The 144,179-nt window shown below is 42.9% G+C and overlaps 5 protein-coding genes and 1 long non-coding RNA gene across 9 annotated transcripts in view; 3 read left to right on the top strand and 3 right to left on the bottom strand.

The window, feature by feature from the left end:
• Positions 1 to 17,738, bottom strand: part of LOC306935915 (succinate--CoA ligase [ADP-forming] subunit beta, mitochondrial) — a 26,817-nt gene extending 9,079 nt beyond the window's left edge. The window contains exons 1-9 of the mRNA XM_079519261.1: positions 17,581 to 17,738; positions 15,074 to 15,266; positions 12,441 to 12,540; positions 12,037 to 12,199; positions 8,600 to 8,728; positions 7,901 to 8,039; positions 6,347 to 6,508; positions 5,577 to 5,719; positions 2,689 to 2,809 (exon numbers count right to left, since the gene is read on the bottom strand). Of these exons, the coding sequence (XP_079375387.1) occupies positions 2,689 to 2,809; positions 5,577 to 5,719; positions 6,347 to 6,508; positions 7,901 to 8,039; positions 8,600 to 8,728; positions 12,037 to 12,199; positions 12,441 to 12,540; positions 15,074 to 15,266; positions 17,581 to 17,652 (1,222 nt within the window). The 5' untranslated portion in view covers positions 17,653 to 17,738. The remainder of the gene's footprint in view (positions 1 to 2,688; positions 2,810 to 5,576; positions 5,720 to 6,346; positions 6,509 to 7,900; positions 8,040 to 8,599; positions 8,729 to 12,036; positions 12,200 to 12,440; positions 12,541 to 15,073; positions 15,267 to 17,580) is intronic.
• Positions 17,739 to 18,486: 748 nt separating this feature from the next.
• On the bottom strand, positions 18,487 to 24,760 carry med4 (mediator complex subunit 4). The gene is made up of 7 exons (XM_079518335.1): positions 24,621 to 24,760; positions 23,744 to 23,810; positions 22,478 to 22,648; positions 22,146 to 22,203; positions 21,796 to 21,882; positions 21,523 to 21,654; positions 18,487 to 20,504 (listed from the first exon to the last, which is right to left on the bottom strand). Exons 1-7 carry the CDS (start codon positions 24,689 to 24,691, stop codon positions 20,332 to 20,334), a joined length of 759 nt encoding a protein of 252 aa, XP_079374461.1. The 5' UTR covers positions 24,692 to 24,760; the 3' UTR covers positions 18,487 to 20,331.
• Positions 24,761 to 27,081: 2,321 nt separating this feature from the next.
• On the top strand, positions 27,082 to 53,026 carry LOC306935329 (integral membrane protein 2B-like). Of its 2 annotated transcripts, none has more exons than XM_079518334.1 (7): positions 27,082 to 27,340; positions 42,190 to 42,318; positions 46,281 to 46,346; positions 48,306 to 48,452; positions 48,858 to 48,968; positions 49,997 to 50,147; positions 52,375 to 53,026. In XM_079518334.1, the coding sequence occupies exons 1-7, from the start codon at positions 27,251 to 27,253 to the stop codon at positions 52,458 to 52,460; spliced, it is 780 nt and encodes a 259-aa protein (XP_079374460.1). In that variant the 5' UTR covers positions 27,082 to 27,250; the 3' UTR covers positions 52,461 to 53,026. The 2 variants fall into 2 exon arrangements, with proteins under 2 accessions (XP_079374460.1, XP_079374459.1); XM_079518333.1 differs by having other exon boundaries at positions 48,300 to 48,452.
• A 6,971-nt stretch (positions 53,027 to 59,997) lies between these two features.
• LOC306934998 (serine/threonine-protein kinase Nek5) lies at positions 59,998 to 120,050 on the top strand (the record flags this gene model as incomplete). Its single annotated transcript, XM_079517820.1, has 24 exons — positions 59,998 to 60,122; positions 61,462 to 61,597; positions 62,192 to 62,288; positions 62,524 to 62,621; positions 62,929 to 63,012; positions 73,350 to 73,420; positions 76,383 to 76,469; positions 80,012 to 80,066; positions 80,684 to 80,797; positions 81,270 to 81,356; positions 81,793 to 81,895; positions 102,543 to 102,664; positions 104,389 to 104,695; positions 105,355 to 105,646; positions 108,920 to 108,998; positions 109,914 to 110,039; positions 110,338 to 110,418; positions 111,107 to 111,214; positions 112,417 to 112,497; positions 114,938 to 115,066; positions 115,357 to 115,555; positions 116,248 to 116,529; positions 117,786 to 117,930; positions 119,762 to 120,050. The coding sequence occupies exons 2-24, from the start codon at positions 61,475 to 61,477 to the stop codon at positions 120,048 to 120,050; spliced, it is 3,159 nt and encodes a 1,052-aa protein (XP_079373946.1). The 5' UTR covers positions 59,998 to 60,122; positions 61,462 to 61,474.
• Positions 120,051 to 120,870: 820 nt separating this feature from the next.
• Positions 120,871 to 123,127, top strand: LOC306935873. The gene is made up of 3 exons (XR_013791431.1): positions 120,871 to 121,418; positions 121,622 to 122,706; positions 123,007 to 123,127. It is a non-coding gene; the product is annotated as an uncharacterized lncRNA (long non-coding RNA).
• Positions 123,128 to 124,905: 1,778 nt separating this feature from the next.
• LOC306935872 (GDP-Man:Man(3)GlcNAc(2)-PP-Dol alpha-1,2-mannosyltransferase-like) lies at positions 124,906 to 136,569 on the bottom strand. 3 transcript variants are annotated; one of them, XM_079519165.1, is made up of 9 exons: positions 136,479 to 136,569; positions 134,577 to 134,825; positions 134,036 to 134,238; positions 132,921 to 133,089; positions 132,041 to 132,092; positions 130,666 to 130,946; positions 128,943 to 129,080; positions 128,343 to 128,536; positions 124,906 to 125,201 (listed from the first exon to the last, which is right to left on the bottom strand). In XM_079519165.1, the coding sequence occupies exons 1-9, from the start codon at positions 136,550 to 136,552 to the stop codon at positions 124,918 to 124,920; spliced, it is 1,644 nt and encodes a 547-aa protein (XP_079375291.1). In that variant the 5' UTR covers positions 136,553 to 136,569; the 3' UTR covers positions 124,906 to 124,917. The 3 variants fall into 3 exon arrangements, with proteins under 3 accessions (XP_079375291.1, XP_079375292.1, XP_079375290.1); XM_079519166.1 differs by lacking the exon at positions 136,479 to 136,569 and adding an exon at positions 136,416 to 136,459; XM_079519164.1 differs by lacking the exon at positions 136,479 to 136,569 and adding an exon at positions 135,513 to 135,650.
• Between the last annotated feature and the right edge of the window lie 7,610 nt (positions 136,570 to 144,179).

Below are 144,179 nucleotides of genomic sequence, written 5' to 3'. Positions count from 1 at the left end.
CCCCCAACCCCACTATAACAACATACTACACCAGTGGTTTTCAACCCTTTTCATATCAAGGATTCAAGGTCCATTATTTATTCTGCATGTGAGCCACGGACCACTATTTGATGAGATGATGATGTTGTTATTCCGAGATAAGGTTTTGTCCATAATTCCATGCTGTATTGCTGTTCAACATTTGTCTAATTGTTGTTAATCATCTGCATTACTTAGTTAATTTACAAGAAGTCTACACAATGTAACTCTTGAGCGTACAATAAAAACCAAATGGACCGCAAAGGGTCCATTTGGTTTCATGTTATGCTCTCAAGAGTTAAGGATCTAAAAGGGTCCATTTGGTTACCAATTCTCCATTTAGCTGGGGACCACCTGGAAGCCCCTCAAGGACCACTGGTTGAGAACCACTGTACTACACCACTAAGAGGATCTGGGGTCAGTTCAGGGGCCTACGTTGCATGACAACTCCCTTCTCACTCTACAGGCTCTTTAATGTATCTCTCCACTAGGGGGTGCAACAGTTACATTTAATTGTACTATGTTAATTGTATTGTACTATGCCGTCAACAAGTGCCCGGCACCTGATGGAGGGGAAAGGAACTGGTCAGAATAACGTGTTCCTTCCACGCGCTACGTCCGGCCAGGGAAATTCCCCCCTGTCAGGTGAAAAGAAGCAGCTTGGACTCCTCATGCATAGAAGGAAGCATGAGGTCAGTCCGCTGCCCCCCCCGAGGTTGGCAGAGGAAGTGTAGCGCCCAGGATTACATTAGATAATTGACACTGGGAGAAAAAAATGGGTTGCAAAATCGTGGGATAAAAACAAAAAGTGTCACATTTTATAGTGTCCGTAGGGAAGAATTTATATTGCAAGAGAATGTAATGTTCTTTCCTTGATGAGAAGACAGGTTGAGCAACAAACCAAAACTAGCAAAACACTTGTTAACTAATAAAGAGCATGTCTTAGGGCCTCTCTTCTCAATGAAAATGCAATTGAAGTCCACCCCTCTCTAAAAAGGTTGTCTTTGCATCTAGACATAAAAGACAAAGGTACGAATAGCAGCCTGAACAATGAATACGTTCGGGACCTGGTCTCAATAAATATGAAATGGGAGGCAGTAACTCCATGTCTTCCTCTATATACTCAAACTCATTGTGAAAAACATGAATATAAATACATTTTACATCACCATATTAAAATCCATGCAGGATGCATGAATTGAATGTTCATACTGTGCGAATTATAAAATAATAAGTGCCTTAAACCAAATGACAGAGAATTCCTTGTAAAGTTAACTTTCCTCGACCGCGCGCCCCGTAAGAATGTTCAGAGAAACTAAGACGGATTGGAGTCATGCGGGCGTCTTTGCTTCAAACCTTGTAGATCTGCCATTTTCGCCTGACACCATTATGTACGACAGCGTAACAGTTAGTTGCTGCGAGAGTGAGGTCTAGCCAACACCAACTCGGGATTCCTGGATCGCTGCCCTCCACAATTTCTGGCCGTTTTGGCTGGAGACTGCCGAGTCAGGAAGTCAAAATCCACTATGTAACAGTCCTGCCGAACTGTATTCAACGGCCTATGCTCCATGAAAAGGAGCGATAGGCATAAGTAAAGTAAGTAACAGTCCTGCGATTGTCATTTAATCCGCCCAAAACTTACTTTTTGTAAGCAAAATACTATTGTTATTGTAAATCAGACGCAAACCAAGCTTGTTTTTGGCCAAAAAGAAGAATCAGAGATATTTACGTTCTAAAAAGCTGTGTCCCCATAGAATGCATAAGCCAACAGATTTTCCATTTTCGGTTTGAGCCGTTTTTTTCTTCACCGGATCGAAAAGGGAGTGATATGAGGGGAAACTGGACGTGATGTGAGTTAATCAGACTATTAGAACATTATGATATTACATCAAAAAAGAAACTGGTAAAATTATCGCTGAGACGATAATCAATAGTTGCAGCCCTACTAAAAATCATCTTTTAAAAAAAAATCTAAATCAAACTGGCCCACTGTTAGTTCATGAGTACATCTCCAGAGGCTTAAAGCTGCTATAAGCAATAATATGCCAAAATTGTAATGACTTTTTTTTTTTTCTTCTTTTTCTATTCAGACAGCCAGCAATGAGTAAAACGCTCCCATTGCGTCATTGGTCATTCATTAGAAAATTTGACATATTATTGCTTATAGCAGCTTTAATGACTGGGTTGTCATTCGGTTGAAGTTTCCATGTCTGTCAACATGAAAACAAAAACAAAACAAAAAAATGATTCTTTCGTCTCATATTTTATTTCCAGGAGCCAGACTTTGAAAAGGAGAGAAAACAAACAGTGTGTCAGTCCTCCTCCTCCTCCTCCTCCTCCTCTGGCTCCCGTCTGTCTGGAAGACTTTCAGTCAGCACTGTCCAACCCTGGCAGGTGCATGTGCGTATGTGCATGTGCGTGCATGTGCGTATGTGCATGTGCGTATGTGCATGTGCGTGCACATAAAGGGTCTGGTGGCCGGTAATGACTGGCAGCTTGGAACAGGCAAAGTTGGACGAGACAGAAGGAGAGATGACAGGAGAGGGACACGGGGTCCAGGGAGGCTATAGATCGATTTATTATACGTTGGCAGGAACCGACCTCGTCGGCAAGCGAGTGAGAAATGAGGCATGAGAGTGAAGACAACGACGGTGTGTATCTGTGCTATACCTTGTAACCTGACGACGATGGGTATTTTCATACCCAGGTCCATGACGGCCATGATGATGCCCTGGGCGATGACGTCACACCTCATGATGCCTCCGAAGATGTTCACCAGGATGGCCTGCACCTGCAAAACAAATTATGTTTTACGTAATGAGCACGTGTTTCTGCATCGTTGTTTGGACAATTCAGTGGAGGACAGAAGGAGAGGACGGGGGAATGTTCCTGAGCTGGAGTCATTACCAGGCCAGCACAAGTTAACCCATTTCGACCCGAGCACGATTCTACACATTTTCATTTTCATGACCCCCAGAATTATATGTAATTGGCCACCGACCCCAATCTGAAAATGTGTTGTTCCAGGGACCCCCCAGAAGCAAAGATTTGAGTTTAAAAGCTCTGAAAGAATATATATTCAAAGATATTCGCGATTTTTCAAAAATAGCAGACCTACAAGTTTGTAGCGTGGCACTCTGTGCCGCACTATGAGCTTGTAGATCTGCTATTTTTCAATAGAAAAAAAACACCGCAAATATATTCAACTTCTACTCTTATGGCAACGGTTTCCGACACCTTTTGTGGATCAGGGCCCACTAGTCTCTGCCAGTCTCTTTTCAAATACGATGTTATTGTGGCCAGCACCTATCTTCTTTACCTTCTAAGCGCTTATTCAATCAATTACTTGTTCCCATTAAATCGATAAACTCAATATGCAACGTGAGAATCTCCTTACATTCTTCTGGATTTTTACCGATTAACCTTTGTACTTCGTCGTACGTCAAAATAAATCACGATGCCACGCAACGTGAACTTTTAGATCTGCTATTCAAAATCTGTTGATTTTTATTTCATTTAGATTTTTATTCTTATAATTGATTACATTGATTAGTTAAATTAACTGTACTATGCACCCCGAAATGAAAGACCAAAACCAAAGAGTATAGAACAGCACGGAGCGCTCTGTGTCCCGAGGTCAGTCAACCAATCAAAGCTGTGAGACATTAATGACACGGCAACGCACAAGCCAAGTGGCTCCACGCCCGTGAGATGTTCCAGAATCCAAACGAGGACGCCAATGGAGCCAAGAATCGGGCTCACAGAGGGGTTACACTTCAACGTCACAACGCAGCCAGGACCAAGCTCTCTAGCAGTGCGTTTTCATGCCACAGTCAACGCACCATAATTAACCAATGACATGAAAAGTGAGAGATACTATATACAATACGGTCTCCGTCGGGTGGAAACCCCAAAACAGAAACTTTTTCAGGATTCAAAAAAATAATATATAGCAAAAGTAGCAGATCTACAAGCTCGAAGCGGCCGATACTTCCGATGCTTTTGTGTGATTCTGTAGAATGATCAATTATGGAGTTAATTTACCAAAGAATACAAAAGATGTTGCCGTTTATACATTCGGTCTAATAAACTATTCAATCAATCAATCAAAGATAAGAGGGTTCTGCCCGACAGCAACGATATCTATATGCTATTACAGCTATTTATTTCGGGGCTGCCCTACTTTCACTATTTCGGGGCAGCCCATACACTTTGGGATCAGACCTGCTATTTTTCAACAGCTAAAGTACAACATAATATTCTTAAAACACCAAAAGGGGTTCCCGCCCAAAATGGGTTAATGTATGGGTCACAGTTATCTGTGCAACATTCCCCTTGCCTTCTCCACCGCACCTCCCCTTTAGGAATTACACAGCCCCCTGGCAGGCAGCAGAGCCACACGGGGAAAACACCTCGGCCGTAGTCTTTTATTCTCCGTTGTACAACAGTGCCATGCAGAAATTGTGAAAATGGCAGACCTACATTACAAGCTCACGACGAGTCACTATTTGTTTTTAAACTTTTTGAACATTTGTGTCTATATCAACAAGCTCAAACAGGCGATTGATTATTACCAGTAATCTATTTACCGTTTTAATAATCATTTTATAATTATTGGTGCTCCGATCAATCAGATTTAAATTGGTTGATTTTCACTCCAAATGACTCGATCGGTGATTTAGTCGTTGCAATCATGACAGGCCTAAACATTCTTCCTCCCCACAGACACAGGAACAGTTTTGACGTGGGTTTTGACATAACCATTAGCATTTTGGAAATATTACATTTTTCACCTTACACACTAGATCGGTATCTGTATTGGTATCGGCCAATCATGAGAAAAACTATCGGTGATCGGGATCAGTCCCAAAAAACCTGGTTTTAATCCAAGTGATTACTTGGATTAGCCGTTGCACCGCCAGTGAACGCGGACTCTGAGATTGGGGCCAGTTGTTCAGGGCGGTAGTGGCTCAGGGGTAGATTGCCGGTTGGGAACCTTCCGGTACCCAGTTCGATCCCGGGCTCCCCCAGAGTTCTTGTCGAAGTGTCCTTGAGTGAGACTGGCGTTTCCAGGAATTACATTTTGGGCAGGCAAGATGTGTTAATTGTCGTCTCACAATCGTCGTCTCACAATCGTAGCACTAAAGGTTTTCAAAGAGATATACCTGCCAGACGCGTAGGATACAAAGGCTGAAAGGCATGCATTTACATTCCAATTGGTGATTGAGGGTCACGCTCTACCGCAACGGCCAATCAGCTGTCCACTAATAGTTCTCAGGTCTTGTTTTTGTCCTCTTTTTTTCTCATTGTATGGATTTTGGCCAGGTAGAAATGGATTTTGGACAGGCGGACGCCTGTCCTCGCCTTATTGTAGATACGCCTCTGCTCTGAACCACTAATCGCTCCTGATGTGCAGGTTGGTGCCTTGCATAGTTTCCTCTGGCATCGGTGTGTGAATGTGTGTGTGAATGGGACGGGTGAATGTAATGCACAATCTATGTAAAGCGCCTTGGATAAAGGCACTACATAAATGCACCATTTACCATTTATATTCTTACCTTCCTGTCGGACGTAATGAGCTTGAAGGCTTCCGTCACCTGGTGGGCTGTGGCTCCGCCCCCGACGTCCAGGAAGTTGGCGGGCGTGCCTCCGTGCAGCTTAATGATGTCCATGGTGGCCATGGCCAGACCAGCTCCGTTCACTACAAAAGTACACGTACCAAAAAGTACTGTTTTACTTAACCCATTAAGACAGAGAACATTTTGGTTTTCATCATCATCATTTTTCGAGCGCGGTCGAGATCATGGATCTGCCTACTGATGCATGTGTCCCTAGCGATGACATCAGGGAACGACAGTTTTCTACCTCTGGTCTGCTTTGAGGCAGGATTCCAGATTAGAAGGGAAGATATAACCTCATGATCAGCTAGCTATAGCAGTGGTCAGTAAACTGTGTACTTCTGGATCGGACTAGTGAAGAAACACGGGGAACGTTGCCTTATATTAGCTAAGTCGATGGGTGGCTCTTCTTTTTGCGCTCTCATTAGAAGGCGGGTGTATTTGTCATCCAGCCGTTTCGCTAATTTCTTTGAAAGTGTCCATGTCTCGGAGCCATAGAGTAGAATCGGCTCGACTTGGTTTTGAGTCATCAAGTCTCTTGCACACCTGATAAACCAACAGTGTGCGGGTTGAATTATACAAATTCTTGTTTGTATTAAATCGGGCATGAATGCATACGTGCATTATTAAAAAAAATATTTTCTGGCTTTTTTTCCCCTAAGCTTTTATTTCCTTTCAGCGGTCAGTAACCGCTCAGCATGAGTACTGACCCAGACAGCCGATGGTGCCGTCCAGTCCGATGTAGTTGAGGTCAGCTTTGGCAGCCTGTCGGTCGCGGGGGTCTTCCTGAGTCCAGTCCTGCATATCAAACACTTTCTTCTGGCGGTACTCGGCGTTGGAGTCAAAGTTGATCTTGGCGTCCATGCACATCACTGTCAGGGAGAAACAAAACAAACCCTTCTCCTTACACAGAAAACTAATGTTGGTAAAACACAAAAAAACCATTGCTGTTCAGGACACGTGATTTGACATAATGATGATAATAATGGGTGCACTTTGGTGATAACAGGTAAATGGTACATTTATACAGTATAGCGCCTTTATCCAAGGCGCTTTACATAGATTGTGCATTACATTCACACACACATTCATACAACGATGGCGACGGAAACCATGCAAGGCACCAACCAGCACATCAGGAGCAATTAGGGGTTCAGTGTCTTGCTCAAGGACACTTCAACACTAACAGTACGTTTTAACAGCGGGCGAGCATCGGCCGACACAATCGCCCTTAATCGCCCGAAAAGATGAATTATTGGTATATTTTCGGGCAACGTTGCCCGCCCACTTTTCGACCATCGCCCGTTCGCCTGCTATCGCCGGGTCCCATAGACAAATAATGCACTTCCGGAATTTTCGTCTGGCTGTCGCCCGCTGTTAAAACGCACTGTAACTTTGGGGGAGCCCGGGTTCGAACTGGCAACCTTGCGGTTACTATCCGGCCACTCTACCCTTGAACCACCGCCACCCCAGGTAAGATCATGAACAAAAAAGGGGGGTTTTCAAAGTTCCCAAAAGGTGTAAAATGCAGAGTAGAAAAGAAAAGGATTCCGAGGCAAAGACTCCCGTCTTTGATGAAAAAATATGTGGATGTTATTTACGAGCAAGACGTCTTCGACCTAGAAGGCCTTCATCAGGGTCCATCTGTTTTAATAGTTGAATATACTGAGAATGTTCAATATAGGAAAAGCACAAATGTATGTGTGAAATGTGCGAGCCAAGCCAATTCCGACACCTACACACCCACCAGTCACTCATGGGTAATGAACGTAGTCTGATTTCAGCTTTACGGTGCGATTAGCACCTCTTAACACCTCAGTCTTCAAGGGACTGCTTCTCATTGCTCATTAGACAGCTCATTAGCCATTCATTTCCGAGAAAAAACCCTGCAAAGGCTCGGCCTAAAACAGAAGCTAATAGCTATTGAGAAAGAAAAGCAGTGTGGGCGGGGCCCTGGCAACCGTGCATAGCAACCAGAGCGGTTCCAAAAATGAAACACAGCGAGGCGATGCTATAGCGATATCAAACGCCTCAAGACGAGCCTGCTCGTCATCTGTACCCAGCGTCATTCATTTATAGGACAGGTATACTAGTCATACGGATCCAACGTGTTAAAGTGTGTATTTGTGGCCTGAGTGCATACTATTCGAACGTGTGTGTGTGTGTGTGTGTGTGTGTGTGTGTGTGTGTGTGTGTGTGTGTGTGTGTGTGTGTGTGTGTGTGTGTGTGTGTGTGTGTGTGTGTGTTCCTGCGTGCGTGCGTACCGATGCCAGAGGCGTCCTCTACCAAGGGGTTGATTTCCACCATGGAGGCGTCATACTTGATGAAGACGTTGTACAGTTTGATAATGTTCTCCGCTGCGTCGTTGATCAGGGCTGCAGGGAAGTCCATCCCTTTTGCCATCTGCAAGTCAAAACGGCAATGGTGCGTTCACACGGACAGGTAGAGGCAAAAGATGCAAAGCTACACGGTGTATATATATTTCTGTAACACAGCAGCAAGATTTGTGAACTGTTGCGACAAAAGAATGTTAGCCAATGGAATGGATGGTGCTACTGGGGAAACCAGAACTTTTATTTTATTTTTTTCTGAAAGCAATAAGGTACACCCGCACACTGTGTATTGGCTCGGTACATGAGTATTGTCTTATTTAATGAAGCAACTTTTCGATCCCTCCGGTCCTTCCTCAGGCATAACACAGCATTTTAACAGAGTTACTTATATACAAACATTTGAAAAATAATCAACCAATCACAATAGACAGAGTCTAATTAGAGGAAGAGGTACAGCTTGTGATGATCCTCAATTTGCTGACATCATTTAAAAGAGGGATGCTCAAGTTGAAAGTGGTTATGTCATGTGTCTGTGTTTTCTTAAACCAACGGAAAGCATTAACGAGAGTTTGTGACAACAAGGTTTCCGTTGTCCTCTGATCATAATTATGTCCATATATGGACCTTTACCTTGACAGCCTGTTCCATGTTGATGCCCTCCACGATGTCGATCGGCTCCTTGACGATGGCGTCTGGATTCTCCGCTGCCACGTCTTCGATGTTCACCCCGCCCTGAGAGCTACCGATCAACACAGGACCCTGTATGGGAGGCAGGGGGGCAAATGGCTTCATGTTTTGACTAGCCGAACACTTTTGACTAGCTGAAACCCATGGCTGGTTTTATCCGCCTTCTCTGTTGTGTTCCACACTTTTTCCCATCACACTTTCTGCTCGTGTCTTTTGTGTCATTCTTTTACATTTATTTTTGTATCTTTTTTCGTTTTGAAGGAACATTGAGTGAAATTGTGATGAACAAGTGGTTTGTTTAGCGGTTAGGAGCTAAAATACAATCCATGTATCCTGTCAAGGTAAGCAAGACACATAGTTTGTTTGCTTCATTACGATTCAGCCTGGAAATAAGTCTTGCGTAGCCAGACAACTATTCCACATTCTCAGAATGCACACCCATGTAATTAGAATATTTTGTATAAGTAATAAAAAAGTAATAATAATAAAGAAATAATTCAAGTATTTAAAACTTTTTTTGTTTTAATCTTGATGATTATGGCGTACAGCTCATGAAAATCAAAAAATCCTATCCCAATGAATTAGAATATTTTACGAGACCACTAAAAAAATGATTTTTTTAAAAAGAGAAATGTCGACCATCTGAAAAGTATATTAATGTAATACTTGGTCTGGGCTACTTTTGAACAAATCATTTCATCAATGGGGCGTGGCATGGAGGTGATCAGCCAGTGGCACTGTTGGTGTTATGGAAGCCCAGGTTTGCTTTAATAACAGCCGTAAATAAATTGTATTGTTCAGTCTTATGTCTCACACCTTCCTCTTGACAATACAACCTAGATTCTGTGTGGGGTTCAGGTCAGGCCAGTTGGCTGGTCAGTTAAGCTCAGTAATACCATGGTCAGCACACCAGTTACTAGTAGTTTTGGCTCTATGGGCAGGTGCCAAATCGTGCTGGAAAGGAAAATTAACATCTCCATGAAGCTTGTCAACAGACTGAAGCACAATGTACTCTAAAAAGATGGCTGTGGTGTAACCATTGTAAATTCATGAGTCAGTCAGTGGATCAACCAGCAGGTAACATGGCCTAAATCATCACTGTTTTGTCGAGTCTCAACACAACCATCTATTATGATATTTTACAGCACTGTGTGCTTCAGTTGTATCTAGGTTGTATTGAGGAAGGTGTGAGACATAAGACTGAACAATAAAAAATAATTTACGGCTGTTATCAAAGCAAAGCAAACCTGGGCTTCCATAACACCTCAACAGTGCCACTGGCTGATCACCTCCATGCCACACCCCATTGATGAAATGATGTGTTCAAAAGTAGACCAGACCAAGTATTAACTGCATACATTAATATACTTTTCAGATGGTTGACATTTCTCATAAAATATTCTAATTCATTGGGATAGGATTTTTTGATTTTCATAAAAAAAGGTTTTAAATAATTCATGCACAATGAATTGAGAATATATGAAAGTTTCACTTTTTGAATTATATTACGGAAGAAAATGATTCTAATTACATGGGATGGACCTGTAGAGTCTGGAACTACACCAAATCCGAGCAAGGAAGCTGGCATTTCCGTTCAATATATTTTAAAATATCTTTACATTTAACTATTTTATATCCATTTCTGCTAAGCAGCCAGCTATTTTATGTGCTTAGATGATTTCGATTTATATTAGGATAAATTTGCGCGACTGTAAAGACAAAACAAAAGTGAGGAGGCTTCACTTCCGCTTTATCGCTTACTCATGATGATCAGAGCTTCTGTTGCTCCAGACTGTTAGAAACATTTGAAAATTTAAACAGTCTGGCCACGCAAGACTGTTTAACAGTGGACCAACATTTTGGGCGTACACAGACGCCCAAAATGTTCTCTCATTTATCCATAAGTTTTGAAGCTCTTGCCTTCATTGGGAAACAAATGATTTGCTCTGGATAGCAACATGGAGCATCGCCAGAAGTTGTTTATTATTTGTGCCATCTGGCTAGTAAAACTTTTCAAGCAGAATGGAGCATTTCAATGAACACAATGTGTTGCTTCACATTATATGAAGAAAACATGATGCATTCCAACAGATGAAATATGATAATGCATAGTGCAGACACACAACACGCAAACCCCCATCCTGCCTGATAAAAACCAAGAACTGCCAGGCAACAAGCTTGAAAATCTATACGGGTCCCAGTGGATCTCTTTGTCACCTGCAGCGAACCGCACCAGGGTGTGAATAGAATCTGTCCGAGAACACCTTCTCAAAAAGCGCCTCGGTGCGGTTGCTTTGGTCCGTACCCGAGTTCGATTGTTGTTTTCACACCTGCCCAATCAAGCCATATCAAGGGGGCAACTCACTCGACTGGACTAAAAAAGCAGGTGGACAAAACAATGCCAATAAAACGGCTCAAAACAAATGTGAGGAACCACACAGAAAGGAAAACCTCTGAAGAAAGGAGAAGCTGCAACAGAAACATCTTCCATCATATGCTGTACTATTACACCACCTAGTGGCTTCCTTCAGCATCTACAAAGCATACCTACTACACGCACCTCGACAGTGGGTGCAGGGCCAACTAGAAATGCACTCTGTCGAGGTGCCTTGCACACAAGTAGGCCATACATGGCCTACTTGTGCGCAAGCAGAGTGCGCAAGTACTGCTACTAACAAATGTCTATTACAAGTGCTGTTCTGAAATGAAATGAAATGAAATGAAATCTATATTTACCCAGGGTATCTGGGCTAAGCTCAAGAACTTGTTTCCAGCCAGGCCCTGCTCATAGAACACATTTCATCGTAGTGGTTGATGCCTTGTTCAAGGGCATTTCAGCGGTGGTAATTTTAACGTGTCGGACGGCTGATTCGAACTGGGAACCTTCCGGTATCTAGACCGCGCCGCTATCCGTTCGGCCACCGCTAAATCCTTTAGACCCGTTATTGACCTTATACCAACCTTGAAACGCAACTTAGTTACGTCACCATCAATAGCCAATAAGCCAATAAGCGACCACCATTTCTTACCCCCGACATACATACATACCATCACCAAACGTACCTTAGTTGAGTCATCAAAATGGTGGTCCCTTATTGGCCGGTGGACAACACCGACATGAATACATCTTATTGGACGGTGGACGCTCTGCTTGCGCAAGTAATAAGGCAATCATGGAAGGAGGTAGGGCCCACACACCATTCTTTAGGCAAAGGAATTACTTTATTGAAGACAACATTTCGATCTCACACGATCTTCATCAGGTCAGCATGTCAGATACTACCTCCTTCCATTCCTTCAGCATCTACACAGTGCATAGTCCCATTCCTATTTGTGTGAGTGCGTGCATGCGTGCGTTGAGTGAGTGCGCGCCAGCGTACCTGGAAGTTTCTGTCCATGGTAATAGCGAAGTAGTACTCCCTACGCGGGTACCTGCGCTCGCAGATGAACACCTGATTACAGATACGTCCCGCCTCGCCAGTCTGCTTGGTGTACAGCTTCCGGCCAATCATCTGAGACGAGATGTCGCGGGCCTCCTCTGGCCTGGTGTTTTGGGGGGATGGAGTGTTGGAGAAAGGAGAATATAGGGGAGGGGGGAGATGAGCAGTGAATGAAAAGGGAAAGGTGAAGACAGACGAGGAGGATACGATAAGTGTGCTTGATCATGAAATACAGATAAAAGTATGATCAGCCATGGATTATCCACTTAAGATTTCATGGGGATTAATTGGATATTGGCAACATTTGAGGGCAGGTGTTTCTTGACCCAGACAGGGATACCTACGAGTAGACAATCTTCACTCCTCCCTTCAGGCCGCCCTCGAAGGTTCCTTTACCCCTGCCACCGGCCAACACCTGTGCTTTCACCACCAGATCCTTGGAAGCTGAGAGAGAGAGAGAGAGAGAGAGAGAGTTGTTGTCTGTGTGCACAAAGTCCTGGTTTACTCTAAAATCAATGGTGAAAATAGCTGGTGTACAGTTGGAATACTTTAATTCGTTTAGCGTGTTTACAAAGTTGCTTTTTGTGCGGGGTAGATGGATTAACTTGCATGCAATGACTGCACCACTAAGTTGTTTTCTACCGCGACCGACTTATTGTTCAATTTCATGTTCCAGCCTGCAACATGCAGGCAGAAGGAATTCCTTAAGTTGCACAAACACTCTGGGCAGCTTCATTTAGCTAGCTTAAGTTCACACTGAACTCGGTACACTGAACTGCTGAGCTCGGTGCACTGAACTGCTGAGCCCGGTGCACTGAACTGCTGAGCCCGGTGCACTGAACTGCTGAGTTCGGTGCACTGAACTGCTGAGCCCGGTGCACTGAACTGCTGAGTTCGGTGCACTGAACTGCTGAGCCCGGTGCACTGAACTGCTGAGTTCGGTGCACTGAACTGCTGAGCCCGGTGCACTGAACTGCTGAGCCCGGTGCACTGAACTGCTGAGTTCGGTGCACTGCCAAAAAGGGTCCTGTGACCATTTTATCGTTTGTGAGCTGCACAAATTCTTCCTTTGTGACAACTTTCATAGTTCTTTCAAAAGGTTTATTCTCTACATCACAGGACAAACGTTTCAGCTATCCAGCCTTCATCAAAGGCTGGATAGCCGAAACGTTTGTCCTGTGATGTAGAATAAACCTTTTGAAAGTATATTCTTGGTGTGTGCGACCTCTTCACCTATTCTACATTGTTGATTTAAGCTGGTAACGCACCATAAGTCAGAGCACAGTGGTCACAAGAAAGTTAACTTTCATAGTTCTCAATTTTGTCTTTGGGTCCTCACTTCGAATTTCACTTAGTTGTCCACTGTCTCATGGGAAGCACATTTTAAATGTTTCACCAACCAGTGAGTTAGATATTCAAATGTCCTTGAAAATGACAGCCAGTTGATATTGTTTTGAATTCTACACAAACATGGATCAATGTTTAGGATGCTTTCTGCAGCAATGTAAAGATAAGATTGCAGTGGTAAAATAATGCGATTGTGTTTTCTGCCAAACACAAGAGCCCTGTAAGAATGCTGTTCTCTTTTAAACGGTGTCAACAGATAGTTGTATATTATCTGTACACCAGTGTAAACTGATACCACCGAAGCACACGGTTATATTTAGACCGCGTGTGCTATACTGAACAGCTCTGGAACTATTTAAAACACCCACATAGATGGAAATATTTAAAACCCACAGATAGATCATAGTACGTCAGAAGTAAAAAGACCTCACATCATGCAAGTCCTTCTCTTGTTGCTCAAAGAAAACCACTTCACACCACAGGGTGCAACTAGGCCTACAGTACATAACACCATAGGTTTGTGTGAAGGAGGATCAAATGGAATAAGAGAATAGAATGAATGATGATTCTTAGACGGGATTTAAAGAAGTGAAAGTGAAAAGACATTCACTGGAAGGAAACGGTGTCTTGTGATTAAAACACCACAAGACGAGCTTAAAAAGAGTACAGTCACTGCACAGTCCTCCATACCCGAATGTAAAGCTTCTAAGATAGCTTCTCGCCCTGGTGTTTAATTAAATATTTATCTGACTAAAGTCCCTCCCCCAACAAAACCGTGGTGAAAGAATTTTTCAAATCTTTATAGCCGGGAGCCACAGGCCCAAAACCTCAACAGTTAAGGATTAACCTGTGATGCCGTACTTTTTGTTTTTGTTCTCTCTATTCACTTGGTCATTAAGGTCCACAGAATGAGAGGCCTGCTCTGCCGAAAACATTGCAAAAAAAAGTTATGTCCATTTTTGTATACCACACCATAAACAAATATAAGGCAGAATTTCGCAAATTTCAATTGTGACATGTCAAACTAGGGGGTTTTCATGATTCTAAATCCATTCCAAGCATTTGTTTTGCATGAAAAACACTAAAAACGGCCATAGCCGGCACATTTTGGCAAGTGGCTATGGCCGAATTTAGGCCAAGGAGTGTTTTTCATGCAAAACTAATGCTTGGAATAGATTCAGAATCATGAAAACCCCCTAGTTTGACATGTCACAATTGTCACATGCTACTTAAAGCATGATGAAATTTGGGAAATGTTGCCTTATATTGTTGTCTACAGTATGGTGTGGTATACAAAAATGGCCATAACTTTTTTTCGCGATGTTTTCGGCAGAGCAGACCTCTCATTCTGTGGACCTTAATGACCAAGTGTATAGAAAAAACACAAGTAAAAAATACGGCATGGCTCCCCGGCTATTAATACCACAGTGTCAAAGTAGTCATTATGCAGAATGCCCATTTCAGAATTACCGTACATATATCATGTTATTGAACTATTGCAGCCGGTACACCTGTACAGTGGTCTAATGTTCATTTGCCTTTTTATTTACCGTTAGCATGGCACCACATTCAGATAAGACAGTTCAAATGTTTACGGACTATATCCTCCAGTGACACGTGCGTGGCTTACTGATCTGCTTGGCGATGGAGTAGGCCTCGTCCGAGGAGCTGGCCACCATGCCAATGGGCACCGAGATGCCAGCCTCTTTGAGCAGGCCGAGGCTCATGTATTCATGCAGGGAGAGGTTCCTCTGCTGCTGGAGGTGGGGGGGCTGCGGTTGGTTGCCATGGCCACCAAACAGTCCTGGAGAGCCACCTAGCACCTGCAGTCAGTGGGAGATGCACAGTAGAGCCCGGAGTAGAGTTTGGTTAAGCACCACTGCAATAACGGGAACTTATAGATCAGCCATTTTCACCACATAACACGATCGAATAGCAAAGTATATAGTAGTCTTCATGTGGTTATAAAGGCCTTGACTGTTTCAGGAATACACCTCAATTCATCATGGCTGGTTAGCAGCCATATTTCCTTGCTTGGTAATGAAAGTATTCCATAAGTGTCACGCTGGCCGGCGTCTGCCCAGCTGCAGCACAGTCGGAAAACATGGAAGTGAGTTGATCAAATAGAATCCATTTTCAGGTACTGCTTCGTCTATTTCTCGCTCAAATGTTTTCAAAAACATTTTCGAGAGCAATGTTTTGCTGTAAATGACATGACTGTGACTGTCAGTGACTGTGTGTGTGTTTACATGGCTGTCGTCATTATATACCAATGTGTGGATAATATGTATATTGTATTTATGCTCCTGTCATCTGTATTTCATGTATTTCATGTTTTGTATGCTATGTATTGACTCTTTAGAAGAGAAGGCCAATAGAGCGTCGCAGTCCCGCCCCCTTTCATGACGACGCAAGGCCCAGGAAATGATTCCCAATGCATTTTTCCCATAGACATTTCAAAAAGTATTTATTTATTTAAAGACGGTTACCAAACAAATAATTACAAAGAAGAAAAACAACAAAAAGTGTTGTAACCTGCCGTTTTTTTCCTTCTTTCTAATTATTTGTTCGGCCCAAAAAATTGTGTTTGTTGTCATAAGTTGTCACGACTCCAGTTGGCTTTGTCCGCGGCGTAAACGTCTTTAAATAAATACTTTTTGAAATGTCTATGAGGAAAATGAACGGAGAATCATTTCCTGGGCCCTGGTAGGGGGCGGGACTGCGACGCTCTATAGGGCCAAAGAACAAGATACTAGATCCCAATAAACAAAACTCCACTCATCCAGCTGCCACTGTCGCCTGCCTAAAGCACAGATCTACAACACAACAACACATCGTCCCACGTCGCGTTGTTGGCTTCTAGATCTGTTCTTTAATGCAGTGGTTTTCAACCTTCTTCATATCAAGGTTCATTATTTATTTGGAATTTGAGCCACGGACCACCATTCGATGAGATTTAGTCTCTCAGACAGACAACACTTAAATATTTTGTTGTTGTTGGGCTACTTTCTGTCAAGAAAAATTCTGTGCAGGTGTTGGAGTTTGGAAGCACTCGTTTGTATTAACGGGTCGCGCTGCTGCCTCCTGCATTATGTGCAAATTCCGTGGTACGCAGGGACGTTCAGTTACTTCGACGAGTGCTTCCAAACTCCAACACTTAGAAAAAGCACAGAATTTTTTTTGACAGAAAGTAGCTCGTAACATGTCTACAGTGGAGTTTTATGAAACAAAAGCTTGGCAGATTGAAAGAGGATAATTCAAGCATGGCCTAGAGCTGCAATGTTGGCGAGTTTAATGTCGTTTCATACAAGCAGATCGCAAAAGCAAATTGGATGAATGGGGAGTCAACTGACTAGATTTATCCCATTATTAAAAAATCTAGAGTTGCAAATTGCAGCTAGGTGTATTGATGTTGGTACCATTAGGAGAGATAATTGTTGATCAAAATAACAATTCTTCTACATTCTCTAATTGTGTAGACTCCTTGTAATAATGTAACTCTTGGGAGTGTAAATGAAATCAAATAGACCCATTTGGGTGGTTTCATGTCACGCTGTCAAGAGTTAAAGATCTATATTGGGTCCATTTGGTTACCAACTCTCCCATCATTTAGTTGGGGGGGACCACCTGGAACCCCCTCCAAGGACCACTGGTGGTGCCCGGACCACTGGTTGAAAACCACTGCTTTTACGAAACGACAGCTGCTGGAGGTCACTCACTGTGTGAGGGACAGACAGTTAGCCCTGTTTCAGCGAGATCCATTCGGTTCCAAGTTATTGGGACTCCTAGCCGTGACATACAGACACACGGGGGGGTCCACGAGCTCCCTATGCCCCCCCCCCCCAATGCGATCAAACCATTATGACTCAAAATATTTCATCTCAGGTGTTATTGCCTTGCCATTTAAACCCCTGTAAACAAGCAGCCCCGTCGTTGCTAACGGGGTTAGCTCTGTTAGCTCAAATACACTGCCATTCAATGGGGCTACGCTACGATGCTAATGTCACAATTTGACCCTGTCACTTTTCAGTGAGTCCCCCCGGCTCCCTCCGGGCCGTCAAGAGCCGCACGACGGGCTTTAGCCTGCACCGTCTGCCCCGGCGGAGCCTCGGTGCTGTGGAGCCCGCTCGCACTCACCTTGGAAGCGGCGCTAATGGAGCCTCTGGCCCCTTGGCTTCTCAGACTAGAGCAAATCAGGGACGCCGCCATGTTTGAGTGTATACTCTCCCTCCTCTCTCAAAATAATACGCTAGAGGTGGTGTGTGCTCCTGCGCAGTAAGGGTGCACGACGACAGTGAGACGTGAGTGAACAACAAAAGCGCGCGCGCGCACCGTGCACGGCTTTGAACTACAAAACCATGCGCATGCGTAGTACTGTGCACGGCAGTGAACTACAACAAGTTACGCTTTAGTACAAGTAGTTGCTTTTATTTTATTAAAACGGTTTCTATGAGAGAACATCCATTTCATGTATTTTCTTCATTAATGCAGCAGCATACACGCATGGGCACGCATATAGACAGGCACATAAACGCAATAAATGATTCGTTATGTTATGCATTATTACAAAGCAATTCATGTCAGCCCCACCTTTACCAGCTGCAACATTAAAGTGATCAATACATTAATGATAATTAATTATTACTAATTATATAATTGTGAAGAGGGCCATTCTGCAGTACTTTTATGTTTGGTATTTTAAGTATTTTTCTTTTTACACCAACACTTTTGTACTATTATTCAAGTAAAAATTGTAATACAGTACGTAGGCTACAGGACTTTGGCTAGTTGTAACAGTATTTCTACATTATGGTATAGCAGTTAAATCTGAGTATATGTATCCCAGGCCACCACTGACAACTCTGCAATGACTGCAAGTACGTTGATCTTATTGTGATATGGACTACTGTCTGAAATAAAGATTATATATATATATAATGCCATACTTCAATCATTCTCAGCGCAAAGCAGCTTATTTTGGAAAGTTGTCATTTATTATTTATTGGATGCCTGGATAGACAAATCACCCATACAAACAAAATCTATTCCAAAATGTGTTTATTTACAAGGCCGACTATATACAAACCTATTTACACTGAAATGTGAACAGCATTTCTCTTCTTTTTTTATCTGACCAGTGACCACTCAACAGAGTCAAACTAGGGACAAAGACAGATGAGCAAATTAAAATATACAAAGTCGTACACAAATACTTTCTCAAATATGGGACGATAATGTCCAATATAAGAGCAGACAAAATGCTGATTAAAGTAAATGTTGTGTGATAAGTAGCACTTGGGAATATAACAGACACAAAACATGGACCTCCCCACTCGAGTGTGTTGGGACTAAATTAATCATATATACAGCACACTTTAAGTTTTCAACACAATTCAAAACTCAGGTAAATGCTGGTAACCCATTAAATCCAGGAAAGCATCTGTGTCAATTTTAGCGTTGCCGTTGACTATTCAAACTAGCAGATCTACAAGCTTATAGCGCATCACTGCAAGCTTGTACATCTGCTATTTTTGAAAATATCCGATCAATGTAATTTCTCTCCATCTTCATCCTGAACACAATAACTTTAGAATAAATTAAATGATATTCCATCTTTCTGTAAGTCAATACTCAACTTAAACTCACAGTCAGAGATAATATACAAAAGAATCCATGCAACAATTATTCCTTCTTTCCGAGCAGACAGGGTTGGACGTGGGCTGCACTGGGCTGGTATTGTGCAACAAACCAGTAGTTCCTAAAGGAGTGAAGCATATTAGTGTACCTTGCTCAAAAGGGGTGCGGGGCACTGTTATATAAAAAATAAACTACCTTAAATTAAAATTAAAACTGCTTAATTGACTCTTTTCCTCAAAGTGGATGCAGTTTAAAATAACGCCTGCAGCTGAAAGTGGTTGGAGGCCTTCTGAAGCCTTAGTTTTGATTCATACTTTAGTTGTTCAATCATACAATGCATTGCGGATGCAACACGTAAGCTTTTAGGCTGGCCATTTTCAATGCGCGAGCATAAAATAGGCTGACGATGGTCATTTCTATATTTACATTTTAGGAATTTAAAGCCGTCAGAGCAGAACCGACACACCAAAGGTCCGACATGCGGAAATCACCCGTCGCTCCCGACATTGCGTTGGTCCGACATGCGTTGCGCCGTGCTTGCGGTTACGGTTTTGGGTAGGGTGTCAGTCTATTGACAGTCGGACCGATAGTATGTCGGAACAAAAGCCTGCACCGGTCAGAGAGACATTATCTCTATCTAAGCAACTTTCCCTCTAGGTCCCACAGAGCGACACACGGTTGTTGCGGGACATAACTGCCACTCAGATCAAACCTATGAGCTATCAGACATGACAAGAAGACAGTCACCAGGCCGTCCTGCCACCCTTGAAGGCACTGTGTGACGATATCGCCATGACATAATTGAATGTGTGTACCTGCCTCAAACAACATGGAACAAATGCAATGAATCGAAAATAAAACAATATGAAACTAAGACCATGTAGGTAGAGGCCTAGTCAGTTATGGCTGAAAACCTGGGAGTGCAGGGTTGGGGAGGGGGGCGGTATGTAGGTAAAATGGCATTGTGACATTATGACAGGTGTTGCATCTATATAGTACTTCACGGTAGAAACTCTGAAAATATGAATAGTTCCTGAATACGATTTCACTCACTCACTCACACACACACACACACACACACACACACACACACACACACACACACACACACACACACACACACACACACACACACACACACACACACACACACACACACACACACACACACACACACACACACACACACACACACACACACACACACACACACACACACACACACACACACACACACACACACACACTCTCTCAGTCCGAGTCACTGCTGCTGCTAGACGAGTCTGTAGACATGGCCTCCACGTCGTCCTCATTCTCCTTGTTGTGACCCGGGGGCTCCAAGCCAAAGTCGTTGCCATGATGAGGTGGCAGCATGCCCGCGGACACGTCTGAAGACTGCCACGGGTACTGAGGCGTCAGGACATCTGAGGACGAGGAGCAACACACCACTTATTGACCCATTAAGACCTGAGGCAGATTCTACGAATGTCTTCTAATTCTAGCCTGGCTCCAGCCGTGAATCTACCTACGGCCATTAAAAAAAAGTTCTGGCGATTCAGGCGGGACATGTAAAAGGGTGAACTGGACCCATGGCTTCTGATTGGTCTGTGGTGCGGGTGGGGGAAAAAAAAACACGTCACAGTTTGACGTCTGCAACATCCCCTTATCATTCACTAAACTCACCCCACACAGCTACTGCTGTTGCCCTGCAACGTCCCCTTATCATTCACTAAACTCACCCCACACAGCTACTGCTGTTGCCCTGCAACGTCCCCTTATCATTCACTAAACTCACCCCACACAGCTACTGCTGTTGCCCTGCAACGTCCCCTTATCATTCACTAAACTCACCCCACACAGCTACTGCTGTTGCCCTGCAACGTCCCCTTATCATTCACGAAACTCACCCCACACAGCCGTCGGACTACTGAATCAAATGAATGTTTACTTTTTACAGTAGGTTTTTACTCTACTCGAACTGGCGCTATTTTTTCAACAGTGAGAAGCATGGATAGAGTGGTGCCTGCTGATGATGTATCAGCAACAACATGGCTACGTAACAGGTGACGTTATGAAATGCAAGTCTGCTGCCTGCTGGCCAGACTGAGTAGCGACAATACAAATCTACGCAACGCAGATTCAGGGGGGAGCCCAGGCTATTGGAAATAAGTCTTCCACACAAGTTCCAGACTAATGTCTGGCCATGCCAGGCTACAGTAATAATGGTAAATGGTTGGGCAATGTAACTGCAGATGAACGGTTGATATTAGCGATATAAGACGATGAACTATTCATTATAATTGTTCATTTCCCCTCAGGGATGAATGAAGTACCTACCTACTAATTGTTCAAATAATAATAGGCTTTTTGTATCATTCTCTTTCAACAACGGCAAGAGCTTGATGTCTGTGACGCATCTCGATGTGATTATTGCCCCCTTACCTGGCAATCTGCCTGCTGCAAGTGCATCCCCTGGGAGATGTCCGTTCACCCCATTGGTGGGCAGGTTAGCCATGTGACCAAGCATTCCACTGCGCATTTCCAGGTCTGTGGGGTAGGGTCGTCGTGGATCACCTGTTAAAAAAACAAAAGTTCATATTCTAGAACCTTAGTGCCCATACAGCAGCTACACAAAAAGCATTAATTATATAAAAAGTAGTAGTCATGGATAATATTGTTCTGTGTCGACTCTGTGACGGATATTTGCAGCTCTACCTGGTACCCAGTTGAGAGGGGCACACACAGCATTGCTGGCACTGATCCTGTGGGCATACTTGATGATTTCTTCTGAAGAAATGCTCCCTGCAAACACAAAAGCATACACTTTCAGGAAGACATTACTAGATGAAATCACCACCATTATCATCAACAATCTTTGGATGTGACCACTGAGTTGGTCTGCTCTACCCAACCATCATTATATCCAATTTCCCAATTATATAATCCTTTCAAAAATTTGAGGAATATTTTATGGTAATACATTATACATAGTTGGTAAAAGAAATAAAGCAATAAAAAGAAGGCTCACATAAATTTCAATGCGACGCAGAGGTACATCCACTTACCTTTCTTGGCTTTATCAATGGATTTAAGTTTCTCTTTTGCCTGGTATACTGCTGTGGCCTAAGAGAGAAAGAGAGAGAAGCGATTGAAATTAGAGATGTCCCGGTCCATTTGTTTTGCTCCCGATCCGATTCCGATCATTTGATTTTGAGTATCTGCCAATACTGATTTTTCCCGATCCAATATTTATATTTTTATAGGGTTAACCCTAATTGAAATGGATCCAACTCAAATCAGCCTCAACTATGCACTAGTATGCAGTGAGTTCACACAAAACAAATCAACCACTTGCACAATCATTGATGAACATTGTATAGCCTTTGTCTATACTCACCAAGATGTGCTCAGCCTCCTTCAGCTGCTTCTGGAGTTGCTGGATGTCACTGTCTCTCTTCTCCACCTCCTTTTCCAGGATCTGCATCTCCTGGTGAACTTTGCCCTGCTCCTGGGCCACATCCATCAACTCCTGGAACTCCTTGTCTCTTTGAACCAGCAGCTCTAAGATCTGAACAACGTGCACCGTATCATACATGAATGAACAGCAACATTACTCTATACCAGTGGTTTTCAACCAGTGGTCCTTGAGAGGGCTCCACAGGGTCCTCAGCTAAATGATTACAATTTACAATTTAGGCATTTAGCAGACACTCTTAATCCAGAGCGATTTACATTAGGCAAGAACAAAAGTATTGGAATACATCACATATATAAAATGCATTTATCAAGAAACATGCGTAAGCTAAGAACGTAATTAGATCTATATAATGACACTATACATATTAACTATACATATATACTATACTATGCTATACATATCTACTATGATGTGCTATGACTACATACAATGCAATTATTGTGCTGTCTACATGACATGCTATAAGTCTGTTTCAAATGCTATCTAAGTCTAAAAAGTGCTATCTAAGGGGGTAGGATAAGTGCTGTGGGCCATGATGGAGTCTGAAAAGGTGGGTCTTCAGACTACGGCGGAAGATTGGGAGTGATGCTGCAGTTCTGATTGCAACGGGGAGTGCATTCCACAGTTTTGGGGCCAGAAGGCGTTGTAAATGCATAGTTGTAAATGCATAGTAATGCATAGCAAACATACCATAATGTCTGTTTTGACCACAGTTTCACAGATTTCTCTATGCCTGCAGTACATAGACAGTATAAAGCAGGGATGTCAAACTCAAATACACAGTGGGCCAAAATAAAGAAATCGGTCGAGGTCGAGGGCCGGACTGTGTTTCAACACACGGGCACCGCGGTCATGAGGACGTCCCAGGCAAACAGAAAAAAAGTAAATGCATTTAAAACTGAAAATGCATTATTATTAAGCTCAGTTTCCTGTTCTATGATCCTCACCAAGCACTGCTTTCATAGTATGTGATATGTGCCAATGCACTCGCAGTGCATTGTGGGACTTGTAGTATTATGGTGGTCCGTGCAAAATACCAGAGGGCCAGTTTTAATACTAAATAAATATCATCCCGCGGGCCAAAGATAATTCACTCACGGGCCTGATTTGGCCCCCGGGCCTTGAGTTTGACATATATGGTATAAAGGAACAACAGTGTCTATTAGAATAGAAGAAGGTCTTTACCTGTGTGTCCTCGCCTGGTGGTGGCAGTTTTTGGCTCCTTGACAACACAAGCATCTCTATTAACTCCCTGTAAGAAAAACAAAAACATGTTTAAATGTCTTAACAAGATGCTGAGAAACATCACTATGTTCAGTTCTAATCATGTACAGTTGTACACTGGTTCATTATCAGCGTTTTGCTTTGATAGTATCAAGTGAAGACAGACAGGAAAGAGGGAGAGGGGAGAGACATGCAGCAAAGTTCGTCATGAACAGGAGTCGAACACGCAACTCGCTGTCAGGCCAAAGCTTATATGTGGCATGCGCCTGGACCACTAGGCCAGTGGGCGCCCCAGCCAGGGGTCCTTGACTTAGTTTCAAGGAGGGCCTCAGCTAAATGACTGATAATTAAGAACCAACTATAACTCAGGAGGAAATAATACTTTTACAGTGTAGATTGGAGTCCAAGATGTGGGTCTGACTCTGGGAGTCAAATGGGGGTCTGCGCTCAGCGGCTTAATGCAATGGTTCTCACTGAACCCCCAGGGGTCCTTGAGGAGGCCCTTAGGTTAAAGCAAAACTCTCAAGCCATTGGGGGGGAGGGGGGGGGACAAAAAATCTACAAGCTCACAGCCATTGTAAATGACACATTTTTTATCCCTGGCAAAGAAAAAATCTTTTCAAATGGTAGCCCGGTGACAAATTTGAGGGTTGAGGGATTGATGTTTTAAATGTTGAGGATGTATGGAGCTACATTTCACTGTAGCTCCATCCACTGATAAATTCAAACAAACACATCAGTACTGTATGTATGAAACATGATGAGACAAAGAAAAAATACACACACAGGAATCAGGAATCATTAGAAACCCAAATGATTGAAAGTAACTCCATCTGACCTGGATAAAACCTCTAAATCATCCAGGGTGGACAAGAGCCGCTCTTTCGTAGATTTCTCTGCCATCGCCATATTTGTTTGTTGTAAATTTTAATGCTCTCTTTCCGCGCAAGACAGGAAAGAGAGTCCGCAGCACTGGCCCGAAGAAAAGAGAAGAGGACATGTAAACAGAGTTTTCACGACAGCGACCTTTGCTGGCGAGGAGTTGTCATGAACCCGTGTGCAAGGAAACCACAATGTCAAGGTTGCCAGGTTCATTAGAAAACCCCCCAAACTAAATGAAACCCACCACAACCAAAACAATTATGGTACTAATGTGTTTGATGAATACATAATTCATTCTCTAATAGTACAATTGGAACAACTTTAGAACTTTTTAATATTTGTTATTTCAATTCAATTCAATTCAACTTTATAGGCAGACTCAGGTCCATAGGGATACATACACGGGGTAACATACAAGAGATACAACAGGCAATAAAAATCATTATGTTATAAGTTAACACTTAAAAAAATGCAATTATTGTTACAATGCTATAAACAACCGAGGCTGTGTGTGTGTGTGTGTGTGTGTGTGTGTGTGTGTGTGTGTGTGTGTGTGTGTGTGTGTGTGTGTGTGTGTGTGTGTGTGTGTGTGTGTGTGTGTGTGTGTGTGTGTGTGTGTGTGTGTGTGTGATATTATGTAGGCCTACTATTCAATAATTTGGGCACACGATATGTCTCATTATGAATGTGTTTCTTCTTGTTATTCACTTGCTGAAAAAATGTCACGTTTCTTTCTTGAAAACATGAAAGTTAGGTTTTTACTTCCGCTAATTAACGCACGGTCAAGAGATGTAAGGCAAAGTGGGGTCCAGGCCAGCTGGGGCATGTATTGATTGATTGATTGAAATATGTATTAACAGTTTGCAGAATTACAGTACATTTCAAGCACAAACTCAATACAAAGGCTGTTAACTGTGAGTGGACGACCCAATTAAGCATTACACTTGTTTACAAGAGGGTCCACCATGTTCAATTCATCATGTAGGGACCCCCTGGGTTCCTTGAGGGGACAATTACAGGTCTGTAAATCTGAGCGTGTGCAAATGGAACCAAATGGGTCCACCAGATATATTTGGTTCTATTTGTAGGCCTACACTCTCAGAGTTTGTTTATTTTAAATGACAATTATACTTGAACTAACTTGAACTTTGAGTTGTGGGAGTTGCTGAAATTAAACGGTTTGAGAACCACTGCACTGATGGTGGTGACTGAATGTAAAATAAATGCTTTAATTTGGTGATGCATATACTGATTATAACTGGAAAAAGAGACCCCCTATAGCTTGGTTGTACGGCCGTACATCCTGCAAATAAGACCCTACAGTTGTGCTGTTTGTGAATCAAGCTAGTAAATATCTGGAAACCCCTTATTTGTATTGTAAATAATAAGATAAGAAAGCCCCCCCCACACACCCCCTCTTTGTTTTATTTGAAAAAATATCATGTGAAGTGAGGGGCGCTCTTATCATTATACATCATCATCATACAGACATACATCATATCATGAACAACTGAATTTATGTGATTGGTTAGCCGAGTTGCTCGTCTACATAATGACGTAAATTTCATTGTCAATGGCATTTAATGTTTGTGTCATATTTGAGGGACAATATGACCTAATTTCTCCATTCATTGTCAATGGCAAATATATGAGACGTGTGGGTGGGGACAAAAACTGTAGCCTATATAAGAGGGGCTCAATAACACGATGGGAACTATGCACAAAAATACATTTCACCCACTTTTTGAGTGGTGTAAACCACTCCTACAACTGGCTTTGTTAGTGCAGAAAAAATGAGCATGGTTGCTATGTTCACCCTGTTCACCCGGGTGTGGTTTCATTACGTCAGACATGATTTCATTACGTCAGACAGGCTATATTACACCACTCAGTTCACACGGGTGTGATTTTTTTGAGTGGTGTAAACCACTCCTACAACTGGCTTTGTTAGTGCAGAAAAAATGAGCATGGTTGCTATGTTCACCCTGTTCACCCGGGTGTGGTTTCATTACGTCAGACATGATTTCATTACGTCAGACAGGCTATATTACACCACTCAGTTCACACGGGTGTGATTTCTTTGAGTGGTGTAAACCACTCCTACAACTGGCTTTGTTAGTGCAGAAAAAATGAGCATGGTTGCTATGTTCACCCTGTTCACCGGGTGTGATTTTTCCTATATGTCCAGCTTAGGGTTTGTTTGTGTTTTGAATGCCATTGACAATGAATGGCCAGCTTTGAGTGTTTGTGTGTGTATTAAAACACAAAGATTGAAGACTACGGTGCGGACGCAAATTGTGACTGGCCGGAATGAGATGATGTATGTCAGCGCCCCTCACTTCACACGGGTGTAAATTGTGATGTGACAAATCTGATAGTGCGGGTTTAAAACTCCTCCTCCGCAGCACCTGGCAACCCTCTGTGTGAGTTGTGTTGACTTTTGTTTAGACTAGTGAGAACGGCAGAAGAAGGAGAAGTGGACCAGACTGAAGAAGAGACAACCTGTCTGTCTGTCTGTCCACTTTGTTCATTCCTTAAAGTTGATCTTTATTTTTTTATTTTGCTTTATTATCGTGCATTTGAACCATGGTGAAGGTTTCCTTCAACTCTGCCCTGGGGCTGAAAGACGTGAAAAAGGATGTCGAGAGTCTCATCCCCGAGGACGACGAAGACAAAGTGAGTAAAAACGTTAAAACGCTTGATAAAAAAAAAGTATAATGATCGCACGGCGGAGAGGCGCCGAAAACAGCTGATCGTCGATGTTTATTTAAGCTGACTACGTGTTGCATTATCGTCCGAAAAGAACTACATCAAACGTCACTCAAGTCCAGTGTTCAATCGATTCGTGTGTGTGTGTGTGTGTGTGTGTGTGTGTGTGTGTGTGTGTGTGTCTCTCCAATGAAAGAAGAATGTTCTGGTTGTTTGACTTTGAACAAGGAGGAAGTTTGCCTTTCTTGACTTCAGTGTTGTTTTTGACATATTAGTCACATTTTAGTCACCTGTAATGTTGTGTTAGTCTAGTTTTAGTCGACTAAATCTACAGTTGATTTTACACTGAAAATAGAAGATATGTTGTGAGCTTGTAGATCTGCTACTTTCAGCATGCAACCAAGTGTAAATTGACTTGTGTCTTTTACTTATACTGGATCTCTTGTCCACTGTCCCTCCCTAACATTTTGGTCTAGTTTGTATTTGTTGACGAAATTGTCTATGTTTAGTCTTAGTCATCGTAGTTTAGTTTTCATTTAGTTTTCGTCTATCTAATCTAATCAATGATGAAATCAACACTGCTTGACTTCACTTTGAACACATAATGAAGGCTGATTTATTCAGTTAAAACAAAAGTCATCATGCTTTAGTTTGGTTATGTTGTCTGTGTGTGCTTTGAATAAAACTAAAGGAGTCGTTTATAGTTGTATTTGAAAGATGGACAACTGTGGACCTGTAGGCTTTATTTTGTGACTGACGAGGAAGTATGGGACCATTTTGTCCTTGCAGAGACATACGACACCTGTGATTCAGACAGATATACACCTGTAGGGACTAGGGAAGAAAGGGCAGAAATTACAGTTTAATAGGTAATATAATACACAGAAACGAGCTCAGTTGAAATGTTGAGATAATCACTAGTAATGCTAGAGATTCCTTCAACATTTCTACTCGCCATTAGAGCTGTAACTACCGATTATTTTTTCAGTGACTGATTATACTATTGAACTATTGTTGCAACCCCTATCACCATTTATGTACTGCTGAGATTAAAAAGAAAGATGGTCTTACAAGCGTTTTTACCCCTAAGAGGTGGTAAGAAATAAATAATTACAAAGAAAGCAAGCGACAACTCTAGTTGAATCTGTTAGTTTAAATATCCACAGCATGGTAGCCTGAGGCGATCTGGAGTGGAAGAGTACATCTGTGAGTGCCAAAGTCCTCCATCTGTCTCATCTCAAGAGAGACAAGCTCTGTTTCTTTATTTGACAACAGTTCTGTACCCATTGTACCCACTCCCACAGGAGTACTGTTCTGTACTTGTCCCATACATGTGTGATGTCTGGATGTATGTAGTAAAGCATGCTTATTATGCAAATCAGTGAATAAACAGAAGCAAAATACCTTTGCCTCTGGGAAAATGCTTATTTAGACGGACACATAGAACCATGTGTGTAACAATCTAGCACTATCAGGCTGATTTGCTCATGCCTCTTTATGTTTTTTGTTGACACTGTATCTTTGTGGTGATTTATATTTGGGGTGCGGAAACGTGGTCTATCTTCACTCATCTTGCTGCCTCAAACTGTGAAGCGAGATTCTTTTGGTTTTTTCACCTACCCACGAAGTTCAAAGCCCTGATAAGTCAGACAGTGCCTAATGTCTTCCTTCTGGGGTTTGAAGTGGTCGCAAAAGAGCAGATTGTGCACTTGTGCATTTCTGCAAGGGGGATTTCCTCTCCTTTTACAAATGGTTCCATATGTTGCAATTAGCTCAGAGACATGGTGCTAGATGTTTGAGCGTAGGCCTACTCTCTGCACACTTGATCTAACAGCATAGCGCTGTATTGGCATTTGGCAAGAATCTGGCAATTTACAATACATACCACGATACAGGTATCGCCTTTCTTATGTCTGCCTGCATGCGTGCGTTTGTGTGTGTGCGTGCATTTGAGAGGTTGAGAATAGATGCAGTTTCACAAAACAAATGTGATACTCAAGTGGATCAGTATAACATGGGCGATAGCCCAGGGCAGGGGTCCTCAATGTTTTCTTTCAGGCCAAGGACCCCTTAGCGGAGAGACGGATGAAGCAGGGACCTCCCCCCCCCCCCCCCCCAATGCCCTAGCCGGCTATAGCCCTACATATTGTATAAAATTGTGTTGCAGATTAAACTTCTGCTTCTTAGACTTGTTTGACAACACTACTATCAGTGTGTTGTAAATTATATATTTTTTGTTAATGTGCATTTTCAGACATTTAACTCCCACTACACCAAATCTCCACCGAAAATAGCATGCAGATGTACTGATGCAAGCTCACAACCTCGTCATAGCTTGTAGATCTGCTATTCTTATCACACAATGGTGTGGTGGACCCCCTGAAGTATCTCTGTGGGCCCCCTAGGGGCCACGGACCCCCTGTTAAACGCCCCTGGCCTGGGTTTAACAACAGGCATTTGACAGGAATGTCACTGGCTGAGAGAGTTTGTGTGGGGAACATTAATAACAAACACTTAATTCTCTGTCAACAACTTCCCACGAGGATCCCTTGACAAAGACACTCAGCCTGCACTGCAGTTGGTTAAAGGGACATTTCACCGCTGGAAGAAACTGCAGTCACTCAATGTTAATAGTATTATAGTTGAAATTAGTGCACTTCCCCTCCTTGTGCAGAGGGGGCGGCTGCATGGAGGTTTGACTTTGTAGTCCAGGAAGGAAGTGAGACCACATTTTAATGTGTCATGAATTAAATAACTAGTACCTTTATCCAAGTTACTATACATAGATTGTGCATTACATTCACCCATTCACACACACGTTCATACACCGATGGTGGAGGAAACCATGCAAGGCACCAACCTGCACATCGGGAGAAATTAGGGGTTCGGTGTCTTGCTCAAAGACACTTCGACACTAACTCTGGGGGAGCCCGGGTTCAAACTGGGAACCTTTTGGTTCCTATCCGGCCACTCTACCCCTGATCCACCGCCGCCCCTGTAGTGCAATGCACTACAGTCATATGTCTCCATGAAATTGTTTTTCCATTGCTAGTTTGATTATTTGAACATTGCAAATGGAGCAGAGAGAGTGTCTAAATTCTTAAGTGTACAGTTTGTAGCTAGTTTAGTTGACTTGATCCAGCGGGTCTGTCCCCAAGTTGAGGTGCTTCGGTGCACTGTTGAAGGAGGTTGCTTGTTTCCTCCTGTAAACCAGTGGTTCCCAAACTTTTTCATGTCAAGGACCCCCAAATTGACACTCATTAGCCCACGGACCCCCATTTAAAAATATATGCCAAGGACCCCCATAAGAAGATTTTCATTTTATCTACGGACTGTGAAGGCTGGTGCAATGGCGCTGATGTATTTATCTATGAAGAGATAAGGACATGATTGGAAAGGAGCTCCTCTGTTGTCACTGACTAATTATTGTAAAGTTATAAGCAGTGAGCAGGACAGGACCGAGCTGTGATTGTGCATCTGTTTGTGTCCCACTGTGTCTGCGTTGTGTGTGTGTGTGTACACTGTACACACACACACACACACACACACACTGTACAGTATGTAGGCGTGGGGTGTCTGTGGGCGTGCACTGCAGATTTCATTATCGTGAGAGACAATAAGCGAATGCAAGATTATAGTGTGCCTGTTTCTTTGGTCTGGTATTAGCCTAATAAGATTGGCATTTTGAACAATCTACACACTTTACAGCAGTGGTTCCCAAAGTGGGGTCCGGGGACCCCCAGGGGCCCAGCTAAATGATAGTTAGGAACCAAATGGATGGGTCCATTTGGTTCCGTTTGTACACTCTCTCAGAGTTAACTCTAAATTGGGCCAGTGATAGAAATGCCATTAAATTGAGGTCTGTCCGTAGCTTAACTCATGTCAAACTGGGAGTCCTTGAAATGAAAATGGTTGAAACCACTGCTAGAACCGTAAAAACCTTCTCTTATGGGGGGTCCTTAGCATAATATGTTTTCAAATGGGGGTCCGCAGGTAAATGAATGTTAATTTGGGGGTCCTTGACATGACAAAGTTTGGGAACTCCTGCTCTACAATGGTAAGCTGCTAGACTACGTACCTCTATTATTTGTCTGATCTGCTGGTGAGGTGTTTCTCCAGGCTAAATTAAGTCAACCTAAGCTTAAGCCTGTCAGGCTCAAGACAACATTTTATAGAAACGCAAATTATAGCTGAGCCAAGAAGGCGAAGTGTGTGTAGTCTACATCAGACCAGCTCGCTTCCAGCTTTTGTCTACATTATCCATCCATGATATGGCTAATCTTGTGATCTCTAGGCCCTGTTTCTTCTATTGGGTCCGTCCACAAAGAGAACACCAGTTTGTTTGATATGTTGTAGATTGTCAGACATGAGGCAGACCAAACATTTGTTTTTACATGCGTTGCAAATAATATATTATACTTATACTTGCAAATTGTGTTGCATTTCAGTATAAACTAAAGTATAAACTAAAGAAGCAATTCATAATTATCCATTAAGAATCCCAATTCAAATACAAGGCCGAAAGGTGAGATTCTAATTATGCTTGTCATTTTGTAGCTGTGACACTCGTCGTCCATATTTGTCCATATAATCATCGTCGTAACAAGCAGTTAAACATCGGGACACATCGGCTGCATAATTGCAGATACCAATACCAGTAAAAAAATAAATACACTCAAATGACGGCCCATATATCGGTGAGACCAATATATCGGTCTGGCTGGACTTAACATAAATTTTCTAAATGGGTCCAAGGTTACTTCCTAATGCACTGGTGAATATCAGTAGCTGACAGGAAATAAACTCTCTCTCTCTCTCTCTCTCTCTCTCTCTCCCCCCCCCCCCCCCCTTGATTTCAAGCTAGATGACTTTGTTAAAAGATTCTACAGCATGTTTCAACGTCTGTTCTGATGTGCTTATACTTACTACTTACCATAAACTGGTTATTAAAGCAAGATTAAGGGTTCTTTAATTTCTCTAAAGCTTATGGAACGGAATGTTCGCTTCACCCTCTGGAAATATCACAGAACACTATTAGCCACATGAACTCCAGCGTCAGTCCCGACTGCCGTTAGTGGTCATGTCACGATTCGGCCAAAATAGGAGAACAATATTCTGTGGAAATATAGCGCAGATATGCAGAAGCGTTATCTTGTAGATGGGCTATTCGACGTAAAACAAAAACTATAGAGTTTAAGTGATTATGTGGAGACTGGATCGGAGATCGTTATTAAAATCTCTGGCCATCGCTTACTTGGTGTTTAGTGTGGAGGTATTTTGGGTGTGTTGGAAAAAGGAGGTGAGAACATGTGCGTGCGTGCGTGCGTGCGTGTGTGTGTCCTACCCGCACATTCACAGTGTTATGCTTATTTTCTCCCCAGTATGTAATGGGATAAGCAGTCTATGGCTTTGGCTTATCAGTCGCTTTATTCTGGTTACTCCCAGCAGATCATGCGGGAGGGAGTGGAGGCGTGGTTCTCTTCAGTCAGTGGTAACACCATTTCACATAAATGAGTCCAACTCATTATAGTCTCTACTCTCAGGGACTACTTTTGCCTTTCAGACAATGGTAGTAGAACCTAGTAAAGTCCAGAGGGTTCGTTTAACTGGGAGTGTACCCGTACGGGTCCATTTAAATGCACTTCAGGATTTTACAGCAAACTGTTTCTAATTAAGAAAGGGGTAGTAAAATGGTAAATGGTGCATATATATTATATAGCGCCTTTATCCAAGGCGCTTTACATAGATTTTGCAATACATTCACACACACACACACACACACATTCATACGACGATGGCGACGATGCAACGATGGCGGCGGATATCATGCAAGGCACCAACCAGCACATCAGGAGCAATTTAGTCTAGTAGCCAGCCCATAGAGCCCCATTGTGAACCCGGACATGTTGAGTACACCAAGGTTTTATGTTAGAAATGTTTAGTATGGATCCCCAGCATGTAGAAACTGCCGGATGCTAACTTGCATATGTTGAGCAATTTTCATAATTGGCATAATATGTGCAACATATTGCAACATGCAACATATGCAAGTTAGCATCCGGCAGTTTCTACATGCTGGTTGACCCATACTAAACATTTCTAACGTAAAACGTTGGTGTACTCAACATGACCGGGTTCACTTTTTGGCTACTAGACTAATTTGTGGTTCAGTGTCTTGCTCAAGGACACAGTTCGACACTAACTCTGAGGGAGCCCTGGTTCGAACTGGCAACATTGTGGTTACCGTCCGGCCACTCTACCCCTAAGCCACCGCCGCCCCAGTAAATAATATGCAAAGGCAACACTGAAGGGATCACCATGTCTTGGTAACACAGCCTTCTTGCTTGATAACGCTGCCATGATCTGACTGTGAGTTCTACCAAAGCCATCTGACACATGATGCGGACCACTTGAAGGACATTTAAGGATCCCTAATCACACTGATACAGGCTCAGCCAGGGGGGACCTTCAGCTGCCTCTCTGTGCCTACTAAAACCCGGAGGAGAGAGCGGGGGATGACCTACCCCCAGAGCAGGGGATGACCTACCCCCAGAGCAGGGGATGACCTACCCCCAGAGCGGGGGCTGACCTACCCCCAGAGCGGGGGCTGACCTACCCCCAGAGCAGGGGATGACCTACCCCCAGAGCAGGGGATGACCTACCCCCAGAGCAGGGGATGACCTACCCCCAGAGCAGGGGATGACCTACCCCCAGAGCGGTGTAAAGATAAAGTGGCGACAACATGAGTCCAAAATACTTGATCGCCACCTTTCTCGTCATGTCGACATGAATTAGTAAGTAAGCCAGAAGTGCTCTGGTAAAGCCCATTTCAACGTGTTATGATAAACATGCAAGAACTGCAATTTTTGGTGATATTTAGTCAATAAATGCATTGATTCGAATTACAATATTTTATATAGCACACTGCGGGCAGTATTATGCGTGTCTTAAGTACCAGGTCTTATGACTTAACTTAAGACCTGGAGGCGTGGTCAATGCTGTTTGGCCACTCAGAATAGCCAAATGGCATTGACCAGGTCTTAAGTTAAGTAATAAGACCTGGTACTTAAGACACGCATAATACTGCCCTGCATGTCTTAAAAAGAATCGTGGAAACGGAATGCCGTTTTTGCAATTTTGTATCAACGAAGAAGGGGCTAGCAGTCCCTTTCATCTCTGCTCAATAGAACAGAGGAGAAGTAAGTCCAACATGAATGCTTTTGTAGGTTCCTTATTCCAGCGCAGGCTGGGTGGGGTTTCACATACAACCCTCGGTTTACCTGAAACTGAAACCCTGTCCTCGACACTGATACTGCGCTGCCCCCGTTAGGATTACAGAAACACAACCTCCTCTAAAGGGGATCGATATACAGGAGAGGATCGGCTAGTGCCCACAGTGCTCACTCCAACCTCTGCTGAATCAACACGTTTTCACCTTTAACTTTCCCGTTAGGTAGAAAAAAGAGAATCACGCACACTGTCTTCACTTAGGTTGGTTTTTATTGCAACGTTTCGGTCGTCAGACCTTCATCAGGCATCCTGATGAAGGTCTGACGACCGAAACGGATTCTCTTTTTTCTACCTATCAGTTCCTGTTATCCGACGCACCTGTCCTTTGTAGGTGTGCAGAAGGACTTTTTCGTATACCTTTAACTTTCCCAAAATGGGTTCATATCCAAAACATATTATAGGCCATGATGGCATGTTATTGGATAATGCATATGAAGAAAATATTGGCCAAAAGCTCTCGAATCTACAAGAATTGCACTGTGAAAATCGCAGACCCCATGGCGACAGTAAAAAAATATCTTTAAAAAAAGGTGGGAATGTATTGTAAAAGAGATGCATGTCTTATTTTATTATCTGCACCTTTTCATTATTTCTTCATAGTAGCCTACTAATAATTACCACCATGTTTCATGAAAATCCACCCGTCTTTTCAAAAAGTATTTTGCTAACAAAGACAAGACAAACGTTTGACCCTGATTGTGACCTTGACTGACCTTTTTGACCCAAGGGTTATTCATCGCTTAAATATAATTTCCATTAAGTTTCATGAAACCTGTGGCCATCTATTCTCAAGTTATATTACGAACAGACAATCAAACCGACCAGGTGGAGGTACCGATTCTGAACCTTTGACATTGGCTTGTACTTGTGAAAAGTGAACCGTTCTCTCCAGCTTGATCCGCTCAATGGAAAGTTGGCCAGCATTAACCCATTTTGGGCATGAACCCCTTTTGGTGTTAGCATTATGTTATGCTTTAGCTATTGAAAAATAGCAGATCTACAAGCTCATAGCGCGCCACCGAGTGGCGCGCTACGAGCTTGTAGATCTGCTATTTTTGAAAAATCGAAAAAACGACTGACATAGAAACATAGCTTTTTCAGAAAACTGTCAGGATGTAGAAGACATTTAGAATCTGATCTCAGGTGAAAATGGGTTAAACGGCAGCAGGGCTAATATGGTGCACATGTGGGAACAGGCAAAGACACACCTGAGGCCGGGAGCTGCGTAATTGTCAGGCAAAGGGGCGTGAGGCAAGACGACGTTCAGCCAGGCAGGGAAAGAGACGCACGAGTCCAGCCTCCCTGACGTCACGTAACCTGTTCCAGCTCCACACCACCATCTCCCCGGCCCATGCACACCTCCCTGACGTCACGTAACCTGTTCCAGCTCCACACCACCATCTCCCCATGCACACGGCTCAATGCACGTAACCTGTTCCAGCTCCACACCACCATCTCCCCGCATGCACGCGGCTCAATGCGGGTAGCCAGCGACAGGCCACAACAAGAACTGCAGGCTTCTATGTTGATCTTAATGTTCTGAGGGAAGCGGCGAAGCCACATTTGTTGCTAGACTGCATGGTAACGGTGTGTTCTCCTCCGGGACAGAAATGGGGAAACGGCAGATGAGAGAAGGTGAAGAAGTTAATTAGTTAAGACGCTGGGCAATACGTATATAATGATATTGAGATATGAGACTGATAGTGTCATAACACGTGAGCATAACTAATAACTCGTTGTGAGCTTGTACATTGTTTTAAAATATAATTTGTGTGTGCGTGCGCGGCTGCGCGCATCCTCATAGCCATAACATGTTTTGGTGTTGCAGACAAAATGCTCGTGTGAGGGCCTGTTGGGTCATGCTTGTGGTGTTTTTACAAAACGCAGCATGGCAGTCAGTCAGACAAGCTGGAAGTGAGATGGTAGTTGTGTATCTCTATCTGCCAATGTCGTTAGACCAGTGGTTCAATTTGGATTGAACCAGCATTATGGGAATTGTAGTGAGCCCAGTATCGAATCGATGACATCAGAGACACTGGGCTCACTGCTAAAATCTAATTTCAGGGTTATGCAGCCACTTGTTATAAAAGGTTTTTGGTATAAATGGCAGCATTAATTCTCTCTCTCTCTCTCTCTCTCTGCCTTCCTGCCTCTTCCCCTTTTCTTATTTTATGTTTATCTGTTCTCTGCCCCCCCTCAGCCTAGAGTTTTAAAGTGCTTCCTGAAAACATGAACCAACATTGAACTTGCACAATTTGCTAATTGTGCAAGGTCAGTTTAGGCTGACTGCTATACCCCCAGTTTGCACAGTTCCTGTTCACACAAACGCAAAGTATGTTGTTTTTTTTTCTCGCATACTAACCGAAACCAAAGGCGGACTAAATTGCAACAGCAAATATGCAATTCCTTCTTCAAAGCTTTCTCAACTGAACACTGCCGCCCATTCCACATAGTGCTCAAAGGCATTCAAGTGGACTGGAGCAAAGGGAGGCTTAGTCGTGCATATAATACATCACAAACACTCCCGGTTAATAATTAACTATAATTCCAGACCCTGCAATTAACCATAAAGTGAACTTCAAAATGGGGGTTTGCCCAGGTCCGAAAGGCCGGGGACTTACAAATCACCCGTGCTGCGGGTTACAAATCACCCGTGCTGCGGGTTACAAATCACCCGTGCTGCGGGTTACAAATCACCCGTGCTGCGGGTTACAAATCACCCGTGCTGCGGGTTACAAATCACCCGTGCTGCGGGTTACAAATCACCCATTGGCTTCCTGTGAGGTTTGGGATAGTGTTAGTAATGGTCGGACTAACGGGAGGTCGGACCAATGCCATGCCACGCTACCGAAAGGCCCTGGTGGGATCTGGGAATGATGAGACTGCATGAAAGTGTTGGATCTTGTGTGTTATATTGTGTTGTGTTAAACAGTACACTCGCCACTCTCTCTTCCTGTCCGTCCATCGGGCTCAGCTCAAAGTCTAACTTCTGTTAAATGGACCATACCGTCGTCAATTGTCTATGTATGCAGATTGTGCCATATTTCGTACATACAGAGAACCTACAGTATGTAGCATGTTGGATTACCTATCTCAAGAAGGTTTACATGCTGAAAGTATATTTTCATACTGTACTGAAATACGGAATCCAGTGACTTCCTCAAAAAGCAAACTTGCCAGACTACTGTTATGGCCCTTTTTGAAGACTGCTGACACACGCACACACGCACGCACACAGACAAACAAACGGGCACGGACAGAGACAGACATACAGTATAATTCATATAATAGCAGATCTACAAGCTCATGTCACAGCAGCGCATCACGATGAAACACACTATGGACTCGTATGGAGAAGAGAAAAATTATTAACTTAAAAAGAGCTCTAGTGTGAATTCACCCTAAAGGCATACCGTATTCATAGTCCAGTTTTCGGTGGTTAGTAAAAACAGAGATGTGTTGTGTGAGCGGTGACCTTGTGACGTCATGTTGTAGTTTTCAATAGGCCCTAATGCACTCTGATTATACCTGGGCTTCCTGCCATTTAATATCTCTGGGGTATTATTATCCGTGAGAGCCTCTTGATCTGGTGCTGATCAAAGGGCAAAACAACAAAACGTGCCGTCTATCTGGTAACTAAGGACTGTCTTGGAGTGGAGTGAGTCTGTGCCGGATACAGAACACTGTGTAATTAGAAATGATGAATAGCACGTCGTCAACATCAATGTTACTCATCTAGGAAAAAAAAAACTTCAAAAGATTGACATTTAGTGTTCTTGTCATAACATTTTTGGTATATGTTATAATAAATTCACGTCACGGTTGTTATAGAGTCTAGAGCAGTGGGTTTCAACCCTTTGCATATCAAGGCCCGTTATGTCTTTGGCATTTGAGCCACGGACCACCATTTGATGAGCTTTAGCCAGTCAGACCCAAAATATGATGTTGTCATTGGATAAAAAAATGTCCACAATTCCATGCTGTATTGATGTTGGTGCCAGGAGAGATACAATTCTTCTACATTCTCTAAATCTCCTTGTAAATTAAAGGGACACTTCACCCTTTTTGAAAAGAAATATATGTTAATGACGTTTAGAAGATTTGGAACACTTTCCTGGGGGTCTTTATGTGTGTAATATGTGGTTTTAGATATTTTACATTGTAGCAGTGAGCCCAGTGTCTCTAATGTCATCGACATTTGACACTAGGCTCACTTACTTCCTGGACTACATGTTGTCTCAGTTAAGCCAAATTCCAATACCCCAAATCTCGGCCACTCGCTCACTCACACTCGGTCACTCCAGCATGGTGGTGTTACGTTGAAATTGGTGACCGGCTGAAATATGTGACAATCGTGTTCAGTGTCCGAACATAAATCGTTGCAGTTTGTTCATTATCATAGTTCAACCTAGCGGTATTCGGGCCACGTATTTAAAGACCTCCATGTAAGTTGTATGAAGTCCACTAGATTGTCACATACTTTGGCAGGTCACCAATTCCACCATAAATTGCCATGCTGGAGTGACCAAGTGTGAGTGAGCGAGTGGCCGAGATAAGTGGCCGACTTAATAATTGGCCTTGATATGAAAACGGTTGTAAACCACATGCTCTAATCACACGGATGCGGTTGTTGACAACTCTTAATTGCTCTCAGAGAGAAACCTCTCTCTCTCTGCATCTCCATGTGCCCATTGTTCATCTCTCTCTCCCTCTTGTGTGCCGAGTTTCGCTGTGACACTGTGTCTGTGTGGAGAGAGCCAACTGGAACACTCATCCTCTCAAAACAAAGCCTTTATTTTGACACGCACACGCTCCCTCATCAGCCCACACACCGGCCTCCCTGAGTGTGTCCTCTCTCCTTGTTTTGGCACAAACTGGCATTGGCAAATCACCGTGGTGGAAACTAACTTTTACTTACAGTAGTATTTAGACCTGAGGCCTAAATTAAAAAAAGGCTTCTAAAACGGTTTTCTGAAAAACCTATGTTTCTATGTCAGTGGTGCTCAACCTTTTTCATGTCAAGGACCCACAGAATTATCTGTATTTGGCTGCAGACCCCCCCATCTGAAAATGTGTTGTTCCAGGGACCGCCCAGATGCAAAGATTTGAGTTAAAAACGTCCGCTCTGAAAGAATATATATTCAAAGATTTGTGCCACATTTTCACGATTTTTCAAAAAAAGACAAAGTATAACAAAGCTTAAAACACCAAAAGGGGCTCCCGTCCTGAATGGGTTAAGTACTGTACAATGTAGAGGTATTTGTACTTTACTTCGGTAATTCTGATTCCCGATACTTTTACTTCTACTCCACTACATCTCAGATCCAAATACCGGTATTGTACTTTTACTCCACTACATCTCAGATCAAAATATTGTACCTTTACTCCACTACATTTATTTGAAAACATTTGTTACTAGTGTCTTTGTAGATTTGGATTATTATTACAAAACATACAGTAACCACTTTAGCCCTATATACATTTCGGCCATTTGAAAACGGTGCGCTTGTAGATCTGCTATTTTCCAAAGATTTGTATACAATTTGAAAACTTGAAATGGGACATTCTGCGTAATGGGGTACTATTGGTACTTTTAAGTAAATACCTTTTGTACTTTTACACGAGTACATTTTGCATTCCGGACTTTCACTTGTAACGGAGTAGTTCTACATTGCAGTATTGATACTTTTAACACTTGTTGTTGCGTGAGGTAAAACAATAGGCCCCAATAGGAAAAATGATGCCTCCCGGTTTTGGGGAGTAATGGAAGGCAGGGCTTTTCAGAGTAAAATCCGCCTCATCTGCGTGGCACTCTATTGTGGCCTTTTATTATGAAAAATTCCCCGGCAAAGGAAGCGTTAAGTACTTTTTTTCCACCACTGGCGAATCACCAGTCCTTGCTACCCACCCAGTTCCCTACTCAATTCAAGGAAGCTCTGAGAAGGAAGGGAAGTGGTCACGTGACTGGGCTGCGCCATGACACTTTCATGGACACTTTCATGGGAGCCAAACTCACACCGGAAGTGCAATGAATACTTTGTATTCATTGCACTACTTTGTATTCAATACTCTTTAGATACCATACCTCTATAAAAATTACACAGTGTACACATCGAATAACAACAAAGCAGACAATAATGTGTTACATGTCTTCTGTTATTTTCCAGAAGTGATTACTTTACAAAAGGTCTCAATTGTTCATAAATAATGTTTATTCATGAGCTGGTCACTGAGCTCTCATTGACTCCAGTGCATTCTGCCAAACTTCCGGGTAGTTTGGCTACCATGAAAGTGTCCATGAAAGTGTCATGGCGCAACCCAGTCACGTGACCACTTCACTTCCTTCTCAGAGCTTCCTTGACTCCATTGTTTGGCATGCTGTGTGCTGCAGTAGCAAGGCAATGGAAGGGAGGCGTGATTGCTCTATCGCTGTGGCACAAACCTGGCATCAACCACTCAACCTGGTGGCGCTATTTTAGGCATGTCAATCTCTCTCTTCATGCTTTATTATTAACCCATTCAGGACGGGAGCACATCCGTGTCACTTTAGCGTTTAACCACTTGAAACATTATTTTAAACTTCAGCTGTTGGAAAAATGAGTGAAAATGTGTGCAAATCTTTTAATATATGTTCTTTCACTGCAAATGTTTTAACTCATTTTTTTTGGATTCTGCATGTGAGGTCCCTGGAACAACATATTTTCAGATGAGGGTCAGGCGGCCAATTACATTAATAATTGTAGGGGTCCTTGGACTCCTTGACATGAAATAGAAATTTAAATGGCTTAACTGATTTAAACTTAACATGCCAGCGTTGGGCAGTAGCTAAGCCACCAGCTTAACTACATGTGTCACTGTAGCTTGTGGCTAGATTCACTACTTTGAGAAGGACGTGGCTTTCAAGTAGTTCAGCTCCTGTATAGTCTTCCCGTAAAGATGAAGCTGAGTAGACTTCCCCTAATTCTTTGACTTTGTGTCTCAGGCATCGTCTCTTATAGAATTTAGTCTGCTGGGAGGATCATCGGTTTCCCTGGGCGGGTCGCGGGCCCGGGTTCTGACGTGAACGTTGATGCATTCATTGCATTGTCCTCCATCCTGGGCTGAATGACGATGATCTAACTCTCAATTGATGGAAGGAAATCATAGGAGTGCTCACTGCTCAAACTAAAAACGGACACCTCTCATTCACATGTTGTTATGAACATGGAAAACACTTTGATCATGCCACCACCCGGCCTCCACATCTTCTCTCACATAGACACTTCTGTGCTGCTAGGGACCCGCGCACGGAACACAGAACACACACTGAAATACCCATTTCCTATTTTCTCAATTTCATAAACGAAGCCTATGTACTAGAAAGGATTCGCAGGGACATTGTCCTATCAAACATCAAAATGCAATAATAGGGACTTTAAGCAATTTACAACATTGATAATATGAACATGAAAGGAACAATATTCCATCATAATATCTCATGCTGATAACTCTCTCTCTCTCTCTCTCTCTCTCTCTCTCCCCGGTAGGACCCAGAGGTTCTGCCAGTGCGTCATGCATCCAGGGCCTGGTGCTGGTGCATGTGCCTGGGCCTGGCCCTGATGCTGTCTGGGGTGGTGGTCGGAGGAGCGTACCTGTACCGATACTACATCCTGGAGGTGAATACACAGTAATAATAATAATGGATTGCATTTTTTATAGCGCTTTTCTATGCACTGCGTGCCTACTCTTAACCCATTTTGACCTGAGACAGTTTTCTGAAAAAGCTATGTTTCTATGTCAGTGGTTCTTCGATTTTTCAAAAATAGCAGACCTACAAGCTCGTAGCGTGCCACTCGGTGGCGCGCTATGAGCTTGTAGATCTGCTATTTTTCAATAGCTAAAGCATAACATAATGTTAACACCAAAAGGGGTTCCCGCCCAAAATGGGTTAAGCGCTTACAATGGTCCATTCATTCATACATTGGGAGGTGAAGCGGCGAACAGTCAATGCCAGCCTCCTCACTTCCCACATTCACACACCGATGGTGGCATCCACTGGAGGCAATGTGGGGTTCAGTGTCTTGCCCAAGGGCATGTAGACACGTAGGAGGAGCTGTCTGGGGTGGATTCAAACCGCCTGGATTCAAACCGCCGACCCCTGGATCATTAGACGACCTGCTCTACCTCCTGAGCCACAGCACAGCATCCTTGAACAGTGAAACAACGGCTCAGCAACACTAATTAAAATGAAATGTAGTGTGAACAAAATATAGGCCTATATATTTTTCCCACCATGTAACAGGGAAAAAAGGCAGATTTAGCTATACAAAAATAAGCAGAAAACCACCTATGAACATAACTATTAGTATTAAGTTATTTCTTATATTGTTGTTCCTTATTACAAGCATACCCATCTGTTAACATATTTATGCCCCTTTAAATGTATCATGCAGTACACACAGGAGGACCACACAGAATACAATACAATGGGAATAGTAAGTAACCAAAACCATACCTAATATTAAATTGTTTATCGGATTGATATAAGTAAATTAATATTTGATAACCAATTTCAGAAAATATGATGGGAGTCAAATCTGATACTTGATCAGAATTCAGAATGCCAGCTAGTATTCTATTATCTAATGCAGGGGTTTTCAACAGGTGGTCCGTGGAGGTATTGCATGTGGTCCCTGACCATGCATTTAGTAATGTAGGATTTGTTCATTATTTAACTTTTCTTTCCACTAGTTGAGAAACAGTGAACTGAGTGACCTGGTGACCTATGATGACCCTCCATGTAGTCATTTTACTGACAAGTTGGAGGTTAAGAAATTCAACAGAAAAAGGGAGAGAGGGAAGTGCACCGGGTTGTCTGGTTGAGTCATTAGGGACTTTAAGCAACGACTGTTTCAAAATCGTTAAGCAAACAGCCGTTGGCGGCGGCGACATTGGTTCCCATGGCGACGCGTCTATGCAGCATGTGTCGCGCGTCAGCTAACTTGCCGATATTGCTTAATTCTTACATGCGCTGGACATGATCAGCTGTGGAAAGAGGAAGGTGTTGGAGCAATCTGTGTTATTCTAAAACCGTTTTAATAAACATGGTTAATATGACATATGGTATTAGTGTTATTTCTTCATTCAGAGCATGCCAACACATTACACAGCATAAGAGAGGTGATGGAGCAATCGGTGTAAATGTATGACAGCTATAATTTCAATAAACATGGTTATGAGTTATGACATGGCGTTGTAGTGTAGGTTCTCCCGTAGTAGAAAGGGCTGCGACGGAGAGCAGGTTTATGTATCGAGCACTGATCCATTTCCGGTCGCCGTAGCCGACTGCCATATCCGTCGTTGCTTAAAGTCGCTATTATTAGTATTAGGAAATGATTAGTAGTCTTTGGTTAACACACAGTGGATGTACAGTATGCACATGGGATGCATAGCAAGTGTTACAAATGCACAAATCTTATAGCCCCGCCATATCCCCACCCAACACAACAACAGGGTGGTGGTCCCCAGGTTGATTCTAAGTCAGGGTGGTGGTCCCCAGGTTGATTCTAAGTCAGGGTGGTGGTCCCCAGGTTGATTCTAAGTCAGGGTGGTGGTCCCCAGGTTGATTCTAAGTCAGGGTGGTGGTCCCCAGGTTGATTCTAAGTCAGGGTGGTGGTCCCCAGGTTGATTCTAAGTCAGGGTACTGGTCTCCAGGTTGATTCTAAGTCAGGGTGGTGGTCCCCAGGTTGATTCTAAGTCAGGGTGGTGGTCCCCAGGTTGATTCTAAGTCAGGGTACTGGTCTCCAGGTTGATTCTAAGTCAGGGTGGTGGTCCCCAGGTTGATTCTAAGTCAGGGTGGTGGTCCCCAGGTTGATTCTCAGTCAGGGTGGTGGTCCCCAGGTTGATTCTAAGTCAGGGTGGTGGTCCCCAGGTTGATTCTAAGTCAGGGTGGTGGTGGTCCCCAGGTTGATTCTAAGTCAGGGTGGTGGTCCCCAGGTTGATTCTAAGTCAGGGTGGTGGTCCCCAGGTTGATTTGAAGTCAGGGTGGTGGTCCCCAGGTTGATTCTAAGTCAGGGTGGTGGTCCCCAGGTTGATTCTCAGTCAGGGTGGTGGTCCCCAGGTTGATTCTCAGTCAGGGTGGTGGTCCCCAGGTTGATTCTAAGTCAGGGTGGTGGTCCCCAGGTTGATTCTAAGTCAGGGTGGTGGTCCCCAGGTTGATTCTAAGTCAGGGTGGTGGTCCCCAGGTTGATTCTAAGTCAGGGTGGTGGTCCCCAGGTTGATTCTAAGTCAGGGTGGTGGTCCCCAGGTTGATTCTAAGTCAGGGTGGTGGTCCCCAGGTTGATTCTAAGTCAGGGTGGTGGTCCCCAGGTTGATTCTAAGTCAGGGTGGTGGTCCCCAGGTTGATTCTAAGTCAGTACTGTAGTATCAGTGCAGGCACGGGGACACACATACAGGTTTGCTGCCTGTAAGCCGGTTGGACCCGTTTCTGAGACATTGTCACCTCTCTCACAGCGTGACATGCAGAATGCCTGATTTCCATAGGCGTCCATTCACTTAGCGCCGGTGTTGAAGGACTATATATATATATATATATATATATATATATATATATATATATATATATAGCAACATACCTTATCCAGAAAACTTAACTCTTTAGAACAGTGGTTCTCAAAAATAGCAGATCTACAAGCTCACTGCGTGTCACTTCGTGCCGTGCTATGAGCTTGTAGGGCATTCACTTCTAGTCATTTTTACTAGTTGCCTAGTTGCCTAGTTTACTAGTTTACTTTTTTTTTTTAATAAATATTTGTACATTTAAAAACGGTGTACATTGGTGACTATAACTATAATCTACCTGATCTTGAGGCCTACAAAATCGGGGAAAAATAAAAAACATTTACATTATTTTTTTCTTATCAACTAGTCAACTAGTACCAGCAAGGTCGACTAGTGGATTTACTAGTCGACTAGTTGCTTAATGCCCTAGCTTGTACATCTGCATTGTGGCAGTGGTGGCCGAACGGATTGCGGAGCGGTCTTGATACCGGAAGGTCGCCAGTTCGAATCAGCGGTCCGACACGTTAAAATTACCACCGCTGAAGTGCCCTTGAACAAGGCATTGAACCACTACGATGAAATGTTCTATGAGCAGGGCCTGGCTGGAAACAAGTTCTTGAGCTTAGCCCAGATACCCTGGGTAAATATAGTAATCATTTCATTTCATTTCTGCAGATTTCTTTTTAAATCGTGGAAAATGTACACAAATCTTCTCTTCTGGGCGTCCCTAGCACAAAACATTTTCAGATGGGGGTTCACAGCCCTTTATTCTCTCCCTCTCTCATTCACTCTCTCTCTCGCTCTCTTGTTCTTGCTCTTTCTTTCTTTCTCTCTGTCTCTCTCTTATTCCGTCTGTCTAGTTGGTCAATGGTGCATAAATATTCTCAGAATATAAATATGATGTCAAAATGGATGTGTTTCCAAATGCCTGGGGTTATGAAGGTGTACTTTCTTTTTCCCTGTGAAAGACTTGGAAAGCACTTCTATACATGTATTGACCCAACTTTATTTTATCTTATTATTATTATTATGTATAAATGATTGTTTAAACTCTCTTTCTCTCCCTCCCTCCCTCCAGGAGAACCAGGTGTTTGTTTGTGGGGTGAAATACCACGAGGAAGACTTCATGATCCAGGAAGAAGAGGTACGACACAATCACACCATATTAATATTAGTCTAATTAAAAGGATCCCTGGCTAATAAGGCACAAATGCCTTAAAAGGAACCCTGGCCAATAAGACAAATATGCCTTAAAACATTATACTTGCCCTCCATAACTAAAATAAAAACACCTTACATTTTTTTATTTCTTTCATAGAGAATCTTTTACTCAATAGGCCTATCTCGCAGCCCGCTTTCCACGCCCACTTCCGGTAAATAGTGGTGTCAATTTAACATTAGCATTTACACGTTTTTTTCTCTGGAGAATCTAAGTACATTTTCTAATGTAAAAATGTGACAGACCAATATTATTATGAAGCAAACAAGATGGTAAATCAGCTCGAACAGATAGAACAAACCTTACCTTGAGAAAACAAAAGTTGTAGACTTCTTAAATTACCTCTGTTAACATGTAGCGTCTATGGAGTGACGTCACGCTATCACCACTAACCCCGAAAGGGGGCGTATTAAGGGGGCGGGGAAATTCTGTGAGATAGGCTTATAGGAACTGCTCCTGTCGCAAGTTGATGTCATATGTCCATGTGTAGTCCAGCCCTATGGAATGCATGTGCTAATAAGTATTTACATTTTTTAAGGGGCGCTAGCCCCTTCTATAAACAGCTTTTGCCCCCACACATCTCAAGATTTGCCATTGACAATGAAAGGGGAATTCCGGTCAAATGTCCGCTAAATCTTGTCCCCGCCTGTCTCAATATTCGCCATTGACGATGAACGGGGAAATGACGTCAGAATTCCGCTAAATATGATGTAAATTAAACATCAAAACATAAAACGCTATTGACATTGAAGGGTAAACCTACGTCATATGTAACGAGCAAATCGGCTAACCAATCACATGTTGGTGGGAGCGCTTGGCCAATAAGGGACCACCTTATGTAGTCAAATGTCCGCTAATAACAAACATAACATAAATTGATGTACGATGACAATTTATGTTATGTCACTTCACACGAGTGTGATTTTTTAAAATGTATTAGCATATGCATTCCATACATTCCATAGGGATAGACCATATGGGCATATTACATCATCAACTTGTGACGGGAGCAGTTCCTATTGAGTGAAAGAAAAAAAAATATTTAAGGTGTTTTTATTTTTTTAATTTAGTTGTAGATGTCAGTGGTCCTCAAACTATTTCATGTCAAGGACCCCAAAAATTATATATAATTGGCCGCCGACCTACATCTGAAAATATGTTGTTCCAGGGACCCCCCAGAAGTAAAGATTTTAGTTCAAAATGTTCGTTGTGAAAGAATACGCCTTACTCCAAATCGCTTTACGCTGTGCGTTTATATTCACATTCACAGACTGATGGCAGAGGAAACCTGGGGGTTCTTGCTCAAACACACTTCGACATTAGCACAGGGATCAAATCTTCCTATTCCAAAGCGGCCCCCTGTACCTCCTGAGCCACTGCCGCCCTGATTTAACCACTCGAGTCATATCTCATGCGAAACTAGCCCGATCAACAGGGTCAGGGTTGGCCTCTAGATCGACTACTTTCACTATTTTGCTATTAGCCAAATAGGGATGGCATGTTGAAAGTAGTTAAGACATCACACACCCGTGTGAAGTGAGGGGCACTCTTATCATCATACATCATACATCATCTCATTCCGGCCAGTCATAATTTGCATTCTCACTTTTGTCTTCAATGTTTGTGTTTACACAAACACTCAAAACTGGCCATTCATTGTCAATGGCATTTTGGCCATTCATTGTCAATGGCATTCAATGTTCGTGTTAGGACAATGTTTGTGTTTACACACATCCTCAAAGCTGGACATAGGAGGGAATGACCGAGGTTCAGCTGAAGGCAGATTGACTGAATGGCTGGTCGGGTGGAGGTAGATGGGCTGAAAACGCAGGTGGAGGTGATCTTTTGACTGTTGTCCTGGTTCTTCCCACCACGCAGGTGGAGGTGGAGTTGGAGCCTCAGTCCCAGTATCAGATCCGTCAGCTTAACGAGAACGTCCGGTTCATCGGCGACGACGTGGAACTCATCAACATCCCCGTCCCCGAGTTCGAGGACGGCGATCCCGCAGACATCGTCCACGACTTCCAGAAGGTGAGACTGAAGGAAGGCTCCCGTGACGGGGTGACCAGATCCAAACTGTTCATTTGAGGGACAGAATTATCACTTGTGTGGGACAGGGGGGATGGGACGAGGTTAGCAACTTGTTCATTTAATGCCTTGATGTCATATTCCAAATTCCACCATATGCCTAATATTGCCTATCATTTTATTAAACCCCTCTGGCGTCTCACATTTTGTTTTAAAATGTAAATTTTGGTTATGGGTGGTATGGCCAACTTGGTACTGTAGCGGTAGCCTAGGGGATATTTCTCATGGGCATTATAAATCTCATTGTGCAAATATCTCCACAGTAAAATAATCGAATTGAATCTGTCGATATGGCCCAGCCCTAACGTGACGTCTCCCCCTCCTCTCCTCTCCTCCCCTCCCCCCCAGAGACTGACAGCCTACCTGGATCTGAGTCTGAACAAATGCTACGTCATCGCCCTCAACAGCTCCATCGTCATGCCTCCCACGGACTTCATGGATCTCCTGATTAAGATGAAGGTAACCGCTGGCTCCTGTGAAACATTACCTAGTCATCATTTTTGTCTTCATTTTTCTTCTATTATCTGTAAAGCCCAAACCACACCAAAGGGTCAGGTCAGGACAAAACATTTTTTAAGGTCATACCACACCAATGCAGCTCCTTGAAACTCAATGAGTTGCATTGGTGTGGTTTACCTTAAACACTGTTTTGTCCAGACACGACCCTTTGGTGTGGTTTGGGCTAAAGAGGTTGGTCAATTGGCATTGGGTACTATTTGTATAGTCTTTGCTATGACTCGGCTGCAGATTGATAGCCTGGCTATCCATACTAATATATACGCAGTGATACTGCGGTGATATTATCGGCGTAGGTAGGAGATTAATTTCCAAGGGGCTGTTATACAAACAGATTCCAATGTCACAGCACAAAAATAGTCTCACTTTGAATTGTGGGCTCTGATTGGTCACCCACAACTCTGGGGTGAGCGAAATGTAATTCAAACTGAGGAGTGCCAGACCCAATCTGCTGCCCAGGGCATTCTTTTGTTTTTCCTGTGGCAGATTGGTCTGAACCCTGGTCACAAGGCCGCTGAGGCCTCAGAAGTACCTGGGCCTTTTTTTTTGCTCGCTCACATACAGTATTATGGTATACCTTTTTCAAATATTTAACTTTCTTTTTATAGAAAAGAAAATTGGGCTCTGATGAGGCTGAAAGCTTGCCTAAAGTTGGAGTCATCCATCATAGTCATGTCATAGATGATAGATGTGTTTGTATATCGGTGCGTTCGGATATGCGCACCGGGAGCACACTCGCTCATTAGTTTGTATTGCACAATTATATTATTTTTGGGTGGCCAATTACATATCATTTTTGGGGTCCTTGACATGAAATATTGAGCACCACTGACATAGAAACATAGGTTTTTCAGAAAACCGAGAACTTGGAAGACATTTTTTAATCGGCCTCAGGTCGAAATGGGTTAAAACACCAAAAGGGGGTCCCCGTATGGGTTAAGTGGTTAAAGTTGGTTCCTTGTGGTCCACAGACCGGCGCCTACCTGCCCCAGTCTTACCTGGTGCATGAGGAGATGGTGGTGACGGAGCGCCTGGAGCACGTCGACGAGCTGGGCTTCTTCATCTACAGCCTCTGTCGTGGCAAGGAGACCTACAAGCTGGCACACAGGGACCGCATCCTGGGTAGGAGCACACACACACACACACACACACACACCTCTTCAAGGAGAGGGCTCCTGGAGCTACACCGCATCAAAAAGGCCCCATGCACACGCGCTTCACGTGCCCAGTGAATGGATGTGTGGGCATTCAGTGCACCTCTAGCACTACCGTCGCTGCTCCCATAGAGTTATATTATATTATAGTTATATTGTATCTGCTATTTTTTTAGTCTCCTCCCACCCAGTGGTTAAGAAACTGTTGGACAACCAAAAACACTAGCTGGGGTTCCTGTGTTGTGTTGCGTTACATTGTAAATTGGTGACTATGAATACGGTTTTGATGGAAGCAACAGCTTCTGTACAGCTGTACCTGTAGCTGTAGCTCCACGGAGTTCCATTATTAATCTGGGCCTGCTCAGAGCCACTCTACCACTCTATTTCATACTTTTTCGATACGTTTTGAAAATAGCAAATGTAGCAAATAGCAAATAAGCTCTCAACGCATTAATTATTTTCTTTTTTTTGTTAACCTAATCAACCTAATCGAAAGTGGTTAGAGCACAATTAAACTTTATAAAAAAAAAAACAACAACATTTAAGTCTCTGAAGGGTAATGTATTGAAACAGCCTTTAATACCACAACAACACATGGCTTGAACAGAACAAAGTTGACAACATACCTTGCCATAACGTGACATTATAGCTGCAATAGTTGCTCCGTAGATAAAAAATAATAATAAAGTGCATCCATGATTTGGTGTAGAGGGGGAAAAGTAGGGCCCCTCGTATACGTATAGAGCCCTGGGGGACTCCAGTCAGTGTCAGGTACCGTATTGTGCGAATATAAGACGACTCCGATTATAAGACGAGCCCCATTTTTCAAGACTCATTTGTGGAAAAGGAACACTGAAGACAAAATAGTCTAGTCCCCGATTTATAGTACGACCCCCTTTTTTTGTAGAATATTCCCATTGGAAGAAAATAATACGTAGTCTTATATTCAGCACAATAGGACAGGGTTTAAAGGTATATTCAGTGAGTTCACTTAATTCAAATATCACTTGTTTTTTCTTATTTTTTGGATAATCCTCCCTACTATAAAGTGTGCTGACCATATAAGGAGTTCCTCCCTGTCCCCAGTGAGCCCCTGGAGTCAAAAAACCCTATTTTCAGTTTGGGCTTTGGGTGGCAAAGCTTTCATCCAATCAGGATGAGAGGGGCCTTCCTCCAATCATGATTGAGTGGGGTGGGCCTTGGTGCACTTGCTGTTGGTCTGTTGTGCCCCCCCCCCCCCCCCCCCCCCCACTGTAGTGCGTGCATGTGCACATCTTGTTACCAGGGTGGACCAGGGTTTTTTCCAAATCACCCAAATCACTGAATGCTCCTTTAAGTGGTTATGTGCAGGCATGGACGGCCCACGGAGCGAAGCACGCTGACACAGAGAGCCTGGTGTGGTAATCGTACGGTCAAAGCCTATTGTAATGCATTGCACGTGCTCAGCCGGTGTTACAATGTCGTGCGGGCGGTTTGGAAAGCTCACACACCAGGCGACGCATTCGGTGACGAGCAGCACACCTCCTTTTACAAACACCGTCACTTCACAGCCTGCCCTTCGCTCGTTGTTGCAACACTGTTTTCTTTTTTTTAATGTGATTCATACCTGGCCAAAGAATGACGGCGTCAGTAACTTGAACCTGTTTGGACAAGCACCATGATGGCTCCTGGTCGACGCTTGGTTTGCACGCGAGGGAGGGAGGGAGGGAGGGTTTGTTGCATAAAATCACAAGCTAACAGACTAAATCAAACGGATTGATGTATTGATCCTAATGCAAAGTGAATGTTAAACATTATACTTGCCCTCTACAACTAAAATAAAAACACCATAAATAAAGAATCTTTCACTCAATAGAAATTAGAAACTGTTTCTCTCACAAGTTGATGATGTCATATGTCCATAATGGTCTAGCCCTATGGAATGTATGGAATGCATATACAAAAAAACTACTTGATAATATGAGAATCAAAGCAATATTTTAAATACTTTTTATTAGCATGTGCATTCCATACATTCCACAGGGCTGGACCACACATGGACATATGACATCATCAACTTAGAAGACATTGGTTTAATAATACAAATCAAGATCTTTAATTATTATTTTTATGTTTTTGTTAAGTCAGGTTCCTTGACAAGGAAGGGTTCAGGAACGCCTGCGCTAACGCGTGTTTATTCTCTTCCTTGATTTCAGGCATGCAGAAACGCGAGGCACTCAACTGTCGCAAGATCCGCCACTTCGAGAACACGTTTGTGGTGGAGACCCGCATTTGTTTCTAAGGCCGTGAGCCTTAGAAACTCTGTACTCTGACTCAATCAGGATTTGACTGTAGGACTGCAGTTAGATGTTTTTGTTGTTGTTGTTTTTTGTCTTTAAATCCGTTTCTTCTGCCTACTGTTTAAATGTCATTCTTTTTGTATTGTTTGTCTTTGACTGTTGTACGTATGAGCGAGTTTCAATGTTAAACGGTTCCAGTGAATATACATTTAGAGCAGTGGTTTTCAACCAGTGGTCCGGGGACCACCAGTGGTCCTTGCAGGGGTTCCAGGTAGTCCCTAGCTTCCCAGATCTTTTAACTCTTGTTAGAGTATACAATTAAACCAAATGGACCCCTAATGGTCAATTTGGTTTCATTGTACGCTCTCAAGACGTGAATTATTGTTAAACATCTGCATTCATTAATTTACAAAACGTCTACACAATTGGAGAATGTAAAATAATTGTTGTTTTGGTCAACGTTTGCCTGTGTCTCTCCTGTGATACCAACATCAATACCAAAATCTTGTCCAATGATAATAAAATTATTTAGTTTTGGGTCTGCAAGTCTAAATCTCATCAAATGGTGGTCTGCGGCTCAAATGCTGAATAAATAATTGGCCTTGATATGAAAAAGGTTGAAAACCACTGTTTTAGAGCCAAGGTTGAAAGATGTAGAGTCATGTATCGTTCATTCTATGTTGGGGGGGTCGGACTCGGAAGGGGGGGGTTCACTTTTGAAGGCCTTCAAAGCGTTGAGGGATTTTCTTTTTGTTGTGGGGGGGGGGTACAGTAGCTAGTTATTCCGAAAGTCAACTGAATTGAACTGATTTATTTAATTCTATAAATAAGTTTAATTACATGATTTGAGAAGACTGTTGATGACGTGGTTTTGGATGGGTCTTTGGTCAAGTGATTTTGTTTTTGTTTTGTTTTTGTATCTTTTAATTATCTACTGTAGCTATTAATACACTGCACCTGTTCTATCTTAACTGGAAATTATGTTAAAATAAGAGAGGGAGTTTCTCTCGTCGAGCTTTAAAGTTCACATGAAACGGCATGTCGAGCTCGTCTTGCTTCCATATCGTGACGTTCCCTTTCGAGTGAAACGGGACGTGCGTGCACGCACGATGCACGGGAGCCGCCGTGGGACATAACGTTGAGAGGAATTTGATTTGAACGTTGACAAGATTTACGGGGAGGAAATCCATTTGTACTAAGAACATTTTTGGTGCATATTGTTAAATAGATGGTGAGGATGTGATGTAAAGGTTCAAATGGCATTTTTCATTTCATCTCAACTTTAAATAAGGAAAGATTTCAGTTAAAAAGAAATCTTTGCCTATTAAGAGATTGAGTTCACAGGAAAACACACATTTTAATGTCTGTAATCTTTTTTTCACACTGTTCATCTGTGAAAGTTCTTTGTTCTTTGAATGTATTTGTATTGTACTAATTTGTACTGCATACTGTATATAATCTCTGAAGATATTATGACCAGACCAACACCACAATAAATCTTTGAAAAAAACCTTTGTTGTTATTGTGATTATATCATGCTGGGTGTGTGACTTTAGAAATGGAACACAATGACCCATAAGCGTAAGACACGAAAACAAATGCACCATTTTTGGTTCCATTTGTACGCTAATCTGGCTCAAATCAACATGCATATATAATATATTGTTTTTGTGGAGTTGCTCACATCAGTGTTTCTCGATCTCTTTTATGTCAAGGACCCCGGAATTTCCCCTGGGATTCTCTGGGACCAACAATCACAAGTGTAAATTTAACCTGAGAGTTCCTTTTTTTTTTACACTTGTTTTACAACTGTCTTGCATTATAAATTTGCTCTTGTGTCGCCGTACGTCTCTGCTGAGCTCTCATATAGCTGGGCGTGACAGAGTATCCGGTGTCGCGCTTTGCTGTAAGCCCTGTTGTCATCTGATCACGGTGAAAATGCGTCCTTGATTAAGGTACTAATAACCTGGACCTCGCACAGGCCCGGGGCCAGGTGGGTTGATGTCGGATAACCTTGGGGGCAGAGACCCAAGGGCGCCGTGGTTGCTGACAGAGACCTTGTATCTCCAAACTCCATATAGTTTCCCCATAAAATGAATGCCCTATTTTATACACTTCGTCATACATGCCTTTGGCATTGTCATGCAAAAGTGACAAAGCATACTTGTAGATGTTTTACAGCCTATATATATATATATATATATAGAGAGAGAGAGAGATCAGGTGGTGCGGGGCAGGGCTGCACTGGACCACAGAAATAGTCAAGTTGTCTTGAGACAACTTTACATATAGAGAGCAGAGACTCTGCGTCCGTGCGTTGCCCCCCCGCCCACCCTGAGCAAGCACGTTTTGCAACGGTGGCAAGTTGACAAAAGGTGGCAACGTGGCAAAAGCTCCCCCTTAACTGGAGGAAACCTCAGGCAGAACCGGGCTCTAGTGTGGGCGGCCTTCTAGATGCTTTGACTGTAAAGGGAGGAAAGATAGAGGGAGAGATATAGGCATGTATAGCCATTTATTACAAATCGATTCAAATCAATTAAAACTGTCTGACCATTCAAATTGATGTAATATGGTACTTTTTTATGCAAAAAAAGAAGAAAATACAGGATCTTTGTAAGAGAATTGATGAATAATAATTGATAAAAAAAATACAGTATTGTTGTGACCATAGGTCACATATTACTATGAGAACCCGTCTGTCACGCCTCCATTTATGGCTGTCAGTACGTCACGCCTCGTGACACGTCACAGCACCATACATGGCCATCAGTCCATCACGCCTCATGACATGCCTCACGCCTCATGACATGACATGGCTGTCTCCATATATGAAGATCTCATCAAACTAACTAACCTCGGGGGCCCACCCTCCCTGTGATAATGGATATTTTGAGATTTCAGGCAGTGTTGTTTTTGGCAGCAAATTTTGATTTTAGTTTTAGTCATAGTCTTTTGAATAGTTTTCATTTAGTTTCAGTCACATTTTAGTCACCTGGAATGTCTTAGTGTTAGTCTAGTTTTAGTCGACTAAATGTCATAAGATTTTAGTCGACTAAATCTACAGTTGATTTAGTCGACTAAAATGTATTTTGGTGGGCCTTGATGCCGTCGTAATGGCTGTTTTTACACTTGCTGAAAATAGCCGATCTACAAGCTCACAACGCGTCGCGCTGCGACGCGTTGTGAGCTTGTAGATCGGCTATTTTCAGCATGCAACCAATTGTAAAATGACTTATACTTGATCTCTTGTCCACTAGTCCCTTCCTAACATTTTAGTTTAGTTTTTATTTGTTGACAAAATCAACAGTCTATTTAGTCATAGTTTTAGTCATCATGGCTTAGTTTTTATTTCGTTTTTATGTAGTTTTTGTCAGTGAAAAAATATAGTCGACGAACATTTTTCGTCATAGTATTAGTCGACGAAAACAACACTGATTTCAGGGACACCTTTGCCTGTGCTGTTTATTTGTGGCAGTGAGTGATGCCATCCACAAATTAATATTAATATTGTTGAGGAGTGCAGCGCTTGAGAGGACCGGAACTTCCAGTCACCGGATCAAGAAACGCCGATTCATCATAATCAATTCTATTTGGGTTTAATTGCATTACTTAACTTTTCACACCAGCTGATTTATGATGGAGACGCTATTATCAGACACGGGGGGTTATGTTTATGAGGCTGAAGAATCTTGTCTCGAATTAGAACAGTGGTTTACAAAGTGGGGTCTTGGGACCCCCCTGGGGGTCCTCGAAGGGAGTCCAGGGAGTCCCCAGCCTAATTCATAATGTAGGCTACTTTCTCACTTAAATGTGGTGGAGTCAAAAGTAAAGTTTTTGTCTTTGAAATGTAGTGGCGTGGAAGTTATCCAAAAGTATCAAAAGATACAAATACTATACAGTAAAAGTTTGTGCCGTGCTATGAGCTTGTACATCTGCTATTTTTGAAAACTCTTGAAAATGTATGCAAATCTTTGAATGCACAAACATGCATATTTGCTTCTGGAGCTCCCTGTCACAAAATATTTTGAGATGGAGGTTTGTGGCCAAATTCATATAATTCTGGGGGTCCGTGACATGAAAAGGTTTGAGCACCACTGATAACTGTTATGTAGGATTTAGAAGACATTTAGAGAATTGACCTCAGGTCGTAATGGGGTCAGTGATGGAAAAATATATAGAAGTAAAAGTCCGGAATTCAAAATGTACTTGAGTCAAAAGTACAAAAGTACAGGCTGATAAATGTACTTGCGGTACCAAAGGTAAAAGACAAAGTGCTCATTATGCAGAATGTCTTTTGAAATGAGCAGATCTACAAGCTGGCAATGTGTCGCATTGCGACGCATTGTCAGCTTGACAAATGGCCGAAATGTACATAGGGCTAAAGTGGTCAATGTAATGTTTCCTAATCATAATCAAAATCTACAAGGTAACTATAGTAACTAGAACGTTTTCAAATGTAGTGGAGTAAAAGTACAATATTTGCCTCTGTGGGGTATAGAAGTAAAACTATTGGAAATTGGAAATACCCAACTACAGTACAAATACCTCAAAATTGACTATGCACAGTACTTATAGGACCACTTTTCAACCCCATCTTCATATAATTGGTCCTCACTAATTGTTGTTAAATAATACTTGTTTTTAAATAATATTTAGATTTTTATTATGTGAGAACGATTGCTTCCATTTTCGCATTGGAACTTTTCAGGAATAGAAAGCCTGCAGTTTCTATTAGCATGGATTCCCCATCGATGATGTCACTGGTGGAACTGCCCACAGCCCTCCTATGAGACACAGACTGAGTATAGAAAAATATGGTGGTATTTTATCATGATCATTAGTGAGGACCAATTATATGAGCGTAGGTTGAAAAGTGGTGAAGTGGTCTTTTAAGTAAATGTACTTTACTTTACACCAGTGAATGATGGGGTTAATGTCCACTCACTGGGCCTGTGTGTGGAGTGGAACTTTAAGGAGTGTTGACGGCCCAGTGAGAGGCTGTTAATGACGGGGATTACAGGGACGCAGGGGTCTGGAGACGGCCCACTGATCCCCATGGAGTCCTCACGGCTGCTGAGTCCACCGCTGCATGCCTAATGAACTAACTTTAGAATCCAATCCATGCTAGAAATATATATACAGTAGTACTGTACTATATACAGCTATAGGCCTAATAATATCTGGAGGGGAAATGTGGCGACATATTCAAGGGCTCCAGAACGATGTTTCAGTATTGCTAGATTCTTGACAGTGTCGTTCTTGTTCTTCTTGTTCTTGTTCTTGTTCTTGTTCTTGTTCTTGTTCTTGTTCTTGTTCTTGTTCTTGTTCTTGTTCTTGTTCTTGTTCTTCTTCTTCTTCTTCTTCTTCTTCTTATTATTATTATTAGGGGTCATGCCCGAAGGGCGAATTAAGACCCCTTATTGTTATTGTAATGATTTTTTTGATTACACCATTTTTCGAAGTCCTTGACTCGTTTTCTATGAAATGCAGAGGCTAATGCGAAACGGTCAAGAACTGAAGCTCATTCAGTCATTTAGATCTCCCAATCAATTAATTATGATATATTCCGCTCTATCCACTCATGACGTCAAAAAAGCGACTTCAAAGATTTCCGTAGCCTGGTTATCCACCCCCCCTTGAAATCACATTTCCATTCATTTGTGTGGTGTCTGGACCCTGCTAATGCATGGTTGGCTGCGGGAGTATACATCGTTGACAGACAACCCCTTCAGCCAAGCTACTATCACTATCATTAGAAGACAGTCAGCATCCGCAAGAGAACTGACGGGATTTTTTTGTACGACAAACTTATTTTCTTTTAATAAGCTTTTATGGCTTGACCCCATCTTATCGCTGCTTGCAGCCATATTTATTATTTCATTCATTAAATACATAATCAAGCATTTTATCCCTGGCCATTCAAAGATGGTCCGTTGTTAGATTATAGTTAGGCCTATAGGCCTATGTGATATGTTTGTTAGGACTCAGGAGACCTCAGTTCAGATTTGTTAATAGGCCTAAATACAATTTGCAGATAATTATTCAAAAAAATGCACACAGTAAGGTACACAAAAAGGTACACAATGACCCGCACACCGTCTGCACTTGCAATATGAACACTTTTATTAAAGACCTTCTTCAGGTATAAGTATGAAATTAATTAAATATGTTTATTCATTTCATGTGCTCTCTCTCAGGCGCAACACACACACACACACACACACACACACACGCACACACACACACACACACACACACACACACACACACACACACACACACACACACACACACACACACACACACACACACACACACACATGTAGCTGCCAACAGCAACATGATATGAGGCTGTGAATAAATAAAGCAGCACAATTCTGCTGCCATGCCGAGTTAAAAGAAACTAGATAAAGTGCCACTCAGTGCACAGGTCTCCACCTGGCCAGGTCAGGTTGTGGCCTCCTGGTGGTGCTATAATAGGACAGGTCTCCACCAGGCCAGGTCAGGTTGTGGCCTCCTGGTGGTGCTATAATAGGACAGGTCTCCACCAGGCCAGGTCAGGTTGTGGCCTCCTGGTGGTGCTATAATAGGACAGGTCTCCACCAGGCCAGGTCAGGTTGTGGCCTCCTGGTGGTGCTATAATAGGACAGGTCTCCACCAGGCCAGGTCAGGTTGTGGCCTCCTGGTGGTGCTATAATATGCCAATGCCATTTATTTTTACGCCTTGGATGGCAATTCGATGATTTGAGGCATTTTGTTCCAAAAATGTGTTTTGCAAAAACCCACCTGTTGGTGGCGCTATAACAGGCCGCAATGTGAAAAGGGATATATTCCTCAGCCTAGTAGGAAAGTCTGTGAAAGATTTCACGTAAATTGCACGCTGTGTTCATGATTTGAGGCTTTTTGTTCAAAACGGGCCAATCCTGCAAACTTTGAAAGCCAATGTTAGCCAATTAGGATGGAATATGAAATATTGGACATATCCGTCTTGAACACATGACTTGGGATTTTTGGACAGAAGGAGGAGTAATATAAAAAAACTGTTTTTCAAAAGTCGGCATCCTGGTGGCGCTGTTCAGGAAAATTTGGAGCAGTGGTTCATCGTTGGCATCCAGGGACTCAGGGAGTGTGTGTGCAAAATTTAGCATCGACCGGGTTAACGGTGCTGGAGATTTAGCTGGTAACAGACGGACGGACGGACGGACGGACGGAGTGCAAAACATACTCTCTCTCCCGTCGCCTTCGGCCTGGTGAAGACAATAATGAGAAATGTTCTCAAAATAATGATTGAAATAAATATGGGAAATAATAATGACAAACTTGATTCATTCATTATTTTGAGGTAGGCCTATACTAATTAAGTCATTTCTAGAAAGATTCTCAATTCTAGAAAGATTCTCATTTATGATAAATGTTTTCCTTTTCATCACATTGACAGACATGAGTAATTAGATACCGGTAATAGTCCAAGTCAAACATTACAAACGGATGAGGTGGGATGAGCCTACGAAAATACAAGTCCCAGAATGCCTTGCACTATATTGCTGCCTTTTCAAGCAGCATCATGTACTACTACTTTTCACACTGGCTTTCCTTTGGGACACTTTCAACTAACTAAGCTACTTCCAATTTTAACAATGTGTTTATGAACAACAACGTCACGGGTAAGTAGGAGCCGTTTTCTTATATATAGGCCTACTTGTCGCTATAAGGAGATGAAAAAAGTCCACTTAAACTTTGCTTATCACACAGATAAGCATTTAGCATGCTAACAAGCTACATGGTAGCAGGTTGTCTGTGTATCTGTCGCCATGGCAACAGCAACAGGCTTTTTTTGACAGGCCTAATTTACGTCATTGAATTAGCTTCAATTTGAGGAATTACTTTAGCATCCAAATGTAGCTATAGCTTGTAGACCCTTTAACATAAGAAGAATGAACTTTCTAAGTTTATTTTCTGGTGCAGAGGTTATGATTATCAGTAGATGACAATTGGGCCAATGCCTCAAGTGCTACTGGACACATTACGTGTCACTATATTTGAAATAGGCAGCCCATTTGATTTGTATATGGACACTTGTTTTACATCCAAACTTATGAAATATCAGCTTCTGGTGGAACGTATTATGGCCTTGGGATATAACTCTCAAAGTATTGTCCTTGTATTTTGAAGTCTGGGCCATAAACTTGTGCTCAGGGGTCTGCAATTGGGTGGATTACAAAAGACGAATGCAAAAAAGTTGGCTAAATACTGTCTCGGCTATTATGGGCAGTCTGTCTATCTGGAGAAGGCGTTGTTTTATTTATCCCTAGGTGGCTTAAAAATAAATAAAAAAAAACATCCTGTCTAGTAGTGTCACTGTCAAGTAATACTATGTCATCAATGTGCTATATCTTTTTCCCTGTGTGTTAAGCATGTGCAGCAGTTATATCTGGTTGGACCATATAATGTAACCTAATTGTGATCAGTGTTTGGGTGTTTGGGTTTGGGCCTCTTGTGCAGATCCAAATAAAATAATGTGTGTGTGTGTGTGTGTGTGTGTGTGTGTGTGTGTGTGTGTGTGTGTGTGTGTGTGTGTGTGTGTGTGTGTGTGTGTGTGTGTGTGTGTGTGTGTGTGTGTGTGTGTGTGTGTGTGTGTGTGTGTGTGTGTGTGTGTGTGTGTGTGTGTGTGTGCGTGCGCGCGTGCGTGTTGTGGGGGGGTGGCGGGGGGGGGGGGGGGGGGTTCCAGAGGGTCCCCATCTAATAGCATCAAAACCATTTGAATCACATGATCAACCCCTATCGAACTAGCATCAAAACCATTTGAATCACATGATCAACCCCTATCGAACTAATTGACTAAGTAGCCGATCTCCACACTCACAAGTTTGTAAATCTGCCATTTTCAAAGAATCTTGAAAAACGTGGAATATTTTCGAATATTTGGGGTCCATAGCCCCCATCAAAAATGTAATAATATACAAAGTTTGAGATATTTATAAATGTATGTATTTATTTTTCCAGGTTCACAGATGTTATGAATAACTATGAGATTATTCGTCAGATTGGAGAGGGTGCGTTTGGTAAAGCCTTCCTGGTCAGACACAGAGATGGAGGCAGTGATGTGCGGAGTGTGGTCAAGGAGATCGACCTCAGAAAGGTACTGTACAGTGTACACCACAACAAGCGCTCCTCAACCTCAGAAAGGTACTGTACATTCATTGTACACCACAACAAGCGTTCCTCAACCTCAGAAAGGTACTGTACATTCATTGTACACCACAACAAGTGCTCCTCAACCTCAGAAAGGTACTGTACATTCATTGTACACCACAACAAGCGCTCCTCAACCTCAGAAAGGTACTGTACATTCATTGTACACCACAACAAGCGCTCCTCAACCTCAGAAAGGTACTGTACATTCATTGTACACCACAACAAGCGCTCCTCAACTCGGGTCCCGGAGACCACTGCTTCACAAACAGTGGGTTGGGAGTCTTGGGACCCATGTTTGGGTCGTGGACCAATATTTATCCGAAAATCGCGCCCGGTGTGTAGGGACCTTAACAGTAGTAGCATTACAATCCTACATACTGTACACACCAACCATCTCAGTGCGTGGAAGCACGAAAGGACCAAAACTTTCAATTAATCAATTTCAGGGATCCCTTTTGTCTAAGCTATAAATAATGAAAAGTATTATTTAATATAACAACTCATGATATCTTACAGTAATTATATATTCTTTCGTTAGATGTCGCCGAGGGAAAAGGAAGCATCGAAGAAAGAGGTGACGCTGCTCTCCAAGATGAAACACCCAAATATTGTCGCCTTCTTCAAGTCATTCCAGGGTTTGTGTGCATCCACGATTTTGTGTGTGTGTGTGCGTGCATGTGCTTGTGCGTGCGTGTGCGACTGTGCGTGTGTGTGCGTGCGTGCGTGTGTTTTATATGCTCAGACGAATAGACGAATAGCCAATGCATTTCAAATATTGTTGCCTTCTTCAAGTCATTCCAGGATTTGTATGCAGCCATAATGGCTCCATGATAATATGTCTGTGTTTGTGCGTGCGTGTATAACATTTAGAGAGGAGCTGTCTATTCATTGTTATGGAGTACTGTGATGGAGGTGACCTGATGAAGAGAATCCGAACACAGCGTGGGGCCCCTTTTACCGAGGAGCAGGTACATGCACACACGCACGCACGCATGCACGCACGCACGCACGCACGCACAGGGAGCGAACCTTTTTTAACTCAAATCTTTGCTTCTGGGGGGTCCCTGGAACAACATATTTTCAGATGGGAGTCCGCAGCCAAATACAGATAATTCTGGGGGTCCTTCACATGGAAAAAGGTTGTGCACCACTGACATAGAAACATAGGTTTTTCAGAAAACGTTTAGGATTTCATTTTAATGTTTTTTTTTTTAATCGGCCTCAGTCCTAAAGGGGTTAACGGGTTAAAACGCTGATGGCGTTTTCTCTTTTCAGATCTTGGAGTGGTTCGTCCAGATCTGTCTGGGCCTGAAACACATCCACGACAAGAAGGTCCTCCACAGAGACGTCAAGACTCAGGTACCTCGTTCTCTTCTCGGGCATGGCAGACGTAAGTCACAGTAATATAATAACGCCGCCACAATAGACAAAGACTTGGCCATGTGCCAAGTCCCGGAATACCCCTGGCCAAAAAGACACAGAGGTACTGTTGCGTGTACCACATTCACCACTCTTTGAAGTAGGATTCTCTAAATGGACCTGTAAGGGTGTTCACTCGTTAAGTCCTCGGTGCTAGTTTATCCATGTGCAACTCCCAACAAATTCTTGCAGTTCATTCTTGGCAAGAATTTACATTCTTGGCCAGAGTGTACAAATGCCTTACAGGTCCTTTTGATTACATTTCAATTCATACACTGTCTCAGTGTTGCTGTTGAATCTAGTAGAGGTTTTTTTCTCCGCACACTTTTTCAACATTCCGATCAACCGGGGACAGCAGTAGCTCAGGAGGTAGGGTGGTGGCCCCTTGGGAATAGGAAGGTTCCCCGGTTCGATTATTCAAAAAAGTAATAGATGGTATAATCTCTAAGTCAATGGTTTTCAACCCTTTTCATATCAAGGCTCATTAATTATTTGGCATTTGAGCTACGGACCACCATTTGATGAGATTTAGCCTTGCAGACCAAAAACTAAAGAATATTTCCACAGAATTCCATAATGTATTGATGTTGGTACCATAGGAGAGATAACGGGCAAATGTGTATATATATATATACAATATAATATCATTTATATATATTATACATTCTCTAATTGTGTAGACTTCTTGTGAATGAACTTAAGTAATGCAGATGTTTAACAATAATTTAACTCTTGATAGTGTAAAATGAAATTACGGGTCCATTTGGTTTCATTTTACACTTTCAAGAGTTAAAGATCTATATTCTATAAGGATCCATTTGGTTACCAACTCTCCATCATTTAGCTGGGGACCAGTAAATAATCGATAGTTGCAGCACTACCAAATCACCCGTTGTGCATCGTTCTACAGTAGTTGTCTCCACCAGGCCGAAGGCATGGGGAGAGAGTATGTTTAGTTGTCTCCACCAGACCGAAGGCATGGGGAGAGAGTATGTTTTGCACTCAAATCAACTTTATTTGTATAGCACATTTAAAAACGACTCTTATCGTACCAAAGTGCTTCACAGGTCAGAGAAAACAATACAATACAGTGCAATAAAATACACCAGTGTAAAATAAAGCAATAAAAACAATGCAAAGTTATGGTACAGAGAAAAAAACCCCATTAAGAGCAGTTTAAAAGCAACAAACATATCCTATTTATTAAAGTGCAAGAACATCAGGGGCCAGGGGGACTGAAAGGCTTGTGAATATAGGAATGTTTTGAGTCTTGCCTTTCAACGGAGGGGGCAGACCTGACAGCAAGGGGGATGCTGTTCCATAATATAATGTAGGAGCTGCGACAGCAAAGGCACGGTCGCCCCTGAGCCTCTTCTTTGTCGCTGGAATTGCAAGGAATTGCACTCCGTCCGTCCGTCCGTCCGTCCGTCCGTGTGTCCGTCCGTGTGTGTGTGTGTGTGTGTGTGTGTCTGTCCGTCTGTGGACAGCTAATCTCTGGCACCGTTGGCTTGCTCGCAGACAAACTCACCACACACACTCCCTGGATGCCAGAACCTCTCCTCTACATTTTCCACATGGGCCTATTATAGCGCCACCAGGAGGCAGACTATTGCAAAACACATTTTTGGACAGTACACCTACAGATTTTGTCATAACATCACGTCTTAAGACCCCAAATCACGCCTTGGAAAGCATGAGTGTCTATTTCAAACAAAGTGTTTTTGACAGCAGGAATTGCCTGTCATACCCAGACCCCCCAGTATTAGGATGTATTAGGATAGGATGTTGATATTCATTCATCAGCCAACACTCCCCACTGACAGGTAGTACCCCCCCCCCCCCCCCCTCCTCCAGAGAGGACGTATAGGGCCTACGTATATAGTCCTACTCCTCCTCCCAGCCAACACTCCCCACTGACAGGTAGTACCCCCCCCCCCCCCCTCCCCCCCTCCAGAGAGGACGTATAGGGCCTTAGTCCTACTCCTCCTCCCAGCCAACACTCCCCACTGACAGGTAGTAACCCCCCCCCCCCTCCAGAGAGGACGTATAGGGCCTTAGTCATACTCCTCCTCCCAGCCAACACTCCCCACTGACAGGTAGTACCCCCCCCCCCCCCTCCAGAGAGGACGTATAGGGCCTTAGTCCTACTCCTCCTCCCAGCCAACACTCCCCACTGACAGGTAGTACCCCCCCCCCCCCCCCCCATCCAGAGAGGACGTATAGGGCCTTAGTCCTACTCCTCCTCCCATCCAACACTCCCCACTGACAGGTAGTACCCCCCCCCCCCCTCCAGAGAGGACGTATAGGGCCTTAGTCCTACTCCTCCTCCCAGCCAACACTCCCCACTGACAGGTAGTACCCCCCCCCCCCCCCCCCCCCCCCCTCCAGAGAGGACGTATAAGGCCTTAGTCCTACTCCTCCTCCCAGCCAACACTCCCCACTGACAGGTAGTACCCCCCCCTCCATAGAGGATGTATAGGGCCTTAGTCCTACTCCTCCTCCCAGCCAACACTCCCCACTGACAGGTAGTACCCCCCCTCCAGAGAGGACGTATAGGGCCTTAGTCCTACTCCTCCTCCCAGCCAACACTCCCCACTGACAGGTAGTACCGCCCCCCCCCCCCCCCCTCCAGAGAGGACGTATAGGGCCTTAGTCCTACTCCTCCTCCCAGCCAACACTCCCCACTGACAGGTAGTACCCCCCCCCCCTCCAGAGAGGACGTATAGGGCCTTAGTCCTACTCCTCCTCCCAGCCAACACTCCCCACTGACAGAGAGTACACAGTCTCTCTAAGTGTGCTCCATTTTGAACAAAATGCTGCGAATCATGAACACATCGTGTGATTTCCGTGAACTTTTGCAAGCACATTCCCACTAGGTCAAGGAAGAAATGTTATAGGTATATATAAATATCATTCTTGAAATAGGACATTCTGCACAGTGAGTACATTTACTTTTGGTACTAAGTAGATTTTTAAGCCAATAATATGAATAAAGCTCAAACTTCATACATTCTGCATACGCTTTATTTTCCATATTGGCATAATATGTTCATATATTTCCTTTCCATGATATGGGGTTTTATATGCATTAGACCAGTAGTTCTCAAACAAGCATTGAGGCGGCCATGAAACACAGACGGAACACAGAATGTTCGTTTGAAATGTATGAGGCCTGTGGCTGTGCACTTCTCCTCGTTCCGGGCTCCTCTTTCTCCTCACTTCAGCTCGACCAACCAAACCTTGTTTGAAACCAGGCTGTACCACACTGTTGAAACAAATCCAGAACCAAAAAAATAGGTTCAGGTTCTGGAACGTTCTGGTTTTCTGAAATTGTACATTTACATATGCAAATTAGGCATATTTTGCATAACTTTCAAGAATTAAAATCGGAAAATTGGATAAAGCCAGAGTCAAAATTCTTATTTCATTTTGTTTACGTGTTAGAGTCAAATGTTTAAACAAGCGGATATTCAATATCTTTATGTACTGTATCTCCATCACCGCCATCTGGGTCCCCAATTTCCGTATACACTTCCAAATAACTAACTCATCTTACTTGATAAACTGATGATCATTTGGTATTTCAAACTCTGTCAAACAAACTCATTCGTTAATTTTTTTTAAAGGTAAAACAAACAGCTTTTATGCCTGCTCACAGTATTTTCTTATTTATGGAGTGATAGATGTTGAATATTTATTTAAAACATTTGAACTCTAATGAAATAAGCAGGTTGACTCTGACTTTCTCCAATTTTCCGATTTTGATTCTGGAAAGTTATGCAACATAATTTTCCTATATAACGCCTAATTTGCATATTTACATATATGGTTTCAGAAAACTTGTAATACAATAAATCATTGTTTTCATGTTAGTAATCAACTGGGGAAGTTTCGTGGTGATATTTCTTTTTAAAAATCCTATTCCCCTATCAAGTGAAAATAACAATGTGTGATAAATATGAAAACGCAACTCCTGTGGAAGGGTTATCATATATTCATTTACTTATATTGACCCTATAAACAATTTAATATAGGTATGGCTTTGCACACTCATTTGATAATGAAATCTTGTCTGGCTCATGGACTAACTGTGCTGCTACCTCACATTTCCACTCCCTGGCAACATCGACATTTCTTTATGGGTGTGACTAGGAAAAATAAAGAGGAAGGTGCACGGAGGTGTGGCCCGGTCTCCTGCGGGAGGTTTGCACATGCTCAGTGTAAACAGGAACTGTGATGATGGAGTGTTCCAGCAGAGGTGCTGGAGGTGCATGAGAGTTGCTGACCCTGAACTGAAATAATAAAAAGGATATAAAAAAAAGAGAATAGTACAATGTTGATTTTGTTTTTATTTTAAAAAGTATCAATTTCATAACTGTGGAAAAAATGTTGTGTATAACAGACTGAAAGATAAAGGACAAGTACATTTACAAAATGTTTTTGTATATTTTTCTTTTGTGGATTTTCATACATTTTATTTTTGTGAAATGACAAAGGAACATGGATACTGTTCATTCAAGTGCTGTGGATGATATAAAACATTTGAAAAGGGAAGGGTAACTGCTGTTTAATTCTCAACTGTTCTGGATCTCATTATTTACATCACAAGGTTTGAGCTTTCTATCTAGCACCTCTGCCGGAACACTCCATCGCAGTTCCTGTTTACACTGAGCATGTGCAAACCTCCCACAGGAGACCGGGCCACACCTCCGTGCACCTTCCTCTAGGGGTGTGATCAGACAATGGTGATCAGTTTCACCTGTGCTTATTAGTTTGACAGTCTTCACCTGTTTAAAGCTCTGTTTGTTTGTAGTTGGCGCTGCTCTTTCCAGAGTTCTCTTGTCTAGGTTAGTTTCAGTCTAGACAGCATTATTTTTGACTATTTAGTATTATTGTATTTTTTGCATTGCCAGCTTAACTTTATTTCATTTTGCCTTTTTTTATTTTACCACCGTCTCCTGAGTTTTGAACAATAATATTTGCTCAACTCATCTCAAATCAAGGCATAATGTTTAGTCAAAGTGATCAGCTGCTTAAGGACCTCACATCGCAATTAAAGGCGTTAACGCTGGCTATACAAACCAGAGAGACCCACATCTCTGCTGGTCCAGCTTCATCACCAGCCTGCCCTCCACCCTCTAAAGCCAGTAAGCCTCTGCGGGATAAACTGGACATCCAGTCACCCTTTGAAGGGACTCGCCTGGCCATATACGGAGTGAAGCTTGGAGGATCCCAGCGACGCCGGTGCTCACAACTAGCTCCGCTGCCCAGCACCACAAGGTCCTTGCTGTCCAGCGGCACCAAACAGTCCCGCTGCCCAGCACCACAGAGGCGCCGCCCGGCGCCCCACCTGAAACCTGGCCGACCCTCCCTCCCAGACCTCTGCCAGACCGCTCGCCAGCCGCCCCTGACGGCGCGCTCCCTGAACCCTCAGCACCCCTCCAGTCTTTTGCGTCCACTGTCAATGGGCACACGCCCATGGTCACACATTTCACTAGACTTTGTGACTGGTCTGCCATCGTCTGAGGGCTCCACTGCCATCCTGATTGTGATAGACCAGTTCTCCAAGGCGGCCCATTTCATCCCAGTGCACAAGCTTCTGTCGGCCGAGGAGACGGCCCGGTTGGTCATCAAGCATGTCTTTCGTCTCCATGGCATTCCCCATGCTGTGCTGCTGCACCGGGGTAGCCAGTTCACGTCTGGGTTTTGGAAGGCTTTCGGTTCCCTTCTGGGCATGTCGTTGGGAGACCACCCTCAGTCGAACAGCCCGAAAGAATTATGCATTAACAAGGACCTTGAGACCATACTGAGGTGCTGTGTATCATCCAATCCCTCCTCCTGGAGCGAGCATCTAACCTGGCTGGAGTATGCGCACAACTCCCTGCGCTTGTCTGCCACTGGTCTCTCACCCTTTGAAATCCAGTATGGCTACCAGCCTCGTGCTTTCCCTGAGCAGGAGAGTAAGGTTGGTGTTCCGGATGCCCAAATGTTCTTTCGTGGTTGCCAGCAAGCCTGGAGAAAGGCTCATGCAGCCCTGTGTGGTTCTGGTTCCTCCCCCAAGGCCCGAACAGCCCTCCATGGCAAGGTTATTATTTTTATATTTTTAGTGTTTTAGTTAAGTGGGTTTGCTAGTTTAGTTTTAATTTTTGTTTAGTGTTCTAGTTTTGATTGGTGTTTATTGGTTGTAATATGGGGTATTTGTCGAGGGGTATATTTTAAAAAGAATTGAAAATGGTTGATCTACAAGCTCACAATGTGCCTCATTGTGGTGTGTTGTAAGCATGTAGACAACTAACTTCACACATTGTAAAGATTATACTTTCCCTCTATTACAAAAAATAAAATAAAAACACCTTAAATATTTTATTTCTTTCATAAATAGAGAATCTTTCACTCAATAGACTGCTCCTGTGGCAAGTTGATGATGTCATATGTTCATGTGTGGTCCAGCCCTATGGAATTATGGAATGCACGTGCTAATTAAAAATATTTTAAACATTGCTTTGATGCTCATATTAACTTTAGGAAGTATTACGTTTTATTTTTATTTTAGCATATGCATTCTATAATTCCATAGGGCTAGACCACACATGGGCATATGACATCATCAACTTGCGACAGGAGCAGTCCCTATTGACTGAAGGATTCTATGAAATAAATAAAATATAATATATTATATAAAGTATAATATTTTAAGGCATATTTGTCTTATTAGCCAGGGATCCTTTTAAACAATATTGAACTCGCCAACATTGCAGCTGTACAGAAATCGTGGATTATCCTCTTTGTATCAGCCAATTTTGTGTTTCATAAAAATCCACCATAGACATGTTATTTTTCAGTAGGAGTTTGGAAGCACTGCCTCCTGCCTGCAATTTTGAAACGGGTGGTACGCAGGACCGTTGAGTGATTTCCAGTGAGGGCTTCCAAATTCCAAAAATTATCACCTGCACAGAATTTGCAGGTCTATGGATTTTTATGAAACAAACGTAGCAGATACAAAAAGGATAATCCAAGCTTTCAGAACAGGTACAGCTGCAATGTTGAGTTTAACGTAATCAGACGATCAGACTTTTCTGCTTGGATTCATGGGCTGTCAAGGGTTGGTATTGCAAAATATAAATAAAATCAATTTAAAACGGCATCCAAAGTTGGTTCCAACTAAGGATTCGGTCTAAAACTACGGTCATTTTCTCTATATATATTTCTTTTGATGGTCTTGTAAACACAATACTGTTTAATTCAGTTAAAATGTTCCGTTAACAACTATAATAACCCTGCTGCGTGGTTTCTCCTCTCAGGCCCGACCAGCCCTGCTTCATGCCTCCTCTCAGGGCCAGGCGCAGCATCATCGCCCAACAACTTACCAAGCTGGTCAGAGGGTGTTTGTCTCCACCTCTGAGTTCCCCCTGCGAGTGGCACCCCGGTTCGTTGGTCCCTTCAGGATTCTGAGGAAGGTCAATCATGTAACCTATCGCCTCCTCCTGCCCCGGTCTTGGCGGATCCGTCCTGTCTTCCATGTGTCTCGTCTGAAGCCGCTAGGTCCCATGGCCATGTCTCCAGCAACAAAACCGGCACCACCTCATCAGGTCGTTGGTGGCCGGCCAGCCTACCCAGTGGAGCGGATTCTGAGGAGTCGGCGTCGACGTAGGAAACAGTATTTGGTTGTATGGGGGGGGCGTGGACCCCAAAGGCGCTCCTCCTGGGTCCCAGCCTGGGCGATCCTTGATCCTGGGCTCATCAGGGAGTTTCATAAGCATTTTTGATCCATGCTTTCAGCTTGCCTATAGCATGCCTGCCTGCTGATTTAAGTAAACTATGCCTGGTACCTTCTACCACTGTCTCCTGTGTGTCATTTTTACCAGCACCTTTTTCTCAAAGCAAAATACACTTTGGTAGAAGTTTTTTGGTTCAACCAAAATGTTCTCCTCGTACACTTCAGTAAAAGAGGCCTCAATCACTTTTGGCACAAACAAAATAATGCAAAGTATATTCTGCCAATACTGTAAGCAACATTACAAGATCAAGTTCCTGTTTTCACTATTTGAATATCATGATCTAGTTCGGCTCTTCCTAATTCAAATTGTAAAATGAACATGATGGTCAGTTTGGATGGTATTTGAATCTTTTTTTTTTATTGAGGGGGTCCATGTGCTAAAAGAGTGGCTTTGAGACCTGCGTGGCTGTTTCACCGTGCAATCCGTCAAGGATGAGCCTATTTTAGAATATCAATTTCTAAATGGAATCGACTCTTAAAGCTATACCGTGCCAATATTTGGAGTCGCATGTCAAGGTAACGACACAAAAGGTAGAGCGCGTACAATGAAGTAGGGAGCCTACAATATCTAGTATCTTCATCTGGCTGAAGGAAAAGAAGTGCAGTTTTTGTACATACTTTTGGTGTGTGGGCTCTACCCTTTTGTGAACTGAAGCATCTTTAGCCTGGCGGCTGCACCCATCAGTCGGTGTAGAAGGACAGCGACTGGACAAAGGGCAGATAAACCAAAATAATGTATGCACACTGGTTCTTCTCAGCTGGACTTGTTTGTTTCAAGCACAAGATAAATTAATTCCTGAAGATCATTGTGATTGAAAATTTGAAATGTTGGAACAAATAAGAGTGTGCAGACCTTTAAACAACCCAAATCTCTAAAGCAGTGGTTCTGAGGCTCCCAAATGTTCTCTACAGGTCCTTGAATTTAAAAAGTTTGAGAAGCAATTCTCTGAAGTATTTAACTATACCAGATACATGCCTAAACGTACACACACACACACACACACACCCTAACCCTTAAATCCAACCGTGTGGAACTGCAGTAGAATCCCAATTTGTATGAAAATGTGGCTTATGACAGACATTCTGGACACTCATCCAGTTAGCTGCTGTGAGTTGGTCGCCTTGGACCACATTTGATATAGTGTGCACGAAAAAACTAATTTTACCCACTTCTTTACACATGTAAACCTGTGATGTGACACAAACTTGACTATTGTAACTGACTATGTGCACTTAAGCCTCTCATTGGTCCAAAATGTTGCAGCACGCTTGGTCTTCACTCTTCAAGCAGCCAAAATGACATGTACTCATAGTTTGTACAGATATTGTACTGTTAGACAGATGTTAGGTTCTTAGCTTATAATGCTTATAATTCTTGAGGACTGTTTATGATATTTGATGTATTACCATGTGGTGTTCTTGCTTACTGTAAATCGCTCTGGATTAAGAGCGTACATCTGCTAAATGCCTAAATTGTAACTAGAGCTGATTCTACATTTGTGGTGGCTAACTTGGCTAATGTGACTTTACACAAATCAAGGCAATACATACAAATAATACTCATTTGTATAGCACATTCCAACAACGGGGCAATTCAATGCGCTTTACACAGAACATCAAGCAAGTTGATGTTCTGTAAACACAATAACATTATAAAATAAAAGCAAACGGGTCTTTCTTTAGTTGTGGAGTATTTGAAATAAATTCTTTGACACGCAGGGAGCCAGCCAGTGTAAGGAATTAAGAGCTGGAGTGATGTATGCTCCGCTTTCTTGGTATTAGTAGAATTAGATGGAAGACACATCGTAACATTAGTCTTCACTTGCAATAAAAGGGCTCCAAAGTGCATGTGTGCTCCAATACTCCTGACATCTGATTTGTAATTACTAGTTGTGCACTGAATTCAACCGATCTACAAGCTTACAAGATGTCGCACAGCAGCACCTTGTGAGCTTGTAGCTCGGCTATTTTCGGTGTGTGTGTCCGTCCGTCCGTCCGTCCGTCCGTCTGTCTGTGGACAGCTAATCTCTGGCACTGTTGGCTTGCTCGCAGCCAAACTCTCCACACACACTCCCTGGATGCCAGAGCTGAACCTCTGCCCCACATTTTCCACCAGGAGGCCGACTATTGCAAAACACATTTTTGGACAGTACACCTACAGATTTTGTCCAAATTTCACACAAATCGGTTCACATCATCTCTATAGTCAGGTGAACAAGATGGGTGTGTTTGATTTCTCATATTCCATCCTGATTGGCTAAGATTGACTTCCACATTTTCAGGAGTGGCTCGTTTTTGTACAAAATGCCGCAAAAGTACTGTGAAACTGTGCATGCATATTCCAACTAGGCTGAGGAAGAAATGCCACTTGACATTTTTCTAATCCTGGTGGAGACCTGTGCCCCGAGGGGCACCTTTTCTAGTTTTGCATTGTGTTGGGTGCGACACAACGCAACGATGCATTCCTCCGCTCTGTTCTGTCTTTCCCACTGGCTTCCAGAACATATTCCTGACAGACGGCGGGATGAAAGCCAAGCTGGGGGACTTTGGCATCGCAAGAATGTTGAACAAGTGAGTCAGAGAGCCATCTCCGCTAACCCTTATAACCCCCCCTCCCTCCTGGCAGCTGTTTATCACTAGCACTTCAAACATGTCATTAAGATTCCACAGACTGACTGTGTAGACCTGCAGGGTGACACTGCAGTGTGGCTCAGTGCTTGGGCTGCATGGGCTGGGCTGGGATGAAAAAAAAGCACATGACCATGCAAATAACGGGAGGCCTCACAGTTGTCTATCCCAGCCTGCGGTTAGTGTAGGGTACATACTGTGAAACGGGAGACGAGGCCATGTGGGGGGAAAAGTATTTGCTTGTCTGTTTATGTGAAAACATTGAAGGTATTTGTTTGCAGTTGTGGAAAGTATAGTACATTTACTGAAGTTACTGTACTTCATTACAGTTTTGAGTGTTTTCGTCTTCTTCTTTTTTCTATATACAGGTTTAATGTTTGTTTTAAAAACGCCATTGACAATGAAGAGAAATTAATGTTTGTTTTGTCCCTAACACAAACATTAAATGCCATTAACAAATCATAGCAACATGAGTTACCATTGAATAAAGTAACATTTATAGCTGCTCCAAGCTATACCGAATTCCCTCGTCGATGTTGTAAGTGTAAGATGTTAAGAGCGCCCCTCACTTCACACGGGTGTGATTGTTTTTACTTTACTTAACTTTTTCGATATTTTTGTATTTTTTACTTTAGTTAATAGTTACTTTATAGAAAAAAATCACACCCGTGTGAACTGAGTGGTGCAGTGACGTCACACACTAACCATAGCAACCATGCTGTTTTTTTTGGTACGAACAAACACGGGTACAAAGCCAGTTGTTGGAGTGGTTTGCACCACTCAAAAACAAGGGTTTGTATGCAACCATATAATGCCCATGATTATGTGTAACATTAACTACTGACTATTTTGTACTTAATTTACCAATCTACAATCTCGTAGATTGGTGATGGTCGGTGGGGGGAAATACAACTTTTAGAGTATTTACTGCAGTCGTTCCCAAACATTTTCATGTCAAGGACCCCCAAATCGACATTTATTAGCCCACGGACCACCATTTGAAAAGATATGCCAGGAGCAGGGACCCCCATAAGAGAAGCTGTTGACGGCTCTAGCCGTGACTCTCAACCATTTAAAAATGTCAAGGACCTTTGACCTGCATTAAGCTACGGACCCCCATTTAATGGCATTTCTATGTCTGGGACCCCAATATATTGTAAAATCAATGTTAATTTAACTCAGAGAGTCACTCCAAGTCCCATAAGGGTCCATTTGGTTCCTAACTATCATTTAGCTGGGGACCCCCTGGAACTCCCTCAAGGACCCCTGGGGGTCCTCGGACCCCACTTTGAGAACCACCGATTTACTGTATATATTGTGGTATTCTTCCAGCCCTGTTTGTTTGTGTTGCCTGCAGTTTGCAGTTCATATTACTGTCTGTGTTTGTTTGTGTTGCCTGCAGTCTGCAGTTCATATTACTGTCTGTGTTTGTGTTGCCTGCAGTTTGCAGTTCATATTACTGTCTGTGTTTGTGTTGCCTGCAGCCTGCAGTTCATATTACTGTCTGTGTTTGTGTTGCCTGCAGTCTGCAGTTCATATTACTGTCTGTGTTTGTTTGTGTTGCCTGCAGTCTGCAGTTCATATTACTGTCTGTGTTTGTTTGTGTTGCCTGCAGTCTGCAGTTCATATTACTGTCTGTGTTTGTGTTGCCTGCAGTCTGCAGTTCATATTACTGTCTGTGTTTGTGTTGCCTGCAGTCTGCAGTTCATATTACTGTCTGTGTTTGTGTTGCCTGCAGTTTGCAGTTCATATTACTGTCTGTGTTTGTTTGTGTTGCCTGCAGTCTGCAGTTCATATTACTGTCTGTGTTTGTGTTGCCTGCAGTTTGCAGTTCATATTACTGTCTGTGTTTGTTTGTGTTGCCTGCAGTCTGCAGTTCATATTACTGTCTGTGTTTGTTTGTGTTGCCTGCAGTCTGCAGTTCATATTACTGTCTGTGTTTGTGTTGCCTGCAGTCTGCAGTTCATATTACTGTCTGTGTTTGTGTTGCCTGCAGTCTGCAGTTCATATTACTGTCTGTGTCTGTTTGTGTTGCCTGCAGTCTGCAGTTCATATTACTGTCTGTGTTTGTGTTGCCTGCAGTCTGCAGTTCATATTACTGTCTGTGTTTGTGTTTCCTGCAGTTTGCAGTTCATATTTCTGTCTGTGTTTCATTGCTGTTGGGCAGAAACCTTGTTCTAGCAAGTTGTGTTTCGCCCAGAGCTGGATCCCTGAATGGGCTTGTCTGGCACGGGCCCAGGGGCCAAAAAAAAGGGTGCACTCTGAACCAAAAGATGTACATTTTATGAACAGGCAAAGTAGGAAACTACCTAAGGCAATAGAGCACTGAAGTCTGACGTCAATATCACTACAGGGTAATATCAAGTCCAGGGGTTTGTGTACTTTTTGATTTGTATTATAATCCCCATAGGGGGATCTTAGATCGCCTCATATAAGAACTGTGTTTGAAAAATAAAGAAATCATCCTTTTTTCACTAATATGGATATGAAGAATCAATTGACTGAGAGAAAACGCTAATGTTACTGCTGGTGAATTAGTTAAGTTTTCACTAGAAACAGACTGTATCAAATATGAGTGACTGACTGTCTGTCGTCAAAATAGCCAACAACAACAAGCTCACAATGTGTCGATGTAGATCAGCTAGTTGAACTATATTCAAAAATGTTTTTCAAAATAGTAAAAAATAGGCAAAGAAGTTTAGGGATAAGGGGTTTAGCATGGACGGAAATTTACAGTGGCCAGTTTCGAACTGCAGACGTCCGTAGGTGCTCTTTGAGAGCGGTTTTGAGACAAAGAGGAGAGTTTAATTAAACACTTAAACCCTCTATACTAAACAGACTTGAGTTGGCTCTTGTTCTGCATTGATTGAAAGCTGACTTTGTGCATATTGTCATGATTTTGCAGCACCATGGAGCTGGCCAGGACGTGTGTGGGCACACCGTACTACCTGTCGCCAGAGATCTGTGAAAACAGGCCGTACAACAACAAGACGTGAGTATACTGTAAACAAGTGGTTCCCAAACCTTTTCCTGTCAAGGACCCCCAAATCAACATTTATTAGGCCACGGACCCCCCATTTGAAAACATATGCCAGTGATCCCGATAAGGGAGGATTTTTACTAGCCTGGCTAATAAGCCAGACTAATATCACACAACACTGTAATCCGCCGGCAGGCAATTTTGTTTTGCCAACGGCTGATTCGGTCTGGCTTATTAGCCAGGCTAGATTTTTACGGCTCTAGCAGTGATTCCGAAACATATTAATTTCATGGACCCCCCAGTTTCACACGCATTATGCTACGGACCCCCGATTTAATGGCATTTCTATCTCGGGACCCCAATTTATATTGTAAAACCACTGTTAATTTAACTCTGAGAGTGTACAAATTTGGTTTGTACACTGGTTCCATTTGTACACTCTCTGAGTTACAGACCCATAAGGGTCCATTTGGTTCCCAACTATCTCTAATTGAGCTAGGTACCCCCTGGAACTCCCTCAAGTACCCCAGGGGTCCCCGTACTCCACTTTGGGAACCCATTCTGTAAACGACCACCTCTCAGTTTAGTTCTCTGCCGCACCCACACGGCAGGATATCCTGTTGTGAATGTTTTCGAACGTACAGTGCCAAAGCTAAAAATATACCTCCAGCGTGAGATAACATCAGAGTGTGTCTGATGAACACACACTTGATGTGTTTTAAATGCACGCTCGCTCGCTGATGCAACCAACAGGCTTCACCACACTGCACCATTTACATACATAGCATTAAAGCCATTTTTACATCACATGATTATAATAAAAAAAATATATAATAAAAAACCGCAATTGCAAATTCTGCCCCCTCAGTTTAAGTTTCGTGTACAATGATGTGTGCCCCTGGCCCCCCTCAGTCATTTCATCCTGGAGCGAGCCAAGCCTGAAACCGAGGCTGCATGATGATTAACTGACAAATCCTCAATATTCCTCAGTCCACATTAAGACACCCGGAAGTTCAACAAAACATTTACAGGCTAAAATAAGGTTGGGGTAAAATAGAGCTATGTTCTGCTCGCCCCAATTAAGTAATGGAAATCAGATAATGGGGGGGGGGGGGGGGGGGGGGTTCACTGGCTCAAGAGGTAGTGTGGCTGTCCTGGAAGGAGAAGGTTCCCGGGTTGGATCCCTGGCTCCTCCTGGCTTTCATGTCAAAGTGTCCTTGAGCAAGACACGGAACGCCTACAGTTTAACTGCTCCCGATGATCCTCGGTGTGTGAATGCAATGCTCAGAGTAAAGCACTTTGGAGAAAGGAGCTATATAAATGCACCAGTTACCACTTTTTTACATTATTATAATAAATGTAATAGTAGTATACAGTATGTATAATGTGATAGTGTCCTGCCCACTAAAAGAGGATATTGCGTGTGTTTACTTTGTTCGAGGACAGTGAGGCAAGAACCGTACCAATTTCCTTACGTTGATGTGGTTGACAGTAATGGTGCATTTACCGTATAGCGCCTTCATCTAAGCTGCTTGACATAGATTGTGCATTACATTCACACATTCACACAGCGACAGCCCCCCCCCCCCCGCTATTCATTTCAATAGAAGTTGCTCAGTGGCGTTTTGAAGCACCTGGAAGACTGCCGGAAGTACCGTTATAACTCAATGGCTCGAGCGAGCGGAAGTTGAGAGCGGACCTCAAATTCGAGGTCAGGGTTGGCGCACGTTACGCACATGACGTCACTGAACGTCCGTCCACCTCCATGAACGTGCTGCACTTCCAGTTTTGGCCAGTAGGTATAGTGGCAGCTTCACCGTTGGACAGCCGTTCTGAGGGCTGGATTCACACACACATTCACACACTGATGGCGGAGGGAAACCATGCAAGGCACCAACCATGGGGAGCAAATATGGGCTCAGAGTCTTGCTCAAGGACACTTCGACACTAACTCTGGGGGAGCCCTCACGGTTCTACCGGCCACTCTAACCCTGAGCCACTGCCGCGCCTACTGGCGATATGGCAAGAATGCATGCTGCAAAAACAAAAGAATAAATGACATGGTGATGGTGTTATACTAGAGCTCTAGCACTCATGCATCAGAGGTGATGTAAACAGGCAAACAGATGTATGATGGAGTCATCCATTCGTTATCCATATGGGTGTAATTATAACTTGTTGCTGCCGGGCAGAATACCTTGCATCTCCATATTTGTCGTACTAGAGTGTCACACAAAACAAGCCAAAAAACAAAAAACAAATAGCCGACCTACATGCTCACAACATGTCGGCGATGTGCCGCATTGTGAGCTTGTAGATCTGCTATTTCTACAAGGGCTTGTTGTGACTAAACAATAACTACATTGGATCCACTGAAACGCCCAGGTTCTGTTTTCTATTTCCTGAAGAGTAACAGTTTTGGACATACATGGTTTTTCACCGACAGCGATGACATGCTTTTCACAGCGCTAAGGGGGCGTCTCGGATGGGTGTTCTCCACTTTAGTAACTTGCAGGGAGGGTCACGCACTCACGCACGTTCAGTCCCTTTTCAAGCAGAACCACACAGTAAAACCCTGGGTTAAATAAATGACCGTATTGTGCCAAATAATAAGACGTCTCTGTTCATAAGACGACACGGAAAAAGAACATTGAATGTCAAATAGTCTAGTCCCCGGTTTATAATACGACCCTGTTTATTAGGATATTTCCATTGGAAGAATATTATATTCAGGACAATAGGGTAACTCTGAGAGTGTAAATATTGACCCCAATGAGCATGCTCACTGCTCAGACTTAACGCAGGACAATAGGGTAACTCTGAGAGTGTAAATATTGACCCCAATGAGCATGCTCACTGCTCAGACTTAACGCAGGACAATAGGGTAACTCTGAGAGTGTAAATATTGACCCCAATGAGCATGCTCACTGCTCAGACTTAACGCTCACTGCTCAGACTTAACGCTCACTGCTCAGACTTAACGGCCAGTTGCTGCATGCAGGTGCGTGCCTGGCTGCAAACGACTACAGTACATGCGACCACGGACTCTTCCTGTCTTCCGCGTTCTCACATATTCTCTCTCAAACACACACACGCGCACGCACAAACACACACACACACACACACATACACACGGACACAAACCTTCACACACGCGCGAGTGCGCACACACGTGCACACACACGCGCATACAAACCTTCACCTTGATGAATTCTTTTTTGATGAATTCCTGTTCTGTCTATAGAAGTGTCTATTTGTACGTCTCTAAATGTTTTGATGATTTGAACATGGTGGACCCTGTTGGAAACAAGTGTAATGCTTAATTGGGTCGTCCACTCACAGTTAACAGCCTTTGTATTGAGTTTGTGCTTGAAATGTACTGTAATTCTGCAAACTGTTAATAAATTCTTCAATCAATCAATCAATCAATCAATCACCACCCCATTTATTCAGAGAGAGCAATTTATAGAAACCTGTGTGTGTGTGTGTGTGTGCGTGTGCGTGTGTGTGTATGTGTGTGTGTGTGTGTGCGTGTGCGCGTGTCCTCTCCACAGGGACGTGTGGTCTCTGGGTTGTGTCCTGTATGAACTGTGCACACTGAGACATCCAGTAAGCACACACACACACGCACGCACGCACGCACGCACGGACACACACACACACACACACACACACACACACACACACACACACACACACACACACAGACATCCAGTCAACACCACACCTCTCTCTCATCCTCTCACTCACAGATGAGAGAGAAAATTGACACTTCAGCCAAACAAATTATTTAATCTCTATATACTAACTCTATATACAACCACTTCATCTCTATGCTAAAACCACTTAACCCATTTAGACCTGAGGCCGATTTTGAAAAGGCCTTCTAAAGCCTAAGGCAGTTAGGACACCCTGAAAAAGGAAAAAGCTCCCGCAGACACTGTCTTCAAATGCAGTCGAAAAGTGTATTAATTAAGGGAACAGCAACGTTTCGGTCTTATTCGACCTTCATGAAGGTCGAATAAGGCCGGGGGCGTGGAGTGGGAAATGTGGTATATAGTTTTTTTTATTGGCCATTCCAAGCATTCGTTTTGTGTGTGTGTGTGTGTGTGTGTGTGTGTGTGTGTGTGTGTGAGTGTGTGTGTGTGTGTGTGTGTGTGTGCGTGTGCGTGCGTGCGTGTGCACATGCATGCGTGCGTTCCTCTCTTTCTGTGTCTTCCCGCTAGTTTGAGAGCAGCAACCTGCGTCAGCTGGTGGGTAGGATCTGCAGGGGGCGCTATAACCCAGTACCCAGCCGCTATTCCTATGACCTTCGTATGCTGGTCATGCAGCTCTTCAAGGTCAGCTGACCCACTTACTGTTTTCATTTCAGTTTTTACAGTTTTACTTTTTTCGATGAAAATCATGTGCAACCGAATCCGCTAATGGAAACAAGCCAATAAGCTTTCTTGGGTTTTAAACCCTCTTAGCAGACCTTGTATTGAACTGTACTTTCCTGAGCTTTTTTCTGCAAACTGCTAATAAAGTATTCAATCAATCAATCAAACACAACAGGAGTGTGACGAATAAACGATCTGAGAAATGCGTCGTGGACATTTTGTGTTAATAATAAATCTGCAACTAGTAACTGACGTTTTAAAGTAATTGTAGTGGAGTAAAAAAGTACAACATTTCCCCCTGAGATGTTATGGAATTTAGAAGTATAAAAATTGCAATACTTAATGAAGTAAATGTACCTCAAAACTGTATTTAAGTGCAGCACTTAAGTAAATGTTATTAGTAACTTTCCACCACTGCACACATGTGTTCAAGGTCAGCTCTCGAGACCGGCCCTCTGTCACCTCAGTGCTCAAACGGTCCATCCTGCAGAAACGCATCAGTAGACACCTGGACCCACAGGTAGGCCTGTCCATTACATCAGTATGAACACCCGGACCCACACCACAGGTCCATTAGAGTGCATGGAAGCTGCACTGTGTAACATTTTGACCATTACTATGGGTCTAATTGGTATTCATGACACTGCACTCATAAACACACACATGCAAATGAAAAAGAAAAAACATTATGTGTCGACTTGATATTGAGATGACGATACATTTTCCACATATTGTGCAGCCCTAGCACTCGCGAGTGCTGTGCAAGTGCATGTCGTATGTATAATGTGTCTGTGTGTAATTTGTGTGTGCGTGTGTGCGTGTGTGCGTGCGAGCGTGCGTGTGTGTGTGTGTGCGCTCGCAACTAGCTGAGTGCGTGTTAGCAATAGGATATCCTGTGTGTGTGTGTGTGTGTGTGTGTGGTTTCCTGACTGTGAGCTGTGTTGTTGACTCTGTAGATGATGGAGGAGGAGTTCAGAAGTGTCGTCGTACACAGAAACACACACACGCCTGCAGCCTCGCACGCCCCCACAACCAAACCAGGACCCGTACACAAGCCAGGTACACACACACACACACACACACACACACACACACACACACACACACACACACACACACACACTGCTCCACACTAGTTCTCCACTCCCTCTGCTGGTTGTCCTTCCAGCCAACAGGGCGATCGAGAGAATGTGTTCGTCAAGTCCATTTTATTTGCATTTTACACCCAAGTGCACTTCACATTAACCACATGAACCCGGGCGTCCCCCTGGTGTCCCTGTCCCCAAATAGCAGATCCACAAGCTCCTAAATGCGTCGTAAATGCGACGCATTAGGAGCTTGTGGATCTGCTATTTTTGGTGAAGATTAGAGTGAAAACTGGAGGGGGGCCTAGTATAGAGCCCTGGGGGACTCTTGCCAAACAGCAATAAATATCATGGCTAGGCATATTAGTTTGTACATCTATATTTAAATATAAATTTACAAACTAATATACTTACTAATATGCCTAGCCAGATATTTTCATTCAAGTTTTGTTTATTCTCGAAATTACACTGAGTAATCAAACTCACAAACATCACAATACATCAGATTAAGATCAGGAAAAGAAAAACACGCTTAACATTGTTTTAATCCATGCTGAGAGTAAAAGACAGGCACGTGAATTGCAGCGATGTACACTATGGTGCTGAACCTCATTGTGATGTACACTATGGTGCTGAACCTCATTGTGATGTACACTATGGTGCTGAACCTCATTGTGATGTACACTATGGTGCTGAACCTCATTGTGATGTACACTGGTGCTGAACCTCATTGTGATGTACACTATGGTGCTGAACCTCAACTGTAATTATGGAAAAAACATTAACATGGTGAAACACATCTTGATGACATCATCAAGATGTGTTTCACCATGTTAAGGATTTTTTTCAGACCTCCAGTTCTAGGAAACACAGAATGGGGGAACTTTTTTATTATTTCCACACAACAGCTCTAAGGTACATTAATGACATAGTAAAATGTTGAAAATGAGTGGAATGCCCCTTTAAGAAATAGCCGTTTTACAAGCCAAGCTTGTAGATCGGCTACTTTTGTCTGACACTGACTGTAATATGTGTATGATGAAGTAGGGGATTCATTTATTTTTTTAAAAGAAGAAAAGAAATACAACAGCAATGATATTTTCATGTCAAATTTTGAATACAGCAATTGTGCTTGTAATTGCTTGTAAAGCAATTGTGCAATACCAGAATGTCTACGTTCTGGTATTGCTACATTTACTTCCTGTGTTGAAGGTATGTGTAAGTACTCAGAAGTGGACACTAGCTCCATCTATGGGTGGAATAATGACACAGCATGTTTGGATTTGCTGTGTGAGTAGTCTATATATGTGTCTGATCATTACACCCTGTGGCCACTACCACTAGGGGGGCGCTAGTGAGTCATTTATGTTAATTTATGTTAATTTATTCATACATTCCATACATTCCATACATTCCATACATTCCCTACATTCCATACATTCCATACATTCCATACATTCCATAATCATATTGTATATATCATAAAAATCATATTATATTATAATTATTATTATTATTATTATTATTATTATAATCGTTTTATTTATGTATGTGATGTATTGCCGTGCTTTTTGTTCTTGCTTAAGTGTTAAGCTTAAGTGTTTTACATTAAGTGCTTAAATCTCCCATCTCTCCCTTTCTCTATGTCCCATTCATGTCACAGCCTGTGACCCCCTCATGTGGGTCTGTCCCACAGATCAGACATGCCGGCTCCAGGTGTGAATAGAACAATAGAAAGTTTAGATGAACCACTGTGTGGGGTGAGGGGTGGGGGGTCCCTTATCTTTTACAACTGCCAGGTGGCAGTTGTAGCCGGGGGGTGGGGGCCATTCTCTTTGAACTGCCAGCTGGCAGATTGGGGGGTCCCTTATCTTTTTGAAGTGCCAGATGGCCGTTGTAAACCCCCCCCCCCCTCCTCAAAACATTTGTTTGTTGTGTTAATGTGCTAATTAGATGAAGTTAAAACCGGGGGGTGGGGGCCCTTATCTTTGAAGTGCCAGCTGGCAGTTGTAAACCCCCTCCCCCCTCATTAGAGGGGGTGGGGGACTATTGCGTATCATTTCTTGCATTCTTTGCATTCCAGATAGACAGGATGTAATCAGCAGATGGTTGGGGTGCGACCTCTTTGGTCAACAACCGTTTTATGGTTGTGTTATCAGTTAGCTCTTATCTACCTGTAACAGACAAACTGTCTCAAACTGTGGTCTGTCACTGTGTTAATTATGTTAATTAGAGGGGGGTTGTATGCAGTGTGTGTGTGTGTATGGGGGTTGGCCTACTATGGGTAGGTGGGGTCTAGTGTGATTGGCTTATACAGGGTAGGGGCATGTCTTATCTGAATGTGTAGACTCCTAATAAATACAGAGGGTGTGTTAGCATACAGTGTATGTAGGATCCTCTCAAAAACACCTGTGTTCTACCTAACCCAAGACATATTGGTTAATCATTCCTACGCCTGGTCATGACTTCAATTGATGGTGAAGGTATGTCTGATACCGTGCATCATGATAGTGTTAATGATGTGATGATTTGTGAGGAAGTTTGTTATGCTCCTAAGAAGAAGAATGGTGGGATCCTTAGACGTACTATGAGCAAGGAATCTGAATCACATATAGTGTATGATGGTTCGGACAGGTGCGTGTGTGATTTTAAATTAGAGGAAAGTGATATTTGGGGTAGTAACGAGGGGAAAGATGTATTGTCTCTAGACCCCATGGACCCTTGTATTTGTGAAAACAGAGATCTATTTGTCATGCAGCGTTATGCAGGGGACTCGTTGCAGTGTGTGTTCAGGCAGATTGATCACACTATCAGCCGAGGATATTTCAGTCACGAATTCGAATGCATCAGGAGAAGGATTCTTCACGGCCTTGGGTCGTGTAGTTGCATTGATGCTATGTATACCGTTCCTTACCTGTCTGAATTGCCGCTCAGCCGAAGACTTGAATTCTCCTGAATTTCAATAACGGTAAATAGTTAATACTTATTATAATGCTTTGTTATTATAATTATGGTGTATTGTGGTTGTTGTGTTTATACATACTATATGTATTATTTTATATAATGACTTTTTTCTTCTTTACATCCTTATTTAGGGTGGAATCTTCAGTCTATGGACAACTCTACAGATAATGGTGTGGATTATACTGTATCTGATCTGGATGATGATACAATCTATACATGGATTAAAGAGTTTGGACAAAGTCAGAACCAGCGTGATCTGATCGGGGTGTGTGCTTCTGCGGATTGTAGGTCCATCATCCATACAGGGGGTGCAGAGGAGGTCCCCCTGGGTGCAACGGTATCGGAATTATCTAAAGACGGTGTCCAGAAGAATCAACGTTTGGTGGTTGAGGACATTGCTATACTCAGAGGCGTGCTAGGGTGGATTACCGAGAGTGTAATTTTACGCGATCTACAATCAGACTGCTACGGTTGTAGAATCAATCACCCTAGTCAGCTCCAGCATGCATGTTTGACAGAACCGGAGGTATATTATTTCGAGAGACACTATGATGCTATATGTGATAAGGTGTTTACACAGTCATTACCTATCGCATTGAACCATGCCTTGTTGATGGAGCGTAGCATTGATGTGCATGTATCACGACTCTTGGGGGCTGCCGACGTGATTATTAGCGAGTGGGTCGCTGAACCGTATATTATTGAAAAGCTGCATCAGATAAATAATGAGGCCGAGATTAAATGGTATAGAACTATACAACAGTGTAGTAGCATATGGGTCGAAGAACAATAAAGCTCCCCCGCGTCGATATTCTACATAATGGGGGCACTATATAGTGTTGAGAATCCTATTTGTAATAGGCTTGTAGCCTTGATGAATACTGTTATTGATCAGTATACACACTCTGATGAAAATGAATACTTTCCCCCTGGGTATGATATTTTTAGAAACCATATACAGTATGTAAAAACTACAGGTGTTATATATAAAAAGTTGGTAGCTATGTATGATGCCCCAAATGGGTATATCATTAATGATAACAATGTAATGGCTGTTGTAAGCAGTTTTTTTAATCAAAAACAATGCAACTCAAAAGGAGTATGTTATGTGATGATCATGTGCGCCTATATCATTGATATGTGTGTCTTAAAGCATAAACAATGTGCATATGAAGGCCCTAGACATAATGTTGTATATGCTGTTCGACGGATGATTGCTGTCGATGAAACCTCGTGTGTGATGTATATGAATATGATTGATGCCGGTGTATGTTTTTAATAATAAAACCAATACTTAATACGGATTAGTGTACAATCTATTCATTGTTGGTATAGCTGTTATGATGGACGGAGCTTTACAGAAGATATATTATGATGCTGGTAACCCTGGGGGGTTAGGAGGGGTATCCAGACTGATCACAGCTGTTAAAACAGAAGAAGGGGTCACCCCTAAAATAGTGGAGGTTAAAAAGTGGTTAGAGAAACAGGATGTCTATACACTTCATGCTCCTGCTGCAAAGTATTTCAGGAGAAATAGAGTATTTGTAAGCGGTATAGATAAACAATTTCAAGCTGATCTAGTTGAAATGGGGGAATATTCTAAAGAAAATGACGGTGTTAGGTATATTCTGACCTGTATAGATGTGTTTTCGAAATATGCATGGGTGAGACCTCTACACAATAAGACTGGGGCATGTGTTACAGAGGCCTTTAAAGATATCTTGAATGAGGGGAGAACCCCCCATAAACTACAGACGGATGCGGGGAAAGAGTTTTATAACAAGACATTTCAGCAATTGATGAGTGAATATGGTGTCCACCATTTCTCGACTGATAATGAGACAAAGGCTAGTATAGTGGAGCGTTTCAATAGGAGTCTGAAGACAAAGATGTGGCGTTACTTGACATCAGTCAATTCGCGGAGATATATACCTGTTCTACAACAACTAGTCGACGCATATAATGGATCATACCATAGGTCTATTAAAATGTCTCCATCTATGGTTAATAAGGATAATGAGAATATAGTATTCAACAATCTATACAAGTCTAAGAATAGTGATAGGATCATATTTAAATACAGTATGGGTGAGACTGTACGCATCTCAAAATACAGAGGTGTGTTTAGGAAAGGTTATGAACAGACATTTACAGATGAATTTTTTAAAATAACGGAATGTATCCCAAGATCCCCACCTGTTTACAAACTACAAGATACTTCAGGCGAGGATATACAAGGGACATTTTATGAAAAGGAGCTACAGAAAGTTATCATAGACAAAAATAAGACTTTCAAAATAGAAAAAATACTAAAAAAGAAAAAGTGTGGGGGGCGTATAATGGTATTAGTTAAATGGTTAGGATGGGGTGAGAAGTTCAACTCATGGATACCTGATAGTGAAATTATTGATCAAGAATAGTAGTCAATATAGGTATATAAGGCAATGGAGGAGATTGTATGAATCATATCCGAGGATTGTGGTATAGCAGCAGTACACAATGGAAGGACAAGGGTTTTATATAACACTACCTAGTAATGCATCACTAGATGTATACCCTTCTAACAAGATATGGAATTATAGAACTAAACTAGCTAAACCTATCACCCTCAAAGAACCTTATGAGGTGGGGTTAATCGAGTTACAGTACCCTCGTAACTGGCATAATTTTACAAAAGAGGATGGTTGGATAACTTTTACTCCACGTAAAGCAGATGGTTTATTAATAACCCCTATACACATAAGGTTACCTCCAGGGGTCTACGATAGCATTTCTAGGGTTATTAAAGAAATAAATAATCTACTACACCATACAATAAAAAAACTAACCATGATGTTTAATGCTATTGAAAATCGCATATTTTTTATAGGGGGTGAGGGAATGACAGTGGTATTTAGAGGGCGTCTAGCACTAATTCTTGGATTCGACCCCGAAAAGAAATTCGAAATATCACCATTACATGATCCTATGCGTTATAGTCCACACCCTGCTGATATCTCCGGAGGTTGTTATAATATATATGTGTATACAGACATTGTGGATTATCAGATTGTGGGGGATAGTTATGTGCCTCTATTACGATCTATAAATACTGCCGACGAGGCCCGTCGTATGCCATACCTCTTGTATGATAAGCCCCACTACACACGTCTGTCCAGGTCTATGATAGGTGATATAGAAATCTCTCTGAAGACTGATCAGAATCTATATGTACCATTTACATATGGGAAGGTAGTCGCTAAATTACACTTTAGACCTATACGTGATAGATCTTAGGACCGTGAGCATAATGAAGGGCTCTCCATACATTGCGAATGATGACAGATATATGGCATATTATGCTAATCAAGCAGGATCCGGACTTCCAGGATTTACGGGATCAGCCACACAGTATGGGGCGGGGTTGGGGGGTATGTTTAGAAATCTATTTAGATTCGCTATGCCACTTTTAAAGAGTGGTTTCAATATGGCTAAGCCACACCTCAAGACCGCAGCTAAAAATATCGTGGGGGATGTGGTCACCCATATTATGAATAGACCTTCAAAACCACGCCAGGAGGGATCGGGGTTAATGATTCATCATAGGAGGGGTATTAAACGACCTCCAACGCTCCAGTCATATGGGCGTGTCCAGAAGCGTAGAAAGACATATAAAAGAGTAGGGGGCATACCTAAGAAGAAGACAAAGGCTAGACTTTGTGTCGGAAGGACTACTAGACCGTCAGCTAGAGATATCTTTTAGCTATACTCCATTATTTCACTATGTCGTTGATACATACTCAATCGCAAGAATGCTCAAAGAGTGAACTAGACCTCTTCACTGTGTGCCTAACACAGACATCAATTGATAAGAATACTTACCATGAGATAAACCCGTTGTCAGCCATCACGGATACTTCACCTATAGAGTTTTACATCACCGGGAGTTCTGAGGATTATCTCGATCTGAATAATACATATTTGCATGTACAAGCGAAAATCACGAACGCTGATGGAACCAATCTTGCTGCAGGTGCTGAAGTAGGATTTGTCAATTATCCAGGATGTTCACTATTCTCACAAGTGGATATTATGCTGGGGGATACACTCATATCACATGCATCTAATACTTACCCTTATAGAGGGGTATTGGAATGTTTATTGAATTATGGTGAGGATACATTATCCACCCAATTTGGATGCGGCCTCTTCTCTAAAGATACCTGTGGACATATGGACGTTACAAACCCTGGGGGTGCAAATGTGGGGCTGAATGCGAGAGCTGCATACACTGCAGATAGTACAATTGTAGATATTATAGCTCCTATTCATTCTGATATGTTTTTTCAAGAAAAATTACTTATAAATGGTGTTGATCTCAAGATTAAATTTATACGTGCAAAAGATGATTTCTGTCTGATGGCTACAACTGTTGCTGATGCTCATAAGGTTAAAATTGTATCAGCTAGTCTATTCATAAAGAAAGTATCGGTAGCGCCGGGTGTCCGAATGGGACATGCCAGAGCTTTAACACAAACAAATATCAAATATCCTATTGATAGAGTGTGCTTGAAGACCGTATCTATACCGAATGGAGCACGAGTATGCAACCAGGAGAACTTATTTTTAGGTCAGATACCTAAGTTTATAGTTATCGGCTTTGTCGATCATGAAGCATTCACCGGAAGTTACACAAGGAACCCCTTCAAATTCCATCATTACAATTTAGAATTCCTGAATCTACATACGGACAGTCAATCATTCCCGGGGAGGCCTTTTCAACCAACCTTCGATAATGGACAGTATGGACGGGAATATTATCAGATGATACAGGCCACGGGTCGTCAACTGAAAGACAGAGGACTAGCCATCACCCGAAGAGATTTTGGTCATGGATATACATTGTATTGTTTCAATCTAGAACCAGACGAGGGTTGCGGGGCCCACGTATCATTGGTTCGGTCTGGGAATGTACGTTTGGAGGCTCGATTTAGAGCCCCTTTACCTCATACAGTCAATATGATCTGTTATGCTATTTTCGATTCAGTCATAGAGGTATCAAACCGTAGACAAGTCTTAGTGGATTATTATTGAGTATTAAAACTAGATACTCATCATGAATACTATAGAATTAACTAGTGTTCTTAAAAAGAAGGTTAAGAGACACATACATTTATTAGGGGTATTGGCGTGTGATCAACTCCCAGATATTATCATTAGTAGTATCCCTACTATGGTTATTATCAATACCCAACCCTCATCGATGGATGGAGCACACTGGTTAGCCATATACATCACTAATGACCGATATGGTTATTTCTTTGATTCATTTGGACACCCTCCAACATATCGGGATTTCCCTGAAGATATAAATATATTTCTTCAGAAGAATTGTGTTAATGTGAGCTATTCTGTAAAGCAGGTTCAAGATGACATGGCCACAACATGTGGTCAGCATTGTGTATTTTTTCTATGTCATATGCAGAGGGGTTTTTCTTATCAAAAAGTGATGAATTTGTATAAGGATGATCTAAGTTGTAACGATGTTATGGTCTGTAAGTTTGTTAGTAGAATACGTCCTGAGATATGTTTAAATCATGATTTTACGTGTGTGCAGTGTGTACAGAATGTAAAATGTTGTATGTGACAAACGTAACTGATGTTAAGGTGTGTGTATATATGTGTATAACAATGATAATGACAATAATAATAATAAAACATGGACACAAAATATTTCAAATGTAATGGTTTTTATTTTTACTATAACATGAGAAAACATATAGCGATAATAAGCAGTTACATTCACTGTCAGTGTATAGCATATACATCGTTGTTGGCATTGTATGAATCACAGTAGCATAGTACATACATAGTGTGCAATATACACAAATTATGAAAACAATTAAAACAAAAACAAAAAGGAAAGATTACAATCAAGGAAATCAAGAAAAACATATAATATAAACCATATCATAAGTCAACCCATTCTTTTGATGTAGTATACCTTGTAATACTACGCCTCCTGGGACTTCTACTTTTTCTCATTGGTGAAATTTCATACGCTATGTCGGTAGGACCCCATTGTCTTCGAGGTGGAGATATAGCACTGCGCTTCATGGTAGTGATAGACAACTTGACGCTATTGTTAGGGATGGCCGCTAGGGGTATATTCAATTTTGCAATTTTTTTCAGAAACTGTGTCCATCCTACAGGCCTCCTATCCTCATTCATTTTGAATGATGATGTTACACTCTTCAGTAAATCGTAAAGATGTGATCCTCTAATAGTATTTCCATCAATAATTATCTCTCCTTGAGGTGTCCATGAGATAGCATCTTTATTTTTAGATAATGTATCCAAGATGTGTAGAGTATTATTCTTATTTTTGGTAGGCATATGGCATAAAATATCCTTCAAAACATGATCTTCATGGTCTACTATATTAGCATTTTCTACAATATCAGGCACAGGGGGGTTCTGTGTGCCCTCAGGTAATGCTAATGTGAGCATAGCTGTTTCGGACCCTCTCTGCTTCACCAGGGCCAAATATCTATGTAGAACCATAGTGTATTTTTTCGCCTTTGCATATAAATCGGGGTCAGGTGTGTTCAGGACATCTAATATTGATTTATCCAATTCATTCTCAGCGACTTGTCTGATAGATTCACGAGGTGATGATGTTGATGATAACTGCTTTAAACTATCAAGCTGATGCTGTGGTACTAGAAACATTTTCTGAGCATGATCCATATTGTAAAATAAAAATAAGGAAATAACAAAAACAAAATAAAATAAATAAAATAAAAACTATCTCCGGGAAAATAGACTGGTAATAAACGGCAGAGCAGCTCCTAGCAATGGTAGAATGAAACCGTTACCTCTCTGATTAATAATTCTCTTCTTTTTGATTAGATTAATCCGTTTATCAGCAATCAATCTCACATGCCCCTTTTTCTTCTGCAATGCGTTATATTGTTTCGCTGATAGTGGTATTTTGCCACGTAGAATATTGATGGAGATTTCACACAGTGCATTCAGAAAATCTGAACTAGCATTCTTCAGAATAATCCGTCTGGTTTTAGGACTAGCCTTATACAATCTTTCCAGTAGGACTAGATTTCTACGAATGAGGGCTGACATGGTTATAACAGGGGTTTTCTAGGTAAATAGACTACTGAGGTGTCTGACAGTATCTCGGATCTGAGACGAAAACTGTCTGGTGTAGTCGTTTTAAAGTCGACAAGTAAATACCCATACGGCCGACTGGTGGCATCGTTATAGGCTTGTAAAAAATATTTAGTATTCCCTGGATACATCTGTCGTGCTAATAACATTATCTGATTCTTGTCTCTGGCTGTTTTGAATAAGACTAAGTAATTAGCATTCAAGCTAATAGTTCTACTAGCCTTACCTTGTATGAATATGTTCTGTAGTAGATAGACACAACTGAGATTCCTATGATGTACATACTTTGTGAAAACATTCTGAACCTCTTGATTCTGACTAGCTGCATCCATAACATCATCGATTATTAATAAATTATGTAAATGAGTAGGTAATAGGTTATCGTCACATAATGACTCGGGTATTCCTTGCACAAAGTTGATAGGCCTAATTTTCAATAAATCATCATATAACGTTTGCCAGCAAGCATATATGTACACAATATTCTCAACTTTAGCAGAGATAATCTGTTCAGCATGTTCAATTAGATCTTTCACAAAGAAAGTCTTCCCACTATTAGAGGGCCCCGCTATTAACATGCTAAAAGGATGTTGTAATTTGGTCTGAAAACCATCGGCATCTCTAAAAACATCTCTATTAGTAGCCATAAGGAAGAGTGGTGAAGTCGGGGAATACGCGTCTCTTGTTGTACACAATTCGTACACGTTTAACAACTGTTGCATTCTTTAACTGCAACGTTGTTTTATTCCTAACAATATTGCCTGTCTCAGCGTATACACATTGTGTGTCATTCTGATTGGCTACAAATGCTGTGACTAATTTCTTCAAAGCATCCTGTGTCACGATGGCAGCATTCCTAGAGTTTAACGTAACCCCCTTCCATTTCACAACAGTCTTGTTGTTACGTGTCCTATATGCATAGGCCTTTGGCCCCCCTGAGACATACTCCATGATGCTGTCTGGAGGTCCCTTTGACCCGTCACTCAATTCGTCCGTTAAGTCACCGAGGTAAGACCCCGTCGTAGGACGCCAATCCCCAGGCTTTGAAGTATATATCACACTATCGGTGTCACAGTACAATGCTCTGGGTCCTAATGCATCTAATAAATCATATAGTTTGAGTCTAGCATACGCCGTTGTCATAGCACCTATGAATATGTTTATATTAGACATTCTCGATGCGCTGGGATTGCTATGGGTATACTGGATTAGAGCAATATCATGTGATAAGAAACAGAAGTGTTTTACTACATATTCATTACTGAACATATACTTGGCAAATTCCTGAGGGTCATCTATCACTTCAGTGCGTGCTTTATCAGGGTTCATACAGAATCGACCCCAAAGCGAATTCAATAGTAGCTTGTTGATACTTCGGATGGCACTGTTAAAAGCGATCTTTGATTTGTCAAGTTGAATTCCTTCACGAGCCAGATAATCACTCACATATAGATCCTTCTCAGCCTCAGTGGTTACGTGACTAGGGTACCCTGAAGCTTCCTGTTTACACTTCAAGAATGTCTTTACATATTCCTTGAATAATGTAGTAGACTTTTCCCTGAAGTGCCATATTTCATCAATGGTCACAACTATGTAGCCTTTATCCAGAGCCTTGATCAATTCACAAGTCACCCAGACCCCTGACAATTGTCTTTCCTCATCAGTATGAGAACAGTCTGAAGTTTGATTCAACTCTTCCGCACATGTCCTACACAATGGAAACATCAATTTCCCATGACAACGATGTGGTAATACCGGATGATACAACCCACGAGGGGGCATTACTGTACACTTGACCAATCCAAAATAATCATGTATAGGGCCAAAATTGTCCAAAATTATTTCAGGATTCCCTATAGGATATGGCATGGTAGCCTGGACGAAGGGGTAAAGGGATGTGAAATCTACATAACTAGTGTCCTCGTCATATCCATTCACAATCTTATACATTACCAGCGCATTAGTCCGACCACCAAACAATGCTGAACGTGGGTCCAATCTCTCAGGATGTTTATATGTAGCCATAAACGCCCTGACTTTAGGGTCTGTTTTTTTCATACGATTCCAATCACACTCCCACATGATTTCCACGGTCATCTTATGTTCAGATTCAAGAGCTATTTGTCGCCCTATGAATTGATAATGCAATTGTGCATATGTGCATTTCGTGACAACGTTGAAGTTGCCACCACCATAGCAATGTTTACAACCATGAAAAAAGCAACCAGCGAATTCATAACATGTATTGTTAATGGAGTCATATCCATCTACATAAAAAGGTCCAATCTGATGTTCACCATGATTCATAGCATGTTGGATGTCCTTGCCGGATGAATGTTTCACATATTCGAGCCATTCTATAGACACATTTGAGAAAGCCTTTTTCTGACTAATAAATGCACCATTATATGTCAGGGCCACTGTATCCTTAGGCATGAATAAGGTCTTATAGACGGCCATGCAGCTCGCTGCTAGAGTAATGTGTTTGAAAGGATCAACTTTTGCACAGTCCATGAACGTTGTTCTGAAAATCGAACAGGCTTTATGTAAAACAGCGACATCATTTATCCCATAACGCTTGAGTTCCTGCTGGAAGTCAAACACATCATGTTTAACTGAATCATACCAATCTTTAAATTTACCCCGGTCTTTAGTTGACATCTCATCATATCCATAATAAGAGGGGGCAGGGTATGCCCCGATATAATTCACATTTTCAACTGTATTAAACCTATGTGGAAAATAACCTTTCCCCAACTCATCCACAAAGCCTAATGCCGCAGGTGTATTAGCCAATCGCATGGGCATAAACGAGAAACTATCAATATACCGCTGATTGTAGGCAGGGTCTTTCATATGAATAATTCTGGATCCTTGCATTATTAACTCCACTTTTATCTTCTGCCGCACCAGCTCTTGCAGAATGATATAATTATCAAATCCAGCAGCATTATGAGCTACAAACGTACAATCAGAGAATTTTGGCTCTCGGTACTGTTTAATAAATGCGTCGACACAGTTTGGACCTGAATTATACCATATATATTCATTGTCCCACTCTTTGACCGCGACAAAATTGGCTTCATGTTTATTATTATGATACATCGTCTCAAAATCATAGTATAAATATCGTTCTGTGGGTTTTTCATCTATGGGTATAGGTTGTATGTAGCATTTATGATGCCCGTCACCGTATAAAACTTCACCACAATGTATGCATTTAGGTGGTATACATTTATGCACTGCTGGTATAAAGTCTCCTGCAGGGGTCTTATTTGGGCTCATAGTTTTATAACTAACCCTACAATCGGGGCATCGCCGCATCTCTACACATGCGGGGGAAATATGTAATTCTGGAGTCATTTTGTGCAGTCTGTCACATTCAGGTGACTTACAATACATATTACAATCGGGGCACACCGTACCACTGCCTTTAGTAAAAGGGCCACAATCAGAGTAACATGTACGACAGACACGAGGACAATTATGGAAATTAAGGTTATTATGGGGGGCATAGCAATGTTCACAGACATAACCTGTGCCAAAGAAATGGGTTCTGTTCTTAATGAGACAGTAATGAGTGTTATTATATAGAAATAACCACACATCATCCTTCTCGTGAGGTCTACTAGTTTCAAAATGCAATAACTCATTACCATGCCCTGGTGCATGATAAAAAACCACAATTTTCTTCTGTAGATGATCCTCAAAAGCCGCAATATCAGAAAACGATACACCCTGTGTAGATGTAAATCCAAGCTCGGTATGCAACCTCATTGCATGTACCCCGCGATCGTCAAAGGACATTTTGGGGTTTGCATGGTATGTCATACAGTGTGAAAAACACGTCTGATTAGTGTTTTTTGGGCTGAAAATAGCCGCATACCGGCGCTCAAGTATTTGATCATAAGGGATATTACCGAGCTTTAAACGACTTATTCTACGCTTTGTCTTTGTCTGTGTCTTTTTCTTTGTATTGGCTTTTGTTTTTTGTGTAGCATTTGTCTTTGATTTTGCCTGTGTCTTTGTCTCGGTCTTTGCTTTACCCCCACCAATTCTGTCATTAGCTATAGAGATAACCAAATCTAAGGCATCATCAGTCATGCTCGTATCATTGGACTGAATTACATTAGATATTATATCCAACAGTCTATCAGTATTTTCAGCATCGGTAGGGATCAACATACCTTGGACACCACCAGGTAATGATGGTCCCATCAATGATACAGAAACTTTGCTAGTAGGAGACCCTACTAGTTCCATGGCACGGTCAATAGCTATAGAAAATTTACTACGGATCTGAGCAGGTACAGTTTCTATATTGGCTAGAGATATATCACGTAAATCAATGCGTTGGCGTACTTCCATACCCCCAAAAGATGGCATAGGTGTTATACGGAGACCTTCCACTATACCCCGGCTCCCCTCATCATTAACACCCCCATCGACCATAGGATCGGAACCCATATCAGTGTCATCCACCCCTCCACCTTCACCAGCACCCATCTGAACAATTGCCAGTTCACCCACCCCCACCACAGGGTCTACACACACCCCCTCCTCCGTCATTACCCCCTCCATTGGGGTAATATCATCATCATCATCATCATCATCGTCAGAAATAATAATTATAGAGGGGTCCACACCGTTGTTATGTCCAGAAGGTATGATGATGGGGCCAGTGTTAGTATGATGGATCACACTAGCACGGCCACAATCAGCAATATCAGCCTCTATATTAGGTATGTTATTAATAACACCATTATCTGTGTGAGACGTACCATCGGTATTATTATCGATATCATCATAATATTGTCTCAAAGTAGTTTCAATACTTAACTGTTGATTGCGTATGGATTGCAGTAATATTTCCAGACTATTCACGATATGCGCCATTATTTCCTACCTAAAACAAGATGTTTATATGGGCCAAGTCTCTCACTAAGCCATGCTAAAGACTGTTACACTATATAATAAGAGTAAGTCGATAGAACAATTCAACGCTACACTGTTTATTTGTTTTTAAAACATGTAATAATGTGTACAAAAAAACCAAACAAAACAAAACAAAACAAAACGTGTATCAGATGATATAGGTCTTCACTTGTATACATCAAACTCATGAGCAACTATAGGTGTACTACTCACAGGTGTAACCAGATCAGGTATATCAGGAGTTGTATAACGGTCGTTGTGGACGGTTACAGGTAGTTCACGGCCCTTGTTGAGCGTGACGCCTGGTGTGTAGGATTGGACGTGAGCACACTCCTCATCTTCTTCATCGTCAGATATGACTACGCCCTCATTTGGACCCCCGTTGTAGTCCTCAAATGTGTTGATCCCTGGCCAGCTTCTATGAATAAACCAAAGGGGGGAAAAAAATGAATATGTGAAAAAACATTTAAATCATGAAAACAATTAAAAATTAAAAACAAAATGAAAGATTACAATCATGCAATATAATTTACCTGCATAGCGTTCAGTTCGGGGTCGTTTGAGTGTAATGCAAGATACACGATCATCTAGCAGATGTTTTGTAGACCCATCACAGCTCGGCTTATGTACCATTCACCCTCGTCATGCTCCTCTCTACTTGACAAAACGGTAGATGTTATAGACAAACACAAATAGGATTGAAATAGGATACAAATTATGCATTATAAAAAGACAGGATACACTTTATACATTATAAAATGAAACTGGAAAGCGTTCTATGCTCGTTCTATGATCATTTAATAATAATGATCAATGCAACTGATGTTGTATTTTTAACCCTACTATAATTGTGTGATTTTACATTGGCTTATTTACACTAGCTAACCCCTTAACATTAGGGGACTCTATTAAAACACTCTATTAAAACAAATAATATCACATACCATTATGAGAGAGAGAGAGATCCATCTTAACTGAAGAACACTAAAGAGAAAAGTCTTTGGGGTCTTGGGGTGTAGATGAAAAGAGAACTCCGATGCAGGGTGGAGAAGAAGAAAAATGCGTGAAGTCTTAGTCCTGTTGGAGCAAAGATGGCTGCTCACTTGAGGTGATCCTACATACACTGTATGCTAACACACCCTCTGTATTTATTAGGAGTCTACACATTCAGATAAGACATGCCCCTACCCTGTATAAGCCAATCACACTAGACCCCACCTACCCATAGTAGGCCAACCCCCATACACACACACACACTGCATACAACCCCCCTCTAATTAACATAATTAACACAGTGACAGACCACAGTTTGAGACAGTTTGTCTGTTACAGGTAGATAAGAGCTAACTGATAACACAACCATAAAACGGTTGTTGACCAAAGAGGTCGCACCCCAACCATCTGCTGATTACATCCTGTCTATCTGGAATGCAAAGAATGCAAGAAATGATACGCAATAGTCCCCCACCCCCTCTAATGAGGGGGGAGGGGGTTTACAACTGCCAGCTGGCACTTCAAAGATAAGGGCCCCCACCCCCCGGTTTTAACTTCATCTAATTAGCACATTAACACAACAAACAAATGTTTTGAGGAGGGGGGGGTTTACAACGGCCATCTGGCACTTCAAAAAGATAAGGGACCCCCCAATCTGCCAGCTGGCAGTTCAAAGAGAATGGCCCCCACCCCCCGGCTACAACTGCCACCTGGCAGTTGTAAAAGATAAGGGACCCCCCACCCCTCACCCCACACAGTGGTTCATCTAAACTTTCTATTGTTCTATTCACACCTGGAGCCTGCATGTCTGTCTGATCTGTGGGACAGACCCACATGAGGGGGTCACAGGCTGTGACATGAATGGGACATAGAGAAAGGGAGAGATGGGAGATTTAAGCACTTAATGTAAAACACTTAAGCTTAACACTTAAGCAAGAACAAAAAGCACGGCAATACATCACATACATAAATAAAACGATTATAATAATAATAATAATAATAATAATTATAATATAATATGATTTTTATGATATATACAATATGATTATGGAATGTATGGAATGTATGGAATGTATGGAATGTAGGGAATGTATGGAATGTATGAATAAATTAACATAAATTAACATAAATGACTCACTAGCGCCCCCCTAGTGGTAGTGGCCACAGGGTGTAATGATCAGACACATATATAGACTACTTGTGTGCATCAAACATATTCTTCAAGTCATCTCAGTGCCAACATATCTTGGAAGGAACGTCGTCAGTCGTAACACGAGTCACACACTAGTCTGTCTCAAAAGAGACGCTGCTGTCATCGCTAATCACGTCACATCTTGGCTTATGTAATGTTGTGGTGAAAGTCAGAGCCCAGGCCTGTCTTAAATCACATTGGGAGTGCCTCCTTAGGTCTCAAAATGGTTTGGAATAATGTCCCTCTTTCTGGCTTTTTTTTCTTGTGTTTTTGAGTTCCATTTTGTTGATACTAGAAACTTTCAATCTTCCTCTCATGTAATTGTTTTCTACATTCATGATGAATGTAGAAAACAGTAAGTGCCTTCCAGGCACTTATATACTATAACTATAGAATGGCAGAGCTGAGAAATCTATCTATAAATGCAAAGTCTCTGTGTGTGACTGTGTGTGTACTGTTGTAATGCAACGTAACTCGAGAACCGTTCGCCCCACCGACTTCAAATTCGACACACGCGCTCCGCACCACCAATAGTAAGAGAAATCTATGAAAATCTGGGAACTAAATCGTTACCAAGAAATGTCTTCACCAATGTGTTTCTAAAGGTGTCTAATAACATGTACTAAAAGTTTGAAATTCAACTCCCGTGGGAAAATTTAGTTATTAGCATAATATGTGACCATACCCATAACATCCTATATAAGGCAAAAAAGTCCAAATTTCATCATTCTTTAAGTAGCATGTGACATATGAAACTAGGGTGTTTGCATGATTCTGAATCCATTCCAAGCATTAGTTTTGCACAAAAAACACTCCTTGGGAGGAAAACGGCCACACAAACGTGATGAGGTCAGCACATTTGGTCAACTGGATATGGCCTAATTTAGCCCAAGGAGTGTTTTTGTGCAAAACTAATGCTTGGAATGGATTCAGAATCATGCAAACACCCTAGTTTCATATGTCACATGCTACTTAAAGAATGATGAAATTTGGACTTTTTTGCCTTATATAGGATGTTATGGGTATGGTCACATATTATGCTAATAACTCAATTTTCCCACGGGAGTTGAATTTCAAACTTTTAGTACATGTTATTAGACACCTTTAGAAACACATTGGTGAAGAAATTTCTTGGTAACGATTTAGTTCCCAGATTGGTCAAATACCTGATAAAATGCCCTTACTGCCCGGGGTCTGGACAGGGCCCCTGCCCAGGGTCCATATATGGAGCTGGTCTGTTCTGACATCATTGTGACGTCTGCATAGACTGCATATTTGGGTGTGCCTGACAAAGAACTCCAGATATGGGCATACAAGGGACACAGACATAATATCTGGGTGGGGCATGCATTTCCAACTTGCATCGTTCCAAGTAGGCCAGTGCCCAACGGCCACCGCTGTAGAGGCCAGGGCCGCTGTAGAGGCCCCGGGCACTGCTTTAGTACATTTGTAATTAAGTCATCTTTATTCAATAACAAAACAAATACAAATCATAACAAATGCAATACAAGTACATAAACCAGAGCAAAAGAGATAAAGAATACAGAGATAAATCATAATATAAATTAGAAACTGGTTTAGGGAGAAAGGATGGTGATAAATGTTTGGTACACTGGGTGTGTCATATTCAGTATTTAGTAAATGTCTTTTTAACTTGTAAAGTTAGGCGGTCTAAACACTACAAACATGGAAGTGTGAGCTTTAGAACCGTGCTTTTCAAAGTGGGGGCCAATAGGCCTATCTCACAGCCCGCTTTTCACGCCCACTTCCGGTAAATAGTGGTGTCATTAACATTAGCATTTACACGTTTTTCACGTTTTTCTCTGGAGAATCTAAGTACATTTTCTAATGTAAAAATGTGACAGACCAATATTTTTATGAAGCAAACAAGATGGTAAATCAGCTCGAACAGATAGAACAAACCTTACCTTGAGAAAACAAAAGTTGTAGACTTCTTAAATTACCTCTGTTAACATGTAGCGTCTATGGAGTGACGTCACGATATCACCACTAACCCCGAAAGGGGGCGTATTAAGGGGGGCGGGGAAATTCTGTGAGATAGGCTTATTGGAAAGGAGGGAAATAAATACATAAATCACTTTCAACCTGGCGTCCTTATTTTGAGTCTACACAAGAATGCTACGAATGGTGTCACATGGACAGACCGCATCAGAAATGTGGACCTCTGTGGGTGCCTACAACGGGTCACAGACAAAGTCAGAGAGAGAAGGATGCGGCTGGCAGGGCACTGCGTCAGGAACTTGAGGCAAGTAAATTGACTATGGGAGCCAACCCAGAGCAAAGCCAGGAGGGGAAAGAAGCGTATGTAGACGTACTGCGGCGTGACAGCTTAGCTAACAACACTACAGAGCTCAAGAACCTGATGTTAGATAGGAAAGGAGTGGAGGGCAGCGATCCAGGAATCCTGACTTGGTGTTGGCTAGACCTCACTCTCTCTCTCTCTACGTCGTCCTCAGATTGATTGATTGATTGATTGAAGAATTTATTAACAGTTTGCAGAATTACAGTACATTTCAAGCACAAACTCAATACAAAGGCTGTTAACTGTGAGTGGACGACCCAATTAAGCATTACACTTGTTTCCAATAGGGTCCACCATGTTCAAATCATCAAAACATTTAGAGACGTACAAATAGACACTTCTATAGACAGAACAGGAATTCATCATAAATGTATATGAATAAGATAAGATGAGCTCATAAGATGAGCCCTCCATCGGCGTCTCCAGTCATCTCGGTTCTCCATACATCTGGCCAGCTCATTTGTGCTTTCTGCACCAGCATCTTTCTTTAGTATGTCCACACAGGTAGGTGTGGGACGTCCTCTCGATCGATGCCCGTGTGTTGGTTCCCACAGTACAAGCTTTTTGCCCGGGAGTTCTTGGTGTCGGTGGCAGTGGCCAGCTAGTCTCATCCAGCTAGTCTCATCCTCCTGCTATATTCTCTGTTACACTTGGTAATGCCCCGTACAGACGCTTGTTGGTGATGTTGAACATTCTGGTGTAGCACCCGTCCAGGGATTTCTGTAGGGCTTGTGGACTCTTGCAACTAATTATTGTCAAATAATTTGACAATTTGACACATTGTGAGCTTGTAGATCAGATATTTGGTTATTCTTTTGTCTCCCCTAGGCCCCTACACACATGCACACACATGCACACACGCACGCATTTCCTTCATTCATCCTGGAAGAGAAGTTGGAACAGGCAAAAACATGACCTTGTGCGCATCTCACGCGGGAAACCACACTTCCAGGCTACTGTGTTATATCAGCATTTTCTTTGACAATCTGCCCAGTTCCTGTCATTAACGCTGCTCTCTCTCATTCACTGTCTCTGTACTGTATGTTCCAGAAAGGATCCCTAGGTCCAGAGCCGTACCACAGCGGGCCCCTGGAGGACCCCCCGGCAAGAAACTGACCCCTAAACCGGCGTGGAAGGCCCCTGTCCGGACCCCCGCTCCTGCACAACACAAAGTAGGATCCGCTGAGCATGTCCTGTAGTCTGGACCACACCCACTCCAGAGGGCCACATTGCATATTACTGTCGTAGCAAAAGAATAGCCGATCTACGCGTCGCATTTGAGCTTGTAGATCAGCAGCTTTTGCTATATTTGAATTGAAAATCCTTTATCCAATTATCTTTTGGTATTTCTGAATTGGAATCCAGAAAAGTTTCATTTTGATTTAATTTCAAATACTGTCAAATACATTGGACATCAAAAAGACAATAACCTTTTAATACTACTCATTAAGCTACTAATATAGACTGAAGTAATTAAAGCGGGTCATGTTTGCATGTTTGTAACAGCTGAAATCAATAATATATCAATATTCCGATATTAACCTGAGGGCCACATTAAATGAATTAAGTGAAGGTGGTGGGCCACATGAGGCCCATGGGCCGCCAGTTGCCCATGTATGGTCTGAATCAGGGTACATGTTTATGCAGTGACAATCTGCTATTTTCAAAAGATCTTTTATAGATGTTATACATTTGAAAACACGTAAAATGGGATATTCTGCATAATGAGTCCTTTCTACCTTTGATACCAATACTTTTGTACTTTTAGAGTATTTCTACACTGCAGTAATTAATAGTACTTAAGTAAAACATGTGAATACTTTCCCCAGCGCTGCCAAATGGTTATAACGTTTTGTACACTCTGAGTTAAATTAACGCTGAGTATGTTGCTGTGTGCAGAGGTTAAATTAACGCTGAGTATGTTGCTGTGTGCAGAGGTTAAATTAACGCTGAGTATGTTGCTGTGTGCAGAGGTGGAATTTGAGGCTTTGGCTGGATATGTGTTTCATGTTGGACTGTTTCCAAGGACCACCTTGAAGTGCTTCAGTGGGTGCAGAGTGGACACACGGTCAGACGACTGGACTGTTTGAAGTGGGCACTTCTCTCTGCACTCCGTTGCAGTTTGTTCTTTAGAGGAAAAAATAATATCGGCACCAAAATAAATGCTTTTTGAGTCATAGGGACATCCCTTTGGCTTAGTGGTTAACCCATTCAGGACGGGAACCCCTTTTGGTGTTTTAACCCATTCAGGCCTGACGTCGAAATTTAAAAAAAAAAGTTTTCTAAATCATGACAATTTTCGGAAAGATTTGAGGCACATTTTAACGATTTTTCAAAAATAGCAGATCTACAAGTTCATAGCGCGCCACTCGGTGGCGCGCTATGAGCTTGTAGATCTGCTATTTTTCAATAGCTAAATTATAACATAATGTTTAAAACACCAAAAGGGGTTCTCGCCCAAAATGGGTTAATGGTTAATGTGGTTAAACGCTAACGTGACATGGATGCGTTCCAGGTCTCAATGGATTAAGGATTATGTTAAACTTTAGCTATTGAAAAATTGCAGCGCTACGAGCTTGTAGATCTGCTATTTTTGAAAAATCTTGAAAATATGGCTCAAATCTTTGAATATACTCTTTCACAGCGAACGTTTTTAACTCAAATCTTTGCTTCTGGGGGGTCCCTGGAACAACATATTTTCATATGGGGGTCGGCGGCCAAATACAGATAATTCTGGGGTTCCTTCACATGAAAAAGGTTGAGATTTATAAGACATTTGTAGAATATTGTCTCAGGTCTAAATGATGTTGGCTTTCCACGCGGGAGACCCGTGTTCCATTCCCGGGTGTTACCCACGTATGTTTTATTGTGTCGCAGCTGTTCCATTTGAGACCAGGACCACAGGTTGACCCGGCAGTCGGACACGCAGACGGTCAACACGCAGGCGGACACGCAGGCGGTCAACACGCAGTCAGACACGCAGACGGTCAACACGCAGTCAGACACGCAGGCGGTCAACACGCAGGCGGTCAACACGCAGTCGGACACGCAGGCGGACACGCAGGCGGTCAACACGCAGTCGGACACGCAGGCGGACACGCAGGCGGTCAACACGCAGACGGACACGCAGGCGGTCAACACGCAGTCGGACACGCATGCGGTCAACACGCAGTCAGACACGCAGACGGTCAACAGGATCAACGGTAAGGAAGTTTCAGCTCATTAGAAAAATCACACCCATGTCAAGTGACAAGTGAGGGGTGCTCTTGTCATCATACATCATCACATTCCAGCCAATCGCAATTTGCGTCCTCACTTTTTCGTTTTAAATTTTCTGTCATTTTGGTCCAGCTTTTAGTGTGTGTCCACAAACTTTGTCCTACACAAACATTAAATTCACATTGACAATGAATGGACAATTTTACGTCATAGTCAAATTACTTTTCTTAGTGTAAACACTAAGAAACACTAGTGTAGTGTAAACACAAACATTGTGTAACACAAACACCGATGACGAAGGTGAGGACACAAATTGTGATTGGCCGGAATGAGATGATGTATGATAATGTACGATAATAAGAGCGCCCCTCACTTCACACGGGTGTGATTTCTTTATCCTGAATATGTACTTTGCTCAACCAATCAAATCATCGCTATGATTCGACTGTGATTTGACTCTAATACCACACACGCACACACACACGCACACACACGCACACACACACACACACACACACACACACACACACACACACACACACACACACACACACACACACACACACACACACACACACACACACACACACACACACACACACACACACACACACGCTGTGTTGCAGGTGGAACGGCCAGCCAGTCAGCCATCACTACCTACACTACCATGCCCAACTGGACGCCATACAGCGGAGAAATAAGGAGATCCCTCCACCTCCTTCATCTTCGTCTCCTCCTCCTCCTCCTCCTCCTTATGTTCCTCTGGCTCCCCACGCTGCTCAGGAGAGGCTCCTCAGAGAGGCCAGACTCTGGGAGGAGAGGAACAGAGAGGAGAGGCTCAGAGAGGCCAGACTCTGGGAGGAGAGGAACAGAGAGGAGAGACTCAGAGAGGAGTTTGAAGACAGGGCCGCTCCTCATGTGGAGCCCCATCAACTGTAAGTGCTTGTACACTATTGCATTGGTCCCCAACCTTTTTATACTGAAGTACCATGCTCTCCAAGTACCACCATAATAACTGATGTTAAAATACAGGAGCATATACCTGCCATTTTTGTTCCATTCCTATAAGCCAATAATGTTGCTGCTGCTCCGACAAAACTCTGTCTAATCACTAATCAGCACAACTGATGATATTTCTAATGTGATTAATCTGTTCTCAAATCTTCTATTAACGGCTAGGTGTGCTGTCATGCTCATTTCAGCACGGCTGGATAGCCTATTTCAACCAATTGCTTGGTCAGAAGAACTACCTGTAGTAATATCATTGATTGATTGAAATATTTATTAACAGTTTGCAGAATTATACATTTCAAGCACAAACTCAATACAAAGACTGTTAACTGTGAGTGGACGACCCAATTAAGCATTACACTTGTTTACAAGAGGGTCCACCTTGTTCAATTCATCAAAACATTTAGAGACGTACAAATAGACACTTCTATATAGTCAAAGAACAGAACAGGAATTCATCATAAAGGAGGTAAAAAGGGAAAATAAACTTATACAGTGAGGGGAGAAAGGGGTGGGTGGTGGGGGGGGGGGGGGGATTCAGATTTTACGGGGGGCAGTTTCAAATTGCAGCCGTCCGTAGGTGCCCTTTGAGAGCGGTTTTGAAGGAGTCAAGGGATTCGCATGACTGTTGGTAGGGCGTTCCACATTTTGGTTAACCTGACTCCGCCAGATGGGGCAGCAGAGAGTACACTGGGTTCCCCCCTCCTGCTCCCATCTGGGAACTCTCACCCCCTTTCTGAAACCAGCTCCTCGCCACTCGCTCTACACACACGCCCTCGATATGCGCGTTCACGCGAGGCTGCGCCATAATAAGTGTCGTCCGAAACCAAGCAGCCTTGAGTGGAAGTGGCTTATAAACAGACAATTGCACGAGTCCCTCCGATCCGAGTCCGAGTCGAGTAGCAAGTCATTTGGTCCAAGTCTCAAGCAAGTCTCAAGTTTTTCTGTTGTGGGCAAGTCAAGTCAAGTCGAGTCACAACGTTATGTCAAGTCGGGTCGAGTCACAAGGTTGTCGAGTCAAGTCGGGTCGAGTCACAAGGTTATGTCAAGTCAAGTCGGGTCGAGTCACAAAATTGTCGAGTACTGTACTGTACTGTACTGTACTGTACTGTACTGTACTGTACTGTACTGTACTGTACTGTACTGTACTGTACTGTACAAGCTCTCCTCCCTGGCCTCTGTGTGTTAGGCTGCACAACAGTGACACTTGATGGTGGTGTCCGAGTCAGCTTGTTTCAAGTCGAGTCGAGTCTGGAGTCATTGTCTTCCAAGTCAAGTCGAGTCTCAAGTTTTTACCCTTAAGTCCAAGTCGAGTTGCAAGTCGTCAAATCAATGACTCGAGTCGGACTCGAGTCGAGTCATCGAGTCTCGAGTCCAATACTCTGCTTATAAAGCCCTCAAGAGCGAGTCTGTGCCGATCTAGACTCGATTGCCTTGTGCAGCCCTGCTCTGTGTCCGCATGGAAACCGCGACCTACAAATGTAAGAACCACCACAAATAAATTATAAATAAACTCCTCCTAAACAATCGTCATCTGATGCAGAATAGACAATGCTCCAACTGATGTTCACAATGGCTCTTTATTTAACCCACCGTGAAAAACTATAAATGAAAACCACACAAACAAAACAACTTTTAACACAATGATTTATAAACACCATGTATGTATATGACATGTCATTTTTGACAGTCACGCTGTATTTCCTTTTTCCATATTAATGAAATCCACATGTCACACAAACATACACGATGCAATATAACTGTACAAACAAAATAACAGGTAACACAATTGCATGATGGTAACCATGGCAACGAATGGTGTCTGTTTCCTGTTTCTGCACAAGGAGGGCGAGTGTATTTCCAAACAGTTTTTTTATACCCAGCACCCTAATCAAGGGAACTTGATTCAGCTGGAGGGGCACTTTCTGACGAGGGAACCTCCCGAGAGCACTTCAAGTCAAGGGACTGGTTTCAGAAAGGGCCTGAGAGTTCCCAGATGGGAGCAGGAGGGGGGAACCCAGTGTACTCTCTGCTGCCCCATCTGGCGGAGTCAGGTTAAATTTTGGTGGCATAGGAGCGAAAATAATTTTGTCCCTTGTTTGTGCCGAATCTGGGTTGTACATGGTTCGTTGCACTCCCTCTGGTGTTGTGGGTGTGGACTTAAAGTATCTAGACAGGTACATGGGTATCTTGGTGGTGTATCGAATCTTGTGGACCAGACCCATTGCAAGATGCTGTACTCTGTCGTCGACCCTAAGCCATTCCAGCCTGTCAAAGTGGGCAGGGGTGAGGGGGGTGAGGCCAAGTAGGAGCCTGACCAGTTCTTCCCAAAACAGGGAAGTCTGGAGCCTAGTTTTAAGGGCCTTTGAGGTGCTGTGGTACCAGGAAGTGCATGCATAGTCAAAGAAACCTTGTACGAGGGTAAATTCATCTTTACGTGTGACGGCAGTGGCTCAGGGGTAGAGTGGCTGGATGGTAACCGCAAGGTTGCCAGTTCGAACCCGGGCTCCCCCAGAGTTGGTGTCGAAGTGTCCTTGAGCAAAACACTGAACCCCTAATTGCTCCCGATGTGCTGGTTGGTGCCTTGCATGGTTTCCGCTGCCATCGGTGTATGAAAGTGTGTGTGAATGGGTGAATGTAATGCACAATCTCTGTAAAGCGCCTTGGAGAAAGGCGCTATATAAATGCACCATTTACCATTTTTATAATATTGTCACCCACTCTAACCAAGAAGCCATCTGCCTTGATCAATATTTCATTCCACCAGTACCACCACTGGTACTAGTACCAGTACCACAAGTGGTACTAGTACCATAGAGTACCAGTGGTTGGGAACATCTGCACTATTAGACAACACATGATTATAGCTGGAAAAGAGTGGGTGAAATATTTTTTTGTGCGAGCTCTCAATATCTCAGTTACAGGAGTTCGAATTGGGAAGAGAGAATCAGAATAGAGCGCCGAAGTCCTGACGTCACTCACTCATCCTGGTTCCAAGGGGTTCGCGGAGGTTTTTCTCTATGGAGAATAACATGGGGTCATCTTCAAATCGTCTCATATAAGAATTGTGGTCCAAAAATAAACAAACTGTCACAGCGATATTGTCGGAGAGGTATCTCTGTATCGTTTACGACAGGCAGTCAGCCATATTTGATACAGTCTGTTTTCAAATCCGTGACGTGTGTCTGTCACGTCAGGGTGGCTGCGGCTCGAAATGAGTACCTCCAGAGGAGGCAGGATGCCAACCAGTACAAGCTGAGGGCTGAGAAACAGCTGGTGAGATGGCAAAACACTTTGGCTACACTTTAAAGGCTTCATGACATTCATTTTCTTTTCTTTTTTCCTTTTAGGTTTTATTCCACCCACACAACCTGAACTTTGAACATTCAGTGGATTTTCTGTGGTCTGGGGCTTTCTCTGTGTGTTCTGAAGCCTTTTGAGCTGCAATGAAAACAGTGACATCTGCTGAAAAATTGTGATGTCATATGTGGGATTTGTGGACTCTTACGTCACAGTCCACAGGCAAATCAGAGCACGTGTTTGAGCCAGAAAACCCCAGACCACAGAAAATCTACTGAATGTTAAAAGGTGCAAAGGTTTTTAAGGTGCAATTGAGCTCAGAAACATTATGTCACAATCCCTTTAAAACCTTATCACATGCTACACTTGTAATGCTACACTTTACTATGTCCTGGGAGCAGTGGTGGAAAGCAACTGAAGTGCTTTTACTTAATTAAGTACCGTACTTAAGTACAATTTTGAGGTATTTCTACTTTACTTGAGTATTTCCAATTTCCAATACTTTCACTTCTACTCCACTACTTCTTGGAGGCAAACGTGTTGTAACGTTTTACTCCACTACATTTATTTGAAAACTTTATTTACTATAGTTACTTTGATTATTATTACAAAGCATGCATTAAACACTTCAAACAGCTCCATATAGTACATTTCGGCCATTTGAAAAATTGCAGATCTACAATGCGTCGCGATGTACAGATCTACAATGCGTCGCGATGTACAGATCTACAATGCGTCGCGATGTACAGATCTACAATGCGTCGCGACACTTGTAGATCTTGTTGCCCATCTGCTTGGCACTCTAGCGCCTTCATTCTGGAAAAACTCTGGCAGCATCATAAGTGTTATAAAGCGTTGAGCTTTCCTCCCTCTGTGACGTGACGTGTCCAGGGTCTGCGTCCGTCTACCGCTGACGCGGAGCGCTACAGGAAGCCCGTCGTCGGAGCCGACCAGGAAGCGGTCCGAGACGCACAGCCACACCTACCTCAGGACAGGAAGAAGGAGCACGGTCAGCAGGTACGAGAGTAGCCTGGCCCAGCCAGCGTGCTTTCTGGTATAGAGGGGCGGGTAGCGCATGGAGCAAGTGCTGTATAAAAGGTGTAGGCAACTTCGACAATGGTGAGGGCCACTATATTTCCACATTCACTCCAGAGGGCTACATTGCATAACTATTACTGTCGTAGCAAAAATAGCTGATCTACGACTACAAGCAACGCGCTTTGAGCTTGTAGATCAGCTATTTTTGCTATTTGAATTGAAATTCTGAATACGTTTTTTTGCTATTGTTTTATTGCGTGCGTGTGTGCGTGTGTAGGAGTACCTGCGGCAGCTGGAGCTCATCAGACAACAGTATTATGAGGAAATGAGAGGACTCAGGAGGAGAGCGGAGGCTGAGGTAACAAAACAATCACCATGAACCTTTTCCTTTTGTTTTATATGATTATTTATAATCTAGTTTCTCGAGTCAGACTGTTAAGGGGGGGTGTTTTTCATTTGTTTTGCCAATGGGTACCCAGATTTTTTACAATCTAACTAAAGATATCAAATGAATGTAGTTAAGTAGAATTATGAAGTACCTGAAAATGGAAACACAGGTGCCTACAAGTAAACCTATAAATGTTTTACTTGTAGTTACGTTCTGGTCTTTCTCATTCTCACCTTGATGAGCTGCTCTACCACGACATTCAAAGATCTCATCTCTGCAGTCAGCACAAAATCAGTAGGACAGGAGCAAAGTCTGAGTGGCCTTGGTAGAGAATGGCACCATGTACAAATATACGCAAAAATCCATATTTGAAAAGGAAACTATGTGAGTGGTTGGGGCGCACCAGCGGACCACAGACTATACCACATAAATAAGGATACATAGACTTCTTGTAGCTTAAGTAGTCCTGAGATATTGATTGATTGAACAATTTCTTAACAGATTGCAGAATGGGTACAGTCCAAGGAACTGCTGAGAGGATAAAAGAAAAAGCACTAAGACATCAGGGTCCTCCAAAACGCGAATGACACAAATGTGTGGCAGTGAAAAGCCAAGTATATTAAAAAATATTGTCTATGTTTCCACTGTTATGTATCAGGTCCATCCACAGGTGAAACAAGGAACCTACCTGGTTGAGAAACTCAAGAACCCAGGACCACCTGCCCAAAGTAAACACCAAGACACACCCAGAGCCCCACCTGCTCAGGTAACAGGATCTCCTGAATGTACTAAACTCCTCAAATACACTGTAGATGAAACATTGACAAACGTTGACAAATCATCAAGCGAATATAATTATCGTTAGCTGCTATGCTCACTTGATGATTTGTCAAATAAATGTACTTACCAAGTAATATAAGTATACATTTCCCTCTGAAATTTTGGGTAAAAGTGTAGTTTTACTCTGCATCCAAATAAATAATCGGCACTTTGGCTATCAGTGTGTGCGGCCACTCTTTTGTCTTTTTAAGACTTTTAGATGTTTTAGATGTTTCTGCCGTGAGCTGGCACCACTACCAAGACTGGTGTGCGTTTAGCATCCTCCTGCACAGGGTAAAAGTGTTAACCTGACTCCGCCAGCACTGTGTATGGCTTGATCCCGCCTCTAGCTGCTGCTGATTGGCCAGGCCGTTTTGTGCCCGGGCATCAAGTCTGCCTGAGAGTTCCCAGATGGGAGCAGGAGGGGGGAACCCAGTGTACTCTCTGCTGCCCCATCTGGCGGAGTCAGGTTATAAAAGTGTAGTACCTCAACATTATGCTCAAGTACAGTACTTTAGTAAATCCACTTCATTTCTCCTGCTGAATGAAAACAGAGACACACCTTGTGGCATTTAATTATTGGAGTGTAGTTGATGTAACATATCAATGGAGGTTTTCTTCTGGAGAGTATAAGAAAACCTTTGACCATCTGGCTTAGTGGCTTCCACAGTTTAGACTTCACTACTGTAACTAGTAACTTTAATTTTTAACTCCTATCTATAATTTGCTTGACCTGCAAATTATACTTTCTATGCTCAGTTGACTTGTGATGTCACATGAAAGAGGCCAGTGGGGATACGTTTTACCCCTGCTTCTGGTCAGACTGAAATAAATACATGCATGTCCTTTTTGGAACTGTAGACTGCCTGATATGTGCGATATTTATGAGCTGACATGAAATTGTTCGTTTCATTTCATGTTTCTGTGTCCAGGACATTGAGGAGGCATTGAGACAGATTAGAAATGTTTCAATGTTTCTGTGTCCAGGACATTGAGGAGGCATTGAGACAGATTAGAAATGTTTCATGTTTCTGTGTCCAGGACATTGAGGAGGCATTGAGACAGATTAGAAATGTTTCATGTTTCTGTGTCCAGGACATTGAGGAGGCATTGAGACAGATTAGAAATGTTTCATGTTTCTGTGTCCAGGACATTGAGGAGGCATTGAGACAGATTAGAAATGAGAACAGAGAGGAGAGGAGGACTCTGCAGAGGAAGCACAGAGACAAGGTGAGTCCTGACCTCAACTTTTTGAAAGTTTTTAAAGAAAAAAAAAAGATGAAATAGCGCCCTCAAAAACGTAAGTACGTTTTTGAGGGCGCTAGCCCCAGCACCGTATAGATGAGAGAGTTGTGACAACTCTGTTCACTTCATGGGGCCAGTTCAATGGCGGCTCTTCTACATAGACTTCTATTGGCGAAGAGCTAGGCGAAGTGTGACAATGTCCTGGACCGGAGGTTGGCAGAATGCACTGTACTCAGGCAACAGCCCAGCTTTAATGATCTTAAATCCCTTTATTTTAGATAGTTTTTTTGTAATAGTACTACAACATAAACATTACAGAGACTTTAGTTGTCACTGTACAATACATTAAAACAGTTGTCATGTTGCAAACATGCCTAAAGTTTCTGATATTTGCGCCACCCTCGTTGAAAACAATGTATTTCAAACTCCAGCTTGTCACTCTCCAGGGCTGCATGAGCAGCGCTCGAGCGCTGTTTTCCACCCCCTCAATGGCGCAACTCTCCTTCAATGGCTCTGGCTATAGCCCCTCCTTTATACAGCTTTTAGTGTCCGTCCACAAACTTCGTCCTACACAAACATTACATTCCCATTTACAATGAATGGACAATTTTACGTCATAGTGACTGAGCAAATAGACATTCGATGGGCGCTAACCCATCCAACACCTGGCTCTGTTAGTCATGATGACAAATTCCCTAACACAAACATTGACATGCTGTATACTAACTACTTGGTGTTAAATTCCCTTTGACAATGGATGGAGAATTTTACATCATAGTGTCATGAGATGATGTAGGATGATGTACGATGATAAGAGCATGAGTGAACATTGTTCGCTGTTAGATGGCCCGTTCCTAAATTAAATGAGGTAGGTACTGTAGGTAGGTACGTTATTGGTTCCCAGAGGGGATCATCAAATTAAGAATTCTCATTTACAATCCTTTTGAGGGAGAGGGGGAATAGGGCTAAAAGAAATCAATCGAGTTACAGTACATATAGGGTGTACACAAGGTAGGACAGACATACGTACATACGTAGATAACAGTAGAAATGTTCATGTGTGTGAGTGTGACAGCCTTTTCGATGGGCGCTAGCCCCTGACATCATGCCAAGTTTATGGACTTTTTATGTTTGCCTTTGTGCGTGCCCCCCGCGACGTCATGTCGCAGCCGAGTCTAGGGACATTTGCCGTTACATGGCGAGTGTAATTTTTTATCTTCTTCCTCCAGAGGTCCCAACACCAACTCTCATTTTCGGGCTGACCTTAAGTTTCAGATGCAAGTGGTTCTTCGCACAAAGTTCTCCATCGGAGAATTCCATTTTGTACAGTCTCAAGAGTTAAATTAATGCTGGTGGTTTTTACTGGGTCCCAGACATAAATAAATGTGGGGGTCAGTCAGTGGATTAACAAACTGGGGGTCCTTGAAATGGGAACAAAAATCACACTTGTGTGAAGTGAGGGGCTCTCCTATCATCATACATCATCATACATCACATTCCGTGCTCAGCCAATCAAACCAATCAGACACAAAGCTGGGCATCAAAAAGGGTTTAGAATCGCTGAGTTAGACTTAGGTCCACTGTTGCCTGGGGATGGCCCTGAGCTCAGTGCGCATACACAGGTATTCTCCGACCACAGCCATCAGTAACATGCAGAATACATTCACGACCCACCAGGACAAGCCCGGGAGGGCGTCGTTATATATCCAGCAGCCGATTAAATGTAAGAAATGCACGGAGACGGAGAAGTCGAGGCACTGCTTCACCCGACGGATGAAAACCCACAGGCCGACGGCACAGGTGAGCGCGTTCAGGACGAACGCCGTTACCGAGAGCCAGCCCCGCACTGTCGTGAACCCCATGACATCATAGCTGAAGACGTGGTCCAGTGAAGCGTGCCGGTGCACTCCGGACAGCCACAGACCCGAGGAACCGTAGAAGATGCACTGCATTAGCACCATCTGACACACAATAAGGACTGGGTTCCAAATGTGGCTGAGGAAACCGAGTGCCATGGCAGACTGTACCCGGCCCGGTGCAAAAGGAGAATGTACGGATAGATGATAGTGTGGAGTATGTATGTATGACTTCAGAGACTGTACTCTGCTCTCCTTTGTAGTGAGGTGTGTTTGCGGCTGTGCCGGCTCTGGTAGTGTCTCTGCCCTCTGTGTATCAGCTTTTAAGCTGAGCCGCATTAATCTCGCATCATCGAAATAACGTCAGTCTTGCCCAAATATGGAGTCCACACGACTCCAGACTGCTCCAAACACTCTATAACAATCATGGACATTGTGAGAGGCCCTTTGTCGGAGCTTAATCTGAGTTTAGGACTATGTGACAAGGAAGAGCCCACAGGTTTGTAAATCAGGTGTACAGCTTTGAATGTGTATCTGTGTGTTTTTTTTTTACTTTCCTTCTTTCGTAGAAAGGGATCATGTTCGAGATCCGACTAGATGATGGAGGGATTCAAGGGGAGGTAGAAAGGAGGAGTAGTGAAGAAGAAAAAAGACAAGAGCAAAGGAAAAAGAAGTCAGATGGAAAAGAAGAGCAAGAGGTATGTGGATGTTTTTTTCCTCGACTAGGGTTAGACCAATATATCAGTCTTCATTATTTTACGTTATTGACGAATGATTGATCAGCCATCATGCCCCCCATGTGTCCCGATTTTCAACCATTTTAAACCGTCCGTTTTCTGTCTCTCTTCATTTATTTTCTCTTCCTTTGCTTGCCTCTGTCTGTCTGTCTGTCTGTCTGTCTGTCTGTCTGTCTGTCTGTCTGTCTGTCTGTCTGTCTGTCTGTCTGTCTGTCTGTCTGTCTGTCTGTCTGTCTGTCTGTCATTACCAGGGGGTAGACCCGCTGAACCAGACCCTGACCTTCCAAGCAGGGGAGGAGCTGAGAGGCAGGGATTGGTCAGCTGTGGGTTGGGAGGAGGGGCAAGAGGTGGAGTCGAGGAGGGGGGGGTGGGGACAGGAAGCCCCGCACACTCTGCTCAATGCCCTGGCAGAGATGGACCTGGTGTGTTCCATAGCTACACCTGGACAAGGTACTGTGTGTGTGTGTGTGTGTGTGTGTGTGTGTGTGTGTGTGTGTGTGTGTGTGCGTGTGCGTGCTATATACTATGCAAAAATACAGACAATAGCCGATCTACGTGCTACTAAATGTCTTAAAAATCGATTATTTTATTCAAATAGATTTCATTTTATAATCAATTAAATGGATTAGTTTGGATGAAGTGTTGCAACCCTCCATCATAGGCCAACGAGCAGCTTTAGTTTGTCAAACAAGGCTCTCCTGGAGGTTCAGGCTAACGTGTTAGGTTTCTGGTCCCCCTAGTACAGCGCTACGTCCCATAATTTGGAGCGACGCCCACCCTGAAGGGATGACTCCTCCCACTTCTAGACCAGAGCGGCCAATGCGTTCCTCCTCCAGGCTTTCATTTTTTGCGCCGACGAAAATGAAAGCCTGGGTACCGGCCTGGGAACTGGCTAGCCAGTTCGTCACCATGCCAGTTCGTCACCTCTGTTCTTTGAAATCACAGCTAAAAACTCAACCTGGCTTTCACTGGATTTATTGATTGATTTATTTTGTGTTCACCTGTTTGCATGTTTTAATTTGTTTAATTGTTGCCGTTTTATATTGCTGCGCTGAATTTGATTCTGCTTTTGGAAAGCACTTTGTAACGTTGTTTTGAAAAGTGCTTTACAAATAAAGTTATTATCTCTCCCCCACTTGAAGTTGGTGAGGAGGAAGAGGAGGGTCTAGGGGTGAGGAAGCAGTGGGGAGACGATCCACCTCGAACACTCCTCAACGCCCTGGCCAACGCTCAAATGACATCATCAACCCTGGCCAACGACCAGATGACATCATCAACCCTGGCCAACACTGAGCTTACATCATCAACCATGGCCAACACTGAGATGACATCATCAACCCTGGCCAACAATGAGATGACATCATCAACCCTGGCCAACGCTGAGATGACATCATCAACCCTGGATGGGGTAACCCTGGAGCAGGGTAAGCCAGTGTCTCTCACAGTGGCGTGCATGCACAGACATTTCGAGGGGCAGGTGCTCAAGTGAAAGAAGGGCACCTTGTGCGGTGCGTGGAACCGCCGGCTGCCTTAACAGTGTGTGAGTTATTTTTTATTTTGGGGCATAAATAACACATTTGCAGGCTTTTTAATCCAGAATTGGACGATGTCACCATGTGCCACATACTGTACACTGTACAAAACACAAAATGTAATTAACAAACTGTATAAAAAAATAATAATAATAACTTTCCAAAGGGCAAAAGGGCAGGTGCTCTAGCTAACACTGCCTCATGTCTATTTATCTGTGCATGCCCCTGTTCTCATGTTATATTCCCATTTTAAAAGATTTTGTGACAGGGAAAACCCATAAAAGAATAGAAAAAAAGAAAGAAAGGCATTACGTCTAATTAAAACATCAAATTTAATGTAATGTATTGCATTGCTGTTACAAAATGGGTTATAGTATTTACTTATCCAACCAACGGAATGCCTCTTGTTTTAATTTAGTACATTTAAGGGAGCGAGGGAGGCTATGCTTTCCATGCAAATAGAACCACCGGTGAGCAAGCAAGGATATACAGCCAGTATATCCAGCCAATACAATTTCTTCTTCTTCTTCTTCTGTCTACAAATAAGATTTTATGTTAATACTGTAGTAATTATAGAGAATGTGTCTTTTTTTTTTATCCCACAATTTTGTAACCCATTTTTTCAGCCAGTGTCAATTATCTAATGTAATCCTGGCCGCTACACTTCCTCTGCCAACCTGGGGGGGCAGCGGACTGACCTCATGCTTCCTTCTATGCAATGAGTCCAAGCTGCTTCTTTTCACCTGACAGGGGAGAGTTTCCCCGGCCGGACGTAGCGCGTGGAAGGAACACGTTATTCCGACCAGTTCCTTTCCCCTCCACCAGGCGCCCCGGCTGGCCAGGGGGAGGTAGTTTTTTAGAGACCAGGATTACTGCATGTTTTTGTGAGGGTACCTACCCTAGGGGACACGGGTAGAACATGCAAACTCCACACATAAAAGAGAGAGAATGTGTCTATATGAGTAGATTAACCTGAATAGGGTAGCAGCACAATACCACTTTTGGTCAGTCATCGTATGATCTTACTCAGTAAAAGGGATACACCTATGAATACCAACTGAAATAAAAAGACAAACTGATCTCAAAATATTTAATGAATGAATAAATAAATAAAGTCGACTGACTCTGCCTTTCCTGTCGTTTATTAGAACCAGCGACAGAGGACAGGAGAGAGGAGGAAGGGAGGAGCGATGCAGAGGAGGAGAAGATTAAGGAACGGGAGGATGAGGAAGAGGATTCTGACGTGGATGTGGATGAAGAGCGTCTAGAACCGAGGTCGGATGACGACGACACGTGAGTCCACATGTACCGTGTCTCTGCTCACTGCTCACTAATAGGGCAGATTCACACTGAGTCTGTTTGATTCAAACTGTTCCCAAATACGATTGCCTGGTCCCCGACTCCCCGCTGGCCGTGATTCACATTGGCCTTGATTCTTTTCCGCACCCGAGTACACATCATTCAACTTTATTCAATGCTTTCGCATTGCATCGATCCGTTTCCGAGTACACTTCAATCAGTTGGGTGATCCGCTCTGGGGAACGGTACGCAGCATTCACACTGCCACAACATCTGCCAAATGGTCCCGAGTGGTTCACACTAACCACAACATCTGCCAAATGGTCCCGAGTGGTTCACACTAACCACAACATCTGCCAAGTGGTCCCGAGTGCGCTTCCGTTACCATAGTGTGAATCTGCCCTAAAACACCTGGCTGCTGTGCTGATAAGAGAGAGAGAGAGAGAGAGAGAGAGATACTTTGACAGCAAATGTTGATGTCAGGGACGAATAGTTTTCATAATCTTCATGGGGGCCCGTGCCCCCCACCACCCCCCGCCCCGGACAGTGAGGAAAACAGACGTGTTAAGGTGCCATACTTGGATGGTTAGAGCGGCGCGATTACATACAAAGTCAATGCAAGACGAGAATTGCGCGAACGGGCGCGACCTGATGCGGCACAAACGGGACGAACCGAGGCGAATATATATTCAGGTCCAATTCCTCATGGGGGCCGAGATCCCTGGTCCAATTCCTCATGGGGGCCCTGGCTCCCCGGCCCCCACAGACTCTACGTCACTGGTTGATGTCGTTGTAGTCTTGAATATAAAATTCCATTTAGTTTCAAATTCCATTTAGTTTAATAGTCGTATTTTAGTCTTCTGAAATAATTTACTTTTACTCTAGTTTTAGCTGGCTAAATAAAGATTTTAGTCGACCAAAATGTATTTTTTGCCAGCTGTGATTTTGGCCTGATTTATTCAGCTGCGTGCCGAAAATAGAAGATCTCATCTACCAGCTCACATGTTGACGCTACAACAAGCTGTGAGCTTGTAGATCGGCTATTTTCGGAGAGTAACACCCACATACACAACCGAGCATGAAATGATTGTTCTAATGGATCGCTCCTCCACTCATAGTCATAGTTTTAGTCATCATAGCTTAGTTTATATTTAGTTTTCGTCTGTGAAAAAAGTTAGTCGAGTTACATTTTTCATCATAGTTTTAGTCTACGAAATTAAGAGCCCCACCGATATATCGGCTTGGCCCATAATTATATAATTTGACCATTTAACGTTAGACCTGGCGTGCCATTATTGGCCACGATTTTCAAATGTTTCAAAATTTTCTAAAATAACTTTCTAAAAAGGAAAAGGGAAATTGTGTTTAGTTTTTTTTTCATCAAGAATAAACTGCCAGCAGACAGCAGTCATGGAAGTATCCTTCATGGATTTTTATTCAAATCAGGCATGGGCAAACCAAGTACCTTCTTAAAACTCCTTCAGTGCCACCTGGTGGACACCAGTTTTGGTCCTCGGTGCCACCGAAGCCCATTATAAATAAAAGAAAGAAAATGTAATTATATTGTGCATGTCATGTGCATGTCATCACCTGCACACCAGATTAGAGGAATTTTCAAAATATGGATTTATTTTATTTTTATTTATTTTTAACTCGTCTTAACGCCCCTGGCAATCAGTGCATAATTAGATTCAGCTCGTCTTAACGTCCCTGGCACTTAAACAGACACTTTCCTCGAGTGATGGCAGTCTGAACTCTTCACGCACCCGGTTAATAGTTGATTGCTTGCTTTTTTTTCTTTTTTTTTTTACATGTCTTTCGTCAGGAACTTTGAGGAGTCCGATGAGGAGGCACTGAGAGAGGAGGTGTCACAATCCATGAATAACTACTTCATCATGGAGGACGGAGGACACAGCTCCGAGGAGGAGCGTCAGGATGGCGTAGAGGAGCAGGAACCCAAACCGACCCAACAGATTTTAGATGAAGACGTCAACGAGGCCGGACCGCCCCGGACCGAACGGGAGCTCCGTGGAGTCCTGTCGGAGCATCTAGCAGAGACCCAGGCTACAAACGGACCGCCCGGGAGCTCTGTCGAGTCCAGTCCGAGCGTCTAGGACAGTGGTTTTCAACCCGTTTCATATCAAGGCCAGACAGTGGCCTTGTGGTTAGAGTGTCTGCCCTGAAACTGGGACCGAATGTCTCCCTGCTTGGCACTCAGCATCAATGGGTTGGATTGGGGGGTCAAATCAACTAATCAAATGATTCCCGAGCACGGAACGGTTGCAGCTCACCGCTCCAAGAGATGGGTCAAATGCGGAGAACAAAATTTCACTGCGGTAACGTGTGTGACAAATCGCACGACTTTGACTTTGAAGGTCCATTATTTATTCTTTATTCATTCTTATTTGAGCCACGGACCACCATTTGATGACAGACCGCGAAATATTTAGTTGTCTTGGATAAGATTTTGTCCACAATTCCATGCTGTGTTGATGCCATAGGAGAGTTAACAGGCAAACATTGATCAAAATAACAATTATTCTACGTTCTCTAATTGTGTAGACTTCTTGTAAATTAAGTAGGCTAATGCAGAGGTTTAACAATAATTTAGCTCCTGAGAGCGTAAAATGAAACCAAGTGGACCGGGGAGGGTACATATGGTTTAAGTTTACACACTCAAGAGTTAAAGATCTATAAGGGTCCATTTGGTTATGCCAACTCTCCATCATTTAGCTGGGGACCACCTGGAACCCCCTCAAGGACCACTGGTGGTTCCCGGACCACTGGTTGAACACCACTGATCTAGGAGACCCAGGGCCCTATCCTGCACCACCCCTTACCCCTAATATGCCTTTTTTACTATTTTATTTTATTTATATGTATTTATTATTTTGAACTGGCCGATCTACATCGACATGTGAGCTTGTAGATCGGCTATTTTAACTATTTTAAAAGGTTTTTCAAAATAGTAAAACATGGCAAATAAGTTTAGGGATAAGGGGTGGCACAAGATATAGCCTCCAGGCTACAAACGACGCCCACACAGAGGACAAAGCAACAGACTACTTGAGTGTTCATAAATATGGAAATGTTTATTGTGAGCAACTGAAAAAAAACAAACGGGACAAGAGTGATGATACATTTTGCACAACTTGAATGTCTTTCCGCGTAATCCTTACTTTCTAGACTCGTGTTCAGTCCAAGCTGTGCTCTGTCAACCCTTCAGTGATCTCAATTACAGCAAACAACCTTAATAAATGGCTTTCATTATCGACTATTACAAGCAGTTTAAATTCAGGTCTGTAGATACAGGTCTGTATATTAATAAGGAACAGGACGGGAAGCTAATTTCAAGCAGCAATGATTGATAAATCCCCAAATATATCATTACGTGTATTCCTAGTCCAACTAAATTATATGAACACAAAACAGCTAAAGGTCAGTCGTAAATTAATACCCCACTTTGCCGTTATGGCAGTCAGGTGGCGGAGCGGTCTTGTTATCGGAAGGTCGCCAGTTCGAATCCCCGGACCGGCACGTTAAAATTACCACCGCTGAAGTGCCCTTGAGCAAGGCATTGAACCCCTACCATGAAATGTTCTATGAGCAGGGTCTGGCTGTAAACAAGCATCTCGAGCTTAGTCCATTCACCCTGGGTAAACAAAGAACTTTGCTTTGCTTTTAGGTAGTGTCGTGTAGAGAAAATAGCCCATCTACAAGCTCACAGGTAGTGAGCTTTTAGATCTGCCTTTTGTGCTATTGTTCCACATGTAACCAATGAGTATTAACTTAAGAGCTTGCGACCAAATAATAACTACACTGGAATATGCATTATTTGGAACAGAAGTTATTTTCTTTTTACATTTCCTAAAAAGTAACGTTTTTGGACATACAAGATTTCCACCCCACACAGTGACACTTTATTGGTTATCTGTCCCAACAGCCAACACGGCATTGTTCTGCATCAACATAGAATGCCCATCTTTTCCGATAACTATCATGTTGTTTGCACATTATTCCATCTATACGTCTAGCTATCCCCATTTGTTGCCACAGTCTGGCAGATTACAATAAAGCAAGCGATACAGAAAATACAGATATATTTTTTTGCACTTATTAAATAAAGCAAAGTCGAGTTCAGTTTCTTGAACAAACTGGAAATCAACACAATCCACTATTACAACAACAGATTAAACATCATTATAGTACCTCTTCCAAAATATAAGCTCTTAAATATTTTACACATTTTGGCGACACTTCCATGCTGGTGGTCCCCGACTCCCCATAATTATTCTTCTCTTTATGATTATTATTATATCTTTATGATAATTAGTAATTATTGCACGTCATGACAGTCAACACACCATATTATATACTTAAAAGGAACATTTCAACTTTTTCCAACATAATCTCCTAATGGATCTTCACTATTTCACTAATTTCTGTTAACACACACTGTGCCTCTGAAGTGGACTGCGGAAGGTTTGGAAAAAGCACAGGCCTTCCACGATTGACGGCCTGCGCGCCGAAACACAACTGTCATAATCATGACAGTCATGACGCAACTGCAGCCAGTTTAACTGCTCGGATAAAAATGCCTTTTATTAAACAACGTGGAATGCAGCAGTGCTAATCCAAGCCCCCAGTAAGGCTATCCAACGTTGAAGCTGCCACTACCTACTGGCGGAAAGTGGAACTGCAGCATGGAGGTGGACGGACGTTCATGACATCTGCGTCAGCCCATGATCTCAAATTTGAGGTCCGGGCTAGGCCAAGGGGGCAGGCAGACTTTCCAACGTTGAAGCTCTGGGTCCTAGTGGTAGGAGGAGGGACTACAGGCGGACCCGTGGATTCATGACCGGGAAACCCCGTGCAGCTGGGCTTTAACGTTGAGCGCTCGGTTGCCCTACGTCACTCAGGACCTCAAAGTTGAGGTCCTGGGAGGGACTTCCGGCAGTCTTCCGGGTGCTTCAAAACGCCACTGAGCAACTTCCACTGACATGAATAGCTGGGGGGGCGGAGCTTCGCGCCAGTTCAGTCTCTATTATATATATATACTCTATGGGCTAGGCTAGGTTAAACTTCTGCTCGCTCGAGCCATTGAGTTATAATTGTACTTCCGGCAGTCTTCTGGGTGCTTCAAAGAACTTTATATTTGAAATCTGAATGTTTATAAATGCTCTGTAAAGCGATCACGTAAAACAGGCTGCAGTTGCGCCATGATGCTCGTGAAGTCATGGCTAGTTTGACTGCTGCTGCGGATCCTAACTTTATAAAACAATACTCCTACTGAGAGTGCAGATTTTATTCTCTTTCGTATTTCCTGAATCTGCACCCAGCATAGCCTGAACCCTCTCAGACTGTCAACTTGAGTTGAGCGAGCCTTTCCCTTGTGAGTTGTAGAAAGAAACGGTAGCATCGTTAGTAGTTAAGATGATGTTAGGTGGTTTTGTGTTCCTTTAAGCAGGAATAGGCAACAGATTTGGTCATCTTTTTACCCCATTGCAAAAACAAAAAAAGGTTTAAGTACTTCTTGAGTGTAAACATTTAATAAAATAGTTGAGAAAAACCTCCACCAACAGAGCAAATCCTTCATGTAACTACTGCAACTCCCTTAACATAATAAGTAAGCTCAACTATACTCCAATGCACTATGGCGTCACTTTCTGACAAGAACAAGCTAACCAAGAACCTCTACCAGGTATATTTAAGAGCAATAGTACAAACACAGTTGTATGTACGTACTTGATAACATGAGATGATTATTGCCTCCATCTCTCAATCATGAATAATAATAAAACATCAAAATTACATGTAGCGCTTTGGGAAAAAATAATGATGCCAGCGCCTCGGACGATTTAAATAATAGTCCAAATAAAACTGAATGTCAATTCTTATCTTTCTGCATTTGAGATGGTCCTGTAGAATAACTATTGGGCTCGTTAATTTGGGTTACAACCTGATGCGTTGTTAACTTTAAGATCAGCAAGTGACAAAGCACAGATGAGGCCAAATCAGGCTCTGATTTGGCTCCAAACAGACAACGTGTTGGAATATTATTTGGGACAAAGGGCTGTCTGTTCTGCGAAGTGCATGATTGTTATTCACGTGTTAACTCAATGCAACCTCGAGGCTTCAACACAGATCTGCTGTTATCGTTATATCTTTTACGGCATTTGGATCGCGTTAAATTTGTAGTGCACTGGTTGTGAACGTCATGTCCCGGGACCACTAGGGGTCCACATGGACCCGCAACGGGCCGGGTACAGGCTCTAGTTTAGACATACTATTGGCCGACTGTCATTAGAACGACAACCTACCTCAAACTCTAACCTAACCATAACCGCAAGCACGGAGCAGTGCATGTTCGCCAACATTAATCCGATCGTTGTTTCTGCATGTCGGTCCTATGGTGTGTTGGATAAGCGTGCGCAACCCAACGGGCCTGTAGTACTTGTGGGAGGGTACAAATGGGTCCATTTGGTTCTATTTTGTACACTCGCCACAGTTCAATTAACGCTGAGGATTTTACTGTGTTCAGTTTGGGTCCCAGATGAGATAAAAAACAAAACGGTATCAAATAGGGGTCTGTGGCCTAGAGCATATCAAACTGAGGGTCCTTGAAATTAACCCATTTAGACCTGAGGATGCATCTGTATCACCTTATAGCTTTTAACCACTTTAGCTGTTGAAAAATAGCAGATATACAAGCTCATAGTGCGGCTCTGTGAGCTTGTATAGCTGCTGTTTTTGAAAAGTCGTGAAAATGTGTGAGTTTTTAACTCAAATCTTGGAACAACATATTTTCAGATGGGGTCGGCGGCCAAATACAGATCATTTCTGGGGTCCTTGACATTAAATAGTTTGAGAACCCACCGATATAGAAACATAAGGTTTTTCAGAAAACTGTCAGGATTTAGAAGACATTTTGGTCTCGGGTCTTAAAAAGGCTTTGACAATAGACACGTCATGAATCAATCATCACTCCAGTAGTCTCGTCATCAGGGGCTCCATGGCCGACAGGAAGCAGGCATCAAACTCCCGGTCGGAGAAGCGCTCCACGGAGCGCCGGGCGTTGCGTCGGATCTCCAGCCGCGCGGCAGGGCTCAGCGCCAGGATGGCGTCCATGGCGCCCGCGTAGCTGTCCTCCGTGTCGGCCAGGAAGCCCGTCGGCGCACCCTCGTACGGAACCACGATGTCCAGCTTGGGACCGCCCGACTTGTGGGCCAGCACGACGGTACCGGCTGCCATGCACTCCACCACACCTGAGGAGAGAGACATGAAAGCATGGCAATCAAACCATTTAAAGATGGTTAATACTTTCAGCGCCATTGCCGACGATTAAAGTCAATTGACGCCTAATTTTGATACTGACGCTTGACGGCCTTCGGCAATTGCGCTTTTATGGCGCCATAATAATCCATTCTATCCATTTCTTTGAATCGCCTGTATCTCCTATTCCTTGTCCCAGATGGCATTTTGGTCAAAACAGCGTTTCTTTGACGGCACAGATATGACGATCTGGAGCTCTGCAGAGCTCCAGTCTGGCTTCAGATGGTAAACAAGGCCTGTCCGCTCCGTGTAGTTTCCTAGGTTATGACTACTGCTCATGGACCGGAAATGGCGGCTTTTCAAAATAAGAGCTCAAATTAAAAAAATGCTGGCGTGAATTAGATCCTAATTTTTCAATAAATGATAGGCCTAAGTGTTGAGAAGTGATTTTTCTTTTGTACTTTTTCTGATAGTTAGTGTTAATGTACAGCACACCTGAAACTCTGATCAGTTTGGTAGTGTTTCTACGTGTGCACATCTCCTCTGCCCTTTTCCACCTCACGTGTGCTTTCAAGAGCCTTTGCTCTTGAAAGTTTTCATGATTTAGTTGCACTTACTGTATACTGTTGCATTTCTGTATTTTGTGCAAAAGTGCATTTAAATAACTTCAAATCCATATGTATGTGTATGTACATTGCCAGATTTACACAGACTATTTTTTTAAGTCTGTTTCCCCGCCACCTGCGGTCGCTTCTTGCCCTTAAGGCGTCTTACTGGTATGTATGTGTCTATGGAGTTAAAATTACTCTAATTTAAGGTTCTCAACCTGGGGGATGCGACCCCTCGGGGGTGTCGCCAAATCATGCTTTGGCGAGACATGGCCAAAGCATTTCCCGGGGGTCCCCAGCCAAAAACGTTGAGAGAACCCCTGCTCTAATAGACCCCCAGGTGTGGTTATAATAATGGAACACTGTCCCCCCCCCTCCCAGTGAGCTGTGGCGTTCCACAAGGAAGCATACTAGGGCCTCTACTGTTCCTAATATATGTAAACGACATGACTTCAGCTTGTGACTGCAACTTGTTCCTGTTCGCAGATGACTCAGCACTGCTGGTCTCGGACAGGGACAAACTGCAGGTTGAAAATGCCCTCAGCTCTGAACTCGGTAGAATCTGCACCTGGCTCGCTGATAACAAACTATCTTTACACCTGGGAAAAACTGAATCCATTCTCTTTGGCTCTATTAGTAATCTCAGCAAGGCAAATGGCTTCTTGGTTAGAGTGGGTGACAATGTTATCACACGTAAAGATGAAATTACCTACCTAGGTTCCATCCTGGAGGCTAATCTTTCCGGTGATAAAATGGCCACCAACGTAATCAAAAAAGTCAACCATAGAACAAGATTCCTCTACAGGATCTCCTCACTGGTCAACAAAAACACCTTGAAGACCTTAACAGGAGCCCTTGTACAGGGTTTCTTTGACTATGCATGCACCTCCTGGTACCACAGCACCTCAAAGGCCCTTAAAACCAGGCTCCAGACTTCCCAAAACAAACTGGTCAGGCTCCTACTTGATCTAGCCCCCCGAACCCACCTCACCCCTGCCCACTTCGACAGGCTGGAATGGCTTAGGGTCGACGACAGAGTACAGCATCTTGCAATGGGTCTGGTCCACAAGATTCGATACACCACCAAGATACCCATGTACCTGTCTAGATACTTCCTTAATGTTAACGAAGTCCACACCCACAACACCAGAGGGAGTGCAACGAACCATGTACAACCCAGATTCGGCACAAACAAGGGACTAAATTCTTTTCGCTCCTATGCCACCAAAATGTGGAACGCCCTACCAACTGTCATTAAGACATGCGAATCCCTTGACTCCTTCAAAACCGCTCTCAAAGGGCACCTACGGATGGCTGCAATTCGAAACTGGCCCCCGTAAAATCTGAATCCCCCCCCCCCCCGCCCCCCCCTTTTTTCCCCTCACTGTATATATTTCTTTTCCCTTTTTACCTCCTTTATGATGAATTCCTGTTCTGTCTATAGAAGTGTCTATTTGTACGTCTCTAAATGTTTTGATGATTTGAACATGGTGGACCCTATTGGAAACAAGTGTAATGCTTAATTGGGTCGTCCACTCACAGTTAACAGCCTTTGTATTGAGTTTGTGCTTGAAATGTACTGTAATTCTGCAAACTGTTAATAAATTCTTCAATCAATCAATCAATCAATGTCTAATGTCTTCCCTGTGTATGTTTGGTTTCTTCTTGAAAGCCTTTGAATCAAAAGGCCCAATCGAAATACACCTCCCCCATTATCATACAACAACAGGCTTAAGTTCAGGCGGGTGGTGCTAAGGTGAAAACCAGGTGTACTTAATGAACTGGTGGGTGTGGCGGTGGCCACATAAAACATAATTTTAACACTTTTTGTACACTTTTTTTGAAAAGTATAATCATAGTACCTGATGATCACGTTTTAGGGGAGAAATAAAATCAGTGAACAAAGTGCTCGTTCCACATGGTAAGTTACCTATGCCAAAGTGCTCGTTCCACATGGTAAGTTACCTATGCCAAAGTGCTCGTTCCACATGGTAAGTTGCCTATGCCAAAGTGCTCGTTCCACATGGTAAGTTACCTATGCCAAAGTGCTCGTTCCACATGGTAAGTTACCTATGCCAAAGTGCTCGTTCCACATGGTAAGTTACCTATGCCAAAGTGCTCGTTCCACATGGTAAGTTAACACAATCCGTCCTTTCCACGAGATCTCTCATGGACAATTATTAAGGTCATCCGTTAAGACGAGATTTGATTAAAGATTATTTAAAAATATTTATTTACCTTTTTTTTTGTTGCCTTGGTTAGCTTCCGCAGCTAGCATCCATATGCCTCTCATTGTAGAAACAGCGTACATGATAATCAGCGGTACACGTGCACGCGCACAGGGTTATTATAGTCTTATGTATGCTCGGAATTGCATAAAATGCCATGTTTATAGCCTATTAAAACGTTAATCCAAGCCGCGCTGCATCACACTACATCACTTCCGGCGCGGGCGGAAGTGACCTATGCTTGTTTCGCGGATTTTGCTGGCACTGGCGCCACCACACAGTACTGTGTTAAAGTTACCTATGCCAAAGTGCTCGTTCCACATGGTGTGCAGTCCGATGGTAGCGCCCGTCAGCTCTCTCTTGAGCTCGTCGAACGCCACGTTGAGCTTGAACTCCACCCGGTCGGCCACGCCCAGCTCCTGACACACCCCCCGCAGCATCAGCACCCTGTCCTCGTCCTCCTGGTTCCTGCAGCCGCCTATCAGCACCAGCCTGAGCACACCGGGAACCGCAACACTTAAACCATTAAGACCTGGAACGCATCTGTGTCACCTTATAGCTTTTAACCACTATTTTAAACATTAGCTGCTGAAAAATAGCAGATCTACGAGCTCATAGCACTCGGTGAAAATGTGTGTAAATCATTGAATATATACTATTTCCCAGGATCGCCCACCATTGCAGAATGAAACAGTCTCCTATGGAATCAACACCCGCCTACGGCTAGTATAATCGAGGGTTGTCTGTACCCAGAAAATGTCAAAAACTCATCAAAATCATCAGGGGCACAAATTGACACTTTGAAAAAGGTCGTCAACATCGTCATGTGCATGGAAAGAGTTAAGTAATAGAGAGAACAATCACTTATTATAACATAATGGTTGAGTGGAAGCCCTACCTGAGTGTCTCCCGCCTTCCGGGCCCCTCCCCTTTCCTGTCGAGCAGGTTGCGGAACGCTCGGATCTGCAGCCGGTGGTCCTTCTCTGGACGAAACTGTCCCACCGACACGATGGAGTGACACTTCCTGTCCCCGCCACTAGAGGGGTGTCACGGTCATGACATTTTTTATTTTAAAACAAATTAATAAATAATTGCAATTTATTATGATTTAAAAGTGTTTTTTTGGCAGTGAACATGGGAACATATAAATAAGTTATAGTTAGGCATTGTAAACAAACAGGCATTTGGCAAAAACGTATCCCATTTAGACCTGGGGCCGATTTTAAAAACACCTTCTAAAAACGTTTAGTTTTCTGAAAACCGTCTATCAACTCATTAGTGATGGAGAAAATAAAAATAGTTCCCTCTTGCCACTGTGTGCTAGCCTGGGTAAACCAACGCCCCCTGCTGGATAACATTTCATTCTGCCAGCAGAATGCAAATCTGGCGAGGGGGAGGGGTTTACCCAGGCTGACTGCGTGCGACCCAATACATTTTTATGATGTTGATCTAAACCAGAAGTCAGAGCGTGGTGGTTTATCGCTATTTATCGGCATTTATCGCTATTATATACTACAGGGTTCTCAACCCGTGGGTCGGCATTTATCGGCATTTATCGCTATTATATACTACAGGGTTCTCAACCCGTGGGTCGCGACCCCTCGGGGGGTCGCCAAATTATTTTAGGGGGTCCCCAAATTATTAAAAAAAAATAAAAAGATTTTTTTTTTAATTTTATTTTCACGATTTTTCAAAATAGCAGACCTACAAGCTCATAGCGCGCCACTCGGTGGCGCGCTATGAGCTTGTAGATCTGCTATTTTTCAATAGCTAAATTATAACAATGCTTAAAACACCAAAAGGGGTTCCCGCCCAAAATGGTTTAAGGTTATTGTAGCAGTCAATTTATATTGGGGGTCGGGAGGGGGCGGGGCGGGGGTCCCGAGACATTGCCAAAGCATTTCCGGGGGTCCCCGGCCAAAAAGGTTGAGAACCCCTGATATACTACATCAGTGGTTCCCAAAGTGGGGTCCGGGGACCCCTAGGCGTCCTTGAGGGAGTTCCAGGGGGTCCCCAGCTAAATGATAGTTTGGAACCCAATGGGCCCTTATGGGTCTGTAACTCTGAGAGTGTGGTTGCATTTGTACACTCTCAGAGTTAAATTAACATTGATTTTACCGTAAATTGGGTTCTCAGAGATAGGAATGACATTAAATGGGGGTCCGTAAAATTCATGTCAAACTGGGGGTTGAGAATCACTGCTAGAGCCGTAAAAGTCTTCTCTTATGGGGGTCCCTGGCATATCTCTTCAAATGGGGGTCCGCGGGGCTAATTAGTGTCAATTTGGGGGTCCTTGACGTGAAAAAGTTTGGGAACCACTGTACTACATAGCTACATCTTTCCCGGGTTGAAAGGTACAGCATAACGTATTGGCTCATCCAGGTCTAAAGAAAATATGCAGATTTGACTGACAATGACCGGTTACCAATAATCAAAATAAATAAGGTACTATGGCCAAAACAAGCCATATTATATACATTTTTCATTGTGATACGACACAATCTGAGCTTGTAGATCGGCTATTTCCGCTATTTTCCAACACATTCATTCAAACGGATGAAACTATTCTGACGATTACGCAAAAATAATTGCGATCATGTACTAATTGTTAACAGGCCTACCCGCCGCCGCCTCCTCCAATCCCGCCTTCGTCATCCTCTCCCCCACTTCCCAATTCCTGGCCGAGTTCCTCCCACCCGTCCTCCACCTCCTCGTCGTCCTCGTCCAATGGGACGTCCAGGAAGGCTGCCACGTCGCAGGGGGGGTACACCAGGCAGGTGCGTCCCGGGGCGCGCCACAGCGACAGGATGTGACCCAGGGTCCAGGTGGAGTTGACCATGACGAGGTCGCTGCAGGAGCCCGCCAGGCCGTACAGCAGCGCGAAGCAGCAGTAGTACAGGACCTTTACAATTTACAATTTAGGCATTTAGCAGACGCTCCAGAGCGACTTACAGTAAGCAAGAACAAAAAACATGTTTGTGTCCCAAACATCGTTACGTTGCGTTGCGTTGCGTTACGTTGTGTAAAAGTCCGGAATTCAAAATTGTTAAAAAGTACAAAAGTATTGGTATCAAAATGTACTTAAAAGTACCAAAAGTACTAACTATGCAAAATGTCCCATTTCAAGTTTTCAAATGGATACAAATATTTTGAAAATAGCAGATCTACAAGCTCACAATGCGTCGCATCGCGACACATTGTGAGCTTGCAGATCTGCTATTTTCAAATGGCCGAAATGTATACAGGGCTGAAGTGTTTAACACATTGAGCGCCACCTGGTGGACGAAAGTGGTGGCGCTTGGGTGCCACATGATGAGAAACAATTCCACTATGACTCGTGTCCGGTTTTGGGTTCCATCTTGGATGCTAAGGCAATAACAATCAATGCTAGCGAGTATGAGGTCCATCCTTGCTCTAGAAAACGCCAATGTTCCAATCGCGATCACCGGATAATTAGAAAAGACCTCCGAACATCTGCGATTTGTTCAAAACCACGGACAGCGACAACGCACGCTCTTTTCGAGAAAAGAGCGTGCAAAGGCCGTGGCTAAAACAGCTAATGTGGTCGGTCACGCACACGCAGTTTTGGCGAGGCCCTAGCAAGCATCCCTAGCAACCAGAGCGATTCCAAAACTGGAAAATAGCAAGGCAATCTTAGAGCGAAATTCAACGCCTTAGGATGAGCCTACTGGTCATTTTGACAATGAGCATGCCTAAGAAGGGCAGCATCTGGTACTATTCCTATTTCTGGAAACACTGGAGAGAGAGTCTGTATGTTTTATTTTTGTACGTTTTTGTTGCCGTTTTTAATTCCTATTGTGTTGTCCCCTATATTGTTTATTGTTATGGACCTTGGAGTCTGAAATAAAGATTGATTGATTGATTGATGAGCGTCTCGCGTAATTAATTAATTAGTATAAGTATACCCGTCCTCGGGATCAAATGTGTTAATGTATGAGTGCATGTTCCGGTACTTAGTTACATTACACCACTGACCTTGATGGCACTCAGCACGGGGTTGCTGGAAATGTAGTCACTATGGTTGAACCTGGGAGAGAGATGGAGCGAGAGAGAGAGAGAGAGAGAGAGAGAGAGAGAGAGAGAGAGAGAGAGAGAGAGAGAGAGAGAGAGAGAGAGAGAGAGAGAGAGAGAGAGAGAGAGAGAGAGAGAGAGAGAGAGAGAGAGAGAGAGAGAGAGAGAGAGAGAGAGAGAGAGAGAGACAGACAGACAGACAGACAGACAGACAGACAGACAGACAGACAGACAGACAGACAGACAGACAGACAGACAGACAGACAGACAGACAGACAGACAGACAGACAGACAGACAGACAGACAGACAGACAAGGATTTGGTGAATTAGAATATGTTAATTTTAGGGTTGGGATTTTTACTGTATTATTAATACAGAAACAATAGCGCGATTAAAATAATCAATTAACGCATTTTAATCGGGCTTAGTTTTTACACCACAGAACCTTTCTTACCAGACGAATTTCAGTCGTACCGATCATACACGTGCAATGGGAGAAGAAATGTATATTTTAAAAAAACTCACTCATTGATGGTCGTATACCAAATATTGATATGCGATTAAAATTAGATCAATTTCAATTAATTGATTACAAATACAAAATTGAAATAACATTTCTAGTTTGACCACTTATAATTGTTCTAATCTAAAAAGAAAATTAGAGCTTGTATGTAGGCTAAGGTAAGAAGACATGCAGTCTTCTATGGAATCCAAATGACTGAAATCAGTCGTGGCGACTAGAACTCTGTAGATCGGCCATTTGCCACATGACAAAGCATGCAAACTATGCCTACACTTTGTAAATACTAGTGTTGTGTGAGTGATTCCTCTCTCCGTTCAAACCTGGGGTTCCTCTCCCTGACCACAGAGAGCATGTCGGTGCTGACTGTGGGGTAGTGGACATAGCTGGCCACCTCACAGCCTCCCAGGTAGCGGAACAGAGGCAGGGTGAAGGCGTAGCCCATGGAGTCCACATACAGGTCTGGCACAAAGGCAGTCAGCGCCTCCCAGCCTGCCAACATCAAACACAGTCAGAAACTTTAGCTCACATCATTCATGTTGGGTGATCGGGACATCCCTAGTATCAATATTATATCCATATCATGATATTAGACTGGATATTGTCTGTGATTTTGGATATTGCACTATTGTGATATGGCATATACAGTGTAAGTGTTCTATAAAAATCACACCCGTGTGAACTGAGTGGTGCAAGGTCTTATATAGCCTGATCAGCTGTGGTCTGACGTAATGTCAGTGACCATAGTAACCATGCTCATTTTTTTGGGTCCCACGTACAGGTACACACACGTACAGGTACACACATACATAGACACAAACAGACAAAGCTGGTTGTTGGAGTGGTTTGCACCACTCAAAAATAGAAATATCGGATCGGGAAAAATCGGTATCGGCAGATACTCAAAATCAAATGATCGGAATCGGATCAGGAGCAAAAAAACATGACCGGGACATCCCTAATGACGTATACATCGGTGGTTCTCAAACTTCAAGGGCTTTCAACTTTCAAGGGCTCCCCTCAACTCTGACAGTATGCAAATGGAACCAAATGGACCCGCTAGGCAGGTCCATTTGGCTCCATTACCTAGAAACATGGAGCCCAGCTAGGCTCTGTCCCAGCAGGGTGAAGATAGTGGTTAACTACCTAGAAACATGGAGCCCAGCTAGGCTCTGTCCCAGCAGGGTGAAGATAGTGGTTAACTACCTAGAAACATGGAGCCCAGGCTCTGTCCCAGCAGGGTGAAGATAGTGGTTAACTACCTAGAAACATGGAGCCCAGCTAGGCTCTGTCCCAGCAGGGTGAAGATAGTGGTTAACTACCTAGAAACATGGAGCCCAGCTAGGCTCTGTCCCAGCAGGGTGAAGATAGTGGTTAACTACCTAGAAACATGGAGCCCACGCTCTGTCCCAGCAGGGTGAAGATAGTGGTTAACTACCTAGAAACATGGAGCCCACGCTCTGTCCCAGCAGGGTGAAGTGAGGATAGGAACTGGCCTCGACCAGCAAGCGGTGACGCAGGAAAACGAAGGTGACGGGCCGAGGCAGTGTGATGTTAAAGCGCCGTCGCGCCCCTTCCAAAATCTGCTCCCCGCTCACGCCCTGGTCCCCAGTGTACACCACGAAAGCAACAGTGGGGTATCTGAATCAAGAGGAGGGTGGGGGTGGGGATTTAAATCCATCTACTGTATACATGAACATATATTTATTTATTTGTACACATCTGTGGAAAAGATGAAACGCAAAAAAGCTCAAGGGCTTATTTCCATCGTGTTACTGTGTAACTTCCCCGTTCAAGTTTAAATTAAGCTGTATTAAGTAACTGTACTTTTATATTTAAAATGTTGTCCAGACCCCAGTTGTTTGAGTGTTGAATGTTTTAATGGACCATAATGAAAACAAGCCCTTGGACTTTTTTTGTTGTCTCATCCATTTGGTGGTGGATCATCATGAGACAAAAGTATTGGCGGTGTTGTTCACCTGTTCTGGAGGCAGCGCAGGGCGCACCACAGCACCCTCTCCCCGCCGCCACCGGCGTTGCAGTAGGGGTGGAAGAAGGCCATGGTTAGGGGGGCAGCACCCCCTCCGCCGCCATCGTCCCGGGCCAGGCGGCGCCGGGCTCTCCGGCGGGCCTGCAGCCACGTCCGAACCCCCACCACCGCCAGCGCCAGCACCAGCGTCAGAACAAGGCTCAGGTACACGCAGGGCAGAACCAGGGACCACAGCAACCTGAATCAAGAAAGTTTTGAATTGCATGTAAGACAGTGGTTTTCAACCCTTTTCACATTACATCAAGGGCCATTATTTATTCTGCACTTGAGCGAAGGACCACCATTTGATGAGATTTTGCCTCTCAGACCCAAAACGAAAGAATCTTTAATGTTATTATCGCCATCTCAAGCGAACTTCGCAACGCAAAGTAACACTCAGTTAGTATCCACATCAGCATAACATAATAATGGCAGGAGGGGACCAGACAGTATATGGTACGGGGTACACCATGACTTCAACAAAATAATCACATTTGAACTGAGGATCGCTTATCCAGACAAGCATTTGGAATTGTAGGAGTTGATGGCATCACATTTTGTTTGAGTCCGTTTCCACAGATAAATATTGGGAAAATAGCAGATCTAAGTTGCGAGGCGTTGTGAGCTTGTAGATCGACTATTTTTTGCCTCTTATATTATTTGACAATTTGAACAATGTTTCACCAGTTTTATAGTATGGTTTGTTTGTTGATTATTTTTGATGCAGTAATGATGTATTGATTGATTGAATATTGTATTAATAGTGTGCCGAAAAAAAGCACTGGAAAGTACAGTTCAATACAAGATTGGGGAGTAATAATAATTTTACTTGTATTAAAAGAGTCTTAAAGGCCCTCCCCCCATGTATGAATTAATTAGCCCGCACCTGTCACCTGTGCTCCATACGCGTTTGCTGACTTGAAGTCGGAGCGAGGGCCAATAAATACCATTATGAAGCTCGTGGAAAAGTGGAAACATTTTACTAAAACAAAAGAACCTTCAAATGTATGAAAATTAGCTGACCCTAAAGTCCCAACAACAATTTGAATGGGTGAGTTCATTTCGGTACGCACATAAGCTGGTCCATAGCCCTATGCCGTTGCATTAATGAACTTGAGGCATTATAGAGCTATGGACCAGAGCTAACATAATTAAGCTATACTAGCCTAAGATTGAGACTCTCGTAGATCACTCGCTGACGCACTGGACCAGGGCTAAGGCTACATTAACACCAATGGCAGGCTCATTAAGCACCACACAGATAAGTAAGCCTGGGACCGAGGCTACCACACCACAGGAGGAGTACTCATGGCAGTGGCGGTTGTGTGTTTATATGGCATACATGACACATGTACTCATATCACAGCCATTGCTCAACACTTACAAAAATAATCACCTGCGCGGAATTTCTTGACAGAAAGTAGCTCATAAGTCATAAAACAAACATGTCTACGGTGGATTTCTATCAAACAATAACGCTTTACAGTTTGAAAGAGGATTTCAAGCTTGCCCTACAGCTGCAATGTTGGTGAGTTTAAAATACAAGCAGATCAGAAATGTATATTTGATCAATGGGATGTCAATGGATACTGCAACTCTAGATTAATCCTATTACAAAAAGTGGTGCAAATTGTGGTGCAAATTGCGGCTACCTTATTACAGATAACAGAAACACATTGATAAGTGGTGGTGCAGTGATCATAATATGTTATGATTATTACCTTATTAGATCACAGAAACATATTGATAAGTGGTGGTGCAGTGATCATAAATATGTTATGATTATTACCTTATTAGATCACAGAAACACATTGATACGTGATGGTGGTGATCATGATGTTATGATTATTACCTTATTAGATCACAGAAACACATTGATAAATGGTGGTGGTGATCATGATGGTGATGATGTTCGTGTCCTTCCATTTTGAGGTTTTTGACAACACAACAAAACCTTTAACTCCGGAAGTGTTCGTCTGTCTTGTTATTGTTTTTCTTCTTCTTCTTCTTGTGATTTCCGGCAGACTAGATGCCTTCCGGCACATTGCTGCCTCCCACTGGTCGGGAGTATACCTCCTTTCTGTCCATTCTACCTCTATGGTAGCAGGCGTGTTGCTGCCATGAAATTAAGCACCGCTTTTACAGTCCTTGCCTGGTTTTCTGTTGGGTTGAGGAGACTCTTGAGCGTCACATTGTTTGTGTGGTCACTTGCCACTGATGCATACAGCAGCTCTCTTTCTTCAGAGTACCGGGTGCACTCCATAAGCACGTGTTCCACTGTTTGGTCTTTTTTGCATGTGCTGCACAGTCCATCTGGGTGCTTCCCCATTTTTGACAGGTCCCATGCCAGTCCACAGTGTCCCAACCTGAGTCTTGTCATTGTCACGGTCTGCCTTCTCTCTGCCCCAAGGTAGCACGCCCCTTTTTTTACACTGTTCTGGATCTTGAAGTAATGTCTTCCTTTCTTTCCCCTTTCCCACTGTTCCTGCCAGCCTGCTGTTATTTCCCTTTTGATGATCGATCTGCACTCGTATGCTCCTATTGCTACAATGATGTCTATTTCCCTACCTAGCGACTTTTTTGCTGCCCTATCTGCCATTTCGTTCCCTTCCACCCCCACATGGGCTGGTACCCAGAGGAAACCTACTTCCCCTCCTACTTTCTCGATTTTGTAGAGGTGGACCAGCAGCTCCACCATCAGGTCTGACCGAGCTCCCAGCTTTCCTTCCCCCATGTTCATAAGAACAGAGGCAGAGTCCGAGCATATGACCACCTGTCTAGGCTTCACCTCCTCCACCCACTTCAATGCCCAGATTATTGCCATCAGCTCTGTTGTGAATACTGACACCCCCTCAGACAGCCTCCTATTTACAGTCACCTCCATCTTAGGGATTGTATATGCAAAACCTGCCTTCCCTGACTTAGGATCTTTGGCCCCATCTGTGTAAATTTGAAGGTGATGTTCCCATGTGCTTTCCAGCCTTTCTGCTACCATGTCACTGTAGTACGTGCTGCCCTGTTCTTTTACTGCCTCGAGTAGGCTTAGGTCTATTACTGGCGTCGGTAATAACCACGTCGGTACCACTGGCCAGTGCACTATAGGGGCCAACCCCACCGCTCCCAACTCCAGCTTCTCCATCTCCTTATTCATTTTGAAGATGAAACACTCTTGCTTGCCTTTAGCCCCTCCCCACTCCCATGCGTCTTGCAGCACTACTTTAGCTGGGTTCTCCCCTAGGTGTCCCCTGAGTTTACTGATGTACTGCATAGCCAGCTTTGTCCTCCGCATTTCTAGTGGAGTCTCTCCCATCTCAATTTGTAAAGCTGGTATTGGGGTTGTGCGGCGGGCTCCACAACACACTCTCAAGGCCTTTGCCTGTACTACCTCTAACTTCTTCAGGTGACTCATGGCTGCTGTTCCGTAGCACAGACATCCATAGTCTATCTTTGACCTGACCATTGCTCTATAAATCATTATTTGTGTTAGTTGGTCTGCTCCCCACGAGCTTCCCGAGATACACCTCATCACATTTATCACCTTTTCACATTTGCATACAATGCTGTCTATGTGCTTTTTCCAAGTTAGCCTTTCATCAAAGTGAACTCCTAGCAGTTTGAAATCCTTGACCCTCTCTATTTCCTGCCCATACATACACAGGCCATCTCCCTTGTTTCTCTTGTTCCCGAAGACAACATACTTTGTTTTTTCCACTGATATCTTAAACCCCCACCTATTTCCCCAGTCCGTTATTTTGTTTATAGCTCCCTGAATACTCTTTGTTATAAAATTAATATCTCTGCCTTTTTTCCAGACAGCTCCATCATCTGCGAACAGGGACAGACCAAATCCTGGCCCTATGTCCTGAAATATGTCATTGATCATTATATCGAATAGCACTGGACTGATTACACTCCCCTGCGGTGTTCCATTGTCAATGCTGGTCCCATCTGATAGGGCCACACCCACTCTGACCTGTATTACCCTGTTCTTTAGGAAGTCCTAAATCCAATTTAGTAGGCGCCCTCGAATTCCTGCATCATAGAGTTTTATGGCTAGTCCCTCTTTCCACAACATGTCATAGGCTTTTTCAATGTCCAAAAACATTGCTACCAGTCCCTCCTTGTTAATCATGGCCTTCTTTATATCCGACTCCAGGGATATCACAGAGTCCATGGTGCCCCTACCTCTACGGAACCCACTCTGTACTGGGCTAAACCACCCCTGCTTCTCTAGTTTATATACTAGCCTGTCCGTCACCATTCTTTCCATTATTTTGCACAGTACTGCTGTCAGTGCTATAGGCCTGTATGATCCTGGCTTTGCAGCATCCTTCCCTGGCTTTACAATTGGAACTACCACTGCTTGCTTCCAGGCTGAAGGCAGGGTTCCCTCTTCCCATACCGTATTTATTAGGGCCAGAATCTCTTCCAACACTAGCTCCCCTACTCTCTTATTGTTTTTAGTCGGTTCTTGACTGTCTTATAGATTCTTGTTCTTTGAGCGTTAGTTACATAGCGCCACCTACAGTACCGGAGTATGTAGCTTGAGATAAACATAAAACTTGACGATGGCTGCTCATCATAACATAATCATCATTATTATTATTACTTCATTATATTTGTAAATTGTGCCCATCGGGTCCGTTAGCCTACCTTGCATCCAGAGAGTTGTTTGATGCCAAAACGTTTGCACTTTAGTTAACACAAGTAAAATTGGTATTGCTACTTTTACTAAGTAAGAAAGTAGCCTAAATTCTCCCAACCACTGAAAGAACACAATAACACCTTTAATTTCCTTATTTCTATTTCATTTGTTTTTCTCTGTCTGTATATTTTCTGTATATTTTGTATTAAATGTACCTTCCTTACCCCTATCTACAAATAAATTAATGAAATGGGGCAAAACATAATAATAATAATAATACATTTTATTTATAAGGCGCCTTTCAGGGCACTCAACAACAAGATAAAAAACAGTTAATACAGTCCCCCCCCCCCCCCCCCCCCCATGTAAAGCGCCTTTGGGTACTCAGAAAAGCGCTATATAAGTTTGAGATATTATTATTATTACTTTAGTGTAGTGCTGGAAAAGTATCTCTGAGGAAAATATTGTGCTTTTACTCCACTATTGAAAACGTTGTCTAGTTAATAGTTACTTTTCATAGTTAGATTGTTATTACTAGTAATTAAACAACATACATTATAAGTACCACTTAAGCCCTCTATATATTTTTGCTATTTGAAAATAGCCAATTTGCAAGCTTTTAGATCTGCTATTTTCAATATATAGCCTACACACACACACACACACACACACACACACACACACACACACACACACACACACACACACACACACACACACACACACACACTTGAAATGGGACATAGTGTAGTAGGCCTATACTTTTACTTTTGGTACTGAAGCAAATTGAATATTCTGAATACCAGATTTTTACTTAGTTGTAACAAGAGCATTTCTACATCGCAGTATTGACTTTACTCAAGTAAAAATAAACATAAGTACTTCTTCCACCACTGTTTGCATGTAGTAACAGCAAAGGGAGAACTGAATGTTCAAACTAATCTCAGGCTGCATATGATGATGATGATGATGATGATGATGATGATGATTTGAATACACTAATGATGAGCAGAAATGTTTACTTATAAGGTAACATGATGTTTATGTTCATGTTCATCATCCCAATTTCGGCAATCATGAATATTTTAACTCAGTGGTTTGTCGAGGACCCCCAAATTGACACTCATTAGCCTGCTGAACCCATTCAACCATTTAAAATTCATGGACCCCCAGTTTGACATGCATTAGTCCTCCCCCCCCCCCCCCCTCCCCCCCACGGTGTCAAATGCCTTGCTATGTCAATGAATAAGGCTGCACAGAACGATTTAGAACCCAGGGCACCCCTGATGTCATCAGTAACATTAAGGCATGCTGTCACAGTACTATGTTTTGCCCTAAAGCCAGACTGCATCAAGAAAGAGTTTAACCTGAGTCGATACTTGGCCCTCCAGAATCTTAGCCAAGGCTGAAAGATTAGAGATAGGCCTGCCCTGTAGTTATTGACGTCACAGGGGTCGCCAGGCAGTGAGAAGTGTCACACTTCGTTTACATGTATGTTTGATTAAAATTCAATAAAACGTAAATTGAAAAAAGAGAAGTGGTGAAACATGAGCCTGTTTCCACACTTCTGGTAAACTCTGAGTAGATAAAGAAAGTTTAAAAATCTCAGTGATCGGTTGTGCAATCACCAAGGCCGAAATGCTTAGAAAATAAGGGTCGAGACCAGAGGACTTTTTTGGGTCAAGTGTGGACAGGGCACGCAACACATCTCTGGTACTAGAATAGGAGAGAAGTCAAAATCAAAATCAACAGGTGAGCCAGCATTCTCGTGGACGCCTTGCTGAGGGGCTCCGGCATTTTGCTCATCAAAGAGATGACCAGCCCTCTTAAAATGAGCGTTAAATTAATTAGACAGAGATATTTTGTCAGAAATTCTTTCAACTAATTTCCAGAAGCTAGAATGATTACTCACAGTATCTACAGTGAGAGATAGTGTTCGGATTTAGAGTTTCTAGTAAGGGCCTTACATTTGTTTCTCAGCACCCGAAATAAAAGCCAGTCATCTGCAGACTTTGATTTTCTGGCAAGTGCACGACCATTGCTTGTTTCGAGTGTGCTAGTCCGCTAGTTCTCTAGAAAACCAGGGATTTTAATTTGCTCTATTCTTGATTCTGATTTTTTTTGAGAGGCGCATGCTTGTTAATCAGCCAGAGAAAATGGTAGTGAAAAAAGAGAAAAGCCTCATCCACAGTTGGAATTGAGGAGATACGAAACCAATCGACTGATGCCAAATCATGGAGGAAGGTTTGTTCCGAGAAGTGTTTAGGACAGTCAGGCCATTACCTTTGGGTAGCTTAGTGCTCCTAACACAAGAAATTGCACAATGGTCACAATGGTGGATAATTTGCAAATACACAGCTTATGTACAGCATTTGTTAATGTAACTCTGAGACGGGTCCATTTGGTTCCATAACGGGTCCATTTGGTTCCATTTGTACACTCTCAGAGTTACAGACCCATAAGGGTCCATTTGGTTCCAAACTATCATTTAGCTGGGGACCCCCTGGAACTCCCTGGGAGTCCCCGGACCCCACTTTTGGAACCACTGCCTTAAAGGGATTTAGTTCACCCCCAAATGCCATTTATTTTATGTTTCTATTGATTCCATGGAGACTCCCTATGGAGACACAAAGGAGACTTATTATTGTCTCTATAGGGAACCACTGCATGGTCATCAAATTATTGGCTTAGGAATGTGACAAAAACGGATACAAAAGAAAAAACATTCCATGAATTCAAGTCTCCATGGCCGGGGTGAGTAATCGACTGAAAATAAGTTATTTTTTTAAAACAAAATGAATAAATCCATGCAGTAAAACAAGAATTTTGTTGGATTTTGTCCTCATCCACAGGTACGGGGCCAAGTGCAAAACATAAAATAAATAAATACAACAATGCAACAGATTGGCTATACTGTATATATATATTTCCAAAAATGTATACTGTAGGGCTGAAGTGGTTAATGTATGTTTTGTAATAATAATCAAAATCTACGTAACTAAAGTTTTCAAATACATGTATAAATGTAGTGGAGGAAAAGTACAATATTTGGATCTGAGACGTAGTAGAAGTAAGAGTTGTAGGCTTAAATACAGTACTTAATACTGTAAGTAAATGTACTCAGTTACTTTCCACCACTGATTGATTGATTGATTGATTGAAAATTGTATTAACAGTTTGCAGAATTACAGTACATTTCAAGCACAAACTCAATACAAAGGCTGTTAACTGTGAGTGGACGACCCAATTAAGCATTACACTTGTTTACAACAGGGTCCACCATGTTCAATTCATCAAAACATTTTGAGACGTACAAATATACACTTCTATATAGACAAAGAACAGTACAGGAATTCATCATAATGGAGGTAAAAAGAGAAAAGAAACATATACAGTGAGGGGGAAAGGGGGGTCTTAATGACTGTTGGTAGGGCGTTCCACATTTTGGTGGCATAGGAGCGAAAATAATTTAGTCCCTTGTTTGTGCCGAATCTGGGTTGAACATGGTTCGTTGCACTCCCTCTGGTGTTGTGGGTGTGGACTTCGTTAACATTAAGGAAGTATCTACACAGGTACATGGGTATCTTGGTGGAGTATCGAATCTTGTGGACCAGACCCATTGCAAGATGCTGTACTCTGTTGCCGACCCTAAGCCATGCCAGTCTGTCAAAGTGGGCAGGGGTGAGGTGGGTTCGGGGGGTGAGGCCAAGTAGGAGCCTGACCAGTTTGTTTTGGGAGGTCTGGAGCCTAGTTTTAAGGGCCTTTGAGGTGCTGTGGTACCAGGAGGTGCATGCATAGTCAAAGAAGCCTTGTACAAGGGCTCCTGTTAAGGTCTTCAAGGTGTTTTTGTCGACCAGTGAGGAGATCCTGTAAAGGAATCTTGTTCTTTGGTTGACTTTTTTGATTACGTTGGTGGCCATTTTATCACCGGAAAGATTAGCCTCCAGGATGGAACCTAGGTAGGTAATTTCATCTTTATGTGTGATAACATTGTCACCCACTCTAACCAAGAAGCCATTTGCATTGCTGAGATTACTATTAGATCCAAAGAGAATGGATTCAGTTTTTCCCAGGTGTAAAGATAGTTTGTTATCAGCGAGCCAGGTGCAGATTCTACCGAGTTCAGAGCTGAGGGCATTTTCAACCTGCAGTTTGTCCCTGTCCGAGACCAGCAGTGCCGAGTCATCTGCGAACAGGAACAAGTTGCAGTCACAAGCTGAAGTCATGTCGTTTACATATATTAGGAACAGTAGAGGCCCTAGTATGCTTCCTTGTGGAACGCCACAGCTCACTGGGAGGGGGGGGGACAGTGTTCCGTTCACTTCCACCATCTGTTCTCTCCCCTCCAGGTAGGATTGCATCCAGCTCACTGATGTGCTATCGAAACCAATTGCTTTTAGCTTGTTAACCAGTATGGAGTGGTTCACGGTGTCAAAAGCCTTTTGGAGGTCCAGCATGACCATGCCGCAGTATTTGCCAGCGTCCACCTCTTGTTTGATGTGGTCGCTCAAATAGAGAAGGCATGTGTCAGTGGAGTGGGATGTTCTGAAGCCAGATTGGAACTCGTACAATAATTTATTAGTGGCAAGATACTTTTCAACCTGTTCATAGACTATTTTTTCCATCACTTTCGAGATGGAGCTTAGAATAGAAATAGGGCGGTAGTTGCCGGGGTCTAATTTACTCCCTTTCTTGTGCAGGGGGGTTACTTTGGCCAGTTTGAAATCTAGGGGGACCTGTCCCTGTTTGATGGAGAGGTTTACTATGTGGGTGATGATTGGAGCTATAGAGATGGCTGAGTCTCTGAGAAATTTGGAGGGAATATTGTCATGAGTATCAGCGGTACACAGAGGCTGAACCCCACTCCTGGATATGGCAGGTCTCCCTGCAGGTAAACAACATACAGTA

Source organism: Electrona antarctica, assembly GCF_951216825.1.
Source record: "Electrona antarctica genome assembly, chromosome: 13".
NCBI classification, from domain to species: domain Eukaryota; kingdom Metazoa; phylum Chordata; class Actinopteri; order Myctophiformes; family Myctophidae; genus Electrona; species Electrona antarctica.
This window is presented reverse-complemented; position numbering and strand designations above follow the sequence as displayed.

Excerpts from the sequence above, each read along its gene's own strand:
- med4 (XM_079518335.1), bottom strand. The coding sequence starts at position 24,691 with ATGGCGATGGCAGAGAAATCTACGAAAGAGCGGCTCTTGTCCACCCTG. Across the intron at positions 21,655-21,795 it reads CCCTCTCAACTGGGTACCAG|GTGATCCACGACGACCCTAC; the intron begins GTAGAGCTGCAA and ends TTTTTTTAACAG. Across the intron at positions 20,505-21,522 it reads TGCAGCAGGCAGATTGCCAG|ATGTCCTGACGCCTCAGTAC; the intron begins GTAAGGGGGCAA and ends CCTCGTCCTCAG.
- LOC306935329 (XM_079518333.1), top strand. The coding sequence starts at position 27,251 with ATGGTGAAGGTTTCCTTCAACTCTGCCCTGGGGCTGAAAGACGTGAAA. Across the intron at positions 46,347-48,299 it reads TCATGATCCAGGAAGAAGAG|GTGGAGGTGGAGTTGGAGCC; the intron begins GTACGACACAAT and ends CCCACCACGCAG. Across the intron at positions 48,453-48,857 it reads TCGTCCACGACTTCCAGAAG|AGACTGACAGCCTACCTGGA; the intron begins GTGAGACTGAAG and ends CCTCCCCCCCAG.
- LOC306935872 (XM_079519164.1), bottom strand. The coding sequence starts at position 135,604 with ATGTTTCCACTTTTCCACGAGCTTCATAATGGTATTTATTGGCCCTCG. Across the intron at positions 134,826-135,512 it reads GTATGGAGCACAGGTGACAG|GTTGCTGTGGTCCCTGGTTC; the intron begins GTGCGGGCTAAT and ends TTCTTGATTCAG. Across the intron at positions 132,093-132,920 it reads GTCAGGGAGAGGAACCCCAG|GTTCAACCATAGTGACTACA; the intron begins GTTTGAACGGAG and ends TCTCTCTCCCAG.